Here is a 144,179-nt window from a genome sequence, read left to right as displayed (position 1 = left end):
TGTCCTTGTGATTGTCTCCACCTCCTCCAGGTGTCGCTTATTTTCCCCAGTGTATTTATCCCTGTGTTTCCTGTCTCTCTGTGCCAATTTGTCTTGTATGTTTTCAAGTCAACCAGTGTGTTTTCCCGTGCTCTTGTTTTCTATGCTCTTTTTCTTGTCTCCCCGGTTTTGACCCTTGCCTGTTTTTTCTATACTCCGTACCCGCCTGCCTGACCCTTCTGCCTGCCCTGACATCGAGCCTGTCTGCCACTCTTTACCTCTTGGACTCAGAATCTGGTTTTGACCTTTTGCCTGTCCTTGCCTACTCCTTTTGGATTATAAAGAATCTACAAAGACTAACCATCTGCCTCCTGTGTCTGCATCTGGGTCTCGCCTTGTGCCCTTATATCCACAACAACTTCAGCTCTGTGTACTTCTCTCGATATCGCTGTCTTTTCATCTCTCTCTCTCCCTTTTTGCCTATTGCTCTCTTGCACTTATTACCTTTTGTGTATTATTCAAAAGATTTATTCTGCTGTGTCATCTTGTGAACTTAATTTCCCTTCTTTCTGTTGTCCTCTAATGGAATGTTTAGGAATGAAGGAGATGTCTGCATGGTGTCAAAGAATAAGAGTAAATCAGTTGACAGTAATTAAAGTACATTAACTCTACTTCAATGCATATGGCCAATTCTACTATATAACTTTTTTTAGTATATCATTGTCATTTACATATTTGTATCACAACCTTATGTAATAAGGACATTTTATTGTTGGATTGAAAAGTTGGACAAGAGTCTTTTATGAAGAGAACAGCAACAAACACTGGAAACAATGGCCTGGAACTTAAGACCAAGTAAGACTGTTTGTGTGTGTGTGTTTGAGTGCGTGCGTGCGTGGATCTGTCCGTCAGTGTACATTCATTTTTTGTGCAGCGTGTTGTGTACATGCATGGAGATTTTTCTCCAATATTTTACCAAGTTCCTTTCATTTTGTAAATTACGTTTTTCAATTATGAGTTTGTGTCCATAGATTTATGTTGACCTCAAGTGAATGTTCATATGTTATTGTCTCACAGGGTTAAAAACACTCCTTAACCTCTCCTGAATCATACAAATGTCAAAATGTGTTGTCATTTCAATGCCAGAACAGTCAGCTACTGCATGTTTAATTGCCTGTATGTCTTGTTAAACTATTCTTTACGATGATGTATGATTGTTAGCTATCTATAAATGTGAACTCAGGTTAAAAGTATATGAAGATTGTTTAAAACTGTGAATATCTAAACTGAAGAGAGTTTTGTAAGGACTCCTCTACTGGAACAATAAATGTTTTTTTCAGTCTGTTTCTTACACCATTGCTGCTTGTTTTGATTTGAGCATAGCATACCCACTGAGAAAATATATTGATTTGGCAACCCTGTTTCACTCCAATCTGTAAGGCTGCCTGAAGTTTTTAGAGCCTCAAAAGTAGGCGCGTCTTCCTTCTCCCACAACATCTGTTATGTGTCTAAGTACCAAATGGTATGGTAAAGATAAGTCTGTCATCATTTTAAATTGTTTCTTAATTCTTCAGTTGTGTAATTGAGGGACCGCTGGGGCTACACAAAGATGGCATAAGTGTACTCAACCTAACAACTTTTTAAGCAGCTATTTAACAGATTTTGATTTTGTTGTGAAGTGATCACTTTCCACACAACAAGGACCACCGTACACATTCGTGGTTGATAGGGCCATAAAATAAGCATAGGCCTATTTAAAACTGATAGAAGGTTCTCTGTGTGGTCCTCTGTAGCTCAATTGGTACAGCTGGCGCTTGCAACGCCAGGGTAGTGGGTTAGTAGCGGCACATCAAATGTTCTACTGCTTAAGCTCCTGATCCTGTTATAGAATATTATCTCAAACATATTGTGGAACTCCTGCACCTAAATATAAACAGTACCAACACCCAAAATGAGTACCGGCACCTATTTCAGTCCAAGTCAAGTATTGGGGACTGCCCATACTTATAATGTATGCACGCGTGAATGTAAATTGCTTTGGGTAAAGCGTCTGCTAAATGGCACATATTATTATTTATAAAAAAAATAATGTTTCTGTAAAAGGATGTATATGTTAATATTGTATGGTCATTGAGCATTTAATAATAAAAACTGCTGAACGTGTTTTGCTATATGAATGTGAATTTCTCTCACACGCGTTTGCATATAACTAAATCAGGGTGAGAGTGACCTCTGCTGTACAAAATAGGGCACCCTCATGTCAAGCTCTGACGTGAGGGTATCAAGCGCATGAAGCGAGACGGTGGATGGTGGTTGGAAGAGCGCGCTTGTTTGAAACGGAAAAGCGTTGCGGTAGCTTTTTATAAAGAAGAACATCAAGACGAAGCAGCTGCTTTATAAGTGGGATGCACTGTTGAGCGCTACATCCCGAGGGGTTCGTGCTGATTGTACGGAGATTGTGACAGCCAGTTAAATGGTGTCCCTTGAGAAGGCAATAACAAGATGTATGTCAGGAGAAGTACAGTATTATCATAAAGAGACCATCACTTGGAATATGGAGGGAAAAAGAGAGGCAGATTATGTTGAAGAGAGAGAGGGAGGAAAAGGGTGAGCTTGAGTCATTAAAAAGTGAGATGGTTTGTTAAAGAAGAATGGTAGAAAATGTAAACAGAGTGAGCTGAAATAGGAGGAGAAATGGAAGTGAATGAGGGCGAAGTATCTGAGGTGGTAGATGTGGTGAAGTTCACGAAGCCTGAGGCTTGCACTGAGGGTCAGGATAAAGATGAATCTGTGACAATAGGAGTGAAGATTTTGGAAAAAGTGGATCCTTGGCTTTTGGCTGATCCATGTGTGGTTTCAGGGTGGGTGAAAACAGAGTTGGGTGCTGTGGAATCAGTGAGGGTAACCAGAAGTGGTCTTGTGATAATTGTTTGTGTTTCTGCTGGTCAGAGGGAGAAGGCGCTCTGCGATAAACGAATGGGGGCAAGAAATGTGAATTGTTTTGTTCTCAAGAAAAGGGCACTATTTAAAGGAGTGATTACTGGGGTAGCAGTAAATGTAAAAGTTGACCAACTGAAGGGGAAGATTCCCAGTGTTTGTGATGCTCATTGTTTGGTGGGACGCAGACAGGGTGGCAAGAGTGGTGAAACAGAAGAGTCAATGTCTGTTCTTTTGAGTTTTAATGTTGAGTCTTTTCCCGACAAAGTGATATTACGATATATAACTTATCCTGTACGAGCTTTTGTGCCGAATACATTATGTTGTTTCAGGTGTCAAGCTTATGGGCATGTGGCAGCAGTGTGTAGGAGGGAGGTTCCTAGGTGTGAGAAGTGTGCAGAAGGGCATGAGACAAAGGAATGTGTATCATTGGGGAAAGTAGTGGTATGTGTTAATTGTAGGGGTGCCCATGGGGCTGGCAATCAGAAATGTCCCGTGCGAGAGAGGCAGGTTGAGGTTTTCAGGGTTAGAGTAGTGCAGAAGTTGTCATATGCTGAGGCAGTGAAGAAAGTAGAGGACACACCAAGACAGTCGTGAAGAGGGCACGATAAAACCTTTTCCCCCTCAGGAGACTGAAAAGATTTGGCATGGGTCCCCAGATCCTCAAAAAGGAGGATAGTGCTACAGAGGGTAGTGCGTACGGCCCAGTACATGACTGGGGCCAAGCTTCCTGACATCCAGGAGGACCTATATAATAGGCGGTGTCAGAGGAAAGCCCATAAATTGTCAGAGACTCCAGTCACCCAAGTCATAGACTGTTTTCTCTGCTACCGCACTGCAAGGTGTACCGGAGTTGTACTTAACAGCTTCTACCCCCAAGCCATAAGACTGCTGAACAATTAATCAAATGGCCACTGGACTAATTACACTGAACCCCCCCCCATTTGTTTTGTACACTGCTGCTACTCGCTGTTTATTATCTATTCATAGTCACTTCACCCCTACCTACATGTACAAATTACCTCAACTAACCTGTACCCCCACACACTGACTCAGTACCGGTACCCCCTGTATATAGCCTCTTTATTGTTATTTTATTGTGTTACTAGAATCCTGACTAGAACCAAAAAATTTGATCATATTACTCCAGTGCTAGCCTCCCTACACTGGCTTCCTGTTAAGGCAAGGGCTGATTTCAAGGTTTTACTGCTAACCTACAAAGCATTACATGGGCTTGCTCCTACCTATCTTTCCGATTTGGGCCTGCCGTACATACCTACACGTACGCTACGGTCACAAGACGCAGGCCTCCTAATTGTCCCTAGAATTTCTAAGCAAACGGCTGGAGGTAGGGTTTTCTCCTATAGAGCTCCATATTTATGGAATTGTCTGCCTACCAATGTGAGAGACGCAGACTCAGTCTCAACCTTTAAGTCTTTACTGAAGACTTATCTCTTCAGTAGGTCCTATGATTAAGTATAGTCTGGCCCAGGAGTGTGAAGGTGAACGGAAAGGCTGGAGCAACGAACCGCCCTTGCTGTCTCTGCCTTGCCGGTTCCCCTCTTTCCACTGGGATTCTCTGCCTCTAACCCTTTTACAGGGGCTGAGTCACTGGCTTACTGGTGTTCTTCCATGCCGTCCATGGGAGGGGTGCGTCACTTGAGTGGGTTGAGTCACTGACGTGGTCTTCCTGTCTGGGATGGCGCCCCCCCCTTGGGTTGTGCCGTGGCGGAGATCGTTGTGGGCTATACTCGGCCTTGTCTTAGGACGGTAAGTTGGTGGTTGGAGACATCCCTCTAGTGGTGTGGGGGCTGTGCTTTGGCAAAGTGGGTGGGGTTATATCCTGCCTGTTTGGCCCTGTCCGGGGGTATCATCGGATGGGGCCACAGTGTCTTCTGATCCCTCCTGTCTCAGCCTCCAGTATTTATGCTGCAGTAGTTTATGTGTCGGGGGGCTAGGGTCAGTCTGTTACATCTGGAGTATTTCTCTTGTCTTATCCGGTGTCCTGTGTGAATTTAAATATGCTCTCTCTAATTCTCTCTTTCTCTCTTTCTGTCTTTCTCTCGGAGGACCTGAGCCCTAGGACCATGCCTCAGGACTACCTGGTATGATGACTCCTTGCTGTCCCCAGTCCACCTGGCCGTGCTGCTGCTCCAGTTTCAACTGTTCTGCCTGCGGCTATGGAACCCTGACCTGTTCACCGGACCCTGACCTGTTGCACCCTCGACAACTACTATGATTATTATTATTTGACCATGCTGGTCATTTATGAACATTTTAACATTTTAACATCTTGACCATGTTCTGTTATAATATCCACCCTGCACAGCCAGAAGAGGACTGGCCACCCCTCATAGCCTGGTTCCTCTCTAGGTTTCTTCCTAGGTTTTTGGCCTTTCTAGGGAGTTTTTCCTAGGGAGTTTTTCCTAGCCACCGTGCTTCTTTCACATGCTTTGCTTGCTGTTTGGGGTTTTAGGCTGGGTTTCTGTACAGCACTTTGAGATATCAGCTGATGTACGAAGGGCTATATAAAAATAAATTTGATTTGATTTGATTTGATTTTTATAATTTTTTTACTTTAGATGATTTGGTAAATATTTTCTTAACTCTTATTGAACTGCACTGTTGTAAGCATTTCACGGTAAGGTCTACACTTGTTGTATTCAGCGCATGTGACAAATAAAGTTGGATTTGATTTGATTTGATTTGAAGATGAGTCAAGGGAGAGGGGTCCTGGGAGGAGTGGTGTGAGTAGTAGATCTGTACCAGTAAAGAGGGAAATGCCAACACGTGATATGTTTCAGTAAGATTGGATTTTTTTGCATTTATAGCAATGGTTATCAACTGTACTGCAGGGATGGAACGTATGTTGCAGAAAATTGAGGTTGTGCGAATTTGGGTGTACGAGACTATACATCAGAAGAGTTACAGGGTGTCTTAAGTGGTGGTGTCCCTTCCTTTCAAGTTGTTGGCCTGAGGTAGGACTAAATAGATGTAAATAGTGGAGTAGGGTAGTGTTATTTGTATTTTTTTGTGAGTGTTGTGTTAGATGGTAGGGTATTTGTTTATTTATTTCTTCAAACAAAGTATTAGGGAGTTGTACTCCAGTCTAGTAGGTGGCGGTAATGCAACATTTACTGGATGCCAACCGCCGTTGAACCTAATCGAAGAAGAAGAAGAAGAAGAAGAAGAAGAAGAAGAAGAAGCTCTGACGTATGTAGTTTTACGACGGTGTGCTTTACCAGTTTCCGACAGTGTTACTCGGGAAGCGCAACTCTTGTGAATAAACCGTTTTGGTTTCCTGTTTTAAGTTCTGAAAACTAATATTTAGATAATTTCAAACTAATTATCGCCATACATAACTATATCGATAACCGATATAGTGAAAGTATCAGTCGAAATACGTGTTCTATCAGCTTCAGTTCAGTTCTGAAGTTGCAACGCGAAGCCCGGCGGCTTTGAAAAGTTTGTTGTTGTCACGTGACACGAATGTAGTGATAAAGTTTTTGTTTGTTTATTAAAACGACCATAGATACAAAAACAACATTACATATTACGTTACTATTTTAAAACAATGCCTCAACCAAAATACAGGAAGATTGCTGTGATTGGGTACAGATCTGTTGGTGAGTGAAATAAGAAGCTAAGTTACTTAGCTAGCCTTTGTTTTTGTTTTCATAGCTAACGTTGCTGCTAGATGGTTAGTTAGCAATAGCGTAGCTATGATAAACAAAAAAGCTAGCTAGCTTCTAGTACCAAAACAGAATCAAGCACATAAGAAAATGTCATAGCTCTGTAATTGTGAATTATGTAGTGTGTTAATGTATAAACGTTGTAGTTGATAAGCTTCTACTCACTCTAGTCACCATGCCAAAGTTGTGTGCTAACAACTTAAGCCAAGTTCCACGATGTGTTAACGCGGCCAACAAACGTTACTAACGTTAGCTCATAGACCTAGCTAGCTAGATACTTTCATTGTGAAACCGCTGCAGTCATAGCTAACACGGCCAATCACATTGTATAACTGTTGTTCAGAGTCAGGTAACAAATGGTCATTTTGTTTTCCTATGATTTTGGAAATTGCTGCTCATCGGCCATAACAATGCAATTTATCTCTGTCTCTACAGGAAAGTCTTCTCTCACAATACAGTTCGTGGAAGGACAGTTTGTAGATTCATATGACCCTACCATTGAAAACAGTAAGTATTTTTATTTCGTTTTTTTCGTTGGATCAGTTTTGTTATTCTAAGTTATTGCAGCCACTATTAAGGTGTCATTGAGGGTCAAATAATATGCATGGGTGAAAAGCAGAACATATGCTCCTTTTTATGATCATGCTATGTCCAGCAATTACCACGTGCTCACCTTATGTGGCATAGCCTGGGCTTGACAACATCCTCTTCAACTCTTTCCAGCCTTCAACAAAATGGTGTCTGTCAACGGTCAAGATTTCAATCTTCAGTTGGTCGATACTGCTGGTCAGGTATGTATGCTTTACATTACTCATCTTCTTTCTTTACCTCTGTTTCTCAGGAAAACAACAGACAATATTCTTTTCAGAAGCACTTGTCTGTCCTTGTGTGTTTTCTCTTTAACCGATTTCTCGCCTTATCTCTACAGGACGAGTACTCTATTTTCCCTCAGTCTCATTCAATGGACATCCATGGTTATGTCTTGGTCTACGCAGTAACCTCCATGAAAAGGTGAGTAGTCACAGGTACATTTAATTCGCAGTTCATCCTTTGTGCTGGCCCTCTGATCTTGTGACTCTACTGTGTGTATAGATAGTTGTCTGTCCATCAATACACACTGGTAACCTGTCTCTTTTTGTCTTTAACTTTTTGCAGTTTTGAAGTTGTTCAGGTTCTTCATGACAAGCTGCTAGATATGGTTGGGAAAATACAGTAAGTTAACCGAAGTTATAAAAGGTTGGTGATGCTGCTTTTGATGATCTGTTTGTCTTAAGAAATCGGCTTTCCCAGTACATTTTTTTAAAATTGATGTGTGTTCTTTTAGGGTGCCAACTGTTCTTGTTGGAAATAAAAAAGATCTCCACATGGAAAGGTAAACCTACTTGAGCTGAATGAAAGAGGAGAGCATTGGTGCTCCCACTCACATGCATAGCTGGTACATTATGTATAGAACCATGCCACTACCATCTCATTTTAAAAACTGGTATATGGTTTCACCTTGGTTTTCCAGCTGAGGTCTTGGACCTTGTGGTCATATAGGTACATTCATGCTACCATTACATCATTCTCAGTGTGTCCCTCCTCCCCTCAGGGTGATCAAGCCAGAGGAAGGGAAGAAGCTGGCCCACTCATGGGGAGCAGCATTCATGGAGTCTTCTGCCAAGGAAAACGAGGTAGACAAAGATATCTTCTCTGTAGACAGAGCTACTCATAAAAAAATGGTCTATTCAAAGGTATGAACTTATTTATTGATTGTTTTTCTACATTCAACTCTATGCATTGCAGACCGCTGTAGAGGTATTCAAGCGGATCATTCTGGAGATGGAGAGGGCGGATGGGAACGTTCCTTCAGAGGATAAAAAGTGTGCCGTGATGTAAGAGGGTCTCACCAGGACAGCAGTAAGCTCATTGGATGAAGCCAGGGGAGACAACGTCACCAGCCTGCCAATCATGACTTCCCTAGCACCAAGGAGCCGCAGTCGAAATGTGGCCACTTTATAATTCAACAGTGTTTTACACAAAGGCACCCAATCACACTCAAGGCTGACTAAAAAGAACTCTGACAGGTGTCACACAAGGGTTTCATTGTCAGTTTTACTGAAAAAACCTTGTACATAAGTTTGGTTGGCATAAACCAAACCTCATGAAAATACCAAATGTAATGTAAGAGCCACAAGCCCAAACTTCACAACAAAAAACAGCTCCCTGATAATTGCAATCAAATAGCTAGCCATGTATCAACAGATGGAGCGGTGACTGGTTAGTGTCCCCAACTCTCACTGGCTAGCTTCACCTTGTACATAATAAGGGCTGACCTTGATGCCTAAAAAACATGCCTGACTTTTTTTTCTCAGGTCATTGTTTGGAAAGCACTATAATTCACAACTGATTAATGTATTGGTTACAGTATCTAGGAATGAGTTCTCTTTCACACAAGATGTGTATTGCAGAAATACATTTCATCTAGCATTGGTCTTGGCTAACATTTTTTCACTGTAAAGCTTTCAGCAAGTCAACTTCAGGTTACACTTCACTCTTGAACTGTAAATCATGTCTTTTAGGAAACATGCCAATTTGTATTTTCTAGAATACAGTTTTATGTTCTTCTGGTTGGCAGTTTGGTCCTCGCTCTTTTCCGCTATGATCTACCATCTGACTTTAATAATTAAGCTGCAATTATCCAGTGGATGAGGCACCCTTGAATGGTGTTTCAAAAAGAATGGAATGGATCTGTTATATAAAAACGTTGTGGCCTTTTGATCCCAGAGAACTAGGATCCTAGACACAGGTTTGATAGTGTTGTTAGTTATATTCTGAGATAATACAAGTGTGTTCATTCAGCAGCATATTGAACGAAATGTCTGCATATAATTATACTATAATTAAGAAGATGGAGTTGCAGTTTTGGTATTCACTGATAATTCCTTACCACTGTGGACTGTTAACCAGTTCATGGGGACCACAGGATCTGCTGGTTTAGTTTCCGTTTTGGGGTTTTCATTCCAGAAGTGATGTAGGGCTCGATCAAGCCAAGCAAGGACGCCTTATGACACATTATCACTTATGAATTTATGTTGTGTCGGGGACTCCCAGCGGACACAGTGCTCACCATAACCTGATTTGCGTGTCCACAAAAGAGCAATTTGATGCCCAATGGTTTTTACTGACATTACTTACATTTATCCAGATGGTCCACCCCCTAGTGTCTATTATTTGTTGTTTAGATTTTTTTTATAGAGTGCTTCTCTTTGAATAAGTAGTAGATTGATTGATGATTGATGATGCAGTCTAAGGCTGAGTTTACACAGGCAGCCCAATTCTAAACTTTTTTTCACTACTTGGTCCTCTGACCAATCAGATTTGTGCTGAAAAAGATCTGATGTGATTGGTCAAAATATCAGAATTGGTCTGCCTGTGTAAACTCAGCCTAAGAGGAGCTGGTGTTGCTGTGTCTTGTGCCTTACCCTTCAATCCCCCGCTTTACCCGCCCCCCCCCCACATGTTTCCCTACCTGACTCAAGGTCCTCTAGGTTTTTTTCCCCTTCTCTGTTGACTTGACCCGATGGGGAAAACAAGGTGCACAACACACACCTGAACACCAATACCCCCACATTGGTTAGTGTTAGCTCAGAAATATTGCTGTAAACTGTTTTGTATATATAAATCTTTTACTCCTTTAAAAGTATTTTTTTTTTTTTTTATTGATTAGTTGTGTTATGGCTGCTCAATAACTGTCTGCAGCTAAGAATTTGAATTCCATCTCTGAAACAGAAACATGCAGCCACTATAATACCACACCACTTGGAGACAAATCTGTTAGTAAATGAGTAATTATTTATTTGACAAAACCGAATTATGATGCTTACAATTATGCAGATGTATTTTTAAATTATCCCTGTACTAAGCCTAAGCCGTCATTAATGGTCTTTACTGACTTTACACAAACAAATATGAACTGATCATGAGGGTCTGCGTACCCACATCCATACCCACACATGCAGTCAACTGATTTATGGAATCAATCCATTTGTGCAGTTTAGCTAACTCTTAATTGCATTACCAGTAGCCAGGGATGGCCCTAACCTTTTGGGGGTCCTTAGCGAGATTTGGTTGGGGTTCCCCCCACCTCGCGGGCAAAGCATTTTACTGGCCCCTGTCTTGACAGCGGAGAGAAAAATGTAGGTTTTAAAGTACATTTCCTGCAATTCTAAACATTTTGTTATGGGGCAGAGAAAAACAATGTACAGTTTAACAGGACATTTTCTGCAATTCTATCAGTTTTGCCATGGGGTGGAGAGACACTTTTGCAGATTTAACACTCGCGGTGTGTGGGTAAAATCAGTGGGGAAGCCAGGAAAAAAAATGCCATGTTACATCTGTCCGGTGAAGTCCATTATGTGTTATGATAATTGCGGTTTTTGCTCTATAACCTGTTAGTTGTTGGGCTCCCGAGTGGCGCAGCGGTCTAAGGCATCACTAGAGACCCTAGTTCGATTCCAGGCTATATCACAACCGGCCGTGATTAGGAGTCCCATAGGGCAGCGCACAATTGGCCCAGCGTCGTCCGGGTTAGGGTTTGGTAGTTTGGTAGGCCGTCATTGTAAATAATAATTTGTTCTTAACTGACTTGCCTAATTAAATAAAGGTTAAATATATATATAGAATAAAAAAAAAAAATAGTTGGTCCCCCTTTGCTGCTATAACAGCCTCCACTCTTCTAGGAAGGCTTTCCACTAGATGCTGGAACATTGCTGCAGGGACTTTCTTCCATTCAGCCACAAGAGCATTAGTGAGGTCGGCACTGATGTTGGGCGAGTAGGCCTGGCTCGCAGTCGGCGTTCCATTTCATCCCGAAGGTGTTTGATGGGGTTGAGGTCAGGGCTCTGTGCAAGCCTTCCACACCGATCTCGACAAACCATTTCTGTATGGACCTCACTTTGTGCACGGGGGCATTGTCATGTTGAAACAGGAAAGGGCCTTCCCCAAACTGTTGCCACAAAGTTGGAAGCACAGAATCGTCTAGAATGTCATTGTATGCTGAAGCATTAATATTTCCCTTCACTGGAACTAAGGGGCCTAGCCCAAACCATGAAAAAATAGCCCCAGAACATTACTCCTCCTCCACCAATCTTTACAGTTGGTACTATGCATTCGGGCAGGTAGCATTCTCCTGGCATCTGCCATACCCAGATTCGTCCTGTCGGACTGCCAGACGATGAAGCGTGATTCATCACTCCGGAAAGCGCGTTTCCACTGCTCCAGAGTCGAATGGCGGTGAGCTTTACACCACTTGGCATTTCGCATGGTGATCTTAGGCTTGTGAACTCGGTAGTGAGTGTTGAAACCGAGGACAGACGATTTTTACGCGCAATGTGCTACAGCACTCGGTGGTCCTGTTCTGTGCGCTTGTGGGGCCTACCACTTCACGGCAGAGCCGTTGTTGCTCCTAGACGTTTCCACTTCACAATAACAGCACCTACAGTTGGCCCGGGGCAGCTCTAGTAGAGCAGAAATGTTACAAACTGACTTGTTGGAAACGTGGCATCCTATGATGCAGCCCTGTTGAAAGTCACTGAGCGCTTCAGTAAGGCCATTCTTGATAAAAAAATAAATATTTTTTAACCCTTTTTCTCCCCAATTTCGTGATATCCAGTCTTGTCTCCCCTATGGACTCGGGAAAGGTGAAGGTTGAGAGCCATGCTTCTTGACACACTGCTCGCTGAACCCGGAAGCCAACCCCACCAATGTGTCCGAGGAAACACCGTCCAGCTGGCGACCGAAATCAGCTTGCAGGCGCCCAGCCCGCCACAAGGAATCGCTAGAGCGCGATGGGACAAGGAAATCCCGAACGGCCAAATCCTCTCCTAGCCCGGACGACGCCTCATGGGTCTCCCAGTCACGGCCAGCTGTGAAACAGCCTAGGATCGGTCTGTAGTGACGCCTTAAGCATTAGACCACTGCACCACTGCCTCAGACTGCTGCACCACTGCCTTAGACCACTGCACCACTCGGGAGGCCAGCAAGGCCGTTCTACTGTCAATGTTTGTCTGTGGAGATTGCATGGCTGTGTCCTCGATTTTATACACGTGTGGCTCAGTTGGTAGAGCATGGTGTTTGCAACGCCAGGGTTGTGGGTTCGATTCCCACGGGGGACCAGTATGGAAAAAAAGAAAAAAAAAGTATGAAATGTATGCATTCACTACTGTAAGTCGCTCTGGATAAGAGCTTCTGCTAAAATGTAAATGATTAAATGAATAAATGATACACCTGTCAGCAACGGGTGTGGCTGAAATAGCCGTATCCACTAATTTGAAGGGGTGTCCACATACTTTTGCATATATAGTGTATATAAGCCTAAAGCCGAGACAATAAGAAGACACAGTGGCAGAATAAATTCAACCACACCTGTGTTTCATCACACAACCGGAGAGCAACATCTGTCTGGTGAAGTCCACAAAGCATATTGTGTGTAATAAACAGTTACATGACCTACAGAATGGTCAAGCAAGTTAATGTTTCCAACATTTTCGGATTACTAAATAACAATTAATTTAGAACCACGGAGAGTTAGGCTACCGCAAGTCAAAGAAAACAGATGCTGCCTCCACTATTCCAGCACCATTTCAACTTTAACATTTCAACATCATCAAATCACCTCTGCAGAATACAGAACCACTAAAATATATCCAAAACGATTTAGTCCAATCAATGTAAGCTAAACATTATGTGGCTGTTAAGTGGCTGTCCATGGTACTGATTTGTGTGTGTAGAAAAAACATGTTGATTCACCCTACTTGTAGAGAAACGCCAATGTGTATGATTGTTACACAGTACATGCTTTTAGTTTTTGTTGTGCTAGGCTACCTGGCTAAAATGCTTGCATGCTAGCCAAACTTCCTTTCATGGGCAATGATGAGACCACTAGTTAACATTAGCCTACTACATCTAGCTACATATTAAACATCCATCCTCTCAGGCAAAGGGCGCACAATGTATGTGAATGGTTAGATCAGAAGCGCCGTTATAATCATTGACCAGTACGGAGTATTAAGTCAAACCACAAGTCCAAATCCCTATCTCCATCCATGGCTAATTTAGGAAAGGGACAATTTTAGCTAGCTAGCTAGCCACCGGAGGACAACAACACAATGAGATGCAACAATTCAAGTTTTTTCTGTAAATGACGTTTAGTTTTTGATGTGATGTGATTGCTGTGAAGCCAAATCCAAACTGGCTTCCCTTAACACTTTTTTATTGGGTGCACCAGGACCATTCATAGTTGGGCTCACTCAGTTTAGGTTTAGCCCAATGCTGATTGGCTATTATTTTATACTTTTTTTATCAAGGGAGGCCAAATGCTCGATGGCTTCCCTTTCATCTAATGCTACGGGCGGCAACGATGTCTTACTATTTTTTACCAGACAGCATCAGATAGATGGACTACACATACAGAGGGGCGCTGTTTCGCTCGCTCGGATGCTTTTTCCGGTGAGATACATTCAGTCTCTTGTGAATTGAAGGAAAATGATGAAACACAGAGATGAAAGATATTTTATGTTATTTTCTTGTTTGGGAGGAGGGGCTGGCTTCCCTTGACATCCATGAATACATGCCACTGAGTTTTAAAATGAATTTCCAGCATTTCTACAAATTGTGCCATGACTTATGCCATTTTAATATGGTATCTGAGAGTGACTAACAAAATCAATGGGGCCCCCCGGAGGTCATGGCCCCTGGGCACGTGCCTTGCGTGCCCGGTCAGTATTCGGCAATGATTAGTACAAGTTTAGATAGCTGGCTAGACTAACATACCAATCAAAAAATGATTAGCTGACATGGCTAATTGAGTGAGTAGCTAGGCTTCCATCCAATTGGCGACAGATTTTCATGCGAATATTCAAAAATATGCATTAAGAAAATATGCGCATTTCCCCACCAGTGGTGTTTCCAACAAACTATTTGTTGAAGATAAAAATCAGTGTGTGATGACGTAGCACACACAAAATGTACTTTTTCAATAAAATTTCCATGTACCAAATAAAAATCTGAAGTTCAATGTTTTTCCATCGCATTTTCAACTCTACTGATTGTTTTGTCACATAAACTGTTGCGTTAAATAGTAAATGTTCCTACACTGGCCTTGGCACAAGCTCTAGCCAACAGCTCCCAGATACAGTGCGGGTAGGCTGTGTGGGTAGGCTAGTCTACACGATGAGATTATTATGGATAAGAATTTTTATAGAGAATATTTTTATTTGTCAAATGGCAGTCAAGCATCGATCATCATGTCACCAGAATAAGACCCTTGATTATTTATTGGAAAGGAGCATCAAGATCACTGGGCACTTTCACCACCCTGTGAAGTTCATCATTACTTGTTTAAACTGTAGCCTAATAGAGTACAACAGTATGCCCATAATGCCCATTAAACCTAGCAGTCAAACAAAGAAATGGTTCCACTCATTTTCTTACTATTCACTTTTCATAGGGGATTTTAGAAACACTTAAAATAAAGGCTGTATTTTGTGTAGGCTTATCCTAGCCTGTTGTTTTGATAACTATGCAAATCTCTCTAGGAGGTGATTTTTATCAATATATACCTCCAAAATGAACTGCTAATTAGGATATCATAAAGAACTTCAAATGTCATGATGATCTGGAGGAGACTGCCGAATCGAGGTAAAGGCAAAACTCTCTGGATTAACTATCTAATGTTAGCTGAATGTAGAAATAAATGAATAAATTGGCTACATTTCTTTAAATGAACAATTCTGGGAACTGTGTTGTGCAAGTTTTAAATTGACACAGTACCTGTTAGAAAAGGTGTCAGCTAGAGATGATGTGCAGGAGCTTGCAGGGATTTGTAGTCTTGCATGATGTCTACTTTGATACTTATTAGCGTTTTTGAATCTGAGAGTAAATAGAGCTGAATTATTGATAAAAGTCACCTTGTCTGAGAGACATTTACATGGTTATCAAAAAGTTACGCCAGGGTAAGCCTACACAAAACACAGCCGTTATTTTAAGTGTTTCTAAAACTCCCTATGGGAAAAATGAATTGTAAAAAAATGATTGGAACCATTTCCATGTTTGACCGCTAGTTTCTATGGCTGTTATGACACCTCCACTGTGGGGCTCTATTAACTGCATGATTTCTCTAGTCATAGTGGGAGGACTACACACCATGTCATTGCCACTCCACATTTACACAAAAAGATCCCACCATGTCCAACGAACAAATTATCTCTTGGTATTTAAAAAATTCTACCGAAAGTACTGTTTCCATCACATTTGTCGTGATGGAAACAAGTGTGAGTCGGGGTGCTCGGGAGATCCCACCCTCAAAGTCAAAATTGGCTATTATCGTAAAAAAATCATGAAAAAAAGTGCTTTTTGGTCTTCATTTAAGGTTAGGGGTAGGCATAAGGTTAGCAGTGTGGTTAAGGTTAGGTTTAAAATCTGACTTTAATAAGATACATTGTAGAAATATGTTTCTCTTTTTATGTCCGTCACTGACAATAACCACATTTCCATCCACAGTTTTTATGGTAGTAAAGTCATACAGTATATATATATATATACTGTATGACTTTACTATACTGTATGTTATATATATATATATATATATATACTGTATGACTTTACTATACTGTATGTATATATACTGTATGATATATATATATATATATATATATATATATATACTGTATGACTTTACTACCATAAAAACTGTGGATGGAAATGTGGTTATTGTCAGTGACGGACATAAAAAGAGAAACATATTTCTACAATGTATCTTATTAAAGTCAGATTTTAAACCTAACCTTAACCACACTGCTAACCTTATGCCTACCCCTAACCTTAAATGAAGACCAAAAAGCACTTTTTTTTCATGATTTTTTACGATAATAGCCAATTTTGACTTTGAGGGTGGGATCTCCCGAGCACCCCGACTCACACTTTTTTCGCGGTCATGCGTAATCGGAAGTCAAGTAGAGAGGGCAATCTCTCGCGCTTCCGGGGAGTTTCAATGCTTGTCTCTCGTCGTCTAGCTCCAGTTTAACAAATAACGTATATACCTCGGGAAGAAGTCCGTCGTGAGAAACAGTGGTTACGACGCTACCTTACAGGATCAAGCAAGGGCGAGCCAGTGCATGGAATATGGAGTGTGTAAGTAGCTTAGCTACACCGCCAGCAAGGCTAAACTAGCTATCTAATAACGTTAGCCTACCCTAGCTAGCCAATCACAGTACTTGATGTTTGCTAGCTACATTCAAGATGATACATGATTAGCTAGCCAGGCTAAGCCAGCAAGATTAGCTTGGTTATCTGTGGTTGTGTGTCATAACTACTGGAAGCCTGCGTAACTAGTTAGGTAACGTCGTTAGTTTGCTGCATCTGTTGTGTTCACATTCCAGCCAGTAACCTTAGTTAGTTAACGTTACAGTACTAGTTTACATCATGACCTCTTAAAATACCAAATTGTAGGCCATCATTAGCTGTTGACATTGTTAAGCCCTAGTTATCATTTCAGAGAGGTTAAGATGCTTTGTCTTCTACATGGCGAACTAGGTGAGATAACATTACCTGTCGTGTTAAAGGGAAAATCCACTCGAACTATATTTTTTAATTAGTCCACTGTTGATACAGTCCCACAATGTTTTGCATGCCAGTTGTCAAGTTTTCAAGGTATTAGACTTTCAGGAAGCAAGTGACACTTGCTATATCATGATGATCGAAAATGCATCATATGATGATGTGGCAAGTGGCATTGCTCTTTGAATGTCCAATATCTTGAAAAGTTGACTGCTGTCACACAAAACATTGTGGGACTGTATCAGCAGTGGACAAATGACCTAAATACTAGTTGTTGTTTTTTTTGTGCAGATTTTTCCTTTAATGTTACATTGACTGCATGAACTGTCTAATATCTGAGCTATGATCCAGCTAAGCTTTGTTGGCTACCTTTTCTGTCCAAAGGTTCTTATATCTAAATGTGACAAGGACAGTCACATAATTACTCCCATTCCTCAGTAGTGGCTAAATAAAGCCATTTGTGTTGGTGCAGAGAGTGTTTGTTGCTGATTAGGAGGAGTGATCAAACATTTAACCACTTTCAAACAGCAGTATGTTGGCTACTGGGATAGGATAAAGTAATCCTTCTAACACCCCCCCCCCCAAAAAAAAAAAGATATAGATGTACTATTGTAAAGTGGTTGTTCCACTGGATATCATAAGGTGACTGCACCAATTTGTAAGTCGCTCTGGATAAGAGCGTCTGCTAAATGACGTAAATGTAAAATGTAAATGTACTTTATATTCCTGATATAACTATGCAATGATTATCCATGACTAACACATTGGTGGTAATTAATATAAAAAGCCTTGGGTTCTTGTAGAGAACATAAGATATTTCATTTCCTTAGAATTTTGCCTTGCCTGGGGGAAATGAGTCAATGAACTTATACTCTCTTTCAGATTCCACTTGCTGTTGATGATGTGGATTGTAAAAAGGAGCCACTTCTAGGAGGTAAAGAGCCACCTTTTACTGTTAATGCATAGTGTAATAGACAGCAATGAAAGGATAAATAGCGATGCATGATGAGGTAATCTTAATCCTATGCATGGTGAGAAATTGTTAATGTGCTTTTCTTTTACATGAGTTTTTAAAAAGCATTCTTTTGCCTATGTTGGAAGGAATCCTGAAAGTGTGACATTGTGATAAATTCTGGAATCTATTGAGGCAGCTCTTTTTAAATACAAAACTATTACAATTGTAAATGCGTATAAGGAATGGACAGTAAGTTGAACCCTTTCCCTTTCCTCCTCATTCTCCTCAGACCCAGATTATAATGTCTACACCAGGTTTATGAAGTCTCATCGGTGCTATGACTTGGTCCCTACCAGCTCCAAGTTGGTGGTGTTCGATACTTCACTGCAGGCAAGACCACATCCTGCTTTTAACTCCATCCTGTCAAATAAATCTGTACCAAAGATGCTGCTTTGTGTTTGTGTGTGTATAACTGTGTTCATATCTCCATAGGTAAAGAAGGCGTTTTTCGCTCTGGTGTCCAATGGGGTGAGAGCAGCGCCACTCTGGGACAGTAAGAAGCAGTGTTTTGTAGGTAAGAATAGAGTCCATCACTTTTGCTGGCTGGGCTTTTGGCAGATTTCGAATGCACAATGAGTAGAGTCCCTTTGGACTCTGGTGACAGTGTTCTCCTGCTGATCTCTCACTGCAGGTATGCTGACCATCACAGACTTCATCAACATCCTCCATCGCTACTACAAGTCTCCTTTGGTAAGGCCTGTCCTAGCTTTCAGCCTGCCCTCGACGTCCACTGTTTCTGTGTTTGCTTGTTTATAGGATACCCTATCTCAATTTCACATTTTGAATCATAGTGGTGGTAGAGGGTGAAAAGGCACAACACGTGATTTGCAGCGCACATCCTTCTGTCTATTGAACAGTTGACCTTCATGCCTCTCACCCTCCTTGTTATTTTAGTCAGCACTTTCTCCTGTTCTAATGTTTCAGGTGCAGATATATGAGCTGGAGGAGCACAAGATAGAGACGTGGAGAGGTAAGGGCATTCATTAACTGTGTAATAATAAGTGACTGATAGCCTTCTGGAGCCAGTGAATTAACTAGTACCTATTCTGTTCTCCTTCACCATAGAAGTCTACCTTCAAGACTCCTTCAAGCCCCTCGTCAGCATATCCCCTAACGCAAGGTGGGTCTACTGCCATGGCGAGATGTTGAGGGTTGTCACTGGACAGTTAGTTCAATCAGCTTGAGATCAATTCGGTTACTTACTGGCACTGTTTGATACTGACACGCGTGTATACAATTTCCGCTTCCTCCCTGTTTCAGTCTGTATGATGCTGTATCGTCTCTGCTGAAGAATAAGATCCACAGGCTGCCTGTGGTCGACCCTCTGACAGGGAACACCCTATACATCCTCACTCACAAAAGGATCCTCAAGTTCCTCAAGCTCTTTGTGAGTCTTTCTTGTGATCCTCTCTTTCTTACACTCTGCCCGTTCATCTCTTTTACCACATTTTATCATCTGCTGTTCCTTGACATCTCAATGTCTCATTCTCGGCAGTAGGTAAGGTAGGACAAGAGCACTGTTACAACTGTAGGCCTTGTTAATGAAGTCCACACAAGTGTTTATTCATTCTTTTGAGGTAATATACCGTGTTTCATTTCTATGTATTTTTCAAGCCACTTGCATTAGTGGAACATTGTGTGTTATTTTCCTCCCAGATATCGGAGATGGCGAAACCTGCCTTCTTAGGCCAGACTCTAGAGGAGCTTGGCATCGGAACATTCCATAAGATTGCAGTGGTGCGTTCTGACACACCCCTCTACACAGCACTGGGCATCTTCGTGGACCAGAGAGTGTCTGCCTTGCCTGTCGTTGATGACAACGGTAAGTTAGGGAGACGGGACAGTTGGTTAAACATGTCTGACCCAGACACTCTCCTGTTGTAAATGGTAGGTAGTTCTCATGTACCCATGTTTCTCTCTCTCACACACAGGACGAGTGGTGGACATTTACTCCAAATTTGATGTCATTGTAAGTACTGGACAGCTGTGCTACCAATGGGTGGTATTTAAACAGAATAGTCACTGGTTAGCAGAAAATATTGTTTGTGAGAGACCGACAATGAGAGGAAACAGAAAGACCGTAACCAAAATTGTCTGTATCCTTGTGCTGTAAGAGTATTTTATAAAGGCAAAGAATTCAGTGCAGACCAAAGTAAGTCTCTCCTGTTCTAGATCAATGGGTCTCTTACCCAGTGGGCAGGCAGTATATAGAGCCTGTGGGCTGTTATCGACCAGCGGACTGGCTGGGGTTTATTAGCCTTTAGCCTGAGGAAACAAGAGCAAGTGGGCTCACTCTGCACTGGACTCCACTAACCCCTAGATGACAGTATGTGTCTGTCTGTGTGTTTTCATCTCTGCTATCCAAATACAGTACTGAACACAAGCAGCATTGAGAAGTAATAATGTCCCCCACACAGAACCTAGCAGCAGAGAAGATGTACAACAACCTGGATGTGACTGTGACCAAAGCTTTACAGCACCGCTCTCAGTATTTTGAGGGAGTGCTCACCTGCAACACACACGACACACTGGAGTCCATCATCAACAGATTGGTGGAGGCAGAGGTGAGAGAGCTGGAGACACCTGTGTATACACTTTATTATTGTTTGGGTCGACAATTTAAATCGTTTCCTGGGCGTTTGTTTAGGTCAATAGAAGTAGTACACACAATGTAATACACACAGGTGCTGAGATCTATTCTTGGCTTTTAGTTTAACTTATGGTTTTGTTTTTCTGTCTCTATCTTCTCTCTCAGGTGCACAGGCTGGTGGTGGTCGATGAGCAGGAGGTGGTGAAGGGCATCGTCTCTCTCTCAGACATCCTCCAGGCACTGGTTCTCACTAATGAAGAAGCAGACTAAGGTAAACAAACCTTCTCTATTCACTGACCTTGATAAATCAAATGAAAACAATGTGAATGTAATTTAGCTTCAACTCAGTTCTGAGAGGTAATGTCTTACCTGTAAATTGTTTTGTGATTTTTTTATTTTATATATATATATATATTTTTTTTTTAAAGGATTTAAATAATTGTCAAGTTGAACTAAAGATTCATCTGGTGTTTTGTATTTCAGGTACTGCTTGAGGGAGTGATAAAGGAAATATTCCTCCAAAAAGATGAGGAAGGATAGAGAAAATGACGATCTGGGAAGAGGGAGAAAGAGGAGTGACGCGAGAGAGGAAAAGATAAGAATCTTCTACATCCCCTCATGTAGAAATGTACATCTACAACACAGGAGGACATCTTTCTCTCGGATTACAAATGTGAAGTCTCATTGACTTTCTCAATCCAGCAATATAGACGCGTACAGTAACAAGGGACATACAGGAACACTGTAAACCAAGCCAAAACCCAAGCAACCAAAAAGACCCAAACAAGAAGCAGGACCAGAAGTAGCCAATGGAGTGGAGCTGTATGTCCATTCTGGGCAGCCCAACACAACCTAGTGTCTCTCCTCTGTAAATACAGGTGGCGGACCTATACAGTACAGGAATGATGGGGATCAATTTGCCACTTCTCAGACAAATCCATTCCCCACCTATTCTCTCCCATTTGGTCTGTAGATACACTGGAGAGAGGAGTCCATAACTTCCCTCCCTGGCCCGAAACTGAGCAGCATTCCTTCACCCATCATCCTTATAGGTCTGGTATCTCTAAAGCACAACTAGCCAGCCAATCATGGATCGCAGGTTAAAGAATGTCACAGTGGAACTTGAAGATATACAAATCTACAACGGCAACTCCGCTGGAAAGTCTGGATTGTCGGAGATGGAACTGCTGTAGATGTCATTTTAGAGTTGTACTCCTTTATATATTGATGCACAACCAATTAATATTTGTAAATATAACAATGTTTTATGTTTATTTCTGTTGCTAAAGTGCTCTTATTTAGTTTTTTTGGGGGGGGGTTTAGTCAGTGTGTCCTTGTTTGTCTTGACATGCATTCAGTTGGACTCCGAAGACTGAAGAAAGTGCTACACCGTGAACCATAACATAAGGCTGCTGTTAGGGCCTTGTTCCTCAAAGTCATTCTAGAGCTACATGAGAAATTATTTTGCCTTTTTAAGTTTTACTCATTTCCCAATCCCAACAATATTTCTTTAGACAGTTTTCAACAACATGTAGCGTGAGTGTGTGGATTGATTACGATGGATTCGTTCACTTTTGCTTGTGAGCCTTTTCTAGTCCTTCTGATTGGATGTTAAGTGCTTCTGCGCTATCATCATGATTGTTATTGGGGGTATATCAGTGAAGCATTAGACATTATCTTTTTGCTGTGTCTATTCCATTTTCTTTCATCCTTGTTATAGGATTCAATTTTAGCCTTTTCATTACCGCCACCATTTTCTTTCTTCTTTTTACATTCTGAGGGCAAACCAATCTCGACTTATGAAAAGGACTTCCTTGGGCCATTGAGTCAGTACATTTTAACATTTTTACTTTTCAAAATTGACTTTTGGTATGAATAAGATGAGTACAAGTATGTAAATGCTGTCTTTTTTTCTACTACTCATGTGAAGTTCTAGTTTGATGCATGAGCAATAAATATTATTTCTCTTACATGGGGTTGTTTTTGACATGTATGCACTTCTGAATGTTTTGTCTTGGTGAAGCAGTAGGGTTGATGTGTAACTGAGTGGGTGTAGGTCAGTCGGCGGTTGTGGGGACGAGCAGGATGTGATGTAACACTATGGCCTAGATTTAATCAGATGAAGAATTAACCGGCGATAGCAGATGTCGGCGGTGTACCTGCGTTGGCGCTTTCAAATGTTCAAATCGGTGAGCAGCTTGTTGATCATTGTCAAAAAGCCACACCCGTCTCACTCGTTCATTTCCAAACGAGAAAGTGTAGGCTATATAGAAATGACACTCATTAAACAAAATGAGGATTTTTATCAAGTCTGCATGGGATTTATCTTAATGGAAATGCCTTTGTTGCTGGACCCCAGGAAGAGTAGCTGCTGTCTTGGCAGCAGCTAATGGAGATCTTTAAATACAAACACCATACAGCCAATGGCAATGTCTGCTTTAGGTACAATGCCGGGAGTCGCTTGTGGATTTGACGGCTCTAAAGCACTGCTGACCTCAAACTACTGCTACGCGGGTGTAGGCTAGTGCAGATCTGATACAATCTAGTCCTAAATCAGGGTAATGAGACTGCTGACCACACGAATCAGCAACTGTGGACAAAGCATTTTTACAGGGAATTAAGAAGGAAGACACAATTAAGGTTGCATCTGAAAAACATTGGAAGATGCATACACAAATGCAGTATTATAAACTGTTTTTGCATTAGGTGTACATACTGGTGTGAGCAAATAAAGACAAAAACTATGTAGGAAAACAGTTGTATTTATTACTATAGGCTATATAATATTACCTATATACATGATTGGATACTAGTCCTGAAAAGATTTTCACTTGGTTTTAAAATCGTATTTTGATTTCTTTGTCCAGATGTCTGGACAAAGAGACCTGGGCGTTATCATTCGTCGCTTCATTAACTGGGTGGTTCGAGCACTGAATGCCGATTGGCTGACAGCCGTGGTATATCAGACCGTATGACAAAACATTTCTTTTTACTGCTCTAATTATGTTGGTAACCAGTTTATAATAGCAATAAGGCACCTCGGAGGTATATTGCCAATATACCACGGCTAAGGGCTGTGTCCAGGAACTCTGCGTTGCGCATAAGAACAGCCCTTAGCTGTAGTATATTGGCCATATACCACACCACCTCGTGCCTTACTGCTTAAACACTCCATAGTGCAATACAACAGCATACAACATTTCATCTTGTCATAATTCCCCTTAACAGTATGTGCTCAAAACAAGGCCATAGAGACACATCCCATCCATGGCCTATGACGTTTACATAGGATCACTCCCCGACCAAGGACAGAAAATCTCAACTCACCTAACAGTACGCAGACAACACCCAGGCTCCGTCTACCACTCACAGCCAAAAACATAAGCAACCACATTTTCAGGAAAAATATGCACATGTACACACGCCAAGTCCTCTTGGACATCTCCCAAGAACTATAAACAAATAATATACAGTACAGGCGAGTGTGACATGGTCATAAACTAACACAAATTAAATCAAATAAATGCATACAGGCCATACATATTTCCTGGGGAACAGCATTGATAAGTATCAGTAGTATTAATTTTACCACAAAAAAGTTTAACAACAATCTTTTTGTGCTACAGCCACACTGAATAAGCACTCTTTACAGAGGGTCTGGTGACTCCTCACTGTTACTAAGCTTTATGAAAATGTGAAGAAATCTGTGACAGTTATTTACCAATCACCAAATCTGAAGAACTGTGATTAAAATGCTTAATTAATATATTATAAACACCCTCTGTTGTCACTGCTGTGATCTGCAGTAAAACAGTGTTGAGAACAGTTTGGTTGAGGTGGAGTGAGTAGTGCACATATTGGCCCTGTAGAGCCTTTTCTAGGAACTAACAATAAACTGGCAGGATTAAGAACACAAGGATGGAGACTTCACGTCAGCAGTACCTTTTGAGTTTGTGCTCAACAAAAAATAAAATAAAGCGACAAATTTAACAGTACATATTATTTTCCTGAAAACAAAATACATGGTGAAAACAAGATTTTTGACAGATAAATCATCATCCATCATACAAACTATTTACAATTTGCATATCAAAGAGGTAATGTAGGTGGGGTATAATTTATGAATATGGAGTGGAATAGATTAAAAATCAAATACTGTTCTATAGTAATGGGAGACATCAAATAGGAGGGACTCAGTATGTGCTTTCAATGACTCAGTGTACAGTAGTGTTGCTTTGTAGATATTCCATTGGTTTATCAGTGGATGATTGACAGCACATAAGCCTCTCCAATTGTCTCCCATCCAAGACCAGTAATCAGTGTAACTGTTGGCAAACATTCCAAAACATTATTAAAATATCAATGGAAACTCAAAAAAGGGTCATATATAGTCACACCTAAAAAAGTTATCGTATGTACAGTGATAATACTCGGTCAGGGAGAATATAACATGAGGGGAAACATACATGGAGGTATTGTGAGAAAAAATAAAATAATCATAACAACAATTTATGTGTTTACAAAATGGCTACAATACAGTCCATCGTCATGAAATACCATAGAGCCAGGTGTTTGTATGGACCACTCCTGCCTCTGAGTGGGCAATAGGAGTTCCATTACAACAATGGATGTAGTAATGGGAAACATAGTTTCTTTAAATCTATGTAAGCTGATCTCTCAATGACTCATAGTCCACTGCTACCATAAATGATAGATAACATGACCCGATAAATGAGGAAGACTTGGTCCTCATTGATTTTAAAAACAATTTCTTAGTTTATGTGTACAACAGAGAGCTCCGTCTACAACTTGATCATTTCCACAAATGAGTGCCTTTTGCTTCCCTTTAATATTTTAAATAGAAATTGTGCACCAATATTGAATTTTAAAAGACTGTTATATTCAATGATGTACCCTTTAATATAGACCACAGGGAGAATTCAATCAGAGTTTCTGTTAAAGTGCCAGCATTTTGAATTGTCCCTCCATGCACCCTCTGACTTCCAGAAAGATTTTTACCCACTTAAAACCTCTTAAGGATCGGACCCTTTTTTCCTTCCAGTTTTCATCTAAAATGACATACCCAAATCTAACTGCCTATAGCTCAGGGCCTGAAGCAATGATGTGCACATACTTGATACCATTTGAAAGGAAACAGTTTGTGGAAATGTGAAATTAGTGTAGGAGAACAACACATTTAGATCTGGTAAAAGATAATACGAACAAAAAAAACATGCGATTTCTATTTTTTCTCTCTCCATCTTTGAAATGCAAGAGAAAGGCCATAATATAATATTGCAGTTTAGGTGCAATTTAGCAGTGTGTGTGCAAAGTTTCAGATTGATCCAGTGAAGCATAGCAATACTGGACAATATTTTGTATCAAGTTTGCCCAAATGTGCCCGAACTGGTCAATTGATACATTTTCAAGTAGATAACTATAGAGAACATACAGAAAATGATATGGTAATACAACATTTAAGTGTACACACTCCCAGGAATGTCATAGTGTATAAGCTAATGAGCCATCATCTAACTTTCACACATCTAGATGGCCGGGTGGGGTGGGTGTGGAGCAGAGACAGTAGGGGTTCAAACTGTAGAACCCAGTTCCTACATTTTATCTCTGAGACACTCAGGATGACAAATCAGAGCAAGATTACTGAATGTAAGTACATTATTTACCTTCAGAGGTGAATGTATCAAAACAGTTGCTGTGATAAAAGTTGTGTGTTGTGCACTCTCCTCAAACAATAGCATGGTATTTTTTTACTCTAATAGCTACTGTAAATTGGACAGTGCAGTTAGATTAACAAGAATTTAAACTTCTGCCCATATAAGACATGTCTATGTCCTGGAAAGTTTACTGTTACTTACGTCATGCTAATCACATTAGCGCACGTTATCTCAACTGTCCCGGGATAGGGACACCGATCCCGTAGAGGTTTTAACCTCAACATTGCTCCCTTATTTATTTTTTTGCTTTGACAAAGTCATTTCTGAAGATTATTATATATTTTAAAATGTGATGATTAATTTTAAGGAGAATAAAAATACCCTGTTACATGAGCTGAACTCTCTTTTTAATATGGTGGAACTCTGAACATCTAATAGTGTAAAAGCAAGTGAGCAGGTTCTACTCTTTCTGGCCATTTTCTGGTGTTTTGTGGTGGGAAACTGAGTGGGTCAAGTATAACACATCAACCATGTTACTCATAGATAGACATGCTAGAATCTTTAAAATATTTTTGTGAAGAGCTTGCATTCAATTGCCCCTCCCTGTTGCACACAATAAGCTTCCATTTCCCCTGTCACAAGAGGATTCATGGCTGATTTAAGAGGAAATCGTCAACACTGTTAGTCAACCTATATACTTTATTAGGCACATACTAGTCTTTTTTTATTTATTTATTTTTATTTTTTTGATTTAACCTTGAGATGGGAAAACATGTTTTTTTTATTAAGTTGAACATGTGCTCTTTATGACAGAATGTAAAAATGTGGAGAAATCCAACATTTTTTTCCCCCACCAAGTTAGATATCTCAAAAGGCACTGAATTGGTGGAATGACCCCTACACAGCATTCATAGAAAGACTTTACTTTCCCCTTATATACTCCCTGACAAAGAAAACACTGAAAACAGTCAGACCTCTCCCAACATCGAGTCAACATGAATACAGTATAAAGACAAACAGAACAAAAATAAATTAATGTATAGGGTATCCATTAGTGTCCTTTGATAAGTCTTTGGGGAAAGTTACTAAAAAAAAGAACAAAAAAAAAAGAAAGAAAAAAGGTTTAGAATGAAATTACACATTCTGTTAATAAATACACAGTTGTATACAGTATATATCCTGCCATTGAGATTAACATGGGCATTGTCAGGGGCAGTAGTAGTAGTAGTAGTAGTAGTAGTAGTAGTAGTAGTAGTAGTAGTAGTAATTGCGTTGGCAGCCATTTTAGTAGGAACAGAACGGGGAAGGGGGGCTGCAGGGACAGAAGGGTGGGGTAGGTTGGGGACAGGGAAGGACAGTAGTTTTGGCTGAATAGGCGAGGTAGGGCTTGTCACAACTCAAACAGTGGTGGCTTTAAAAAGACTGGCAGGAAAGTTTTAATATAGTGTTCTTTTTACATTTTGCTTTTGTCATTGCATTCTTTTCTTTTGTTAGCTTGTGCATTCATTGGAAAAGACACTGTCCCCCGCTCTTTCTCTCTTAGTATACTTTAGTGCGGGACAGGGTCCCTAGCGCTCTTCTCAGGTCTTTGGGACGGAACCCTCTCAGACTTTGATGTCCTCCTGGACACTCAGCTGGGACAGGGTCTTCTTGATGCGCAGGGCGGTGAGGCGGGCGGCTCCGTTGGCGTACCAACACTCCCTCATGATCTTCCCCATTACACGCAGGGCCTGGGGGGAGGAAAAGAAGGAGAGATAAAGTAGAGTTATCTTAAAGCTCTGGGATAATGTAGAGCGTTATCTAAATCTCTGGGATAATGTAGTGCACTATCTAAAGCTCTGGGATAATGTAGAGTGTTATCTAAATCTCTGGGATAATGTAGAGCGTTATCTAAATCTCTGGGATAATGTAGAGCATTATCTAAATCTCTGGGATAATGTAGTGTGTTATCTAGAGCTCTGGGATAATGTAGAGTGTTATCTAAAGCTCTGGGATAATGTAGTGTGTTATCTAGAGCTCTGGGATAATGTAGTGTGTCATCTAGAGCTCTGGGATAATGTAGTGTGTTATCTAGAGCTCTGGGATAATGTAGTGTGTTATCTAGAGCTCTGGGATAAAGTAGGGTTGAGCGAACATGAAGGCTTGAGCGAACATGAAGAAAATTAGATTAGATAAAGTCATACATGCAGATATGCACAGGGCTAAACAAGCTTATCAAAACCACCAAAGCATCCCCAGAGAACAAGCCCGACAAATGAACATACTTCATTTAAAATACACAAGTATACAATGTAATACTTATAAGAAACCAGTGACACTTTCATATTAGTGAGCAACTGCTGAGCTATCATAATAGGATTGTTTGATTGACCTTAAAAGAGCTTGCATATCTATCTACATGTGTCTGTCCCTACCTCGTAGCTCTGCCACCAGTTGGGCACGTTGGGCCGTAGTTTCTGGTCACACACCACCTTCCTCATCTCCTCTATGGAGGGGTCAGAGGGCACCAGATCATAGTAGGGCAGCTGGTACTCCTCATGGATACCTAGGGGCAGAGGTCAAAGGTCAGGTAAGGCCCAGTTTCTAATTGATGATGAATTAAACTTTTAACTACATTGAGATACTGTATGCATCGCAAATGACATCCTTTTCCCTATATCGTGCACTACTATAGGGAGTCCAACGGGCAATAAATAGGTTCCCAACTGGCGTGCCGAATTCGGCGCACAGGTGATTTTATTTGGTCCCAAGTTTTTGTATTTTTTATTGTTGGACATAAAAGACTGAAAACACCAGCAAATCAGCTTCAAGTTTTTTTAATTTTGGAAATCGGTTCCAAAGTACTCCCACGCATAATAGAGAGATATACACCGAGTGTACAAAACATTAAGAACAGCCCCCCATGTTGACCCCACACTTGTGTCAAGTTGTCTGGATGTCCTATGGGTGGTGGATCATTCTTGATACACACAGGAAACTGTTGAGCATGAAAAACCCAGCAGTGTTGCAGTTCTTGACACAAACCAATGCGCCTGGCACCTACTACCATTCCTCGTTCAAAGGCACTTAAATCTTTTGTCTCGCCCATTCACCCTCTGAATGGCACACATACACAATCCATGTCTCAATTGTCTTAAGGTTAAAAAAAAACATTATTTTACCTGTCTCCTCCATCTACACTGATTGAAGTGGATTTATCAAGTTAAATCAATAAGGGATAATAACTTTCACCTGGATTCACCTGGTCAGTCTATGTCATGTTTTGTACATTCAGTGTATGTGATTGTATACAAATATAAGAAAGGTTTGCAAAGATGATGTTTTAATCAAATATTATATCTCTTTGGGCTTCTTGGGTCAATATGCAGTCTACAAATTATGTTCCGGCCCCCTGACCATCCGCTCAAGAAAAAAAAATTGTCCCGAGGCTAAATCTAGTTGATGATCCCTGATATGGCCAATTAGGGTGCCAGTTGGAACCCAGCCAGAGTGTGCTGAGGGGGAGCCTGTCTGACCTCCAGCATTGCAGCGACGTGTGATCTCCCAGTACACCAGGCCCAGAGCGTAGATGTCTGCACACTTAAACGAATCAAAGTGCCTCATGTTGATGCTCTCATCCAGAACCTCAGGGGCCATGTACCTGACACAGAGAAAATAAGTATTTGTAAGCTGGTCTATATCCCTGATAGGTGGCGGTATGTGTTGTGGGATGTGGGGTGTGGGGGGGGGGGTGTCAGTAGGTGAAGTTGAGAAATCAAGTACTTCTTAAGGTTGATGGTATGTGTGTTTGTACCTCTTGGTGCCCACTCTCTGGTTGGGAGCGATGTCTATGGTGTCGGTGGTGGACTCGTGGCGCACTGCCAGCCCAAGGTCAGCGATGGCACAGGTACTGTTTTTCTTCACCAGGATGTTCTTAGACTTGAGGTCCCGGTGGGCAATACCAGGCTTACCTAGAGGAAGGCAAAGAGAGTTAGACTACCTGAAAATTACTGAAGTTCCATTGATTGTCAGGAATGATGTAACATGTTCGTGTGAAACAGGTGTTTATGATTTCCAATTCATTTAAATCAAACATTGATCATGGTTATCTGCAGTAAACCACTGGCTTCCAATGACAGTCAACAACATTTCAAAACATGTTGAATGATGTTAATAACTCAATTATCAATAGATGCTTTAGAGGGGCTGCTATGCAAATCAAACTAGGCAAATCAATAACCCTGAATTTGAGTTTCTATCAGCTAGGAAGCATGGCCTACATTCACTGTTTGCACAGGCCAGGAAAAGGTGGAGTAGGGAACAAATCGAAGAGCCCAGAAGATTTGACACATACAGCAACATGCAATCCAGTTTGCACATGGGCACAAGTACAACACACTCCCACACACACTCACCCTGTGTGCCCAGGATCTCCATGTGCAGGTGTGCCAGGCCGCTGGCAGCAGACAGTGCCAGTTTGATCATGCCCTCGATGGTGACGGAGTAGCGGTTCAGGTAGTCAAACAGAGAGCCGTACTCGTGGTAGTCTGACACCAGCCACAGCTGGGTCCATGTGCCATTATCTATGAGAGAAAGAGAGACTAAGTTTAGAGACCAATTGTTAGACCCTACACCACCTAATACGAAAAACTGACCTGAACACCAGAAAGCTACAAGAAGTGCCTTTCGAAAGGGAATATATTTTATGTGATGTCACATGACGACGGCCAGTGTTTACCTTTGTTGTCCGCGGCGATGAATCCCAGGATGTTCTCGTGGCGCAGCATGACGGTCTGGTAGATCTCAGCCTCCCGGAACCAGGAGCGCTCCTCTCTGGACGAGAAGATCTTCACCGCCACGTCTCCTCCTCTCCAGCGGCCCCGCCATACCTCTCCAAAACGCCCCTTCCCTATGATCTCCTGCAGCACGATGGTCCTGGCTACCGTCCGCTGGACAAACAGAGGGAGGCCTGCACAGAGACAGAAGAGGGACAGGACCGAGGCATACGGGACACAGAGACAAGGCAAAAAGAGAGAGGAATATGCGGTCAGACAATGAAACACATTGCCTAATATCAACCACATTTCCCCCTATGGATCTTCTTTATCTATGGAAGACATCATTAAAGCTACAGTCACACATTTATTGAGATCGATCAGACCCCTAGAGAGCCCCAGCTGTGCTGTACTGACCGGATCCTGATCCAGAGGTGGACATGTCGTAAATGAGGTCCTGCAGGGTCTTGTCCTTGGCCATGTAGAGGTGGTCACAGGAGGGGTCCTCCACCTCCAGCCTCTGCCTGTGGCTGTAGGCCCTCTGGTGGTACTGGAACAGGAACACAGCCATGATTAGCAGCACACACAGCAGGCAGACAGGCCCTGCAACCACTGCCACCAGCTCCACTGGACCCCATGTACCGTCAGGGCCAAAGCCGCCCCCCAGGCCCGGCCGCAACGTCACTGAGAAAGAGGGAAGAGAGACAATGAGAATAAATACACATTTCATTTACACTGAACAAAAATATAAAAAACACAACACATTACAAATTCAAAGATTTTACTGAGTTACAGTTCATATAAGGAAATCAGTCAATTTAAATCAATTCATTAGGCCCTAATCTATGGATTTCACATGACTGGGAATACAGATAAGTATCTGTGACAAACAGATGCATAAAAAAAGCTAGCAGTGTGGATCAGAAAACCAGTCAGTATTTGTTGTGACCACCATTTACTTCATGCAGCGCGACACATCTCCTTCATATAGAGATGATCAGGCTGTTGATTGTGGCCTGTGAAATGTTGTCACACTCCTCTTCAAAGGCAGTGCGAAGTTGCTGGAACATGCCGTCGTACACATCGATCCAGAGCATCCCAAACACTGGATGACATGTCTGGTGATTATGCAGGCCATGGAAGAACTGGGACATTTTCAGCTTCCAGGAATTGTCACAAAGGTTCTGCACAAATGGATGATGACTGTGCATTATGTTGCTGAAACATGAGGTGATGGCGGCGGATGAATGGCAGGACAATGGCCCTCATGATCTCGTCACGGTGTCTCTGTGCATTCAAATTGTCATCAATAAAATGCAATTGTGTTAATTGTCAGCAGCTTGTGCCTGCCCATACCGTAACCCCTCCACCACTCTTTTCACAACGTTGACATCGGCAAAGTGCTCGCCCACACGACGCCATACAAGACCGTGTTGAGGACAACGAGCACGCAGATGAGCTTCACTGAGACGGTTTCTGACAGTCTGTGCAGAAATTCTTTGGTTGTGCAAACTCAGTTTCACCAACTGTCTGTGGCTGGTCTCAGACGATCCCGCAGGTGAAGAAGCCGGATGTGGAGGTCCTGGGCTGGTGTGGTTACACGTGGTCTGAGGTTGTGAGGCCGGTTGGATGTACTGCCAAATTCTCTAAAACTACATTGTAGGCGGCTTATTCTCTGGCAACAGCTCTGGTGGACATTCCTGCAGGCAGCAAGCCAATTGCACGCTCCCTCAAAACTTGGGACATCTGTGGCATTGTGCTGTGTAACAAAACTGCACATTGTGCTGGGGAAATGTTATTGTCCCCAGCACAAGTTGCACCTGTGTAATGATCATGCTGTCTAATCAGCTTCTTGATATGCCACACCTGTCAGGTGGATGGATTATACTGGCAAAGGAGAAATGCTCACTAACAGGGATGTAAACAAATTTGTGCACAACATTTGAGAGAAATAAGCTTTTTGTGCGTATGGAACATTTCTGGGATCTTTTATTTCAGCTCATGAAACATGGGACCAACACTTTACATGTTGCATTTATATTTTTGTTGAGTATATATTTAATGAGTAAACATAACAACCCAAACACAACTCTGTGAACTATGTTTGAGACCCATGTCTTCTGTGGCAGCAGATAGCCTATCCCTGTGGAATGTGTGGAGCTCACCAGAGGGCACTTTGAGGTCGAGGCTGTTGCAGTAGTTAGTGTAGCAGCAGTGTGTGTTGAGGAGGCCCTCAGCGCTCAGGCAGTAGAAGGGCTGGCCCGGGGGTACCAGCTTGTCCCGGGTGATGCAGATACGAATGTGCTGCTCTTGGCCATCGATGAAGGACGTGGAGGCCATGCAGGCCCCGTCTGTCTCACACTGGGAGCCAGTCTTCTGACACTGGGCCGTGGTGCAGTTACACCACAAAGCTGTAAACAGAAAGAGACAGAATTTCAATATTTTGTAATTGCTTATGAAGTTGTGTCCGGCGTTGACACAAGTGACATTTTTCACTCCTCCACTGTATGAGATGCAAGTACATATCCAGCAGAGGGCTCTCAGACAGTAGCAGTGCCACCAAGCATAGGACTACAGACAAACAGATTAACGGTGTGTTTATTACATTGTTCCTCCAAATGAAAAAACACCCCTACCCTACAGAGGTGGTTCATCCCAGAAACAGTGTATCAACTGTAAATCAAACTGCACGACATCTTCAAAAGACACACTCAGTGGCGGGCCACAAAACAATTGTGGCCATTTTAAATGTCTCTGCCATTTAAATTCTTGGATGGAGGGGCCTCCCGAGTGGCGTAGCGGTCTAAGGCACTGCATTTCAGTGCTTAAGGCGTCACTACAGACCCGTGTTCGATCCCAGGTTCTGTCACAACTGGCCGTGACCGGGTGTCCCATAGGGCAGTGCACAGTTGGCCCAGCGTCATTCGGGTTAAGGGAGGGTTTGGCCGGGAGGGAGCTTTACCTGGCTCATCGCGCTCTTGCGGCAGACCGGGTGCCTGCAGGCTGACTTCGGTCATCAGTTGAACGGTGTTTTCCTCCGACACATTGGTGCAGCTGGCGGGCGGGCATTAAGGAGCGTGGCTTGGCGGGTCATGTTTCGGAGGACGCATGACTCAACCTGCGCCTCTCCCGAGCCCATTTGGACAGGCTGCGTAAGAGTTATTTTCTTTTTTTCCCGGGTCCTCTAACAGCGTAAAAAAAAAAAAGTTACACACACACACACACACACACACACCTAAAATTGAGCTGCAGCCCCTTTTGCCCTCAGAACAACCTCAATTCATCGGGACATGGACTACAAGGTGTTGAAAGCGTTCCACAGGGATGCTGGCCCATGTTGACTCTAATGCTTCCCACAGTTGTGTCAAGTTTGCTAGATGTCCTTTGGGTGGTGGACCATTCTTGATACACACAGGAAACTGTTGCGTGCAAAAAACCCAACAGCAGTGCAGTTCTTGACACACTGAAAGCTACTACCATACCCTGTTCAAAAGGCACTCAAATCCTTTGTCTTGCCCTTTAACCCTCAATGACACACATACACAATCCATGTCTCAAGGCTTTAAAATCATTCTATAACCTGTCTCCTCCCCTTCATCTATTCTGATTTAAAGTGGAAGTGACATCAATAAGAGGTGATAGCTTTCACTTGGTCAGTTTAAGTTATGGATAGGGTAGGTGTTCGGAATGTTTTGAACACTCAGTGCATCTTGATTAGATATGTATTCAACCCACTGAGTCAATATGTGTTTTGGATAAGTCTAAGAGGTTTGCATACCTGGATAGTACATGATTTCACATTATTATTTGTGTTAATTCTTCAAGCTCTGTCAAGTTGGTTGTTGATCATTGCTAAACAGCCATTTTCAAGTCTTGCCATAGATTTTCATGCTGATTTAAGTCAAATCTATAACTAGGACTTAGGAACATTCAATGTGGTCTTGGTAAGCAACTCCAGTGTATATTTGGCCTTGTGTTTTAGGTTATTGTTCTGCTGAAAGGTGAATTTGTCTCCCATTGTCTATTAGAAAGCAGACAGAACCAGGTTTTCCTCTAGGACTTTGCCTGTGCTTAGCTCTATCAGGCTACTTGTCTTTTAATCCTAAATAACTCCCCAGTCCTTGCCGATGACGAGCATACCCATAACATGAAGCCACCACGCTTGAAAATACTGTATGAAGAGTGGTACTAAGTGACGTGTTGTGTTTTCCCCAAACATAACTCTTTGTGTTCAGGACAAAAAGTTAATTCCTTTGCCACATTTTTTTTGTTGCAGTATTACTTTAGTGCCTTATTGCAAACAGGATGCATGTTTTGGAATAACTTCACCATGCTCAAAGGGATATTCAGTGCCAGCTTATTTATTTTTTACCCTCTATCAATAGGTGCCCTTCTTTGTGAGCCATTGGGCAATCTCCCTGGTCTTTGTTGTTAAACAACCATTATTGGCCACAGACACATTTTTACTCCCATACTTATTTAGGCTTGCCATTACAAAGGGGTTGAATACTTGACTCAAGACATTCCAGTTTTGTAAAAAATTCTAAAAACTAAATTCCCCTTTGACATTAAGGGATAGTGTGTAGATCAGTCACAAAATCTCAATCCAATTTAAATTTCAGGGTGTAACAACAAAATGTGGAAAAAGTCAAGAGGTGTGTCAACTTGACTGGTACTGTATGTATGTATGTATGGATGTATGTACGTACAGTACATGCATACAGTACCAGTCAAGTTGACACTCATTCAAGGGTTTTTCTTAATTTCTTACTATTTTCTACATTGTAGAATAATAGAGAAGACATCAAAACTATGAAACACATGGAATCATGTTGTAACCAAAGTGTTAAACAAATCAAAATACACTGCTCAAAAAAATAAAGGGAACACTTAAACAACACAATGTAACTCCAAGTCAATCACACTTCTGTGAAATCAAACTGTCCACTTAGGAAGCAACACTGATTGACAATAAATTTCACATGCTGTTGTGCAAATGGAATAGACAACAGGTGGAAATTATAGGCAATTAGCAAGACAACCCCAATAAAGGAGTGGTTCTGCAGGTAGGGACCACAGACCACTTCTCAGTTCCTATGCTTCCTGGCTGATGTTTTGGTCACTTTTGAATGCTGGCGGTGCTTTCACTCTAGTGGTAGCATGAGATGGAGTCTACAACCCACACAAGTGGCTCAGGTAGTGTAGCTCATCCAGGATGGCACATCAATGCGAGCTGTGGCAAGAAGGTTTGCTGTGTCTGTCAGCGTAGTGTCCAGAGCATGGAGGCGCTACCAGGAGACAGGCCAGTACATCAGGAGACGTGGAGGAGGCCGTAGGAGGGCAACAACCCAGCAGCAGGAACGCTACCTCCGCCTTTGTGCAAGGAGGAGCAGGAGGAGCACTGCCAGAGCCCTGCAAAATGACCTCCAGCAGGCCACAAATGTGCATGTGTCTGCTCAAACGGTCAGAAACAGACTCCATGAGGGTGGTATGAGGGCCCGATGTCCACAGGTGGGGGTTGTGCTTACAGCCCAACACCGTGCAGGACGTTTGGCATTTGCCAGAGAACACCAAGATTGGCAAATTCGCCACTGGCGCCCTGTGCTCTTCACAGATGAAAGCAGGTTCACACTGAGCACGTGACAGACGTGACAGAGTCTGGAGACGCCGTGGAGAACGTTCTGCTGCCTGCAACATCCTCCAGCATGACCGGTTTGGCGGTGGGTCAGTCATGGTGTGGGGTGGAATTTCTTTGGGGGGCCGCACAGCCCTCCATGTGCTCGCCAGAGATAGCCTGACTGCCATTAGGTACCGAGATGAGATCCTCAGACCCCTTGTGAGACCATATGCTGGTGCGGTTGGCCCTGGGTTCCCCCTAATGCAAGACAAAGCTAGACCTTATGTGGCTGGACTGTGTCAGCAGTTCCTGCAAGAGGAAGGCATTGATGCTTTGGACTGGCCCGCCCGTTCCCCAGACCTGAATCCAATTGAGCACATCTGGGACATCATGTCTCGCTCCATCCACCAACGCCACGTTGCACCACAGACTGTCCAGGAGTTGGCGGATGCTTTAGTCCAGGTCTGGGAGGAGATCCCTCAGGAGACCATCCGCCACCTCATCAGGAGCATGCCTAGGCGTTGTAGGGAGGTCATACAGGCACGTGGAGGCCACACACACTACTGAGCCTCATTTTGACTTGTCTTAAGGACATTAAATCAAAGTTGGATCAGCCTGTAGTGTGGTTTTCCACTTTAATTTTGAGTGTGACTCCAAATCCAGACCTCCATGGGTTGATAAATTGGATTTCCATTGATTATTTTTGTGTGATTTTGTTGTCAGCACATTCAACTATGTAAAGAAAAAAGTATTTAATAAGATTATTTATTTCATTCAGATCTAGGATGTGTTGTTTAAGTGTTCCCTTTATTTTTTTGAGACACACACACACACACACGATAAAACGGATGGCACTGTGATACTTTACTCAGCAAACTGGATGCAGTCTGTTGGGGGCTATTTTGTAAATTACGTCGCCGAAGTCAAGGATTGGTAGGATAGTCAGTTTTACGAGGGTATGTTTGGCGGCATGAGTGAAGGAGGCTTTGTTGCGAAATAGGAAGCCGATTGTAGATTTAATTTTGGATTGAAGATGCTTAATGTGAGTCGAAGGAGAGTTTACAGTCTAACCAGACACCTAGGAATTTGTAGTTGTCCACATATTCTAGGTCAGAACCATCCAGAGTAGTGATGCCAGTCGGGCGGGAGGGTGCGGGCAGCAATCGGTTGAAGAGCATGCACTTAGTTTTACTAGCATTTAAAAGCAGTTGAGGTCATGGAAAGAGTGTTGCATGGCGTTGAAGCTCGTTTGGAGGTTTGTTAGCACAGTGTCCAAAGAAGGGCCAGAAGTATACAGAATGGTGTTGTCTGTGAAGAGGTGGATCAGAGAATCACCAGCAGCAAGAGCGACACCATTGACGTATACAGAGAAAAGAGTCGGCCCGAGAATTGAACCCTGTGGCACCCACAAAGAGACTGCCAGAGGTCCGGACAACAGGCCATCCGTTTTGACACACTGAACTCTGAGAAGTAGTTGGTGAACCAGGCGAGGCAGTCATTTGAGAAGCCAAGGCTATTGAGTCTGCCAATAAGAATGCAGTGATTGACAGAGTCGAAAGCCTTGGCCAGGTCGATGAAGATGGCTGCACAGTACTGTCTTTAATCGATGGCGGTTATGATATCGTTTAGGACCTTGAGCGTGGCTGAGGTGCATCCTTGACCAGCTCGGAAACCAGATTGCATAGTGGAGAAGGTACGGTGGGATTCGAAACGGTCGGTGATTTGTTTATTAAGTTGGCTTTCGAAGATTTTAGAAAAGGCAGGACAGGATGGATATACAGTGGGGCAAAAAAGTATTTAGTCAGCCACCAATTGTGCAAGTTCTCCCACTTAAAAAGATGAGAGAGGCCTGTAATTTTCATCATAGGTACACGTCAACTATGACAGACAAAATGAGAAAAAAAAATCCAGAAAAATCACATTGTAGGATTTTTATGAATTTATTTGCAAATTAGGGTGGAAAATAAGTATTTGGTCACCTACAAACAAGCAAGAGTTCTGGCTCTCACAGACCTGTAACTTCTTCTTTAAGAGGCTCCTCTGTCCTCCACTCGTTACCTGTATTAACGGCACCTGTTTGAACTTGTTATCAGTATAAAAGACACCTGTCCACAACCTCAAACAGTCACACTCCAAACTCCACTATGGCCAAGACCAAAGAGCTGTCAAAGGACACCAGAAACTAAATTGTAGACCTGCACCAGGCTGGGAAGACTGAATCTGCAATAGGTAAGCAGCTTGGTTTGAAGAAATCAACTGTGGGAGCAATTATTAGGAAATGGAAGACATACAAGACCACTGATAAGCTCCCTCGATCTGGGGCTCCACGCAAGATCTCACCCCGCAAAAATCCCAGAACCACACGGGGGGGACCTAGTGAATGACCTGCAGAGAGCTGGGATCAAAGTAACAAAGCCTACCATCAGTAACACACTACGCCGCCAGGGACTCAAATCCTGCAGTGCCAGACGTGTCCCCTTGCTTAAGCCAGTACATGTCCAGGCCCGTCTGAAGTTTGCTAGAGAGCATTTGGATGATCCAGAAGAGGATTGGGAGAATGTCATATGGTCAGATGAAACCAAAATATAACTTTTTGGTAAAAACGCAACTCGTTGTGTTTGGAGGACAAAGAATGCTGAGTTGCATCCAAAGAACACCATACCGTGAAGCATGGGACTGGAAACATCATGCTTTGGGGCTGTTTTTCTGCAAAGGGACCAGGACGACTGATCCGTGTAAAGGAAAGAATGAATGGGGCCATGTAACTTGAGATTTTGAGTGAAAACCTCCTTCCATCAGCAAGGGCATTGAAGATGAAACGTGACTGGGTCTTTCAGCATGACAATGATCCCAAACACACCGCCCGGGCAACAAAGGAGTGGCTTCGTAAGAAGCATTTCAAGGTCCTGGAGTGGCCTAGCCAGTCTCCAGATCTCAACCCCATAGAAAATCTTTGGAGGGAGTTGAAAGTCCGTGTTGCCCAGCGACAGCCCCAAAACATCACTGCTCTAGAGGAGATCTGCATGGAGGAATGGGCCAAAATACCAGCAAGTGTGTGAAAACCTTGTGAAGACTTACAGAAAACGTTTGACCTGTGTCATTGCCAACAAAGGGTATATAACAAAGTATTGAGATAAACTTTTGTTATTGACCAAATACTTATTTTCCACCATAATTTGCAAATAAATTCATTAAAAAAATCCTACAATGTGATTGTCTGGATTTTTTTCTTCTCATTTTGTCTGTCAAAGTTGACGTGTACCTATGATAAAAATTACAGGCCTCTCATCTTTTTACGTGGGAGAACTTGCACAATTGGTGGCTGACTAAATACTTTTTTTGCCCCACTGTAGGTCTATAACAGTTCGGGTCTAGAGTGTCTCCCCCTTTGAAGAGGGGGATGACCACGGCAGCTTTCCAATCTTTGGGGATCTCAGACGATACAAAAGAGGTTGAATAGGCTAGTAATAGGGGTTGCAACAATTGCGGCAGATAATTTTAGGAAGAGAGGGTCCAGATTGTCTAGCCCAGCTGATTTGTAGGGATCCAGATTTTGCAGTTCTTTCAGAACATCAGCTGTCTGGATTTGGGTGAAGGAGAATGTTTTTGTGCTGGTCAAGGGCAGTCAAATCAGGTCAATATCCTTCCAGGATACCCGGGCCAGGCTGATTAGAAAGGCCTGTTCGCTGAAGTGTTTTAGGGAGCGTTTGACAGTGATGAGGGGTGGTCGTTTGACTGCGAACCCAGTACGCACGCAGGCAATGATCACTGAGATCCTGGTTGAAGACAGCAGAGGTGTATTTAGAGGGCAGGTTGGTGTCTAAGAGGGTGCCCATGGTTACGGATTTAGGATTGTACCTGGTAGGTTCCTTAATGATTGTGTGAGATTGAGGGCATTCTAGCTTAGATTGTAGAACGGCTTGGGTGTTAAGCATGTCCCAGTTTAGGTCACCTAACCGTACGAACTCTGAAGATAGATGGGGGGGGGGGCAATCAATATAAGAGGGGGGGTCTATAACAAGTGGCAAAAGTGAGCAACTTGCTCTGGAAAGGTGGATTTTTAAAAGTAGAAGCTCGAATTGTTTGGGCACAGACCTGGATAGTATGACAGAACTCTGCAGGCTAACTCCGCCCCCTTTGGCAGTTCTATCTTGTCGGAAAATGTTATAGTTTGGGATGGAAATTTCAGGATTTTTGGTGGCCTTCCTAAGCCAGGATTCAGACACGGCTAGGACATCCGGGTTAACCTCTACATCACCAGAGGAACAAAGGAGGAGTAGGATAAGAGTACAACTAAAGGCTAAAAGAACTGGTCGTCTAGTGCGTTCGGAACGGAGAGTAAATGGAGCAGGTTTCTGGGTGAGGAAGAATAGAATCAAGGCATAATGTACAGACAAGGGTATGGTAAGATGTGAGTACAGTGGAGGTAGGCCTAGGCAATGAGTGACGATGAGAGAGGTTTTGTCTCTAGAGGCACCATTCAAGCCAGGTGCGGTCACCGCATGTGTGGGGGGTGGAACATAAGGGCATATTGAGCAGTGAAATAAGACCAAAATTACTAACCAAAACAGCAATAGACAAAGCATATTGACATTAGGGAGAGGAATATGTAGCCGAGTGATCATAGGGTCCAGTGAGTAGCTAGGCGAGCTGGAGGCATTGTGATTCAGACAGCTAGCAGGCCGGGGCTAGCAGCAGGCTAGCAGATGGGCCTCAGGGGGACGTCGCAACGGGAGAGTCTGAAACCCCCTCGGACGGTTAGGTCGGCATACCAGTCGTGATGGATCGGCGGGACTCCGTGTCGGCAGCAAAGGGTCCAGGCCAATTGTGCTGTAGAATTAGACTCGAGTAATAAATTATATAAATGAGTTTATACTGGATTTAGCATACATTTTCGTTAACTGTAATTTCATTAGTTATGGTCGGGCTCTATTTTGAATGACAAGCAATTTTACAAATTCTTGCACATGCAAACATCAACAGAAAGCTCAAAGACACCTTGGTCATTTGATACTCTGAACCTACAGGCTCTATAAAAATGGTAAAACACATGGGGGAAGTGAAGTTCAAAAGACAAAAGGGCTATCTGTTTAATGCTGACAGCTTGCTTTTAAATAGTGCTGCTCTACTGACAGTGTTACTGTAGTCAAAAGTGGACTTTGCCCATACAATTTTATAATCCTTCATCTTGTGACATAATACTGGTCCTTTGTCTGCCAATTACAGGGAATTTGACCAACCCAGACTGAGATCATTGGGGGTAGGGGAGTGAACCCAGGATGTAGTGGTGGGGAAGTACTAAAAGGGGGAGCTCCTACATTTTGGGGAGATTAGGTTGGGGCTAATCCCAACCAACAGCAGAGGAGAATGATAGGGGAATTAAGGGCAGAGAAGGGAGGAGGGGTTTGAGGGGTGGCACAGTAGCGTTCAAGGTTTTTTAATCCCCAGCAGCAATTACTGTTTTTGGGGGGGTAGGCTTTGGTGTGTTTTTGGGAAGAAGGGGATGGGGTTGAAGTAGTGGTTTGTACAGAAGACGGAGTTGACTCGTGAGCAGCTGTGGCAGTCATTAAACTCAGTCTAGACGGTGACTGCCTAAGTCAAATTCTGAATAAGTGAAATTTATTGGGGCACCGAGGCTAACACGGTGTGAAATGATCCATGAGCGTGAACAAGTGAAGTTCATAGGAGCATGTCAAATTGGATGTCAATCGAAAGCTAAGATCCTGTAATTTCTCTCTAAATTAAAAAGGCATATTTCGGAAAGTATTCAGACCCCGTGACTTTTTGTTATGTTACAGCCCTATTCGAAAATATATTAAATTGTTTTTTCCCCCCCCTAAATCTCAAGTATTCAGACTCTATACTCAATACTTTCTGGAAGCACCCTTGGAAGCGATTACAGCCTTTGAGTCTTTTTGGGTATGACACTACAAGCTTGGCACACCTATATTTGGAGAGTTTCTCCCATTCTTCTCTGTCAGGTTGGATGGGGAGTGTTGCTGCACAGCTATTTTTAGGTCTCTCCAGAGATGTTAGATCGGGTTCAAGTCCGGGACTTGTCCCGAAGCAAATCCTGCGTTGTCTTGGCTGTGTGCTTAGGGTCGCTGTCCTGTTGGAAGGTGAACTTTCGCCCCAGTCTGAGGTCCTGAGCGCTCTGAGCAGGTTTTCATCAAGGATCTCCCTGTGCTTTGCGCCGTTCAGTCCCTGCCACTGAAAAACATCCCCACAACATGATGCCGCCACCCCATGCTTCACCATAAGGATGGTGCCAGGTTTGCTCCAGACGTGACGCTTGGCATTCAGGCCAAAGAGTTAAATCTTGGTTTTATCAGACCAGAGAATCTTGTTTCTCATGGTCTGAGAGTCCTTTAGGTGCCTTTTGGCAAACTCCAAGCGGGCGGTCATGTGCCTTTTACTGAGGAGTGGCTTCTGTCTGGCCACTCTACCATAAAGGCCTGATTGGTGGAGCGCAGTAGAGATGGTTGTCTTTCTGGAAGGTTCTCTCATCTCCACAGAGGAACTCGAGAACTCCGTCAGTGACCATGGGGTTCTTGGTCACCTCTCTGACCAAGACCCTTTCCCGCCCCCCCCAATTGCTCAGTTTGGCTGGGCCGCCAGCTCTAGGAAGAGTTTTGGTGGTTCCAAACATCTTCCATTTAAGAATGATGGAGGCCACTGTGTTCTTGGGGACCTTCAATACTGCAGAAATGTTTTTGTGCCCTTCCCCAGATCTGTGCCACAACACAATCCTGTCTCGGAGCTCTATGGACAATTCCTTCGACCTCATTGCTTGGTTTTTGCTCTGACATGCACTGTCAACTAAGGGACCTTATTTTGACATCATGTCCAATCAAGTGAATTTACCACAGGTGGACTCCAATCAAGTTTTAGAAACATCAAGGATGATCAATGGAAACAGGATGCACCTGAGCTCAATTTCTCATAGCAAAGGATCTGAATACTTATGTAAATAAGGCATTTTTTAATTTATTTTTTATACATTTGAAAAAAATTCTAAAAACCTGTTTTCGCTTTGTCATTATGGGGTATTGTGTGTAGATTGCTGAGGAAATTGTTTTATTTAATCCATTTCAGAATAAGGCAGTAACGTAACAAAATGTGGAAAAGGTCAAGGGGTCTGATTACTTTCCGAAGGTACTGTATATATTTTTGGGGGCATAAGCAAAGGCTTTCATTTCTGGTCAAACAGATGGAAAAGTTTAAAAATATATCTACCAGAAAAAAAAGTCTTAAAAAGGTATTAGAAATACATCAAAACACAATAATGTAGAACTAAAGACCCCTGCCCACTACACTGAACAAAAATATAAAATGCAAGTGTTGGTTCCATGTTTTATGAACTGAAATAAAATATCTTATTATCTCTCTCAAATTTTGTTTACATACCTGTTAGTGAGCATTTCTCCTTTGCCAAGATAATCCATCGACCTGACAGGTGTGGCATATCAAGAAGCTGATTAAACAGCATGATCATTACACAGGTGCACCTTGTGCGGGGGACAATAAAAGGCCACTCTATGTGCAGTTTTGTCACACAACAAAATAGTTAAAAAGGTAGTCCTTGTGCATAGAGGGGCCGCAGCTGCTCACAGGTCTGCGGACCCACATCCACACAGTGAGCAAAACGTTTGTGCCCCCCCCCCAATGTTTTAGAGTTAATTTTGTGTAATTCTACACATTCTGCAATGTAGAGAAAATGTCGCAGTTTAAAAGAAAGTTTACTGCAATTCTACACATTTTGCCATGGGGCGGAGAGGACAATAAGCTGTTTTACAGCTAATTTCCTGCAATTCTACACATGGGCTAATTGAGAAAAACTGCTGATCCACGACCCCATTAAAAAAATTCCACCTTGTGTATTCTACTATACTAACTTGCAACAATAAGTTGAGACCCCAAAAAGCTGAATAAGCTGAATGTTGATAGAAGCCTAATTGAAAGTGTAACCAGAACCCTGAATATAAGGCTTCAAAAACATGAATAGCTAAAGTAGTGAGAAATGAAAGGGGATTGTTACTTGCTGTAGGTAGTGTAGTTAAGTGCTGATACTCTAGACGAGGAGGGAGGAAAGAGCACCACGCGAGGCAGGCAGCACCCAGACAGGGAACAACTGATTAAGACACCCAGACGCCACCACGCAAAAAACACTCTACTCACCCTATCCTCCCCGACTACCCCACTCGGATCGATACAGAGGATGTGTGCGTACACGCACGCTTGTGCACATGCTCCTGTTATTGTATCTGTGCTCTCAGTATTCTGATTCTAGCTGGCTTTCTAAACATAGGTTCAGTGATCTCAGATAAGCAGGCAGTGTGTTCCTCGCATGGTACTTAGTCCGTGAGGATGTGGGGAGGCATGTTAACATTCATGTGTTGGAATGGCCATTTGCCATGTTGGGTCAGTGTTTGGCTGGAGAATGATTGGGAAGCAAGAGGGAAAACTGCAAGCCTGAGAAACTCCAGCACCAGAAAACATGCTAATTTGATCGGTGAGAAGAACATGTAGGTTATGCTGGAACAAAATATGTTTCCATGTCAACATACTTTGATCAATCAAGGCCAGAGCGAGGTCTGTTCAAAAGAGTAACCATTTTTTTTAAAACTGACAGTAAAACCAGATACATAATAGGCAAGCAGCCCAAACTTGTGAGTACTTGATTTGTTTTCCCCCCCTGGCTATAGTGCCCATGGGAGACTGGCCTCAGATACTCAGTCTTGACACAGGATTCCTTGGAGACAGGATGCAGCGTGTCAATTTGAGAGGGAGAAAAAAAACATTGAAAATCAATGAGCGACTACAGAAGAAGAGTAGATAATGCAGTTGATAGAAATTAGATAAGAGGGGAAAACAGACCTCTTTAACTTACTGAATGACACATTTGGTAAAAGATATGCATTTGTAAAATGCTTTCAGCATTAGCCTCTCTCTCAATGTAATTACATGCCTGTTTTGTAGATCCCATGAACTGTACTTAATCTTACTACACAGTCCAGCTCATCCTCAGTCTAAAATACTTCTCCTTTCCACGTATCACAAACCCAGGGAACGCGAGTTGGTCACTCTCACTGTAACCTCTTCTTTAAACATCTCAATCATACCGTTTCACAAACAATTCCCTGTTTGTCTTTAAGCTTGTTTACTCTGATGCTCTTTATCAACAAGGATGTACATGCCGAGTTGTAAAGGCCAGGGATTTTTCATATTTTCAAAAGAGGCCTGAAGTGAAGGAACCTTCTCATCCCCCAACCTTGATACAAGGTACAGCTGTGGTTTAATTTCCCCTGGGCTTGAGTGGTTAAGCAAAGTAATTTGGGGGCTGTTATTTGGTGTGGTATAGATATTAACACACAAATATGTCTGTTTGGGTCTGAGGGGGTCTGTCAGTTACAGCCACTAGGCTGTGAGAGTATAGGGACTATTCTCATCTACGTCGGGGGTGGGGCGATCCAAATCATCTTGAGTAACATAATTGAGTTTCACAAAATGTTTTTAATACTTCAGGATGATTTGAAAATGAAGCGTGAAAATGCTAATATACAGTTGAAGTCAGAAGTTCACATACACCTTAGCCAAATACATTTAAACTCAGTTTTTCACAATTCCTGACATTTAATCCTAGTAAATATTCCCTGTCTTAGGTCAGCTAGGATCACAACTTTATTTTAAGAATGTGAAATGTCAGAATAATAGTAAAGAGAATTATTTATTTCAGCTTTAATTTATTTCATCAGATCCCCAAATGGGTCAGAAGTTTACATACACTCAATTAGTATTTGGTAGCATTGCCTTTAAATTGTTTAACTTGGTTCAAACGTTTTGGGTAGCCTTCCACAAGCTTCCCACAATAAATTGGGTGAATATGGCCCATTCCTCCTGACAGAGCTGATGTAACTGAGTCAGGTTTGTAGTCCTCCTTGCTCACACATGCCTTTTCAGTTCTGCCCACAAATTTTCTATGGGATTGAGGTCAGGGCTTGGCGATGGCCACTCCAATACCTTGACTTTGTTGTCCTTAAGCCATTTTGCCACAACTTTGGAAGTATGTTTGGGGTCATTGTCCATTTGGAAGACCCATTTGCGACCAAGCTTTAACTTCCTGACTGATGTCTTGAGATGCGGTTTCAATATATCCACATTATTTTCCTGCCTCATGATGCCATCTATTTTGTGAAGTGCACCAGTCCCTCCTGCAGCAAAGCACCCTCACAACATGATGCTGCCACCCCCGTGCTTCACGGTTGGGATGGTATTCTTCGGCTTGCAGGCCTCCCCCTTTTTCCTCCAAACATAACGATGGCTATTATAACGATGGCCAAACAGTTCTATTTTTGTTTCATCAGACCAGAGGATATTTCTCCAAAAAGTACGATCTTTGTCCCCATGTGCAGATGCAAACCGTAGTCTGTTTTTTTTTAATGGCGGTTTTGGAGCAGTGGCTTCTTCCTTGCTGAGCGGCCTTTCAGGTTATGTCAATATAGGACTTGTTTTACTGTGGATATAAATACTTTTGTACCTGTTTCCTCCAGCATCTTCACAAGGTCCTTTGCTGTTTTTCTGGGATTGATTTGTACTTTTCGCACCAAAGAACGTTCATCTCTAGGAGACAGAACGCGTTTCCTTCCTGAGCGGTATGACGCCTGCGTGGCCCCATGGTGTTTATACTTGCATACTATTGTTTGTACAGGTGAACGTGGTACCTCCAGGCAGTTGGAAATTGCTCCCAAGGAAGAACCAGACTTGTTGAGGTCTATAATTAGTTTTCTGGGGTCATGGCTGATTTCTTTTGATTTTCCCATGATGTCAAGCAAAGAGGCACTGAGTTTGAAGGTAGGCCTTGAAATACATCCACAGATACACCTCCAATTGACTCAAATTATGTCAATTAGCCTTTAATGACTCCAACCTAAGTGTATGTAAACTTTCGACTTCAACTGTCGGTACCATATTGTATTTGTGCCAAATATAAGTTAGCGTTTGAAACACTGGCCAGGTAAACAAAACCAAAGCATAGGTAGCGGTCATACCTTGTCCATAGACTTCTTACAGGGTAAGGAAACCAATATATATCATTTTGTAATTTGGGTGAACCAATTTACAGTCAGAACCTGGTAATATCAAGATGTAGAATGGGACATAAACCTAACAACTTCAATCACTAATTTCTCTGATGCAAAAAAAAAAGCCACACACAATTCACTGAGAATGCATTACATAGGATGAAGAAACAATACTCTGAGACACCACTCCATACTAATTGTTAAACATAGAGAACTAGCACCGGAGGGGATGGCTGCCATTTTACTGTCTCCTAACCAACTTTTCTATTTTGTTAGTTAAAAAAAATAAAAATAAAAGTTGTAAATCATTTGTACACAATGTTGCTATTACCGTCTCTTATGACCGAAAAGTGCTTCTGGACATCAGAACAGCGATTACTCACCTCGAACTGGTTTAAGAGTTTTTCTTTAACCTCTCTGGGCTAGCGTCCCGCGGTCCCACCCGCGGGACACACTATTCAACAGCCAGTGAAATAGCATGGCGGCAAATTCAAAACAACAAAAATCTCATAATTCAAATTTCTCAAACATACAACTATTATATCCCATTTTAAAGATACACTTCTCGTTAATCCAACCACATTGTCCGATTTCAAAAAGGCTTTACGGCGAAAGCATAACATTAGATTATGTTAGGACAGCACCTGAACAAGAAAAACCACACAGCCATTTTCCAAGCAAGGAGAGGCGTCACAAAAACCAGAAATACAGCTAAAATGAATCACTAACCTTTGACAATCTTCATCAGATGACACTCCTAGGACATCATGTTACACAATACATGCATTTTTTGTTCGATCAAGTTGATATTTATATCCAAAAACAGTATTTTACATTGGCGCGTGATGTTCAGAAAATATTTTGTCTCCAATCCTGCCGGTGAATCAGCACTACAATTTACAAAAATACTCATCATAAACATTGATAAAATATTAAACTGTTATTCAAAGAATTATAGATGAACATCTCCTTTATGCAAGCGCTGTGACAGATTTCAAAAAAGGTTCACGGGGAAAGCACACTTTGCAATAATCTGAGTACTGCGCTCAGAAAAAGACATCAAGCAATACAAATACCCGCCACTTTAGAGTCATCTAAAATCATAAGTAGCATTAGAAATATTCACTTACCTTTGATGATCTTCATCAGAAGGCACTTCCAGGAATCCCAGGTCCACAATAGTTTTTTTTCTTCGATAAAGTCCATAATTTATGTCCAAATACCTCCTTGTTGTTTGCGCGTTCAGTAAGCTACTCCAAGTGTAGGAAGCGCGGCCAAAATGTCATGACGAAAAGTAAAAAAAAAATGTTATATTTACGTTCGCTCAAACATGTCAAACGTTGTATAGCATCAATCTTTAGGGCCTTTTTAACTTAGAACTTCAATAATATTCCAACCGGACGATTCCAATGTCTTGAAAAACGTTTTGGAACACAGCTACCCCTCACGTGAATGCGCGCCAATGAACTCATGTGCTTTCCTGAGTCAACAACTTCCAACTTCCTTTGTTGGCTCTCTGTTCACCATAGACACCTCAAACAACTTTCTAAAGACTGTTGACATCTAGTGGAAGCCTTAGGAAGTGCAAAATGAACCCTAAGTCACTGTGTGTTAGATAGGCAATGACTTGAAAAGACAACAAGAACCAGATTTCCCACTTCCTGGTTGGATTTTTCTCAGGTTTTTGCCTGCCATATGAGTTCTGTTATACTCACAGACATCATTCAAACAGTTTTAGAAACTTCAGAGTGTTTTCTATCGAAATCTACTAATAATATGCATATTCTAGTTCCTGGGCCTGAGTAGTAGGCCGTTTAATTTGGGTACATTTTTTATCCGGCCGTGAAAATACTGCCCCCTACCCAAGAGAGGTTAAAATCTCTCTGGGGTATGTGGGACGGTAGCATCCCACTCGCCAACAGCCAGTGAAATAGTAGAGCGCCAAATTCAAAACAACAAAAATCTCATAATTCAAATTTCTCACACATACAAGTATTATACACCATTTTAAAGATAGTGTCCGATTTCAAAAAGGCTTTACGGCGAAAGCATAGCATTAATTTATCTTAGGACAACACCTAGACAAGAAAAACCACAGCCATTTTCCAAGCAAGGAGAGGCGTCACAAAAACCAGAAATACAGCTAAAATGAATCACTAACCTTTGATCTTCATCAGATGGCACTCATAGGACTTCATGTTACACAATACATGCATGTTTTGCTCAATAAAGTTAATATTTATATCCAAAAACCCCATTTTACATTGGCGTGTAATGTTAAGAAATGTTTTGCCTCCAAAACCCCCGGTGAACGAGCACATCAATTTACAGAAATACTCATCATAAACTTTGATAAAAGATACAAGTGTTATGCACAGAATTATAGATAAACTCCTCCTTAATGCAACCGCTGTGTCAGATTTCAAAAAAGATTTTCGGCGAAAGCACACTTTGCAATAATCTGAGTACAGCGCTCAGAAACCACAATAAGCCATACAGATACCCGCCATGTTGTGGAGTCAACAGAAGTCAGAAATAGCATTATAAATATTCACTTACCTTTGATCTTCATCGGAATGCACTCCCAGGAATCCCAGTTCCACAATAAATGTTTGTTTTGTTCGATAAAGTTCATCTTTATGTCCAAATACCTCAATTTTGTTCGCGCGTTAGGTTCACTATTCCAAATGCAGAAGGCGCGCGCACTAAAGTCCAGACAAAGTCAAAAATGTTATATTACAGTGTGTAGAAACATGTCAAACGATGTGTAGAATCAATCTTTAGGATGGTTTTATCATAAATCTTCAAAAATATTCCAACCGGACAATTCCTTTGTCTTCATAAAGGAAAGAGAACTGAGCTCGTGCTCATGGCCGCGCGCGTAACTAAAATAATGGCCGACTGGCAGAGACCTGACTCAATCAGCTCTTACTCTCTTCCCATTCACAGTATAAGCCTGAAACAACATTCTAAAGACTGTTGATATCTAGTGGAAGCCTTAGGAAGTGCAATATGACCCCATAGATACTGTATATTGGATAGGCAATCAGTTGAAAAACTACAAACCTCAGATTTCCACACTTTCTGGTTGGATTTTTCTCAGGTTTTTGCCTGCCATATGAGTTCTGTTATACTCACAGACATCATTCAAACAGTTTTAGAAACTTCAGAGTGTTTTCTATCCAAATCTACTAATTATATGCATATTCTAGCTTTTGGGCCTGAGTAGCAGGCAGTTTACTCTGGGCACGCTTTTCATCCGGACGTCAAAATACTGCCCTCTACCCCGATGAAGTTAACTGACTTTCTTGGGTAAATAAAGGTTACACACACAAAAAAGTTATGTTGGCATTTATGCATGTCCCCATTACCAGTAAAACATAATCAAAACCCATTTCTTTCACTTGCTGTTTCATTGTTAATTTGTTCAGTCGTTTCATTCTCAACAAGGATTTCATCATACATGTCAAGCAGTGAAGTTTCAGCTCCGTCTGTCCGTGGCCCCTCTTCCTCGGTGCGCACTGTCACTTTGTCCATTTCTATCTTGTCCAGCTGCGTATGTAACATTTCACGTAAACCCTGTTTCTTGTCTGCATCGAAGTACCTAGCATTGAGCATGGTGGCGACACAGTAGAGGGTCAGAGAGTATGCCACCAAATCACTTGTTCACAGCCTCGAGTACATTTGTAAGTTAACCCCACAGTCTGTGTCAGCAGTTTTGTTGAGCACACGTTTCAATGCCATGGCAGAGGGTATCACGTCTGCTGCAGACGCAGTTGATCTTATTTCTCGAGTCAGTTGTTCAAATGGCGCTAGGAGTGTGTTCATGTTTCCAAGTCTCAAACATGTTCTCAAATGCAATTGAAAATGGCAGCAGTGGTATGAGAACCAGCACATTCTTGAGCATGCAATACAGCTTTCCTCAGTACAAAATCCTTGTTGACCCACTGTGCTGTCAGACTCAGCATGCTTATGGGGCTGACGTTGCTGGCCCAAATGTCAGTCGTGAAGCTAATAGCAGCGACGCCCATAGCAAGTAGCTCATGGATGTGATTCAACAATACTGTGTAACTCCAGTAGGGCAACATCTGAAAAATAGCACCGACTTGGTAGTGTGTACCGGTGCTCAAACAGTCGGGGAAAGCCAACATCATCCACGACAGAGAACAGTTGATGGTGCCGAAGAACATGGCTGACGTTTTACTTTCTCCCAACCAATTGTGCTATTTTGTTAGTTTTGTTGTGTAACTTATTATGTACATAATGTTATTGTTACCGTCTCTTATGACCGAAAATAACTTACAGACATGAGAACAGCGATTACTCACTGCGGACTGGAAGAAACCTTTTCCTTTAACGAGTCAGACGAGAAGGATATCCTGCTTTCACTCTAACAGGCCCAGATCCACACCTTTTGCGTGAAGAAAAGACGCAGGAAAAGGGGCCGCAGATCGGGCAGCCTTCTGAGAATCCGTAGGTGAGCGAGTAAACTCCCATTGCCATTAGTTCTTCTTGCTAACGTGCAATCATTGGAAAATAAAATTGATGACCTACGATTAAGCTTATCCTACCAACGGGACATCAAAAACTAACATATTATGTTTCACCGAGACGTGGCTGAACGACAATAAGGACAATATAGAACAGGCGGGATTTTCCATGCACCGGCAGAACCGAGACACTAACTCTGGTAAGAAGAGGGGTGGGGGTGTGTGTCTATTTGTCAATAACAGCTGGTGCGTAATGTCTAATATTAAAGAAGTCTCAAGGTATTTCTCACCTGAGGTAGAGTACCTTATGATAAGCTGTAGACCATCTACCAAGAGAGTTCTCATCTCTATTATTCGTAGCTGTCTATTTACCACCACAGAACTAAGCTGGCAGTAAGACCACACTCAACCAACTCTTTAAGGCCATAAGCAAACAAGAAAATGCTTGCCCAGAAGCGGTGCTCCTAGTGGCCGGGGACTTTAATGCAGGCAAACTTAAAATCAGTTTTACCACCATGTCACATGTGTAACCAGAGAAAATAAATATCCACACAGTGGATTTACTCCACACAGAGCTCTCCCCCATCCTCCATTTGGCAAATCTGACCATAATTCTATCCTCCTGATTCCTGCTTACAAGCAAAAACTAAAGCAGGAAGTACCAGTGACTCACTCAATACGGAAGTGGTCAGATGCTACACTACAGGACTGTTTTGCTAGCACAGACTGGAATATGTTCCAGGTTTCATCCAATGGCATTGAGGAGTACACCACCTCAGTCATCGGCTTCATCAGTAAGTGCATCGACGACGTCATCCCCACAGTGACTGTACGTACATATCCCAACCAGAAGCCATGGATGACAGGCAACATCCGCATCAAGCTAAAGGCTAGAGCTGCCGCTTTCAAGGAGCTGGACACTAATCCGGATGCTTATAAGAAATCCCGCTATGCCCTCAGACGAACCATCAAACAAGCAAAGCGTCAAAACAGGATTAAGACTGAATCCTACTACACAGACGAGCGTCAGAGCCGGATGTGGCAGGGCCTGAAAACTACCACGGATTACAAAGGGAAATCCAGACGCGAGCTGCCCATTGACACGAGCCTACCAGACAAGCTAAAATACTTTTATGCTCGCTTCCAGGTAAGCAACACTGAAGCATGCACGAGAGCACCAGCTATTCTGGATGACTGTGTGATAACACTCTCGGTAGCCGATGTGAACAAAAGCTTTAAACAGGTCAACATTCACAAAGCCGCTGGGCCAGATGGATTACCAGGACGTGTACCCAAAGCATGCACGGACCAACTGGCAAGTGTCTTCACTTGACATTTTCAACCTCTCCCTGACCGAGTCTGTAATACCTACATGTCTCAAACAGACCACAATAGTCCCTGTGCCCAAGGAAGTGAAGGTAACCTGCCTAAATGATTACCGCCCCGTGGCACTCACGTCGGTAGCATGAAGTGCTTTGGCTGGTCATGGCTCACATCAACAGCATCCTCCCGGACACCCTAGACCCACTCCAATTCGCATACCGCCCCAACAGATCCACAGATGACGCAATCTCAATCGCACTCCACACTGCCCTTTCTCACCTGGACAAAAGGAACACCTATGTGAGAATGCTGTTCATTGACTACAGCTCAGCGTTCAACACCATAGTGCCCACGAAGCTCATCACTAAGCTAAGGACTGGGACTAAACACCTCCCTCTGCAACTGGATCCTGGACTTCCTGATGGGCCGCCCCCAGGGGGTAAGAGTAGGCAACAACACGTCTGCCATGCTGATCCTTAACACTGAGGTCCCTCAGGGGTGTGTACTTAGTCCCCTCCTGTATTCCCTGTTCTCCCACGACTGCGTTGCCAAACACGATTCCAACACCATCATTAAGTTTTCTGACGACAGTGGTAGGCCTGATCACCGACAACGATGAGATGGCCTATAGGGAGGAGGTCAGAGAACTGGCAGTGTGGTGCCAGGACAACAACCTCTCCCTCAATGTGAGTCAGAGAAAGGAGACGATCGTGGACTACAGGAAAACGCAGGCTGAACAGGCCCCCATTAACATTGACATGGCTGTAGTGGGTCGAGAGTTAACCTGTTGGGGCTAGGGGGCAGTATTTTCACGGCTGGATAAAAAAAAACGTACCCGATTTAATCTGGTTACTAATCCTACCCAGTAACTAGAATATGCATATACTTATTATATATGGATAGAAAACACCCTAAAGTTTCTAAAACTGTTTGAATGGTGTCTGTGAGTATAACAGAACTCATTTGGCAGGCAAAACCCTGAGACATTTTCTGACAGGAAGTGGATACCTGATGTGTTGAATTACCTTTAAGCCTATGCCATTGAAACACACAGGGGCTGATTAATGTTTTGGCACTTCCTATTGCTTCCACTAGATGTCACCAGCCTTTACAAAGTGTTTTGAGTCTTTTACTGTGAGATCTGACCGAACAAGAGCCTTGGAACGGTGATGGCCGATTAGACTCTGGCGCGAGTTCATGTAGGGTACCCTCGTTCCAATTCGTTTTAAAAGAGAATGCATTCGTCCACCTTGAATATTATTCATGTTCTGGTTAAAAAGGCACTAATGATTTATGCTATACAACGTTTGACATGTTTGAACGAACGTAAATATATTTTTTCCCCTCGTTCATGACGAGAAGTCCGGCTGGCTTAGATCATGTGCTAACAACACGGAGCTTTTTGGACATAAATGATGAGCTTTTTTGAACAAAACTACATTCGTTATGGACCTGGGATTCCTGGAAGTGACATCTGATGAAGAGAATCAAAGGTAATGGATTATTTACATAGTATTTTCGATTTTAGATCTCTCCAACATGGCCGTTTGTCTGTATCGCAAAGCGTATTTTTCTGGGCGCAGTGCTCAGATTATTGCAAAGTGTGATTTCCCAGTAAGGTTATTTTTAAATCTGGCAAGTTGATTGCCTTCAAGAGATGTAAATCTATAATTCTTTAAATGACAATATAATATTTTACCAATGTTTTCTAATTTTAATTATTTAATTTGTGGTGCTGACTTGACTGCCGGTTATTGGAGGGAAACGATTTCCTGAACATCAACGCCATAGTAAACCGCTGTTTTTGGATATAAATATGAACTTGATAGAACAAAAAATGCATGTATTGTCTAACATAATGTCCTAGGAGTGTCATCTGATGGAGATTGTCAAAGGTTAGTGCATCATTTTAGCTGGTTTTATGGTTTTGGTGACGCCTGTCTTTGAATTGACAAAACATTACACACAGCTATTGTCAATGTACTCTCCTAACATAATCTAACTTTATGCTTTCGCCGTAAAACCTTTTTGAAATCGGACAACGTGGTTAGATTAAGGAGATGTTTATCTTTCAAAGGGTGTAAGATAGTTGTACGTTTGAAAAATTTGAATTTTGACATTTATTTGGTTTCAAATTTGCCGCTCTTGAAATGCACCTGCTGTTGATAGGGTGCACCACGGGTGGCACGCTAGCGTCCCACATAGCCCCAAGAGGTTAAGTTCTTTGGTGTCCACATCACCAAACTATCATGGTCCAAACATACCAAGAGAGTTGTGAAGAGGGCATGACAAAACCTTTTCCCCCTCAGGTGACTGAAACGATTTGGCATGGTGGTAAGAGTAGGCAACAACACGTCTGCCACGCTGATCCTCAACACTGAGGCCCCTCAGGGGTGCATGATTAGTGGCCAAGCACGACTCCAACACCATCATTAAGTTTGCAGACAACAACAGTGGTAGGCCTGATCACCGACAACGATGAGACAGCCTATAGGGTGTTCGTCAGAGACCTGGCAGTGTGGTGCCAGGACAACAACCTCCATCTCAACGTGACAAGACAAAGGAGCTGATTGTGGACTATAGGAAAAGGAGGGCTGAACAGGCCCCCATTAACATCGACAGGGCTGTAGTGGAGCGGGTCGAGAGTTAAGTTCCTTGGTGTCTACATCAACAAAATCGTGAAGAGGGCACGACAACACATTTTCCCCCTCAGGAAACCGAAAAGATTTGGCATGGGTCCTCAGATCCTCAAAGAGGGTAGTGCGTACGGCCAGTACATCACTGGGGCCAAGCTTCCTGACATCCAGGACCTACAGTGGATTTAAAAAGTCTACACACCCCTGTTAAAATGCCAGGTTTTTGTGATGCAAAATAATGAGACAAAGATAAATCATGTCAGAACTTTTTCCACCTTTAATGTGACCTACAACGTGAACAATTCGATTGGAAAAACAAACTGAAATCTTTGAGGGGGAAAAATGAAAAATAAAAACCTTACAATAACCTGGTTGCATAAGTGTGCACACCCTCTTATAACTGGGGATGTGGCTGTGCTCAGAATTAACCAATCACATTCAAACTCATGTTAAATAGAAGTCATTACACACCTGCCATCATTTAAAGTGACTCTGATTAATCACAAATAAAGTTCAGCTGTTCTAGTAGGATTTTCCTGACATTTTCTTAGTTGCATCTCAGAGCAAAAGCCATGGTCCGCAGAGAGCTTCCAAAGCATCAGAGGGATCTCATTGTTGAAAGATATCAGTCAGGAGAAGGGTACAAAAAAAATTCCAAAGCATTACATATACCATGGAACACAGTCATCATCAAGTGGAGAAAATATGGCACCAGAGACATTACCAAGAACTGGACGTCCCTCCAAAATGTATGAAGAGACAAGAAGAAAACTGGTCAGGGAGGCTTCCAAGAGGCCTACAGCAACATTAAAGGAACTGCAGGAATTTCTGGCAAGTACTGGCTGTGTGCTACATGTGACAACAATCTCCCGTATTCTTCATATGAATAGGCTATGGGGTAGGGTTGCAAGACGGAAGCCTTTTCTTACAATGAAAAACATCCAAGCCCGGCTGAAGTTTGTTTTTGCAAACATCAAGTCCCCCAAAAGCACGTGGGAAAATGTGTTATGGTCTGATGAAACCAAGGTTGAACTTTTTGGCCATAATTCCAAAAGGTATGTTTGGCGCAAAAACACTGCACATCACCCAAAGAACACCATACCCACAGTGAAGCATGGTGGTGGCAGCATCATGCTTTTGGGCTGTTTTTCTTCAGCTGGAACCGGGGCCTTAGTCAGGGTGGAGGGAATTATGAACAGTTCCAAATACCAGGCAATTTTGGCACAAAACCTTCAGGTGTCCATTAGAAAGCTGAAGATGAAGTTCACCTTTCCGCACGACAACGACCCAAAGCACACATCCAAATCCACGAAAGCATGGCTTCACCAGAAGAAGATTAACGTTTTGGAATGGCCCAGCCAGAGCCCAGACCTGAATCCAATTGAACATCTCTGGGGTGATCTGAAGAGGGCTGTGCACAGGAGATGTCCTCGCAATCTGACAGATTTGGAGCGATTTTGCAAAGAAGAGTGGGCAAATATTGCCACATCAAGATGTGCCATGCTAATAGACTCCTACCCAAAAAGACTGAGTGCTGTAATAAAATCAAAAGGTGCTTCAACAAAGTATTAGTTTAAGGGTGTGCACACTTATGCAACCAGATTGTGAGTTTTTTTATTTTTTTATTTTCCCCCCTCAAAGATTTCAGTTTGTTTTTCAATTGTTCACATTATAGGTGGAAAAAGTTCTGACATGATTTATCTTATTATTTTACATCACAAAAACTTGGCATTTTAACAGGGGTGTGTAGACTTTTTATATCCACTGTATATACTAGGTGGTGTCAGAGGAAGGACTCAAAATAATTATCAACGACTCCAGTCACCAAAGTCATAGACTGCACGGCAAGCGGTACCCGAGCACCAAGTCTAGGACCAAAAGGCTCCTTAACAGCTTCTACTCCCAAGCCACAAGACTGCTGAACAACTAATCTAATGGCCACCTGGACTATTTACATTGACTCTCCCCATTTTGTTTTTACAATGCTGCTACTCGCTGTTTATTATCTATGCATAGTCATTTTACAAATGACCTCGATTAACCTGTACCCCCGCACATTGACTAGGCACCGGTACCCCCTGTATATAGCCTGTTATGTACATTTCTTGTGTTACCTTGTGATTGATTAGATTTTTTTACTTTATTTGATACTGTATACTCTGTTAGTTTGGGATTGAAATGGGGTGTGCGGGGGTTCGCGAGTGGCTTTTTACTATTTCTTTGGAATCCTCATGACTTACTAACTTGAATTTTTTTTATTATTGCGGGAATTTATGTGCACTACGTCGTCACACACAGCCTTTAATCCACAACAAGTCAAGTTGATGGAAACATAACTTTCCGATTTTTTTTTAATATTTGCATGAAAATCTGTCAGTAATATATTTTTATCTTTTTTGGGGGGGTCCAAATCAGAGGTTTTGTACTGTATTTATTGAATATTATATGAATCATAAAAATAAATAAAAAATGGCCAATGAGGGCGCAATCAATTAGCTTAATTTCTCAGAGATAAAATTATATTTCAACAAAATAATGCTGCAGGAATACTAATCTTACTTGCTTCTAACTACAGAAAATATTTCAGAACAATCTGAGATGGTGGGTTTCAAAATCCTATTTGTTGTGCTTTTTGAGGTGGAACAACCCTTGGGCCATAGTGGTGTTCTGTTAGGGCTAGGGGGCAGTATTGACACGGCTGGATAAAAAACATACCCGATTTAATCTGGTTACCACTCCTACCCAGTAACTAGAATATGCATATACTTATTACATATGGATAGAAAACACCCTAAAGTTTCTAAAACTGTTTGAATGGTGTCTGTGAGTATAACAGAACTCAAATGGCAGGTCAAAACCTGAGAGATTCCTTTACAGGAAGTGGCCTGTCTGACCATTTCTTGAACTTCTTTTCCATCTCTATCTTTTACTAAGGATCTCTGCTCTAACGTGACACTTCCTACGTCGTCCATAGGCGCTCAGAGCCCGGGAAAAAACAGAATGTCGTCATCCCAGCCCCAGGCTGAAACACATTATCGCCTTTCTCAAGTGGCCGATCAAGGGACACTGGGCTTAGGCGCGTGACCCGACCGCCCCCGCCTTTGTGATTTTTTTCCTCTGTTTGCCGAAAAGGAGATTCCCTGTCGGAATATTATCGCTTTTCTACGAGAAAAATGGCGTAAAAATTGATTTTAAACAGCGGTTGACATGCTTCGAAGTACGGTAATGGAATATTTAGAATTTTTTTGTCACGAATTGCGCCATGCGCTCGACCCTTTACCATTTCGGATAGTGTCTGGAACGCACGAACAAAACGCCGCTATTCGGATATAACGATGGATTATTTTGATCCAAACCAACATTTGTTATTGAAGTAGCAGTCCTGGGAGTGCATTCTGACGAAGACAACAAAAGGTAATCAAACTTTTATAATAGTAAATATGATTATGGTGAGTGCTAAACTTGCCGGGTGTCTAAATAGCGAGCCCGTGATGCCTGGGCTATGTACTTAGAATATTGCAAAATGTGCTTTCACCAAAAAGCTATTTTAAAATCGGACATATCGAGTGCATAGAGGAGGTCTGTATCTATAATTCTTAAAATAATTGTTATGCTTTTTGTGAACGTTTATCGTGAGTAATGTAAAATGTTAGCGAATTCCCCGGAAGTTTGGGGGGATGCTAGTTCTGAACGTCACATGCTAATGTAAAAAGCTGGTTTTTGATATAAATATATACTTGATTGAACAAAACATGCATGTATTGTATAACATAATGTCCTAGGGTTGTCATCTGATGAAGATCAAAGGTGAGTGCTGCATTTAGCTGTCTTCTGGGTTTTGGTGACATTATATGCTGGCTTGAAAAATGGGTGTCTGATTATTTTTGGCTTGGTACTCTGCTGACATAATCTAATGTTTTGCTTTCGTTGTAAAGCCTTTTTGAAATCGGACAGTGTGGTTAGATTAACGAGAGTCTTGTCTTTAAATAGCTGTAAAATAGTCATATGTTTGAGAAATTGAAGTAATAGGATTTTTAAGGTTTTGAAAATCGCGCCACAGGCTTAAAGTGGCTGTTACGTAGGTGGGACGAATTCGTCCAGCCTAGCCCAGAGAGGTTAAAAGCTGGTGTTTGGTGTGTTACTGAAGTCAAACACTGTACAGGTTAGAGGTCGACCGATTATGATTTAACGCCGATACCGATTATTGGAGGACCAAAAAAGCCGATACCGATTAAATCGGCTGATTATTTTATTTATTAATAATGACTATTACAACAATACTGAATGAACACTTATTTTAACTTAATATAATACATAAATACTATCAATTTAGCCTCAAATAAATAATGAAACATGTTCAATTTGGTTTAAATAATGCAAAAACAAAGTGTTGGAGAAGAAAGTAAAAGTGCAATATGTGCCATGTAAAAAAGCTAACGTTTAAGTTCCTTGCTCAGAACATGAGAACATATGAAAGCTGGTGGTTCCTTTTAGCATGAGTCTTCAATATTCCCAGGTAAGAAGTTTAAGGGTTGTAGTGATTATAGGAATTATAGGATTATTTCTCTCTATACGATTTGTACTTCATATACCTTTGACTATTGGATGTTCTTAAAGGCACTTTAGTATTGCCAGTGTAACAGTATAGCTTCCGTCCCTCTCCTCGCTCCTACCTGGGCTCGAACCAGGAACACATCGACAACAGCCACCCTCGAAGCAGCGTTACCCATGTCGAGCAAGGGGAACAACCACTCCCAAGTCTCAGAGCGAGTGACGTTTGAAACGCTATTAGCGCGCACCCGCTAACTAGCTAGCCATTTCACATGGGTTACACCAGCCTAATCTCGGGGGTTGATAGGCTTGAAGTCATAAACAGCGCAATGCTTGAAGAATTGCGAAGAGCTGCTGGCAAAACGCACGAAGGTGCTGTTTGAATGAATGCTTACGAGCGTGCTGCTGCCTACCATCGCTCAGTCAGACTGCTCTATCAAATCATAGACTTAATTATAACATAACACACAGAAATATGAGCCTTGTCATTAATATGGTCGAATCCGGAAACTATCATTTCGAAAACAAAACGTTTATTATTTCAGTGAAATACGGAACCGTTCCGTATTTTATCTAATGGGTGGCATCCCTAAGTCTAAATATTCCTGTTACATTGCTCAACCTTCAATGTTACGTCATAATTATGTACAATTCTGGCAAATTAATTACGGTCATTGTTAGGAATAAATGGACTTCACACAGTCCGCAATGAGTCAGGCGGCCCAAACTGCTGTATATACCCTAACTGCTTGCACGGAATGCAAGAGAAGTGACATAAATTCATGTTAGTAGGCAATATTAACTAAATATGCAGGTTTAAAAATATATACTTGTGTATTGATTTTAAAGGAAGGCATTGATGTTTATGGTTAGGTACATTGGTGCAACGACAGTGCTTTTTTCGCAAATGCGCTTGTTAAATCATCACCCATTTGTCGAAGTAGGCTGTGATTCGATGAGAAGTTAACAGGCACCGCATCGACTATATGCAACGCAGGACACGTTAGATAAACTAGTAATATCATCAACCATGTGTAGTTAACTAGTGATTATGTTAAGATTTATCTTATAAAAAATGATCAGTTTAATGCTAGCTAGCAACTTACCTTGGCTTCTTGCTGCCCTCGCGTAACAGGTAGTCAGCCTGCCATGCAGGCTCCTCGTGGAGTGCAATGTAAGGCAGATGGTCAGAGCGTTGGACTAGTAACCTGAAGGTTGCAAAAACAAATCCCCGAATCCCCCCTGAACAAGGCAGTTAACCCCCATTCCTAGGCCGTCATTGAAAATAAGAATGTGTTCTTAATCTGACTTGCCTAGTTAAAAACATTTTTAAATACAATTATTTTATTTTTTTATACAAAAAAAATTAATAAAAAATAAAATAAAAAAAATAAAAATAGGCAAATCGGTGGCCAAAAAAAATGATTATGAAAACTTGAAAATCGGCCATTCCGATTAATCGGTCGACCTCTAGTACAGGTATTGTTTGGTGACAGGGCTGTGTGAAGGGAGTGGGGGAGGGAGAGGGGGAAAGAGGAAGGGTAGAGAGGAAAAAAAAAAAAAAGGGCAAACTGAACATTGTTTTATACATTGTTATGTGATGTAGCCTAACAGGCACGCTGTGATGTTTATGATGTCACTGGGTTATGATGTTGTGGTATTTCAATTGTCTGTCATAATTAAAACGACCAAATGTAGTGTTGTGCCATTCAGGTCACTTTATGACTCAATATGTCATAATCATGTTAATTACCAGATTCTCATGTCACAGTTATGCATACTATTTATTGTTCAAGTTTTTTCAGTATAATGTCATAATGAGTTAAGTTCAAATTCAACACACACCTTTTTCCTCAGCGCAAATGTTCCTAAACTCAACAGATAGAGGGCGGATGTGGGTACTGCAGACCCTCGAGCAGCTGCGGCCCTTCATGATGAGTTCAGATTTTTTGTGGCCCCCACCCCCTTCAAAGTTGCCTAAAGTCACAAAACTGGAGAACAGCAATCAAATAGGCCTACAGAAACAGGACTTAAAGGTTGAAACAGGCTCAAACTTTCACAATGAGTCAGTTGCAAAGAAAAGCTGTGATTTTTTTATTCAGGCTTTTAACACCCTTCAGTCTGGCAGATTAGATAACAAGCTGGAAAATCACCATTATCCAACTTTTTGGTCTTTTAAAAAAATCTCAAAACATGGATACAACAAAGCCCCCTGCCGTGCCCAGATTACATGTAAAAGGCCTGTATACATGCAATCTGTGTTCAAACTGTTTTGATAAGACAACGCTGAAGACAAGCACCCAACCACAGAAGAGCCAAACCATATCATCCATGTTATTCAAACATGAGTGCACAATTGGGGACTTTATCGGGAGGGACAGACTGTTTATAGACCTTGAAAAGCACTAAAGGCCAGGGAGAGGAGGAACTGAGGCTGAGGGGGTTGTTCTGTTTGCTCATTGTTGAACGGTTGAGTGAGTGAAAAAAGCAGCTTCTTGCTGCATTACAGTTGTATCAGTCCAGTCCTCCATTGATCAGCTCCATCAGATGAGGTTCATGTTCACTGGGGCTGCATTTTCATGCAGAGGGTGGGGGTGTAGCAGCAGTGGACCTGCCCCTGGGTAGCCTATAAGATGGAGGTCACCTCTTTCTGCCTAACTCCATCCCTGCCCTCATTTCTGAAACAAAAGCAACCCAGACTTCAACTGAACGAGGTGCATGAGCCCACTCTCTCACGTTCTGCCACTGGCCCTGACAACCTCTAAGGTTTGACTGTCAGATTCACATATCACTCTCTATCTCTGACACACACACACACACACACACACACACACACACACACACACACACACACACACACACACACACACACACACACACACACACACACACACACACACACACACACACACACACACACACACCTGGCTACTGTAAGGTACGTCCCTCAACATCTGTTTAACATCCAATTTCCTCCTTTATAAATTAAATATTGTATCCAATAATGATAGCTACAGTGTAAGCCTATTCAGGCTGATGGGTAGAACACCACACAATGGCTCATTTTTCAATGTACAGCAGCTCTTGAAAGCTAAATAGGTCAGCCTCAGTCCCTCATTGTGTTGTAGTTTCAGCAAAAGCTTATTGAGAGCTTCACTTTAAAAACCACTCGTTATCGTGTGTGCAGAGCATACAGTTTACACACTAACAGAAACTGTTAAAAAGAAGATAAGCAAATATTTTCTCACTGAAAATTATGACAAAAACAAACTCACATTTAGGAATAAGGATATCATACCTGTATGAATCTGAGCAGGAAGCTGATAATATATGTAATATTATGTGGTCGTTTATTATAAATAAAACAAATATTTCCATATTAGCTTTTGAGAATACAGCAAATGAATTAATTTGACTTTGATCAGATGACTCAAACTGCTGCTATTTGATTATTGTGATGGGTGTCAAGGAATGGTGGAAGATCCTTGGTAGATAGCTAACCTTGACTGTTCTTACCAAATCCTAAAATATGTGCTTTCTGAGATGTTAACTTACTAACGTGATCGTATCAGACAATTAGTTACTAGCTGGCTGTGATATTCTCAAGTAGATAGCTAGTTACGAAGCATCTTGAAACAACGCAGTCAAGAAGGGTAGGTAGCTGCTTCTCTTAATTTATTTCTGCTCTATTCAAACAATTAACTACCAGTAAAAAAATAATAATATATATATATATATATTTTAAAATCAGGTCCAATTTGCTAACTCGGCTTGCTTGATACCAAATAACGTTACGTGCGCCATGTTGTTGTGCCAAGCGATGTCAGCCCCAGTCGCACAAACCAAGTAAATAAATACACACAGGCGGAATAAAACATTATACTCACCATCATAACTTCTGAATAAGCCCAAGACGAGAAGCGTTAACAACATTTGTTTCTTAGCCATGATCGTTATATTCCCATTGCATTGCATTAATATGTTGGGTGGTGTGGTATTGACAGCAGTGCGAGACACAACCAACGATTTAAATATACATCATTGGACACACAGCTCCAGCCAGCCAGCAGACAGACGCCTTAAAGGGGTGTGGAGAATTTAAAGGAGAGGAATGGCTAACTAGCTGTTATTTTGAAGTAGGGCGATAAAATAAACTAGATAAGATTAGAAAGCACAATGTAACGTCTGGTCAAGGCTTAAAATATAAACTTTAAATTCAAAAAATGTAATATGATAATGTGATTTTATACCCAGGTGGTTTAAATATTGAATAGGCCTTTAACATTGTATGTACCACTCACATAGAACATGATCTCTATACTATTTTAAATTTAACTAGACAAGTCAGTTAAGAACAAATTCTTATTTACAAAACTGCCTTGTTCAGGGGTAGAATGACAGATTTTGACCTTGTCAGCTCAGGGATTCAATCCAGCAACCTTTCAGTTACTGGCCCAATGCTCTAACCACTAGGCTACCTGCCACCCCAATAATGCTGCCCCAATAAGAATACCCATACCACCGCCCCACTTTATCAGACAATGCTACTGAACTTCTGAAAAATGAACAATGTGTATGCATTGAAATATACACCATACATCTAAAAAGGAGGACACAGAAATCAACTCCATCTTTTTGAGAGAGCCGTGTCCCTCCCTCCTAGACAGCGAAATGTGCCTTTAGGCTGGACACAGTGCAGTAATCCCTCCATTGTCATTGTGTTGTGTTACATTGTAGAGGCATCAGTTACCTAATAATGTCTTTCCACTCAGCTCCACCTTGGATTGATTTATGTGTTCACAGTAGAAGAGGGTGTGGTCCTGCTCATGTATGTCACCTATGGAGGGAGCTAGTTTGATCCAGTTTATTGTATCTCTCTCTCTCGCACAGACGTCAATTCAACATCTATTCCATGTTGGTTCAACGTAATTTTATTGAAATTACATTAACACAACATTGATTCAACCAGTGTGTACCAGTGGAAGTGTAGTGTTCAAAGAAATGCAACTCTGTCTTGCTACAGTACATGTATACTCCCAACATTCCTCCTGAAACCGATAATACGAGATGTGTGCATACAACACGAGTTGATTTAATTACTCATGATTACCATCTAGATACCGAATCCAGTGAAGCACTCATGATCTCTCTGTTTTGTAAAATAAATAAATAGAAGCTCTCTTTTTCCTCTGTAACTCTCCATTTGTCCAGCATTCAAATAACTAAAAGTGCAGACATTTACCCCAAATAAACTTTGTAATATCTTTAGTTGCATAAATTAAAGTCATGAATATTATATGTACTATAGCCTAATTCTATTTGTAAGTATTTGCATAAAGGTTGAACTCCTTTGAATTAGCTCCAGACCATAATCTATTGTCCTCTACCTTTATAGGGGGATTGGTCTGTACATTATGGCAATGCCTAATCCCCCTAAATCTAAAAAATACTCTGCCCCTGGCCCCCGTCAACCCCCACCACGCCCTAGGTTGCCAGACTGACCAGACAGGCGGAGGCTTTGAAGGGGTATTATCTCTCAGAAGTTCACTGACTCCCACACATACAGATATTTACAACCATACCCCGACAGGCCTACACATATCTTACACAGAGAGAAGTGTAGAGAGGAAACACTGCCTTCAACCATATACTGACAAACTGTAATGGATAGGAGTGTGGGACACAAATGCATTATTTTTGGGGGGTCAAAATGTGGATTAAGGTGAAGTACAATCCAAAGAACCAATGTATTTTTTTTTGGATTAGTATTCTTTTGTTGTATAATTTTTGTAAGTGTGACCAATAAGTCATTTCAAATACATTTCCATTTTGATTAGCTTAGTTAGAGCTCATTCGTTTTGCGTATTACACTCTGATCTTAAAAGTAGAATTTTTAAATCGATGCTGTCTTGTAGTTGCATTCACTTATTGTACTTTGATCATTTTACCTTGATTGGAATATTTCCAGTCAGACTGCGTCGACAGTCTTTAGTAAAGCCGTGAGGAATGTAAAAAGAGAAACAAGGTCGCCATCAGGTGGTAGATTTGAGGTAAAGTGTAGCCCAAGTGAAGTCTGTCAAGTTCTTTTTACTTCTGAAAATAGCAGGTGCCGACTTTGCACTATTGCATGCTTATATCTGGCTCATACATCATTAAAATGTAATATATATATATTTATATATATATATATACCTAATGATGGCATGGCCATAATTAACTTCCCATTATACCTTTGACTTCATGCCAGAGGATTACTATTTTAAAGGTAGACTCAGCAATATGACGTAGATTGAGAAAGTAAACAGCATAGTGGGTCAATTTCCGCATCAACTAAGAGCGTTGACGTGTGAGGCTCAAGTTCTCATCTGTTTTGGTCCCCTGGCTATACTGTATGTGACTGTGTGAGAGCGAAGTCTTGCATCTATCTCATCTCAACGTAATTTCTCTGAGTCCACCTTTAAAATGGTAATCCCTTTGCAGACTTGATTTACACAACTCAGTACTGACTCCTAAATCTTTAAATAGCCTCAGCACCCCATTTTAGGACCACGGTAAACAGCACAGAATCAAATGACATCATAAACAGGCATCTTTCACAATGGTTTATTTACACAATAAAGTCACACACACACATACATACATACATACATACATACATACATACATATATATATTCATACACACACATATACATACATATATATATACTGCTCAAAAAAATAAAGGGAACACTTAAACAACACATCCTAGATCTGAATGAAAGAAATAATCTTATTAAATACTTTTTTCTTTACATAGTTGAATGTGCTGACAACAAAATCACACAAAAATAATCAATGGAAATCCAATTTATCAACCCATGGAGGTCTGGATTTGGAGTCACACTCAAAATTAAAGTGGAAAACCACACTATAGGCTGATCCAACTTTGATGTAATGTCCTTAAAACAAGTCAAAATGAGGCTCAGTAGTGTGTGTGGCCTCCACGTGCCTGTAAGACCTCCCTACAACGCCTGGGCATGCTCCTGATGAGGTGGCGGATTGTCTCCTGAGGGATCTCCTCCCAGACCTGGACTAAAGCATCCGCCAACTCCTGGACAGTCTGTGGTGCAACGTGGCGTTGGTGGATGGAGCGAGACATGATGTCCCAGATGTGCTCAATTGGATTCAGGTCTGGGGAACGGGCGGGCCAGTCCATAGCATCAATGCCTTCCTCTTGCAGGAACTGCTGACACACTCCAGCCACATGAGGTCTAGCATTGTCTTGCATTAGGAGGAACCCAGGGCCAACCGCACCAGCATATGGTCTCACAAGGGGTCTGAGGATCTCATCTCGGTACCTAATGGCAGTCAGACTACCTCTGGCGAGCACATGGAGGGCTGTGCGGCCCCCCAAAGAAATGCCACCCCACACCATGATTGACCCAACGCCAAACCGGTCATGCTGGAGGATGTTGCAGGCAGCAGAACGTTCTCCACGGCGTCTCCAGACTCTGTCACGTCTGTCACGTGCTCAGTGTGAACCTGCTTTCATCTGTGAAGAGCACAGGGCGCCAGTGGCGAATTTGCCAATCTTGATGTTCTCTGGCAAATGCCAAACGTCCTGCGCGGTGTTGGGCTGTAAGCACAACCCCCACCTGTGGACGTCGGGCCCTCATACCACCCTCATGGAGTCTGTTTCTGACCCTTTGAGCAGACACATGCACATTTGTGGCCTGCTGGAGGTCATTTTGCAGGGCTCTGGCAGTGCTTCTCCTGCTCCTCCTTGCACAAAGGCAGAGGTAGCGGTCCTGCTGCTGGGATGTTGCCCTCCTACGGCCTCCTCCACGTCTCCTGATGTACTGGCCTGTCTCCTGGTAGCGCCTCCATGCTCTGGACACTACGCTGACAGACACAGCAAACCTTCTTGCCACAGCTCGCATTGATGTGCCATCCTGGATGAGCTGCACTACCTGAGCCACTTGTGTGGGTTGTAGACTCCGTCTCATGCTACCACTAGAGTGAAAGCACCGCCAGCATTCAAAAGTGACCAAAACATCAGCCAGGAAGCATAGGAACTGAGAAGTGGTCTGTGGTCCCCACCTGCAGAACCACTCCTTTATTGGGGGTGTCTTGCTTACTGCCTATAATTTCCACCTGTTGTCTATTCCATTTGCACAACAGCATGTGAAATTTATTGTCAATCAGTGTTGCTTCCTAAGTGGACAGTTTGATTTCACAGAAGTGTGATTGACTTGGAGTTACATTGTGTTGTTTAAGTGTTCCCTTTATTTTTTTGAGCAGTGTATATACATATACATATACATATATATATATATATATATATATATATATATATATATATATATATATATATATATATATATATATATATACATACACACATATATACAATTGGTGGGACCTTATATAGACAAGGTGTGTGCCTTTCCAATCAATTGAATTTACCACAAGTGGACTCAAATCAAGTTGTAGAAACATCTCAAGGATGATCAATAGAAACAGGATGCACCTGAGCTCAATTTGGATTCTCATAGCAAAGGGTCTGAATACTTATGTAAATAAGGTATTTCAGTAAAAAAAAAAATGGAAACATTTGCAAATGTCATGGGGTATTTTGTGTAGATTGATGACGAAAATGTTTATTTAATCAATTTTACAATAAGGCTTTAACTTAACAAAATGTGGAAAGGGGTGTTAATACTTATGTAAATAAGGTATTTCTGTTTTTTATATTTAATAAATGTGCAAACATTTCTAAAAGCCTGTTTTCGCTTTGTTATTATGGGGTATTGTGTGTAGATGCTGTGGATAAAAATTAAAATATTTTTTTTTAGAATAAGGCTGTAACATAACAAAATGTCAAAAAGTCAAGACGTCTGAATGCTTTCCTGTATATTCCAGAAGTATTATTCTGAATACTTTCCTGTATATTCCAGAAGTATTATCAGATTAACTGTTTTATGCAGATAATTATCAGACTCAAGTTGCAAATGCTGGTAAACACTTGAATACATTTAGTTATAAAAATTTCACAAATGTAGTGCACTAGGCCTTTACTAGTCCTGTAAAATTAAAAAAGAAAAATATTTACAAAGCATTATGAATATGATGACCTTTAAAGAATCCATTTTACTGCATTGGCCGTAAAACCGAGTCCAGACCTTTGAGTAATTTGAGCAGTACTTCATAATTCAGATGTTTGGAGTATAACTCCAGGAAAAATATATTGGAAGTTATTGGAAATGTGTGGCATCGAAATAAATTGGCAGCTTTAGACATCTCACTACTTCTCTTTCTTTTTTTTATTTTCCTTTTCCTTCTTGGCCTTCTCTTTTTCTTTCTCTGCCTTCTTCTTCTCCTTCTTCTTCTCTTGCTTCTCTGCTTTGTACTTCCATATGGGCAGCTCCAGGTGACCCTTGTGCCTCTTCTTCTTTTTTTCCTTCTTAGGCGTGGGCTCTCCAGACTTCACTATCTGGATCTTGGGGATGCAGCCGTAAGGGAACACACTGTTCCTGTGGGCCATGTTCCGGGGCATGAAGGTGCGCACCCCGGTGGAGACTATAAAGATAATACTGCCCCTGCGCTCTGTGTCCACACAGCAGGACGTGGCGATGGTCTCGGCCGAGTGGATGTGTGGAATGATGGAGGAGACGGAGCCGTTGCTGTGGCACACAGACCTCTCCTCCAGCTTCTTCTCTGAGTGCTTCTTCATCAGCTCAGGCACGGCCAAGCGCCTCTTCCCCACCTCAGGGGGGCTGGTGGGGCATAGCGGCCGGCAGGCGGTGGCCACCAAAGGGCTGTGAAGGCTGGTGGTGATACGCACCATATGGTCCAAGACCCCGTTGTCCTGGGGGTCTTGGGGAAAGTTGAAGCTGAAGATGGACTTGATGCGCTGGGTGATCATCTGGCCGGCGCTCTTGTTGGCTGTGGCTTTGGCAACCAGCACTTTCAGTTCTGGCCACTCGGGGACGTAGCTCTCAGTAAACTGCTCGGCTCTAGGCCGCAGGTTGAGGCGGCGGAGGCGGTTCAGCGTCTCGTAGCGGCCCGTCTTTAGGGCCCAGTCCTGCGCACACTTCTGCTTCCTGGTGTCTATTGCATTTAGGTCTGCACCTGAAAGAGAAATATCAGTGAAGGGAAAAAAATAAAATAGCTTTCAGGTCATAATATTTCTCCATTGAAACACTTTCATTCACATTCCATTGCATATAGATCTATATTATAGCACCATAATGATAATCATGTGCTACATGAATAAGAAAACATAGATGCTTCTTGGTTTATGATGGATAGAGGGGAGAATTAATTATCTTTAATGTGATGGGGGAAAAGCTTCAGTTAGCTGAGCATGTTTTCCTCAACTCTTTTAGTATATTGACAAATGAGTGACTGTGACTCCAGTGGATACTACTGATCTTGTGAAAAGAGGACAAAATATCTGGAGTAAATAAACTTGGCTAATCTCCTGGCAGCCAAGACAAAGATTACACCAGTGTGCCCCCAAATTGACCCCTTAAACCTGGCAGCCGTCACTAACACATGCTCTCAACCAGAGAAAGTTGACACCACAGGTACAGCCATCCCAACCACATTACTACACACTTCCTATACCCTTAGCCCTTCAATTTGTGGGTTCATGCTCAACCCCAAATAGAACAGAGATTTTAGAATTGGCAATTCTAAAATTAGCAACATTGCTGCCTGGGAGAAAAGCATAGGCTAATCCCAGAATTCTGTGTGTATAACTATCTATTCCTCCTCTCACCCTCTCTGGGCCTTACTTCTGTTTAGAAGTATACCCTTTGGAATCTCTAAGGTAATTGAAATAATTTAATGTCAGTGGACACACTGTTGTGTGTCTGATAATACATGTGAGCTATGTGCCACTGTGAACTGCACAAACATACCATGAAGGCTTATACTCAGTATACGCAGGTAAATTGGGGTCAGAATTATGTTTTTATACTTGTAACATCAATTTCTCAGGTTATCTAAACATTTATAAGATGGTTTCTCATGACTACAGTATGGTGTGTATAGTAGCATTGAAGTGGAGGAGGCCTCTCACTCACCGGCCATGACGAGGGAAGACACCACATCATCTCGGCCCTGCATGGCAGCTTTGATGAGTGCAGTGAAGCCACGGCAGTCCCGGATCTCTGTGTCTGCCCCGGGGTAGTAGTTGAGGATGTAGGTCACTGTAATGGTGTGACCTGGAGAAGGAAACAGGGTGAGAATGGGTTCAGGGGATCATGAAGTGCCATCGAAAATACTAAAGGCCTGTCACAAATGTCACCATTATTTCCTATATAGTGCACTACTTTTGAAGTAGTAAGTACCACAGATAGAACAATGAGCCAGATATTTCACTGGATGTTTGAATGTGAAAAATCTGGTTGGCGTTTCCACTCACAACCAAATATGGTAAGAAGAGGAAGCCCAGTGGCCAGCAGTGGGAGAAGATGGAGCGATATGGATTTTGGCCAACATTCTGCTCATTTTCTCATCAATTAAACATTTGATCTCTATACAGTTTTCTCCTTCCAAAACTATAATCTGTAACAAACAGAGTGGACTGTGTTTGGTAGACTTTATCCTTTGTCAAAGTAAAAAAAAAATGTAGTTGTTTAAAAGGAGTGTAAGGGCAAAATGAGTTATTGCACACGCACACTTCACAGGGTATACGTTCCCCAACTGAAATATTCAAATAAATACTAGAACGCGCCAATAGGATCTCACTAGCTTGTGCTTGGCTCTGCCCACCACCGTGCTTGTTCTGCCCACTATGATTCATTTTCTCCCACTGGAAAGGACAGGCTCTGGTATATCATGGATTAGTTATAAAAATCTTTGGTTGTACTCTATAAAGGTAATAGGTGCCATTTGGGATGCAACCTAGAGAAGTGCTAATGAGGTTTCACTGTGTAGTATTTAGTAATAGGTCTGGGGAGAGTGGCTCACCTGCTTGTGCAGCGATCATCAGTGCTGTGTTGCCATCGTTGTCCTGGTGATTTATGTCCAAGTAAGGACAGTGGTAAAGAGATTGCACAATGTCCAAAAAACCATTATAGCACGCCACCATCAGTCCAGTCTGTTGGGTAAAAAATGTGGATTAGACTGATGAAGAAAAAATCTGACTGCGTCAGAGTCAAGGCTGCAATTAAGTCCAACAACAATTTTACATGACTTGATTGAAGCATTCTGTCTTCATACAGGGCATGATGTTCCTGGTATTTGAACTAGTAACCCGCAGGACTCGCTGGATCATACACCCCAAAAGCTATCCCAAATGTGAAATAGCAAGAGAGACCCATACCCAGCCGTTGTGGTCTACCGCCATGACCTCCTCTTTTGTAATCCCTCTCTCCAGAACCTTTCGGAGCTCCAGGGGGTCATTCCGAGTGCACGCCTCATACAGCGTGTTGGCAGTACCCTGTGAATCACCTTCCTGCTCATAGTCTGGAAGCACTGAGTCATCTGAGAGTACACTCCCGGAGTCTAACACACTCCCTGACAAAGACACCTCTGAGGCGTCCTTGTCAGGGCCTTTGCCCAGGAGGGGGTCCTCAGACACAGAGTTCTTCACAGTAGCCATCTTGGAAGAGATGGAACTGGACCCTCAGCCTACATCACAACTGGAGCTTTGAGAAACAGAACAAGAGGGGTCAAAGGTCAGAGACTAAAACGCAGTCTGGCATAGGCACACACCTAGAGATCTCTAGGGAAATAAACCAGTAGTCAGACCAGTCTGTTGATTGTGTTGGCATTGAAGTTGAGGCAAAACCACAGAGCCATTCAATGGGCCATTAGAATGATCTATAGATCAACAACACATTTCTCTGATATGGCTGACAGTTTGACTGGAGGTAACGCAACATAATTCTCCATCAGGGATAATGATGGTTTATCTCTTTGAGAGTGGTTACACTTCTCCAGCCCTATCCCTTAGCTGTTTACCAAATAAGTGGGGGGATGACCGGTTTGATGTTGTCCTAGATTGCCCGTTTAATCTCTGTGTATGGCAACAGAATGGTTGTGGCTGAGCAAATTCAACGTGCCTTCAGTGTTGAATAACTGGATTAGCATCTGAAAGCCCTTCTGAACACAACGCTAAATTCACACTAAGAAGAAATAGAGTCACACGTGGGATTTCAGCGGCTCGTGTTTGGGCTTTAAATCCAGCCACACCTGTACAAGGCCATCCTCGCATCTTGGCCATTGAAACGTCTCTTGTTGTTTTTCGCTTATGAGGATAAGCCTCAGAGATGTTGAGTTGTTGGATATACGTATTACTGATGCATAACGCATCACAGATGCATGTATCCTCACACTAATTGTACAGTTGTGCCAATTTCTCACAAGTGTTTCAACAACCCCAGCGACCCCACATCAGGGTGCCACACTGTTAAAGAACAGATGGAGGGTTGAGAAACCAATAGATAGAGAAACAGAGGACCACTGAGGACAGAGTGTCACCCAGGGAGACAGGTGTTTCAGAGTTGCTGATGTAAAACACATCAACAGAGTCCCTGGGGTTACAAAGCCTCTTATACAAGATTAAAGGCACTCTATTTGCAAAACATGGAAACATCTATAATATCAGCTTGAGGATTTGTTCTACATCGTCTTTGATGTCCGGAGCACAGACTGAAATGCAGTTGAGCGTCCTGAACCATTGCCTCTTAACGGCAGCAAACAGTCAACAACTTGTTGTGCTCTGTTCAATTATCGTTCACCTGAGCATGCACATTTCCAGAAGATCATTATAAAGAACACAATCTGTAATTAAAACTTCAAAACTGTCTCTAATAAAAAGTCTCTAGCAGAACATCTTTTAAAACCCATCCCTGAAGAATGCACTTACCTCAAAAATCTAACTGGTTTCTACTCACTCTGCCTCTTGAGAAGATATTGTTCAAACTGCTAAAAAAAAAGTATTCTCTGTAGATATGGTACACCACCAAACAACCGTGTAAAATGACAGAAGTCACTTCCTAACCCACCTCTTCTCCTGTGTCCTTCCAGTGAGTGACAGGTGAATGCAGGTTTCCCACACAGGCCCATCTATGCCGGTGCATTTCCCTCCTCCATCCCACAGTCTGCCAGATGACATGAGGATCAGAGGAGGAGTCTTAACGTAGACACCATGTGTCTCAAGTCAGCCAGCATGCTCCCTCACCTCATCCCAATCACTGAGGATTTCAAGAGGAGATTATTGACTGTGTCCATTTCCATCTCTCTCTACAAACCACAAATTCATTGTGACCTATGCCACCTTAAGTCTGAAATGAACTGCCTATCCCTTTCCCCCTTCTATTGTCCTCTCTGAGCCACTGTAACACAGTGTTAGGAAATTATGTACTGTAATCACGAGCGTCATACAAGGTTTTCCCCCCATTTCATTCAGTTAATCCATTCCCTTATTGGACATCTTTTTGAATCAGTCAGGTATGACTGTTGTGCCAAAGTCCCCCTCAAGCCAACAAACTTCCCATTTGTGTTGTCCTCCTGACCAATGACAGGTATTTCTCTTACAGTCATACTTACCTCACCATATTGTAGCTCCCCAGTTTGAACACTGTTCTAATGTATCATTCATGGTTTATGAAGACCAGTCTCGTATTTTTTTACAAATTATGTGATTTGTGGTTTAAAAATAACACAGATGTGTTTATGACCCATTACAAAGGTCTATGTGAGAGTTGCAGTCAGAACAGAGTAAACAGTCCAGTGGTGTTAAAGACAGAACTGTAGGGGAAACAAGGAAGAAGGAGGCAAAGAGATGACTCAGCAAAGTCTGCCCAACAAACCTTTCCCATGATGCCTCTGTCATAATCTTATTTTGTCTGTTCTTTATTTTCTCTGACGTTCCACCTGTCTGGCAGGGTGACTCCCTCCAGCTTCTCATTCCATCCAAATACACATAGTCCTGCCTGATCAGAGTTTCCTGTGGGACACAGCTTTGTTACCAAACACACTGCTGCTTGTCAAGCCCCACCAATGGGATGGCCTAGACTGGGATAAGGCTTGAATTAAGTAGTATAAGTACTCGTATAACGACACATGACATGGATACAAAACGAGAGGTGACCCTCTTAAAAACAACTTTAAAAAACCTTCCAGTACACTCCCATCACCTCTTTCTCTCGATCTTACTCTTTCTATTTAGATTATGATTAGATAACACACTAAAAACAGCCAACTTCTTCTCATCTTTTAAAGAGTGTTGTTTGTTGTTCAACATACCAGAGCCAGACAGAGAGCAAGAATCTGGTGCTTTATTGAAAGCAGCTTATGCCAGCGGAGTCTAAATGTTTCCTAGGACTTCAAATCTATCAAATCTCATCAAATCTACCTACGGGGGTAGTGTGCATGTTAACGTACAGAGAACCTTCAGAGGATGGTGGCCTTTATAACACACGTGTCAAATATTTACATTTATATAATTCTCATCCACATGCACCTAACACTTTTCTCCTGGTCATTTAATTCCCACCAAGATCTTCAGATCTGTTGGTTTGATTTCGCAGACTAGTGGAACAGCTTAGATATACCACAGAGTGGCGCTACTGCTGAGCTAAAAACAAAACAGCACTCCTGTCCTTTTACAGTAGAGATTTAGCTGCTGTTTCTGATTCAGTACTTGGGTTTGACCTCATACGTTTGTTCATGGACACACTCATTCATCCTATCTCCTGATATCGGACATTGGAAAGAAGCTACAATATCTTTCCTGGAAAGGAACTGGGGCTATGTCTAAAACCAAAACTATGTTTTAACCAAAGTCATGGGTCTGGCTTCTTGGCAGTTGATCAATAATGAATATCCAATGGTTTTGGCTTTGAAACAGGGTTTAAATAGACATATTCCCTGCTGGTTATTCCTAATAATGTTCTATTTTTCATTCACTCAGTGACTCAGTCATAAACACATTTAAAAACATACTGTTGGGGAGAGTAGGGTAAGTTGAGCCAAAGGGGTAAGTTGAGCCACCTTGTTTCTAGGAAACCATACACAAAATGAATAATTTCACCAAATATTTAGGAAGAGGTCATAATTTCATGGAGTCTATGAATGAAGAAACCACATGGAAAAAGTGGTATGCAACTTAGGTCCAATTAGACTTTCACCAAGTCAAATTAATTTATTGTGTTAGAGGTTACATGATGCTTGTATCTAAACCAAAGTAGATCATTTTAAGGTAGTTCTATACATCAGTTGGTGTCTCTATAAGTTTCAATATGAGCTCCTAAACCTAACATGATGAAGGTGCATCCTTGTAGCTGTGTGGGCTAATATAGTAAAAATGTTTGCCTTGGGGTAAGTTGAGCCAATAACCATGGGGTAAGGTGAGCAAATGTTTGAGCCAATGGCAAGTTAAGCAAACTCAAGTGTTTTCTTCCCAGGCCCAATGCAAGGCATTATCATTGGGATATAAGGTAACAATAGGGCCTGGCCTATGTTGTAAGTGTTTAAAAAAGTACAACATCTTTGTTAGGTGTTAAGCCTGTGTTAAAAGATGCTTAAAATTATTCAAATACAAAAATAAATTGTGTGTGTGTTGAATTATCTTTGGGAAAAAAAGATAGACATGGATTTAAAAATGTAGTGGTAATTTCATTCAATACAGAAATGTGTAAACGGCTTAACTTACCCTGTCCCGTTGCTCAACTTACCCCATACCTGGCATAAGTTGTGCCAAGAGACCACTTTTTTGGGGCAAGCTACAGTGTTTTTTCGAAACTGTAAAGTTTACTATATTTCCCTTGACGGAGTGATGCTGAATGTAAAAAATGGCTCAGCTTACCCTGCTCTCCCCTACATACACTCACACATACTGAATCAAATATTCCCTTTCTCACTTACTTTCAGTGTATCAAACACATACACATGTAGCCTACATCACATGTACAAATGGTATGTGGAGGAGGACAACAATGTAATGCTGCAACTGTCTGAAAACTGTTTTTGTGTTGTCTCAGAGATAGAGGCCACTGGGGCAAATGGTGAGTGGGTGTTTTGAGAGTGTTCTAACTTCATGTTTTATACAGAGGAGACAGAGGACAAACAATGCCTCTGTTAGTGATGATACTAGGATTCTTGGAAACATAATGTGTGGCTCTCACAGAAACAAGCATTACAAAGTAAACGCTCACACACACACACACACACACACACACACACACACACACACACACACACACACACACACACACACACACACACACACACACACACAAAAAAAAATAAAGGGAACACTAAAATAACACATCCTAGATCTGAATGAATGAAATAATCTTATGAAATACTTTTTTCTTTACATAGTTGAATGTGCTGACAACAAAATCACACAAAAATAATCAATGGAAATCCAATTTATCAACCCATGGAGGTCTGGATTTGGAGTCACACTCAAAATTAAAGTGGAAAACCACACTACAGGCTGATCCAACTTTGATGTAATGTCCTTAAAACAAGTCAAAATGAGGCTCTGTAGTGTGTGTGGCCTCCATGTGCCTGTATGACCTCCCTACAACGCCTGGGCATGCTCCTGATGAGGTGGCGGATGGTCTCCTGAGGGATCTCCTCCCAGACCTGGACTAAAGCATCCGCCAACTCCTGGACAGTCTGTGGTGCAACGTGGCGTTGGTGGATGGAGCGAGACATGATGTCCCAGATGTGCTCAATTGGATTCAGGTCTGGGGAACGGGCGGGCCAGTCCATAGCATCAATGCCTTCCTCTTGCAGGAACTGCTGACACACTCCAGCCACATGAGGTCTAGCATTGTCTTGCATTAGGAGGAACCCAGGGCCAACCGCACCAGCATATGGTCTCACAAGGGGTCTGAGGATCTCATCTCTGTACCTAATGGCAGTCAGGCTACCTCTGGCGAGCACATGGAGGGCTGTGCGGCCCCCCAAAGAAATGCCACCCCACACCATGACTGACCCACCGCCAAACCGGTCATGCTGGAGGATGTTGCAGGCAGCAGAACGTTCTCCACGGCATCTCCAGACTCTGTCACGTCTGTCACATGTGCTCAGTGTGAACCTGCTTTCATCTGTGAAGAGCACAGGGCGCCAGTGGCGAATTTGCCAATCTTGGTGTTCTCTGGCAAATGCCAAACGTCCTGCACGGTGTTGGGCTGTAAGCACAACCCCCACCTGTGGACATCGGGCCCTCATACCACCCTCATGGAGTCTGTTTCTGACCGTTTGAGCAGACACATGCACATTTGTGGCCTGCTGGAGGTCATTTTGCAGGGCTCTGGCAGTGCTCCTCCTGCTCCTCCTTGCACAAAGGCGGAGGTAGCGTTCCTGCTGCTGGGTTGTTGCCCTCCTACGGCCTCCTCCACGGCTCCTGATGTACTGGCCTGTCTCCTGGTAGCGCCTCCATGCTCTGGAAACTACGCTGACAGACACAGCAAACCTTCTTGCCACAGCTCGCATTGATGTGCCATCCTGGATGAGCTGCACTACCTGAGCCACTTGTGTGGGTTGTAGACTCCGTCTCATGCTACCACTAGAGTGAAAGCACCGCCAGCATTCAAAAGTGACCAAAACATCAGCCAGGAAGCATAGGAACTGAGAAGTGGTCTGTGGTCCCCACCTGCAGAACCACTCCTTTATTGGGGGTGTCTTGCTTATTGCCTATAATTTCCACCTGTTGTCTATTCCATTTGCACAACAGCATGTGAAATTTATTGTCAATCAGTGTTGCTTCCTAAGCGGACAGTTTGATTTCACAGAAGTGTGATTGACTTGGAGTTACATTGTGTTGTTTAAGTGTTCCCTTTATTTTTTTGAGCAGTATATATATATATATATATATACAAGCGTATACACATACAGTACCAGTCAAAAGTTTGGACACACCAACTCATTCAACGGTTTTTGTTTATTTTTACTATTTTCTACATTATAAAATAATACTGAAGAATTCAAAACTTTGAAATAACCCACATTGAATCATGTAGTAACCAAAAAAAGTGTTAAACAAATCAAAATATATTTCATATTTTTCAAAGTAGCCATCCTTTGCCTTGATGACAGCTTTGAAGACTCTTGGCATTCTCTCAACCAGCTTAACCTGGAATGATTTTCCAACAGTCTTGAAGGAGTTTCCACATATGCTGAGCACTTGTTGGCTGCTTTTCCTTCCCTCTTCAGTCCAACTCATCCCAAACCATCTGAATTGGGTCGAGGTCGGGTGATTGTGGAGGCCAGGTCATCTGATGCAGCACCCCATCACTCTCCTTCTTGGACAAATAGCCTTTACACAGCTTGGAGGTCTGTTGGGTCATTGTCCTGTTGAAAAACAAATTATAGTCTCACTAAGCTCAAACCAGATGGGATGGTGTATCGCTGCCATAACCATAAGTGTGCCTTGAATTCTACATAAATCACAGACAGTGTCACTAGCAAAGCACCCCCACACATCACGCCTCCTCCTCCATGCTTCATGGAGGGAACCACACATGTGTAGATCATCCATTAACCTACTTTGCGTCTCACAAAGACATGATGGTTGGAACCAAAAATCGAATATTTGGACTCATCAGACCAATGGACAGATTTCCACCGGTCTGATGTCCATTGCTCGTGTTTCTTGGCCCAAGCAAGTCTCTTCTTATTATTGGTGTCCTTTAGTAGGGGTTTCTTTGCAGCAATTCGACCATGAAGAACTGATTCTCGCCTCCTCTGAACAGTTGATGTTGAGATGTGTCTGTTACTTGAACGCTGTGAAGCATTTATTTGGGCTGCAATTTCTGAGGCTGGTAACGCTAATGAACTTATCCTCTGCAGCAGAGGTAACTCTGGGTATTCCTTTCCTGTGGCGGTCCTCATGAGAGCCAGTTTCATCATAGCGCTTGATGGTTTTTGCAACTGCACCTGAAGAAACTTTCAAAGTTCTTGAAATATTCTGCATTGACTGCCGTTCATGTCTAAAGTAATGATGGACTGTCATTTTTATTTGCTTATTTGACCAAATAGGGCTATCTTCTGTATACCATCCCTACCTTGTCACAACACAACTGATTGGCTCAAATGCATTAAGAAGGAAAGAAATTCCACAAGTTAACTTTTAACAAGGCAAACCTGTTCATTGAAATGCATTCCAGGTGACTACCTCATGAAGCTGGTTGAGAGAATGCCAAGAGTGTGCAAAGCTGTCATCAAGGCAAAGGGTGGCAACTTTGAAGAATCTAAAATCTAAAATATATTTTGATTTGTTTAACACTTTTTTGGTTACGACATGATTCCCTATGTGTTATTTCATAGTTTAGATGTCTTCACTATTATTCTACAATGTAGAAAATTGTCAAAATTAAGAAAAACCCTTGAATTAGTAGGTGTGTCCAAACTATTGACTGGTACTATATGTCCATAGACATACAGCCCGGTAGGGTCAGTTTGACCTGTCAATCAGAATCAAAATAACCATCAACTCTTGGGGGTCACACAAAAGTATTTCAAGTATCCAAATTGATAATATGATGCAGTGCTTTGCTTCACCACTAGGTGACAGTATCAGACCCAGTCTCTGTGCCTTGGGCTGTGTCCCTCCTCGCTGCAGACAGGGCAGGTAAACACAGCAAGGCCTGCCTATCTGTCTGCAGCTGGAGGGCTCCGGGCCAGAGCTCTGCAGTCTGTCCCAAGTCCCCCTCCCTCTCCTCCCCGTCTCCACCAGAGGAACTGTCAGCTATGTCCCAAATGATACCCTATTCCCGACATAGTGCACAACTTTTAACCAGAGCGCTATAGGCCTTGGTCAAAAGTAGTACGCTATATAGGAAACAGGGGGCAATTTGGGACAAACATCTGACGGCTCCTTAGCCCCAACCAGAGCAGAGGGTAGGGAGGGGAAGGAAGGAGGAGGGCAAATTAGATTTGGTAGGGAGAGAAATCAGCCACATTTCCTCGACCAGGAGTTGGAAATGGTTTCAGGAGAGTGCAGAAAGGAAGAAGTGGTACCGGGGCTGAGGCTGGGTCAGGGTGCAGATGTTTACACAGTTTGGATTGGGAAGGAAAGGCTGATCTGAAGGTCTGTTTTGATTCTAGAAGCATAGTTATATCTAATCTACACTCACCTTCTGAGCAACAATTCCGTCCTACCAGCAACACAGTGATCCAACCCCTCAACATACACACGTATGCAACACACACACACACATTGGAGAAAGATCAACGCTTTTCAGCTCACTGGGTTTGTCATTTAAGCAGGGTTTTTAAAGAGGCTTAAGTAGATGGCCAAGGGACCAAGCGCATTTAGATATTTTTATAGCCTTAATCTCCTGGGTAGATTCAGATTGCTGGGTTGTGCTGGTCCACCCATGATCGAGAGAGTGGATAGAGAGAGGGCGTGAGATAGAGGATGGATGGAGCGAGATGGATGGTGAGACAGAGGGTGAGAGAGTGAGAGACACATATGCTGCTTCTTCACAACCTTCCTATAATTTCTGCTCCAGTAAGCCTGCTGCAGTCTTTCTCCATTTCTAGGTTTATATAAATTATTTTACACGTAGCTCTCCATTGAATAAACGCTACCACGGCCACACGCACCTGTGCTGCTGAGATCATCTGGTCATAATTATTTTATCTGAGATTAGAGAAAACAAGACTCCAGGCCTCAGGCATGCTTTGTTATTTAATGTGTGTGGGATATTTTACCTGCACATTGCTGTTTACTCCAGAGAGAGAGCAGAGAGAGAGAGAGAGAGAGAGAGAGAGAAACTAACACCATTGTAAATACAACCCATATTTATGTTTATTTAATTCACCATAATATAACATTTGAAATGCCACCATTCTTTTGAAATGCCACCCATTCTTTTGAAATACAATGTTTACTGTTCATTTCTGACTGTATATTTAACTTTTGTTTATTATATGTTTCCCATGCCAATAAAGTCAATTGAATTGAATTGAGAAAGAGAGATTTCTATACTAACATTATAAGCCTTGGTCTATTACAGACTACACTATTGCAGACTACACACTATGTCCATTTACATCTACAAATCCCCTTTAGAAGGCAGCTGTCCTCTTGATTAACAAGAAACAGAGGGAGGGAGGGACTGTGGAAGTAGAGAAGGTGTTATGATTAATAAAATACATATAAAATATATTATATAAGTTCTCTGTAAATACATGTTTGCAACAAAAAATTCTCACTTTAAATTGTACTACTTTATTAAAAACGAAATATATTTTTTCTCTTTAACCAAGCTGATTATTTATCTTTAGGCTTCATTAGTGGTAAATTCCAACATTTAAAATGATAAAATATTAGATCAACGTACCTCAAAATATTTTTGTTGGAGTGATTGAAAATGTTGAGATTAGACAGATGACATGTTTTGTTGAGCAAGACTAGTGGCATCCAGGGAAAGTGTTGACATTTTTTTTAGCCATGAAGTGGTTTCTGTGAGAATTACAGGAGTGTGTGTGTGTGTGTGCGTGCGTGCGTGCGTGCGTGCGTGGATTTTGAATGTGTGTTGCTGAACGCTGTTGATATGCACATGTGTTTACATAAACAAATGAACCTCCTCAAAGATATCGCCCTGGAGTAAACATTTGATATACACTCAGTTTTATATTGACCAGTTTCATTCCTTATACTCCAATCAAACATTTAGGCAAAGATATATGCACTTATATTGAGACCTTAATGACACTACCAGGAATAAAGGAGAACAGAAGGTATACAGCAAACAGGTATACCATAAGGTCAATTAACAGTGAGTATTATAAACAACATACACTTTCCCACAAAAAGTCCATAGGAAGAAAAAGAGTGAGCCAGGGTTGCCAGGATAATGTCTGGGTGAGAGATGCAGACACCGGTGGTGCATTTCAGTTGAGGATTTACCATGGTGTTTTACCCAAAAGACTCAAACTTTCCTGTTTCCATCTACTCAGACCTGCAGCCATGTCTCACTGGGTCATGGCTCCTGCGAACCTGCCCTGACAAGGGGCCAAGCCCAGGCCCTGGGTACTTTTCAGCCTCCATTTACTAACAATGGCTAACTCTGAACTTTAACACCTTCTTGAAAAGCAACTGTCTTGAATGATGCAGAAGTTGTTGATTCTGCTCGCCCCAAGTCTTAGTGTCACACTCCTGATGGAAACACAACTACACTAGAGACATTAACATAAACATTGGTGACAGACTGGTGTGGGGGTAAGTGTCAGTGGAAAAGCACCATGAGTAAATGATAATGAAAGGCTGGTGTGGTGAGGGAAAATAGGAAGGATAAAAAAGGTAGAAAAAAAATATGAAGAGGAGGGAACTACATGCTGGAATAGCCAGCGAGCAGAGCTGTAGACTCCACCCCCCCTCTCCCTGCCTCCCTCTCTCTCTCTATTTCTATCTCTCTCTCTGTTTCACACACACAGAATGCTAGCCCACTATCTGACCACAGAGTGAGCTCAGTGAATTGTGGAAAGCATATTGTTTCTCCACATCTCTCTCTCCCTCTCTCTTTCACTCTTCCACATGGGATTCTAAAAGACTGGACTATCTCTTCTTGGATATCCTCCTCCTGCTTTGGGATTTAACTGAGAGTAGAGCAAGCTTTTTTTCCTGTTGTTCTAAAACTTTTATCTTCTGGGGATTACCACAGGAATACCTCCTGTGTGTGTGCGTTTGAGCGTGAGTGTGTGTGAGTGTGTGTGTCCTGTGCCATGCCCACCCCTGGTCGTTTTGGGACTAACGGCAGTGGATCAGCATGAAGGGGGGTCACCATCAGCGGGGGTGCGGGTGTCAACACCTGTTCCGAAAAGTACTGGCTAAGTGTGGCTGCTGCTACGCCCGAGTCCGAGGTTGGTACATCTCTGCCTTATGTCCGTCATTTTCACCCAGCTACTTCTCTTCGCTTTACTGATCTCAGATGAGATGGGAGTTTAGTTTGCTTTCTCAGTTATACTGTAGGTCAGATGGTCTGTGCAGTTGTGAAGTCTGTGTTTTTTGCTTCGGTAAACTTACACGTTTGTCCGAGATGGTCTGAGATCAGATGATGAGAGCGAATCAGCAGTGCTCCATCGATTGTTGGTTGATATTCAATCTGTTTTTAGGTCAGATAACACTAGCAAATGGGCACCATTAAGTATAGCCTATACTCTTCTTCACTGTCCAAATCTGTTGTTCTGTGATCAGATATTGAGACCGTGACACTGCTACAGCTATAGGCTGAGAGAATTTATCCTTTTTTATTGGGGTATTATGACTCATACTATGGTACTCTATTGGAATGAATGGCAGTAGAGGCATAATCCTGATTTTACTTATGCAGGAAAATAAAACAAAGGCATGTGATATTTCAGAAATTGTGTAATAGAATATTTTTGTCAACCTAAAATATTGTCATCTGATCATAAATACAGTTTATATGCATTTTATACAAATGTTCCGTATAAATAGCTTCTAAAATATATGTAAACTGACCATAAAAATCTAAATTTTTGTTTTCTTGGAAAGCTGAGAGTGCTGTTATATGATACAATATCAGTACTTGTTGCATTTACAACTTGTCCTAACATCTACTGCTTTCAGCCAGTGTATGGCTGTGAACATTTATGGAATCCTTCCTCTAAAACGGTCTGGCTAGCTAGCTAACAAACATATAGTGCAGATAAATTCTTCAAATTCATTATTTTACACAATATCTTACCACAGAAATGGCAACCATGGTTGACCAACTCCCTGACCAAAATGGCAGACCTTTGTTCCATCATAAGAAGGTTCACCCAATTCTAGTATTCTAAGTCCTAATTCTATGGGGGCGACCTCTAGGAGGTGTGTGGTACGTCAGTGTCTCTATCTTTCTCTAACTCCTCATTCTTTTGCAAACTTCTCTCTTGTTCTCTCTCGGGGGAGAGACAGCTGACGGTAATTGATGGTGATGTTTTGCTGAGACTCCAACTCCTCCAGAGGAAATGAAATGTCTTTGGGCCCTGGTTGTGTTCACTCTGCTCTGGGGTTTGCAGCAGACACAATGCTAGTCTCATGCTGACGCGGGAAGCTGTGCAGAATGTGAAAATGTATCACGCTACACATCTAGTTAGAGAGACTATCAGTTATATAAAGTTAGAACAGTGACATAATTATTGTATTCTCAGTAATATAGAGTTCAAACAAAAACAGAAACTATACAGTGCCTTCGGAAACTATTCAGACCCCTTGACTTTTTCCACATTTATGTTACAGCCTTATTCAAACATCTCATCAATCTACACACAATACCCCAAACAGATTTGTATACATTTTTGCTAATTTATTACAAATGAAAAACTGAAATATCACATTTTCAAAAGTATTCAGACCCTTTACGCAGTACTTTGTTGAAGCACCTCTGGCAGAGATTACAGCATCGAGTCTTCTTGGGTATGACGCTACAAGCTTGGCACACCTGTATTTGGGGAGTTTCTCCCATTCTTCTCTGCAGATCCTCTCAAGCTCTGTCAGGTTGGATGGGGAACGTCGCTGCACAGATATTTTTATATCTCTCCAGAGATGTTTGATTGGGTTCAAGTCCAGGCTCTGGCTGGGCCACTCAAGGCTATTTACAGACTTGTCCTGAAGCCACTCTGCGTTGTCTTGGCTGTGTGCTTAGGGTCGTTGTCATGTTGGAAGGTGAACCTTCACCCTAGTCTGAGGTCCTGAACTCTCTGGAGCAGGTTTTCACCAAGGATCTCGCTGTACTTTTCTCCGTTCATCTTTGCCTCGATCCTGACTACTGTCCCAGTCCCTGCCACTGAAAAACCTCCCACAGCATGATGCTGCCATGGTGCCAGGTTTCCTCCAGACGTGACACTTGGCATTCAGAAGTTATGCTTGGCATTCAGGCCAAAGAGTTCAGACCAGACAATATTGTTTCTCATGGTCTGAGAGCCTTTAGGTGTCTTTTGGCAAACTCCAAGCTGGCTGTCATGTGCCTTTTACTGCGGAGGGGCTTCTGTCTGGCCAATCTACCTTAAAGGCCTGATTAGTGGAGTGCTGCAGAGATTGTTGTCCTTCTGGAGGTTTCTCTCATCTCCACAGAGGAACTCTGGAGCTCTGTCAGAGTGACGACCGAGTTCTTGGTCACCTCCCTGACAACGGCCCTTCTCCGCCGATTGCTCAGTTTGGCTAGGCGGCCAGCTCTAGGAAGAGTTTTGGTGTTTCCAAACTTCTTCCATTTAAGAATGATGGAGGCCACTATGTTCTTTGGGATCTTCAATGCTGCAGAAATGTTTTGGTACCCTTCCCCAGATCTGTGCCTCGACCTCATGGCTTGGTTTTTGCTGGTTGTCGTTGCCTCTGATTGAAGGGCCTATAATTAGGAGTTTGTTTGTCATGGGATTTTGTGGGAGATTGTGCTTGTTTAGCTGTGTGCCTGACAAGACTGTCCAGTTCGTTTGTGTTTTGTATACGTTTATTGTGTTTTCCTTCTTCACCAAATAAAAAGAAGATGAGTATATATTTTCCCGCTGCGTCTTGGTCTTTACCCTATGACACGCGTGACAGTGCCTTTCCAAATCATGTCCAATCAATGAAATTTACCACAGGTGGACTCCAATCAAGTTGTAGAAACATCTCAAGGATAATCAACAGAAACAGGATGCACCTGAGATCAATTTTGAGTCTCATAGCAAGGGTCGGAATAATTAAGTAAATAAAGTATTTCTGTTTATTACATTTAATACATTTGAAAACATTTCTATAAAGCTGTTTTCGCTGTCATTTTGGGGTATTGTGTGTAAATTGCTCAAGATTTAAAAAAATTAAAATCTATTTTAGAATAAGGCTGTAACCTAACGAAATGTGAAAAAAGTCAAGGAGTCTGAATACTTTCTGAAGGCACTGTATATAGTACTATTGGGTTTAAACTAAGGTTGCAAAATGTACATAGACACTGTGACTCTCTGCTCAGTGAAGTTGTCAGGGCTTTCAGAAGGATCGGACCAATACGCAGCGTGATCGTAGTTCAACATCTTTTATTCAATCGTGAAACTAATGCAATATACAATAAACTTGAAATACAAAACAAGAAAGCCGTGATGCAGAGCAGGCATACACTACTCACAAAATTAACAACCCACGGCATACAAATGGAAAACCCCCTACATAAATATGATCTCCAATCAGAGGCAACAAGAAGCAGCTGCCTCCAATTGGAGATCAACCCCAAACAAAACCCGACATAGAAATAGAAACCCTAGAACCCAAAACATAGAAATAGCAACCCAGACAACCAACCAAACACCCACTGCCACGCCCTGACCCATCTACTATAGAAAAATGACTTCTTACAATGGTCAGGACATGACAGAAGTATGTGGCAAACCTCTTCAAAGCTAGGAGCGTTTGTCACAAATTAAGTGGGAAACTGTCACCAAAGTCAGCCCAGAATTAAAGTTCTTTCGAACATGACAGTACCTGTATGTTTGTTTCTCTGTCCTGGTCCACCCAGGCCGCAGGTAAGGTCAAGGATAGCAGGGTTCGGTACACAAATCTGGTTCTCGGTAGGTCCAGGTCTAAACGCCAACAGGTAAGTCCAAAACAGTCCAGCTCGTACACGGTAAATCCAGCCAATGTAGATTGTCTCTTTCTCTATGGTTCATAGATCCTTCCCGCTCTCTCTCTCACTCTCTTCCTGATTTTTCTTGACTCTTTATCTGTGGGTCGGCTCCACCTTCTGAGCGTTCCCCTTGCTTCTGGGAATTGTAGTTTTGGCAGTCGGCCATTTTGTGATCTGTAGTTCTGATCGGGGTGGCCATTTTAGTGATCGGGCAGAGCCCGTTTATTAGTTCTGCCCTCACATATCTGCCATTTATCACTCGACCCCCTTCTTTGCCACAAGTAGGGTTGACATAGACACTGTGACTCTTTGCTCAGTGATGTAGAATTGAAGGATTACTTTATCCTATCCCAGGTATTCCTTAAAGAGGTGGGGTTTCAGGTGTCTCCAGAAGGTGGTGATTGACTCCGCTTTCCTGGCGTCGTGAGGGAGCTTGTTCCACCATTGGGGTGCCAGAGCAGCGAACAGTTTTGACTGGGCTGAGCGGGAACTGTGCTTCCGCAGAGGTAGGGGGGCCAGCAGGCCAGAGGTGGATGAACGTAGTGCCCATGTTTGGGTGTAGGGACTGATCAGAGCCTGAAGGTACGGAGGTGCCGTTCCCCTCAAAGCTCCGTAGGCAAGCACCATGGTCTTGTAGCAGATGCAAGCTTCAACTGGAAGCCAGTGGAGTGTGCGGAGGAGCGGGGTGACGTGAGAGAACTTGGGAAGGTTGAACACCAGACGGGCTGCGGCGTTCTGGATGAGTTGTAGGGGTTTAATGGCACAGGCAGGGAGCCCCGCCAACAGCGAGTTGCAGTAATCCAGACAGGAGATGACAAGTGCCTGGATTAGGACCTGCACCGCTTCCTGTGTAAGGCAGGGTCGTACTCTGCGAATGTTGTAGAGCATGAACCTACAGGATCGGGTCACCGACCTTGATGTTAGTGGAGAACAACAGGGTGTTGTCCAGGGTCACGCCAAGGCTCTTAGCAGTCTGGGAGGAGGACACAATGGAGTTGTCAACCGTGATGGCGAGATCATGGAACGGGCAGTCCTTCCCCGGGAGGAAGAGCAGCTCTGTCTTGCCGAGGTTCAGCTTGAGGTGGTGATCCGTCATCCACACTGATATGTCTGCCAGACATGCAGAGATGCGATTCGCCACCTGGTTATCAGAAGGGGGAAAGGAGAAGATTAATTGTGTGTCGTCTGCGTAGCAATGATAGGAGAGACCATGTGAGGATATGACAGAGCCAAGTGACTTGGTGTATAGCGAGAATAGGAGAGGGCCTAGAACTGAGCCCTGGGGGACACCAGTGGTGAGAGCACGTGGTGCGGATTCTCGCCACGCCACCTGGTAGGAGCGACCTGTCAGGTAGGACGCAATCCAAGAGTGAGCCGCGCCGGAGATGCCCAACTCGGAGAGGGTGGAGAGGAGGATCTGATGGTTCACAGGATCAAAGGCAGCAGATAGGTCTAGAAGGATGAGAGCAGAGGAGAGAGAGTTAGCTTTAGCAGTGCGGAGAGCCTCTGTGACACAGAGAAGAGCAGTCTCAGTTGAATGACCAGTCTTGAAACCTGACTGATTTGGATCAAGAAGATAATTCTGAGAGAGATAGCAAGAGAGCTGGCCAAGGACGGCACGCTCAAGAGTTTTGGAGAGAAAAGAAAGAAGGGATACTGGTCTGCAGTTGTTGACATCGGAGGGATCGAGAGTAGGTTTTTTGAGAAGGGGTGCAACTCTCACTCTCTTGAAGACGGAAGGGACGTAGCCAGCGGTCAAGGATGAGTTGATGAGCGAGGTGAGGTAAGGGAGAAGGTCTCCGGAAATGGTCTGGAGAAGAGAGGAGGGGATAGGGTCAAGCGGGCAGGTTGTTGGGCGGCCGGCCGTCACAAGTCGCAAGATTTAATCTGGAGAGAGAGGGGAGAAAGAGGTCAAAGCATAGGGTAGGGCAATGTGAGCAGGACCAGCGGTGTCGTTTGACTTAACAAACGAGAATCGGATGTCGTCAACCTTCTTTTCAAAATGGTTGACGAAGTCATCCGCAGAGAGGGAGGAGGGGGGGGAGGGGGAGGAGGATTCAGGAGGGAGGAGAAGGTGGCAAAGAGCTTCCTAGGGTTAGAGGCAGATGCTTGGAATTTAGAGTGGTAGAAAGTGGCTTTAGCAGCAGAAACAGAGGAAGAAAATGTAGAGAAGAGGGAGTGAAAAGAATCCAGGTCCGCAGGGAGGCTAGTTTTCCTCCATTTCCGCTCGGCCGCCCGGAGCCCTGTTCTGTGAGTTCGCAATGAGTCGTCAAGCCACGGAGCAGGAGAGGAGGGTAGGACCGAGCCGGCCGGGAGGATAGGGGACATAGAGAGTCAAAGGATGCAGAAAGGGAGGAGAGGAGGGTTGAGGAGGCAGAATCAGGAGATTGGTTGGAGAAGGATTGAGCAGAGGGAAGAGATGATAGGATGGAAGAGGAGAAAGTAGCAGGAGAGAGAGAGCGAAGGTTGCGACTGCGCAATACCATCTGAGTAGGGGCAGAGTGAGTAGTGTTGGAGGAGAGCGGGAGGGAAAAGGATACAAGGTAGTGGTCGGAGACTTGGAGGGGAGTTGCAGTGAGATTAGTAGAAGAACAGCATCTAGTAAAGATGAGGTCAAACGTATTGCCTGCCTTGTGAATAGGGGCGGACGGTGAGAGGGTGAGGCCAAAAGAGGAGAGGAGTAGAAAGAAGGAGGCAGAGAGAAATGACTCAAAGGTAGACGTAGGGAGGTTAAAGTCACCCAGAACTGTGAGGGGTGAGCCATCCTCAGGAAAGGAACTTGTCAAGGTCATTGATGAACTCTCCAAGGGAACCTGGAGGGTGATAAATGATAAGGATGTTAAGCTTGAATGGGCTAGTGACTGTGACAGCATGGAATTCAAAGGAGGAGATAGACAGATGGGTCAGGGGAGAAAGAGAGAATGTCGACTTGGGAGAGATGAGGATTCCAGTGCCACCACCCCGCTGACCAAATGCTCTCGGGGTATGCGAGAACACGTGATCAGACGAGGAGAGAGCAGTAGGAGTAGCAGTGTTTTCTGTGGTAATCCATGTTTCCGTCAGCGCCAAGAAGTCGAGGGACTGGAGGGTAGCATAGGCTGAGATGAACTCTGCCTTGTTGGCCGCAGACCGGCAGTTCCAGAGGCTGCCGGAGACCTGGAACTCCACGTGGGTTGTGCGCGCTGGGACCACCAGGTTAGAGTGGCAGCGGCCACGCGGTGTGAAGCGTTTGTATGGCCTGTGCAGAGAGGAGAGAACAGGGATAGACAGACACATAGTTGACAGGCTACAGGAGAGACTACGCTAATGCAAAGGAGATTGGAATGAAAATTAACTAAACAACTGGGGAAGCGAGAGAGCAGGGCCTCCCTCGCTAACCATTCACTGAAACACTCAAATATAACTTTTCCAACTTCCACTTTAGAAATGATATTTGATGTAAACTACAAACACTGTGACTCTTTGCTCAGTGATGTAGGGTTTACATAGACACTGTGACTCTTTGTACAGTGATGTAGGGTTGACATAGACACTGTGACTCTTTGCTCAATGATGTAGGGTTTACATAGATCCCGAGAGAGTCAGCGATACGCTCACATCTGGAAATCTGCAGTGTCTCGGAATGTGCTGCTTTCGGATCATTGGATCATGGAAACGCTGGAGTCACTGAGTCACTCTGCCGAACATTCCTTTCCCCCAAAAAGCTAGGCTTAAGCAACCCCCTGACCCCCCCCAATACACACACAAACTCTGAACAGCTATCCCCCCCCCAAAAAAAACTGTTTCCAACAACTGAAAGGGGATTTATGGAGCGCTGTGGTGAAGAAATGTTATGTTCATTATCGTCTGTTCACAGAAGCACAGAGCTGATGACTGCTGGATAGAAAAGTGCTGCTGTGCTCTAACTTTGTGGCTACAGGTGCTGTAGTATGGTAACTGTCCAGTTCTGTGGCACATATATCTTTACATCAGAGAGTTGGTTGATAGGTGCAGATAACATAATAGATTGCTGACCACTGTGGTCTATTAGTATGCTGAAGACATTACTACAGTTTATGTAGAACATAGACCATTGTCTAAACATTGTGGTATTTGACCATTGTGATACTCTGTCCTCTTTTTGACTAGAGGTCCTCTCAGTTCCTCAAAGCTCTGTCTTGGCACAATTTAGCGGTGCTGTGAGCCTGCCCTGGCACAGGAGCTGTACAAGAGAGCTCTCCTCTCCATGAGTTAGGGATGTCAGAGAGCTCCCTCCCTGCCAAAATATTTGTACTCTTGTAACCACGACTGTGTGTGTGTGTGTGGGGGTTTGTTTAAGTGTGTGTACATGTTTAAGTGTGTTTGTACAGTGTAGAGATAATCTCCTCTCTCTCTCTGCCGACCCTGTTTTGATTCATTTCCTAATTTACCAAAGGCTAAATATAAAGATACTGAGGCTTGAGGCCTGTTTGAATGACAGATCTGCTGCCTGGCTGCCTGAGGATTACATCCTCTATCCATCCTGCACACATCCTCAAATATGAGCCAACACACACACAAACACACATACGTACATGCACGCAGATTGTCAATCGAACAACCTATTTGTGGAGCATGTTAACCTTTTAGCATGTCAGTGTAGATAAGACCTACGTACCTTATTAACAGCCAAACTATATAGTGCACTATATTTGACCAGGGCCCATAGGAATAGGGTTGCTTTTGGGACATGGACCTAGTATTATTCATCAAAGCGCAGTGATGTACCATAGGAACAACTGCTCTGCGCCGTAGTGCAGTAGAGCTGATATACCAGGAGAAGATAGAGACTCCAGAATATCATGCTGTTATAATCTGACTTCTGACTGGGACCATCCACTTCTGCACCAACAAGATAATACTGATCAACCAGAGAGCTTAATGCCCACTGGTTGTGTGTGTGTGTGTGTGTGTGTGTGTGTGTTCGTGGGTGTGCCTGTGTGTGTCACATCTCCCAGTGTGGTTGTAAGTATATGTGCAAGTGTCTGTCTGCCTTTCCTCTTTTTCTGTGACAGTGTTTGGTTTGCACAGAGTGGTGTGTGTGCGCAAGGGAGTCAGTACTGTGTGGGACAGATTACCACTCTCTCCCTCTCTCTGTCCCTGTTTCTCTCTCCCCCCCTCTTAAATCCTCTGTTGTTCCAGTTGCTCAGGCAGTGATTAAAGTGCAGTTCTATCCATGCTGCAGAGACAGAGTAGATGTGTGAAATGGGTAAACTAGGAAAGTATCATGTTAGGATGGCACTCTTATTATGCTGCCTCTCTCTCACTCATTCCACGCTGTTGTCTTTCAAAGCAAGTGACAGCATATCTCTTACACAAAGTGTCTCTTTGGTCCTGGCCACTGCACCATATACACGCACGCACGCACACAGACACACGCACACACAAATGCACACGCACACAGCATAGACTAAGCCATGATGATGATCTCAGTGTATTTTCAACCATCATTCCTCTTGGAAGATCTATCTTTCTCTACCGTAATTGTCATGAAGCCTGTCAGACAGTGAGAAAGTGTTCCTGTTAATGTGACAGTGATAATTGGTGTTTTAAAAGAAACCCTTTCTGAGTGAGGTCACCATCACCATGGTGGTTTGATGCTCTGTTATACTGAGAGAGAGAGAGAGAGAGAGAGAGAGAGAGAGAGAGAGAAAGAGATCATTACAACACTGTATATAGACATAATATGACATTTGAAATATCTTTATTATTTTGGAACTTTTGTGAGTGTAATGTTTACTGTTGTTACTTTGTGTTGTTTATTTCACTTGCGTTGGCAATGTAAAAATGTTCCCATGCCAATAAAGCCCCTTAAATTGAAATTGAATTGAGAGAGGATGGGTAAGTCCACTGTTAAGTCTGGTTCTGATTTAGAATGTATGTGTATGTGTTCTTTATTGACTCTGCCGGGTGTAAGTGTCTGCCTATCTCCTCATGGAGCTTTCTGTCCCCCTTTTCACTCTCTATCTCTCCTCTGTCTTTCCTCTCTCTCTCTCTCTCCTCTGTCTTTCCTCTCTCTCTCTCTCTGTCTTTCCTCTCTCTCTCTCCTCTGTCTTTCCTCTCTCTCTCTGTCTTTCCTCTCTCTCCTCTGTCTTTCCACCCTCTCATCTGGCTTTCCATCCTCCACTCTTAGGACACATGAGGGGAGAAAAGTGGTTAGAGCCAGTTAGGCCTCTACTTTTCCTTTCTTTCCACCTCCTACTTGTCTCTTTCTCTGTGTGTTTCTGTTGTTTCTTGACCTCTATTCCCTTCACAACCCCCCAGTGCGTGTTTGTCCTCTCAACCTCTCTCTCAACCTCTCTCTCTCTCTCTCTCTATCAAAATCAAATCTAATCAAATTGTATTAGTCACATGCGCCGAATACAACAGGTGTAGATCTTACAGTGAAATGCTTACTTACGAGCCCCTAACCAACAATGCAGTTTAAAAATTTATTTTTTAAAATATGAGTAAGAATAACAAATAAAAGGAACAAGTAATTAAAGAGCAGCAGTGAAATAAAAATAGCGAGACTATATACAGGGGGGTTCCAGTACAGAGTCAATGTGCGGGGGCACCGGTTAGTTCAGGTAGTATGTACATGTGGGTAGAGTTAAGTGACTATGCATAGATGATAACAACAAAGAGTAGCAGCGGTGTGAAGGGGGGGGGGGGCAATGCAAATAGTCTGGGTAGCCATTTGATTAGATGTTCAGGAGTCTTATGGCATGGGGGTAGAAGCTGTTTAGAAGCCTCTTGGACCTAGTCTTGGCACTCCGGTACCGCTTGCCATGCGGTAGCAGAGAGAACAGTCCATGACTAGGGTGGCTGGAGTGTTTAAGAATTTTTAGGGCCTTCCTCTGAAACCGCCTGGTATAGAGGTCCTGGATGGCGGGAAGCTTGGCCCCAGTGATGTACTGGGCCGTACGCATTACCCTCTGTAGTGCCTTGCAGTCGGAGGCCGAGCAGTTTCCATACCAGGCAGTGATGCAACCAGTCAGGATGATCTCGATGGTGCAGCTGTAGAATATTTTGAGGATCTGAGGACCCATGCCAAATCTTTTGAGTTTCCTAAAGGAGAATAGGTTTCGTCATGCCCTCTTCACGACTGTCTTGGTGTGTTGGACCATGTTAGTTTGTTGGTGATGTGGACACCAAGGAACTTGAAGATCTCAACCAGCTCCGCTACAGCGCCGTCGATGAGAATGGGTGCTCGGTCCTCTTTTTCTTGTAGTCCACAATCATCTCCTTTGTCTTGCTCACATTGAGGGAGAGGTTGTTGTCCTGGCACCACACGGCCAGGTCTCTGACCTCCTCCCTATAGGCTGTCTCGTCATTGTCGGTGATCAGGCCTACCACTGTTGTGTCATCGGTAAACTTAATGATGGTGTTGGAGTCTTCCCTGGTCATGCAGTCGTGAGTGAACGGAGAGTACAGGAGGGGACTGAGCACGCACACCTGAGGGGCCCCTGTGTTGAAGATGTGTTGTTACCTACCCTTACTACCTGGGGGCGGCCCGTCAAGAAGTCCAGGATCCAGTTGCAGAGGGAGGTGTTTAGTCCCAGGGTCCTTAGCTTATTGATTGGAGTGGGTCTAGGGTCTCTGACCAGCCTTTCAAAGCACTTCATGGCTACAGACATGAGTGCTACGGGTCGGTAGTCATTTAGCCAGGTTGCCTTAGTGTTCTTGGGCACAGGGACCTGGGTGGTCTGCTTAAAACATGTTGGTATTACAGACTCGGACAGGGAGAGGTTGAAAATGTCAGTGAAGACACTTGCCAGTTGGTCAGCGCATGCTCGCAGTACTCGTCCTGGTAATCCATCTGGCCCTGCGGCCTTGTGAATGTTGGCCTGTTTAAAGGTCTTACTCACATTGGCTGCGGAGAGCGTGATCACAGTCTTCCGGAACTGCTGGTGCTCTCATGGATGTTTCAGTGTTATTTGCCTCGAAGCGAGCATAGAAGTAGTTTAGCTCGTCTGATAGGCTCGTGTCACTGGGCAGCTCTCGGCTGTGCTTCCCTTTGTAGTCTGTAATGGTTTGCAAGCCTTGCCACATCCGACGAGCGTCAGAGCCGGTGTAGTATGATTCGATCTTAGTCCTGTTTTGACGCTTTGCCTGTTTGATGGTTCGTCGGAGGGCATAGCAGGATTTCTTATAAGCTTTCGGGTTAGAGTCCCGCTCCTTGAAAGCGGCAGCTCTAGCTTTTAGCTCAGTGCGGATGTTGCCTGTAATCCATGGCTTCTGGTTGGGGTATGTACGGTCACTGTGGGAATGACATCATCGATGAAGTTATTGATGAAGCCATTGCCTGATGTGGTGTACTCCTCAATGCCATCGGAGGAATCCCAGAACATATTCCAGTCTGTGCTAGCAAAACAGTCCTGTAGCTTAGCATCTGCTTCATCTGACCACTTTTTTATTGATCGAGTTTAATTTTTGTTTGTCAGCAGGAATCAGGAGGATAGAATTATGGTCAGATTTGCCAAATGGAGGGCGAGAGAGAGCTTTGTACGCGTCTCTGTGTGTTGAGTAAAGGTGGCTCAGAGTTCTTTTCCCTCTGGTTGTACGTTTAACATGCTGATAGAAATTTGGTAAGACGTATTTAAGTTTCCCTGCATTAAAGTCTCCGGCTACTAGGAGCGCCGCCTCTGGGTGAACGTTTTCCTGTTTGCTTATGGCAAAATACAGCTCATTCAGTGTGGTCTTAGTGCCAGCATCAGTCTGTGGTGGTATGTAGACAGCTATGAAAAATACAGATGAAAACTCTCTAGGTAGATGGTGTGGTCTACAGCTTATCATGAGATACTCTACCTCAGGTGAGCAAAACCTCGAGACTTCCTTAGATATCATGCACCAGCTGTTATTTACAAAAATACATAGTCCGCCGCCCCTTGTCTTACCAGATGCTACTGTTCTGTCCTGCCGATACAGCGTACAACCAGCCAGCTGTATGTTGATAATGTTGTCGTTCAGCCACGACTCCGTGAAGCATAAGATATTACAGTTTTGAATGTCCTGTTGGTAGTTTAATCATCCGCATAGGTCATCGATTTTATTTTCCAAAGATTGCACGTTTGCTAGCAGAATGGAAGGAAGTGGGGGTTCATTCAATCGCCTATGAATTCTCAGAAGGCAGCCTGCCCTCTGGCCACTTTTTCTCCGCATTCTATTCACGCAAATGACGGGGATCTGGGCCTGTTCCCGGGGAAGCAGTATATCATTCACATTGGGCTCGTCGGACTCATTAAAGGAAAAAAAGGATTCTGCCAGTCCGTGGTGAGTAATTGCAGTTATTTTTTTGCAAGTTATTTTCGGTCATAAGAGACAGTAGAAGCAACATTATGTACAAAATAAGTTTAAAAAAAAAAGTTACAAACAACACAAAGAAACAACCAAACAAACACAATTGGTTGGGAATACGTAAAACGTCAGCCTTGTTCTCCGGCGCCATCTTATCTCATCTCTCTACCCTCTACCTCCCCTCTCTCTCGTTTCTCTGTGTTAACCATTACCTCTCCCCCAACACCCCAGTGACCCAACCTGTTCTTTTCCTCCTCCGTCTCCCTTGTTTATTAACCTGAGACAGAGAGTCAAAACAGAACCATATTCTCTCTTCTTTACATCTCAATCCCTCACTTTCTCTCTCTGTCTCTCTCACTTTCTCTCTGTCTCTCTTACTCTCTCATCCTCTCTCTCTTTATCTCCCCCTTCTCCCAGTTAATCTAAGAAGATGTAATGTGACTTTCTATATGTTGATGTGAACATTGTTCAGCAGCTGTTGTCTATCAGTGATGTCAGGGTCAGAGACGCCATCATTTTTGGGGGATAAATAGGCAGGAATGCCTGGTGATGTTAGTGCATTCCCAGCTAGTGCATTTGGTCCTTGGAAGTTGTGGGAACGTACATTTTAGGTTTCCCATAGGTTCTGGGAACATAACCATACATTTCCTGGCCATTAAAACTGATCTTTTTTTTTTACTTTCTGAGAATGGAAGGGACAATTTTGCCTGTTCTGGTAATGTACATTTTTAGGTTGCAGGGAGGTTCTGATAATGTTTTACTATGGTTCTCTATGGTTCCCTGAAGGGTTTTATTACCGTTCTCAGAATGGAAATGATAAGTTATTTGAACATGATTAAAAAACATTCTGAGAACATTTTATAAATCTAGTGAACGTTTTGAACCAAATTGTAATGTATTTTTTTTAAACTTTCACTGAATGTTTCAACAAGACTTTCAATTACACTCCTTGCATAGTTTGGGTTAACTGTTTTGAACACAAAGGACAGATAGGACACATGGAAATTCATTTGCTTTGGCATTAATCATGCAAACACATTTATTTTTTATTATGGCATGGTCGTCAGTGAGATTCAAACCTATGATCTTCTGTTCTCTATATTCTGTTCGGCGCCACCAGGATGTAGCTACCATGCCATGTTTTTTTAAACTCATACAAAGCTGTTCATTTTAGTCTATTCAAACGGACCCAGTTTCAAAGAAAACAAGCACTCATCAAGATCTTTGAACGTTACTAATGTTTTCTTGTGTTTTTTATGGAATGTTGTCTTAATGTTCTGAGAACATCACTTTAAATAGAACAATGAGAAAACCTGCAGAAAATGTTATGCTAAAGTACTGAAATTCCGACAGAAGAACATTGTTTCTTAAGATTCTCTGAACGTTCTGAGAACATGACTTTAAATAGAACCATGAGGATACCTGTAGGAAATGTTATGCTGAAGTATTGAAATTCCCACAGAAGAACGTTGTTTCATAACATTCTCTGGACTGTTTGACAACATTCCCAATGTCAAACCAGTTGGAGAACATTCCTAGAACATGACCAAAAATATAATTAAATGTAACCATGTTTGAACTTTTAGGAAACGTTCTGTTAAAGTAATGAAATGCCAAGAAAATAGCATTATTTTGTCATTTTCCTTAAATGTGCTGAGAATGTTCCAAAGCCAAGCAATATCCTGCAACATTCCCAGAAAGTTGTGGGAAGGTTGTATGCAAAATAACCATAGGACAATCAAGCTCTCACCAAGCTCTAAGAAACACGGTTTTCAGAACGTTATGTGCTAGCTGTGTTTTCTCTCTTTGTCATCAGCTTATAAGGCAGAATCAAGACCCCTCCTTTCATGATGGAAAAATCTGTATTAATAGTTTTAATAGCTCACAATTGAAAGCAATTCAAGCAAATTCAACTGAAATCGGAGGCTGGGGATATTTTTATACTGTACTTATCAAGGCCACTGTCTTTTCATCGAACTTGGTCACTAATTTTGTCACTCACACACATAAACTTTTATTTTCTTTCTTTCTCTCCTCTCTTCCTCATCCTCTCTTCCCACTTTTCATTAGGCTCAATAATCAGTGAACTGTATACAAACACAAAGTGAGAAAGACTGAATATGTTATGAAAATGTTTGGGAAAACGTGCTCGGAAACACACTGAGCCCTCAAAGAGAATTTAGCGTCTCTGACTCCTAAACTACTGCAGCACATAAACTCTGACTAATTACCCAGTCTCTGTGTGTGTGTATGAGGTCACCACTGCTGGTAAGTGTAAAAATAAACCTGATACAAAGTAACTAAAAAGGAAATGATGGTGGTGAAGTGTGGTTGAGCTGACGCTCCATCGCTGATCTCGTCAGTGTGAAAGCCTCTGCTGTGAGTTAGATGGAACCAAGGGAGTTCCTCTGGGTCACCTGCTCTTGATGGAATGTCAAGATGAAGCAATAGTCAGTGTGTTGTATTCACTTCTTCACCACAGACTTTCCTAATGCACACTAACTGTTTATGATCAGGGCCTGGAGTTTTTCCTCTTCTTGAACATGTGATCCTGACCAGGCAAAACTCCTGGCCCTACAGTGTATCTATGATTTCTGACATTTAGAGAACCCACTGGGCACAGACGTCATTTCAACATCTGGTTGAGTTGTCAACTAACATGAATTCAATGTGAAATCAACAAAAAGGTTAGGCTAAAAGTTGGGTGAAAAAAATATTAAATTCCCTTAAACTGATTACTCTTTTCAAATCCAATCAGTTTTCCATGATGATTCAACGTCATCACATAGAATTTTGGAATTGAAATGACATGGAAACAATGTGGATTGAACCAGGTCACAAAAACAAACAGTCCTGTTTTATTTGGGTGTACCAGATTAAGGATCATTATCAGATTAAATTACTCAGGCTCATGTGAAACCAGAATGATTATGTTCGGTGTATAAAACACAGTATAATCCCTCGCTTTCCAGGGATGTACAGTGACAGTTTCTGTACCCTTTTTTGCCTATGAGCAGAGTGAATACTAATCGGATGGGAGAGAATAGGAAAGGGTTAAATTGTTCTATAACAGATTCATAGTTTGCTGATGAGAGCAGTGTGCACTGAGGGGTATTTGCCTTGGCAGCTTTCCGACAGGAAGTTTAGAGCAGCTAGCCATAGGAGCCATCACAGCCCAACAGTCCACAGTTTACTGCAGTGGGGATGACCTCATCTAAAGGCACAGTTTTTTTGAAATAGACACAAATTATTTATTCAAAATTCATAACAGGCAGGTGTATTACACTATTTTCATAACAATGTATTTTGTGTGTATTACACAATTTTCTTTCTTTATAAAGCATTCGTTCGTGTACATTACACAAATTCCAATTTGTTGTTGCTAACATTAACTAGGTGGCTAACATTAGTTAGGCTAGCTAGGTGGCTAACGTTAGCTAGACTAGGGGTTAAGATTAAGGTTAGGGTTTAAGGTTAGGGTTAGGTTTAGGGGTTAAGGTTATGGTTATGGTTAGGTAACATGCTAGCTAAGTAGTTAAAGGGTTAAGTTTAAGGTTAGGGTTAGGAGTTAGGTTAAAGGGTTAAGGTTAGGGTTATGGGGAAGGGGAAGGGTTAAGTAACATGCTAAGTAGTTGAACAGTAGCTATCAAGTAGTAAGTAGTGGAAAAGTTCCTCATGATTCGAACACACAACCTTCAGGTTGCTAGACATTCATGTTGAAAGCCTACCCATCCTCCTCGACCAACCTCCCTCCTATTGTTTCTGTCTTAAGTTACCTACTGTCTTCATCTATGATTGAAATTCACTGTATAGAAAATTGTGTACTGCCCATGAAAAATGTGCAGTTTTATAGCAAATCTCATGCTATTTTATACGTTTTGCCATGAAGCTGAGAGACAATGTTGCGGTTTTACAGCTCAAGGATTCTTAAAAGATGGGACAATACCAAATATTTGTGTTAATATTAACAACATTTGAAACATATATTTTGACAGACCAAAGCATTAGCTATCAAACCAACCTCCTAATTATATATTTTTTCTTCATAAAATGCAACTACAGTAACTGGATTTATGTCAACTCAATAAAAGGCATTTCATTTCTACAATTATTCTTTAAGGTCACAGAGGGCTTTTGCAAGAAACTACATACAATCATGTGCCACCTCAGATTTGTCCTTTTTTAAAAATGTATATATTATTTTTTGTTTAAGATTTTTGTTCTTCTCTGTAATACTACTAGCCACCTAGCAATTTGGCTTTAGCCAGCCTGGATAGGTTCCCAATCTCTTAACTTCATAACTAGCTACCAAGAAGCCATTTAAGGCTATCAATCAAGTTTGAGTAGCTAGCTTGTCTAACTTTATTAGCTGGCATGCCTGCTGGCAAGGTTAGTAGACTTAAGAAAAGCAAGCAATTACTAAATGTACTGACTCAAGTTGCGTTCAACCTTTACCCAGATTTTAGCAAAAAAACACAGGTCAGGAGCGATACAGACAGCTCAAGAGGTATGCTTAGACATGCAGAAAAATGAAAATATTTTTTAAATAGAATTAAGTATAATGATTATGGCTCTAGATTGCAGAAAAAAACATTTAGACGACCCCACAGCCATCCTGACATACTTAGTGCCCCTCAGATTGCATGATGCACCTGCAATTTGTGTGTATTTGGCGCGCTACAGTTAGACCCTAAAGCTTATGCTACCCACTAATGCCAGACAAAAATAATGAAAAAACCCTCAATGTAGCCTAGAGACATGAATTGCACAATAATTATACATTTATGTTTTTTAATGTATTGTTTTCTCTTTATTCAAGCCACCCGCCACCCAACCGCCCTTCAGCCACACAATATTTCATGACCCTAAGCCCGCCCGCGGGTTATAAGTCAATGGTCTCTGACCCTGTTATCATACCCCACATATTTCCAAAGAGATGTGGTTTGACTTTGGAGCCAATTCAACTCTAACCAGTATGGCTGATCAAAACAGCCCTGTGAAAAGGGACATTTGTCACATATTTCCATGGCTATTGTCTGTAGTAGGTAAACTTTAGGACTACATCTCTCCACTTGTAAGGATCCATTTGTAGTGTCATGCTGTCGAGTAAGTAGGTGTACTGTAGTGTACTGTAGATAAGGGTTTTTGCATGGCCTGGCTATAAGTGACCATAACCATGTGTAGCTGTATGCTGAGCAACACAGGGCTCTATATGAGTAGTAGTAGTCCTGCCCTCTTTCTCTTTAGACTGGGAAGACCCCTTTTACCATGGTTGTCTGAGAGCAGGGCTCTCTACCTTAAGTAGGTCACAAAAGTGGATCCCATCTTTCTGTGTGTGTGTCTGTCTGTGTGTGTGTGTACAGTTGAAGTCAGAAGTTTACATACACCTTAGCCAAGTACATTTGAACTCAGTTTTTCACAATTCCTGACATTTAATCCTAGTAAAAATGCCCTGTCTTAGGTCAGTTAGGATCACCACTTTATTTTAAGAATGTGAAATGTCAGAATAATAGTAGAGAGAATGATTTATTTAAGCTTTTATTTCTTTCATCACATTCCCAGTGTGTCAGAAGTTTACATACACTCAATTAGTATTTGGTAGCATTGCCTTCAAATTGTTTAACTTGGGTCAATCTTTTCGGGTAGCCTTCCACGGTATTTTGGGTGAATTTTGGTCCATTCCTCCTGACAGAGCTGATGTAACTGAGTCAGGTTTGTAGGCCTCCTTGCTCGCACACGCTTTTTCAGTTCTGCCCACAAATTTTCAATTGGATTGAGGTCAGGGCTTTGTGATGGCCACCCCAATACCTTGACTTTGTTGTCCTTATGCCATTTTGCCACAACTTTGGAAGTATGCTTTGGTTCATTGTTCATTTGGAAGACCCATTAGCAACCAAGCTTTAACTTCCTGACTGATGTCTTGAGATGTTGCTTCAATATATCCACATACTTTTCCTGCCTCATGATGCCATCTATTTTGTGAAGTGCACCAATCCCTCCTGCAGCAAAGCCCCCCCACAACATGATGCTGCCACCCCCGTGCTTCAAGGTTGGGATAGTGTTCTTTGGCTTGCAAGCCTCCCCCTTTTTCCTCCAAACATAACAATGGTTATTATGGCTAAACAGTTCTATTCTTGTCACGACTTCCGCCGAAGTCAGTCCCTCTCCTTGTTCGGAGGCGTTCGGCGGTCGACATCACCGGTCTTCTAGCCATCGCCGATCCACTTTTCATTTTCCATTTGTTCTGTCCTTGTCTTAGACACCTGGTTTCAATCCCCCAATTACTTGTTCTTTATTTAACCCTCTGTTCCCCCATGTTTGTTTGTGAGTGATTGTTTACTGTATTGCGGTCCGTAATTGTGGCCTGGGATTTATTGACGTGTTTTGTTATTTATTGTTGAGTAAAATTGCTTATATTACTCATATCTGCTGTCCTGCGCCTGACTCATCTACACCAGCTACACACAGACACATTACAGAATGACTCACCTGCCAATGGAGTCAGCAGGAGCAGACGTCCCCCCTTTTGCAGTCGAGGAGCGCATCCAGCAGCACGCAACCATGTTGCAACATCTGGGCACTGCCATGGATCGCGTGCTGCAGACAATGGATAGATGGGAGAGAGAAGGAGGCCTTCCAACGCCTCCACCAGCCCCACTACAGCAGGCCCCACTGTCCACCCCTCCTTCACCCGGTTCCAGCGAGATTTGGCTCTCGCTCCCGAGGGAGTATGATGGGAGGGCTGCCGGATGCCAGGGGTTCCTACTCCAGCTGGAGCTCTACCTGGCGACCGTCCACCTGGCTCCTTCGGGATGTGAGAGCGTGTCAGCCAACATCTCCTGCCTCTCAGGCAAAACCATTACGCCGCTTTCGGGCAGTTTTCGACCATCCGCCTGAGGGTCGAGTGGCGGGTGAATGTCTGTTCCACCTGAGGCAGGGGACGAGGAGCACGCAGGATTTCGCTTTGGACTTCCGGACCCTGGCCGCCAGCGTGGGATGGAATGACAGGGCCTCTGATCGATCACTAACGATGCAGTCTGTGCGAGGACGTCCGTCGGGAGTTGGCCTGCTGACACACCACCCTCACATTGGACCAGCTGGTGGACCTGTCCATCCGGCTGGACAACCTGCTGGCTACCCGCGGACGTCCGGATTGGGGCCTGTCAGTTCCATCCCCCAGCACCTCCGCTCTGACGCCCATGGAGCTGGGAGGTGCTGCGCTTAGGGCGACCGGAGGAGGAGCCATTCCCTGCACCATCTGTGGCCGCAGAGGGCACACTGCTGGTCGGTGCTGGGGGGGTTCCTCAGGGAGTCGAGGCAGCAGGCAGGGCACTATCGTGTCACCACAGGTGAGTCGGCACCAGGCTCACCCAGAGCCCCCTGTTGCTCACATGTATGTGTTTATTACATTTCCTGAGTTTTCCCCGCATTCCCAGCATAAGGCGCTCATAGATTCAGGCGCACCTGGGAATTTTATTGACCGTTCATTTGCCCATAGTTTAGGGATCCCCCTTGTTCCTGTGGATATGCCCTTCCCTGTGCACGCCCTAGATAGTCGACCATTAGGGTCAGGGCTGATTAGGGAGGCCACCACTCCACTAGACATGGTTACGCAGGAGGGTCACAAGGAGAGAATCAGTCTCTTCCTTATTGATTCTCCTGCGTTTCCCGTGGCCTACCCTGGTTGGCCTGTCATGACCCCACTATTTCGTGGCAACAGAGGGCTCTCAAGGGGTGGTCACGAAAGTGCTCAGGGAGGTGTGTGGGGGTTTCCATCGGTGCGACTACGGTGGAAAGTCCAGACCAGGTCTCCACTGTACACATCCCCTCAGAATATGCCGATTTGGCTCTCGCCTTCTGTAAGAAGAAGTATCGGGGTATCAATCAGATCACGGTGAGGTACAGCTACCCGCTGCCTCTCATTGCCAGTGCGATCGAGTCAATGCACGGGGCGCGCTTCTTCACAAAATTGGATTTCAGGAACGCTTACAACCTGGTCCGTATCCGGGAGGGGGACGAGTGGAAGACGGCATTTAGTACCACCTCAGGGCACTATGAGTACCTCATCATGCTGTACGGGTTGATGAATGCTCCATCAGTCTTCCAGGCCTTTGTTGATGAGATTTTCTGGGACCTGCACGGGCAGGGTGTAGTGGTGTATATTGATGACATTCTGATATACTCCGCTACATGCGCTGAGCATGTGTCCCTGGTGCGCAAGGTGCTTGGTCGACTGTTGGAGCATGACCTGTACGTCAAGGCTGAGAAATGTCTGTTCTTCCAACAGTCCCTCCTTCCTAGGGTACCGCATTTCCACGTCAGGGGTGGAGATGGAGAGTGACCACATTTCAGCCGTGCGCAATTGGCCGACTCCCACCACGGTTAAGGAAGTGCAGCGGTTCCTAGGGTTTGCCAACTACTACCGGAGGTTTATCCTGGGCTTTGGTCAGGTAGCGGCTCCCATTACCTCACCGCTTCAGCCGACTGCAGTGGTCGGCTGAAGCGGACAGGGCTTTTGGTCACCTGAAGGCTCTATTTACCTCGGCTCCCGTGCTGGCTCATCCGGATCCCTCTTTGGCGTTCATAGTGGAGGTGGACGCGTCCGAGGCTGGGATAGGAGCCGTGTTCGCTCAGCGCTCGGGTACGCCACCGAACCTCCGCCCCTGTGCCTTATTTTCGAAGAGGCTTAGCTCGGCGGAGCAAAACTATGATGTGGGGGACCGGAGCTGTTGGCTGTCGTCAAAGCTCTGAAGGCGTGGAGACATTGGCTTGAGGGGGCGAGACACCCTATTCTCATCTGGACTGACCACGGCAATCTGGAGTACATCCGGGAAGCGAGGAGACTGAATCCTCGCCAGGCAAGGTGGGCCATGTTTTTTACCCGTTTTGTGTTTACCCTGTCCTACAGACCAGGTTCCCAGAACGCTAAGGCAGATGGACTGTCCTGGATGTATGACACAGAGGAGCGATCCATGGATCACACTCCCATACTCCCGGCCTCTTGCCTAGTGGCACCGGTAGTGTGGGAGCTGGACGCGGACATCGAGCGGGCGATACGTGCAGAGCCCACTCCTCTCCAGTGTCCAGCTGGGCGTCTGTACGTTCCGTCTGCTGTCTGCGACCGGTTGATCACCCTCCTCTGGTCATCCTGGCATCGGTCGGACAGTGCGCTGTCTTAGTGGGAAGTACTGGTGGTCCACCTTGGCCAAGGACATGAGGGTTTATGTTTCCTCCTGCTCGGTGTGAGCCCAGTGCAAGGCTCCCAGCCACCTGCCCAGAGGGAAGTTACAACCCCTACCCGTTCCACAACGGCCGTGGTCGCACCTGTCAGTGGACTTCCCGACGGATCTTCCTCCCTCACAGGGCAACACCACGATCCTGGTCATTGTGGATCAGTCTCGGTCAGCCTCACTTCAGGTTTTCACCCCTAGAGTAACGGGCAGGTGGAGAGAGTAAACCAGGATGTGGGTATGTTTCTGCGGTCATATTTCCAGGACTGGCCGGGGGAGTGGGCGGCATTCATCCACTGGGCAGAGATGGCCCAAAACTCACTCCGCCACTCCTCCACTAACCTCTCCCCCTTCCAGTGCGTACTGGGGTATCAGCCGGTTCTGGCACCTTGGCATCAGAGCTAGATCGAGGCTCCTGCGGTGGACGAATGGTTTAAGCACTCGGAGGAGACCTGGGACGCCGCTCATGTGCACCTGCAAGGAGCCGTGAGGCGGCAGAAGGCAAGCGCCGACCGCCACCGCAGTGAGGCCCCGGTGTATGCACCGGGGGACCGGGTCTGGCTCTCGACCGTAAACCTGCCCCTTCGCCTGCCCTGCCAGAAGCTGGGTCCGCGGTTTGTGGGGCCATTTAAAGTCCCGAGGAGACTGAACGAGGTATGTTATAGGTTACAGCTTCCCCCTGATTACCGTATTAACCCTTCGTTCCATGTGTCTCCCTTAGGCCGGTGGTGGCTGGTCCACTCCAGGATTCTGAGGTGCGGGAGGTTCCTCCGCCCCCTCTGGACATCGAGGGGCCCCCGGCGTATGCTGTTCGAGCCATCCTGGACTCGAGGCGTCGGGCGAGGGGCCTTCAGTACCTCGTGGAGTGGGAGGGGTACGGTCCGGAGGAGAGATGCTGGGTGCCGGTGGAGGACGTTTTGGACCCTTCATTGCTGCGGGAGTTCCACCGTCTCCATCCGGATCGCCCTGCGCCTCATCCTCCGGGTCGTCCCCGAGGTCGGTGTCGGCACGCTGCTGGAGCCGCGCGTCAAGGGGGGGGTACTGTCACAACTTCCGCCAAAGTCAGTCCCTCTCCTTGTTCGGCGGCGTTCGGCGGTCGATGTCACCGGCCTTCTAGCCATCGCCGATCCACTTTTCATTTTCCATTTGTTTTGTCCTTGTCTTACACACCTGGTTTCAATCCCCCAATTACTTCTTCATTATTTAACCTCTTACATCTAGACGTTCCGCTAGCGGAACACCTGCTCCAATATCCAATGATAGGCGTGGCGCGAATTACAAATTCCTCAAAAATACAAAAACGTCAATTTTTCAAACATATGACTATTTTACACCATTTTAAAGACAAGACTCTCCTTCATCTAACCATACTGTCCGATTTCAAAAAGGCTTTACAGCGAAAGCAAAACATTAGATTATGCAGAGTACCCAGACAGAAATAATCAGACAGCCATTTTTCAAGCTAGCATATAATGTCACAAAAAACAAAACCACAGCTAAATGCAGCACTAACCTTTGATGATCTTCATCAGATGACAACCCTAGGACATTATGTTATACAATACATGCATGTTTTGTTCAATCAAGTTCATATTTATATCAAAAACCAGCTTTTTACATTAGCATGTGACGTTCAGAACTAGCATTCCCACCGAACACTTCCGGTGAATTTACTAAATTACTCACGATAAACGTTCACAAAATACATAACAATTATTTTAAGAATTATAGATACAGAACTCCTTTATGCAATCGAGGTGTCCGATTTTAAAATAGCTTTTCGGTGAAAGCACATTTTGCAATATTCTGAGTAGATAGCTCGCCATCACAGGCTAGCTATTTTGACACCCACCAAGTTTTGACCCTCACCAAACTCAGATTTACTATAAGAAAAATTGGATTACCTTTGTTGTTCTTCGTCAGAATGCACTCCCAGGACTTCTACTTCAATAACAAATGTTGGTTTGGTTCAAAATAATCCATAGTTATATCCAAATAGCGGCGTTTTGTTTGTGCGTTCAAGACACTATCCAAGGGTGACGAAGGGTTACGCGCCCGACGCGTTTCGTGACAAAAAATGCCTAAATATTCCATTACCGTACTTCGAAGCATGTCAACCGCTGTTTAAAATCAATTTTTATGCTATTTTTCTCGTAAAAAAGCGATAATATTCCGACCGGGAGCGTTGTTTTCGTTCAAAGACGAAAGAATAAAAACATGGGGTCGGCTCGTGCACGCGCCTCAGTCTCATTGTCCTCAGATCGACCACTATCAAAATGCGCTAATGTTTTTCAGCCAGGGGCTGCAAAGACATCATTCAGCTTTTTCCCGCCTTCTGAGAGCCTATGGGAGCCGTAGGAAGTGTCACGTTACAGCAGAGATCCTCAGTTTTCAATAAAGAGAGTCAAGAAGCCCAAGGAATGGTCAGAGAGGGCACTGCCAAATGAGTTCTGTTATACTCACAGACACCATTCAGTTTTAGAAACTTTGGAGTGTTTTCTATCCAAAGCTAATAATCATATGCATATTCTAGTTTCTGGGCAGGAGTAATAATCAGATTAAATCGGGTACGTTTTTTATCCGGCCGTGAAAATACTGCCCCCTATCCATAACAGGTTAATCCTCTGTTCCCCCATGTTTGTTTGTGAGTGATTGTTTATTGTATTGCGGTCTGTAATTGTTGCCTGGGATTTATTGACGTGTTTGATATTTATTGTTGAGTAAAATTGCTTACATTACTCATATCTGCTGTCCTGCACCTGACTCATCTACACCAGCTACACACAGATACATTACAATTTTTGTTTCATCAGACCAGAGGACATTTCTCCAAAAAGTATGATCTTTGTCCCCATATGCAGTTGCAATCCATAGTCTGGCTTTTTTTATGGCGGTTTTCGAGCAGTGACTTCTTCCTTGCAGAGCGGCCTTTCAGGTTGTCGACATAGGACTCGTTTTACTGTGGATATAGATACTTTTGTACCTGTTTCCTCCAGCATCTTCACAAGGTCCTTTGCTGTGGTTCTGGGATTGATTTGCACTTTTCGCACCAAAGTACGTTCATCTCTAGGAGACAGAACGCGTCTCCTTCCTGAGCGGTATGACGGCTGCATGGTCCCATGGTGTTTATACTTGCATACTATTGTCTGTACAGATGAACGTGGTACCTTCAGGCATTTGGAAATCGCTCCCAAGGATGAACCAGACTTGTGGAGGTCTACAATTCTTTTTTCTGAGGTCTTGGCTGATTTCTTTTGATTTTCCCATGATGTCAAGCAAAGAGGCACTGAGTTTGAAGGTCGGCCATGAAATACATCCACAGGTACACCTCCAATTGACTCAAATTATGTCAATTAGCCTATCAGTAGCTTCTAAAGCCATGACATCATTTTCTGGAATTTTCCAAGCTGTTTAAAAGCACAGTCAACTTAGTGTATGTAAACTTCTGACCCAGTGGAATTGTGATACAGTGAATTATAAGTGAAATAATCTGTCTGTAAACAATTGTTGGAAAAATTACTTGTATCATGCACAAATTTGATGTCCTAACCGACTTGCCAAAACTATAGTTTGTTAACAAGAAGTTTGTGGAGTGGTTGAAAAACGAGTTTTAATGACTCCAACCTAAGTGTATGTAAACTTCCAACTTTACAACTGTATGTGTATTGTGTATGTGCGTGCGTGCGTGTGTGACTGACCAGTTTCCAGCAGGACAAGATAAGCCCTGTTGATATGCCCTGTTTCTGCAGTCATGAGCCAGATCACTCCTGTCCACAGCAGCCTGCTCCATGGAGCTTTGCCATTTGTGAAATTTGCCATTTCTAATTCTCAAGACTAAGATTCAGGATTCGGGGGACGTGAAAACAGTACCATAGTAGCCAACATGTTATTATTGTATTTTATCAGTTGATTTGTCTCTGTCTGTCTATCACAATGGTAAAGTCAAGTTTTAATTCTGTAGAGATTGAACCGGCTGGCTGCTGATGTGCTGCAGGTCGTGATGTAAGCAGTCACACACAGTCACTCATGACAGATACAGGCACTGGGCCTATGGGATTAGAAAAACACAGGTCACATCCCAAATGGCACCCTGTTCCCTATAACGTTTACTACTTTTGACTAAGGCCCATAGGGCTCTGGTCAAACTTAGTGCACAATGTAGGGAATAGGCTGCCATTTGGGACACAACCACACACACAAACCCACAAGACCTCGCTCCGCCCCATGAGCTGAGCTGTCACTCAATCGATGGGAAATCCAACCCACCACAACAGGAGAGCAGTGGTGTGAGAGAGACATTCTCAGCAGACTGGGTACAGGAAGATCACGGCACACAGCCAGAGAGAACTTTTGATTGTTACACAAAAGACATACGCCTACAGGTCCATAAGGTGTGTGTGTGTAAGTGTGTGCATGCGTGTGACTAATGTAAATGGAACATTCTTTTTCATCCCCCAGTTATCCCTCTGCAAACCTACTATTTCTAAACATATGGGATTTGATCTATGTTAAGACCTCTGCATACCTTTACGTCACACATAAACGATATATATAGAAGTGAGGGGAAAGTGGAATAGTTTTTCTATCAACTGTCTGCGGACATATGGATAACATTGAATATAAACTATTCACACAGTGGAGCTCTGAGAATAGCTTATAGACTATAGGTGATAATGAATGTTTATGAACTTATCATTAGTTGCAACAATTTCCCAAAACCAGTTTTTGCTTTGTCATTATGGGCTATTATGTGTAGATTGATGAGAGCAAAAATAACTTAATCCATTTCAGAATAAGGCTGTAACTTAACAAAATGTGGAAAAAGTCAAGGGGTCTGTACAATTTCTGAATGCACTGTACATGGGCCACATTCTCACTTTCCCTCAATTTGACAAATGTTCATACTCAGTGACACTCTCTGTAAAATCACTAGTCTAGAACACTGTTTGGTGACTCCAAGGTGCAGTGTGGGGCGAGGACAGATCAAACTGAATTAATAAAATGATTCCTTCCTTCCTCCCCTCCCTCCCTCCCTCCCTCCTCATAACAAAAAAAAACGGAATGGTTTTTATGCAAAATGTCCAAATGACATTTTCAGTTCGACTTAGATGCATATTTTATGTTGTTGAAATACTATCAGCTTTTATGATACTGATTAAGATAGCACCTCCACACATAGGAAGAACCCACGTTGAACCCCTAAAAATTAGGGGTTCAACAAGGGTTCTTCGGTAACAGTAGTCACTGCAGCCTAAAGTAGACAAAATGATATACGGTGAGCTCCAAAAGTATTAAGACAGTGACACAATGAGGAAATTATACAATGAGGTTAAAGTGCAGTGTAGCGTAATACCCACACACACACACGACACACACACACACACACACACACACACACACACACACACACACACACACGTCTGAAAATTGATAGGTCTGCCAATCCATCAATCAAAACAATTAAATGTATTTATAAAGCCCTTTTTACATCAGCATATGTCACAAGGTGCTTATTCAGAAACCCAGCCTAAAACTCCAAACAGCAAGCAATGCAGGTGTAGAAGCATGGTGGCTAGGAAAAACTCCCTAGAAAGGAAGGAACCTAGGAAGAAACCTAGAGAGGAAACAGGCTCTGAGGGGTGGCCAGTCCTCTATTGGCTGTGCTGGGTGGAGATTATAAGAGTACATGGCTATTAAGGCCAGATCGTTCTTCAAGATGTTCAAACGTTCATAGATGACCAGCAGGGTCAAAATGAAAGTTCGTTGACTGCAAGATAAAACAAATGAGACCACCTCACTACTCACTATGTGGACACAGTATGAGGGATGTGGACACAGTAGGAGAGAGAGAGAGAGAGAGAGAGAGAGAGAGGAAAGGAAAATAAAAGACAGGGTGATGAAGGAATAAAAAAAGTAGGTGAGAGAAAGATTTGTAACTGTGCTGAGTGCTTCCTTTAACTAGGCTAGGCTAGTCAGTTAAGAACACATTCTTATTTACAATGACATCCTACCAGGCAACAGCAGGTTAACTGCCTTGTTCAGGAGCAGAACAACAGATATTTACCTTGTCAGCTCAGGGATTTGATTCAGCAATCTTTCGTTTTACTGGCCCAACGCTCTAACCACTAGGCTACCTGCCATCCCGGCAGGGGTCTGAAGGAAAGGATATCGATTTGAATTAAAGGGCTTCCTAAAGATACAGTGAGCTCCAAAAGTATAGGGACAGTGACACATGTTTTGTTGTTTTGGCTCTGCACTCCTGCAAACATATTATTGCGACAAATTCACTTATGTGCATTAAAGTAGAATAAAGTAAAATATTGGGTCCCATATTCATAGCACGCAATGACTACATCATGCTTGGGACTCTAGAAATTTGTGGATGCTACCATGATTACGGATTATCCTTAATGAATCGTGAATAATGATGAGTAAGAAAGTTACACACACAAATATCATACCCCAAAGACATGCTAACCTCTCACCAGTACAATAACAGGGGAGGTTAGCATTTTTCGCAGGGGACTCCAAATGACTCAATACATTATTTACCATTAATTTCAATTGGGCACATAATAATTTGAAACACAACCAAAACAAACAGCAAATGCATCCAACCGATTTGTAGAGTCACAAGCTTGATGTATTCATTGCCTGCTATGAATATGGGACCAAATATTTAACTTTTTACTTCTTTAATACACATATAAGTGAATTTGTCCCAATACCTGCTACACTTGTGAGTTTTGGTTTATTTCATACAGTAATTTACAAGTTTTTTCCCCCCAATTTTGTCATTGTATTTTGTTTGGAGTGCTTCATGTGAGCAATTAGGATGTGTCTGTTTTCTCTGTCCTCTGAATTTTGATTCAGCGTGCGGACCTGAGCATGCACAGAAGTAGGCTAAATAGCCTGCTGCAAGCAAATGTATGAAAGTACCCATTTCGCAATGTCTGATTTCTTATTGACTTAACTCACCACCACTAATAAGCTGAGCTTCTCAGTCATTTTTTCTTCACCTCACACAGTAACACAGAACCCAAACCGGCTGCGCGCGTGCGCCATCGTGCGCTATTGTGCATACATTTATTTTGTCCCCCTACACCAACCGCGATCACGACACGCAGGTTAAAATGTCAAAACAAACTCTGAACCAATTACATTAATTTGGGGACAGGTTAAAAAGCATTAAACATGTATGGCAATTTGGCTAGTTAGCTTGTACTTGCTAGCTAATTTATCCTATTTAGCTAAATTGCTGTTGCTAGCTAATTTGTCCTGGGATATAAACATTGAGTTGTTGTTTTACCTGAAATGCACAAGTTCCTCTACTCCGACAATTAATCCACAGATAAAACGGCCAACCGAATCGTTTCTAGTCATCTCTCCTCCTTCCAGGCTTTTTCATCTTTGAACTTACAGTGGGGGAAAAAAGTATTTGATCCCCTGCTGATTTTGTATGTTTGCCCACTGACAAAGAAATGATCAGTCTATAATTTTAATGTTAGGTTTATGTGAACAGTGAGAGACAGAATAACAACAAAAAAATCCAGAAAAACGCATGTTAAAAATGTTATAAATTGATTTGCATTTTAATGAGGGAAATAAGTATTTGACCCCCTCTCAATCAGAAAGATTTCTGGCTCCCAGGTGTCTTTTATACAGGTAATGAGCTGAGATCAGGAGCACACTCTTAAAGGGAGTGCTCCTAACCGCAGCTTGTTACCTGTATAAAAGACACCTGTCCACAGAAGCAATCAATCAATCAGATTCCAAACTCTCCACCATGGCCAAGACCAAAGAGCTCTCCAAGGACGTCAGGGACAAGATTGTAGACCTACACAAGGCTGGAATGGGCTACAAGACCATCGCCAAGCAGCTTGGTGAGAAGGTGACAACAGTTGATGCGATTATTCGCAAATGGAAGAAACACAAAAGAACTGTCAATATCCCTCGGCCTGGGGCTCCATGCAAGATCTCACCTCGTGGAGTTGCAATGATCATGAGAACGGTGAGGAATCAGCCCAGAACTACACGGGAGGATCTTGTCAATGATCTCAAGGCAGCTGGGACCATAGTCACCAAGAAAACAATTGGTAACACACTACGCCGTGAAGGACTGAAATCCTGCAGCGCCCGCAAGGTCTCCCTGCTCAAGAAAGCACATATACATGCCCGTCTGAAGTTTGCCAATGAACATCTGAATGATTCAGAGGACAACTGGTGAAATTGTTTTGGTCAGATGAGACCAAAATGGAGCTCTTTGGCATCAACTCAACTCGCCGTGTTTGGAGGAGGAGGAATGCTGCCTATGACCCCAAGAACACCATCTCCACCGTCAAACATGGAGGTGGAAACATTATGCTTTGGGGGTGTTTTTCTGCTAAGGGGACAGGACAACTTCACCGCATCATTTGACGGGGCCACGTACTGTCAAATCTTGGGTGAGAACCTCCTTCCATCAGCCAGGGCATTGAAAATGGGTCGTGGATGGGTATTCCAGCATGACAATGACCCAAAACACATGGCCAAGGCAACAAAGGAGTGGCTCAAGAAGAAGTACATTAAGGTCCTGGAGTGGCCTAGCCAGTCTCCAGACCTTAATCTCATAGAAAATCTGTGGAGGGAGCTGAAGCTTCGAGTTGCCAAACGTCAGCCTCGAAACCTTAATGACTTGGAGAAGATCTGCACAGAGGAGTGGGACAAAATCCCTCCTGAGATGTGTGCAAACCTGGTGGCCAACCACAAGAAATGTCTGACCTCTGTGATTGCCACCAAGTACTAAGTCATGTTTTGCAGAGGGGTCAAATACAAAATCATTTTATAACATTTTTGACATGCGTTTTTCTGGATTTTTTTGTTACTTGCAACCTCATGCTAATCACATTAGCCAACATTAGCTCAACTGTCCCGCAGGGGACCCACCAATCCTGAAGAAGATGACTAAATGAAAAAGCGCATCCTTCAGATCCATGGATGTGAACCAATCTTTGGTTAGGTTGGATGGGGAGTGTTGTTGCACAGCTATTTTCAGGTCTCTCCAGAGCTGTTTGATTTGGTTCAAGTCTAGGGTCTGGCTGAGTCACTCAAGGACATTCAGAGACTTGTCCCAAAGCCACTCCTGCGGTGTCTTGGCTCTGTGCTTAGGGTCGTTTTCCTGTGGGAAGGTGGACCTTCGCCCCAGTCTGTGGTCCTGTGCGCTCTGGAGCAGATTTTCATCAAGGATCTCTCTGTACTTTGCTCCGTTCATCTTTCCCTCGATTCTGACTAGTCTCCCAGTCCCTGCCGCTGAAAAAATCTCCCCACAACATGATGTTGCCACCACCATCCTTCAACGTAGGGATGGTGCCAGGTTTCCTCCAGACATGACACTTGAAATTCAGGCCAAAGAGTTCAATCTTGCTTTCATCAGACAAGAGAATCTTGTTTCTCATGTTCTGAGAGTCCTTTAGGTGCTTTTTGGCAAACTCTAAGTGGGCTGTCATGCGCATTTTACTGAAGAGTGGCATCTGTCTGGCCACTCTACCATAAAGGCCTGATTGGTGGAGTCCTGCAGAGATGGTTGTACTTCTGGAAGGTTCTCCATCTTCACAGAGGAACTCTGGAGCTCTGTGAGAGTGAATATCGGGTTCTTGGTCACCTCCCTGACCAAGGCCCTTTTCCGAATGCTCAGTTTGGCCGGGCAGCCAGCTCTAGGAAGAGTCTTGGTGGTTCCAAACTTCTTTCATTTAAGAATGATGGAGGTCACTGTGTTCTTGGGGGCCTTTCAATGTTGCATAAATGTTTTGGTACCCTTCCCCAGATCTGTTGCTCATCACAATCCTGTCGTGGAGTTCTATGTACAATTCCTTCGACCTCATGGCTTGGATTTGCTCTGACATTCACTGTCAACTGTAGGACCTTATATAGACAGGTGTGTGCCTTGGGCTCCAATCAAGTTGTAGAAACATCTCAAGGATGATCAATGGAAACAGGATGCACCTGAGCTCAATTTTGAGTCTCATACCAAAGGGTCTGAATACTTATGTAAATAAGGTATATATGTATTTTATTTTAAATACATTTCCAAAAAATTATAAAATCTGTTTTTGCTGTGTCATTATGGGCTATTGTGTGTAGATTGATGAGGAAAACAATTAATTTTAGAATAAGGCTGTAATGTAGCAAAATGTGGAGAAAGGGAAGGGGTCTGAATACTTTCTGAATGCACTGTAAAAACATTTACAATACATTCCGTTCTTAGCATCAACAAAACTCTATCCTCAATCTTGTTAAGTGTGTTCAGGTGTGTTGGCCGTGCCCTCTAATTGGCCACACATCTTAATGTGTGCTTGTTTCCTTTGAAATGGAGACTGTTTGAAAAGACCAAAATGAATGTATGTGTAAAAAAACATTGTATTCTCGCTCCATCATGGTGGTGCAGTGGACTAATTTTATGGATAGAGAACAGAAGACTATAGGTTTCAATCTCACTGATGTCGTGTCACAATAAAAAAAAAGTGTTTGCACGATTAAAGCCCAAGGAAATTAATTTCCATGTGTCCTATCTGTGATTGGAGTAAAAAAAAGTTCACCGAAAATAAGCTAGCAGTGTTATTAAAACACTTATTGAAATATTCAGTAAAAGTTAAGGAAGTTTAAAAGAAACTGAAAATAACCTACAGTTTCCGTTCTCAGAGCATTAATAAAACTTCCCAGGAAAACTTTCAAGGAACCAGAGTAAAACGTTCTCAGAACCTTCCTGCAACCTAAAAATAAAAGTTCCCTGAACAGATGAAATATCCACTTTAAAAAACGTTCAGTTTTAACGGTCAGGAAACGTATGGCTTCATTCCCACAACCAATGTGAAACCAAAACATACATTTCCACAACTTCCAAGAAACCAAACGTGCTAGCTGGGTATAAATTAAAAGTGAACAGTACCAGAGAAATGGCCATGTTATTAACAATGTTACCGCCAATGTGGTGACTCCTAAAAACGGCTGTGTCAGACTTTTACAGAAGATCTCTGTCTCAGCTTTTCTCTGGGCCCGATACCCCATTTTTATGATTACAGCTTAAATCAATGTGCTAACGGTACATAGTTAGAGTCTGGGAGGTGGCCAAAGTGGCAGCAAAGAGCCACAAAGAGCTTAAGCCACTGCTAAGATCAGCAGAACAAAATCAAACGTTAATGTTGGGGCTTCCTAATCAGAACAGTGTGTTCGAGATCATACTCTTTTCCATAGTCTAAAGGCTTAGTTAATGGAATTCATTCTGTGGTGTGAGTGAGTGACAGCACTTGTATTAGCCCACTAATGCTAAGTTAGGAGTACAGGAAACAATGGTTAGGATAGAATGTGTGATTAGGGCTGGCTTTGGCTGTCATGATTTACATCAGCTGCTTTTCCATCACTACAAGACAGACTTACAGACAGACAGTGTCTCAGTCAGCTAGCTCTTGCACTCTCTCAAGGCCTCATTCGTCTCCCAAGAAAACTCTTCACTCTTGTCTTCCTCTCTCTCCTCTCAAACTATTTTACTGTGTGTTCGTCCCTCCATCTCCTGCCTCTCAATTCCTCTCACTCTTTCTCACTCCTTTTCCCCTTTGTACCTCTTCCTTTCCTCGTTTTCACTGTCATTGCAATGTCTCACTGGAATCCAAATATACAGTGGGGTCAGCCAGTGTATACCATTCTGTAAACACCAACTCCTTACCCCCTGAGAGAGAAGACAGGGTGGGCCGGACTCAGCCCAGCACAGCATGAGTTTAAAACTCATATCCACACTCTCGTTGAGGACATATACAGTATGTGTTAACATAAACCTCCTCCAATATGTTTACCCCTTTCTCCCTGCAGACCCACTCCACACTCTTGTTCCTCCTCTTCCTGTCTCTCTCTCAGTGATGATATCACATCGGTAGGCTGACTCGATGGCTGTGTCAGCTGTCGCGTGTGAACTATTTTAGGACGTCTAATCAACAGCTCTCTCCATAGCTTAGAATGCCTCCTACCACCCCCCCCCCCCACCCACCACCACCCCTCATACACACACACACACACACACACAGATAGCACCTCTGTAGATAAACAGTGTCCGAGCCAAAGTATCTTGTTCTTTCTATTTCTTTCTTTGTACTGTGAAGTGAGTTTCCACCTGTGGATTTGTTGATTAAATGTGGTTTATTTCGGCCCGGCATGTGACTCCCTGTGCTACATTGGTATTAATACTTTATCGGCTTAAAACAGATCATTTAAGCACATTTTTGTGAGGTGGAAAGGCAATATCCACATGAGAGCTCTGTGTGGGTTAGAAAGCAGTAAATGGCCTGGTTGCTGTGGTATTAAAGCTGGTACTGGGAAATGGAGTACTGTTAATACATTAATCTATAAATTCAAGGTATTCTAAGGAAGTAACCAATAGAAAAACCTGTGCTTAAATCAAGTCGGACTAAATTACCTCAATAACTGAATAACCAAAACCTCTCTCTCTCTGTATCCCCTGTAGAGTCGTACTCTGTGGCCGGCAGTGAGGGCAGCATCACTCCATCCGTAGGCTCTGTGGCCCCCCAGGCCTCTGGCATCTCCAGCCCCTGCTCTCCCTCCTCCCCTGGTGGGTCACGGCACTCCGTCAGTGCCCTGAAGAAGTGGCTCACCAACCCTGTCCGCAAGCTGAGCGTGGGGGGAGGAGGAGGAGTGAAAGGAGGAGGGGGATGCAAGGAGGACAGGCAGGTCCACAGGCTGGATGGGAAGCATCCCTCTCCCCTCCTCCCTAACGGCCAAGCCCTTGGAAGGCCTCTGGAGCAGGGGGAGAACTACACCATCCTCCCCTGCACTGATGTGGACTTGGTGAGGCATTACTCTCTACTATAGCCTTGGAATCCACACAGAGGTTTTTATAAAAAAGATTGTGATAACGTCACTTCAGGACAAACCCCTGACGCCAATGACTTAATATGAATGCCCAAGTAACGTGAATAGGTTACGTGTGTGTGTGTGTGTGTGTGTGTGTGTGTGTGTGTGTGTGTGTGTGTGTGTGTGTGTGTGTGTGTGTGTGTATATATATATGTGTGTGCGTGTATGTGTATGTTGTGTGTTGTGCAGGGGAATGATGGCCTGGTGAGTCCAGCAGCATACTCTCCAACACACCCTCTCTGTCACAGCTACCTATCTGACCTACTACAGGACAGGGATACACACAGTCTGGTAAGGGTTACACACATACACGCACACACACAGTCCTTTAGGTGCCTTTTGGCAAACTCTAAGCAGTCTGTCATGTGTCTTTTACTGAAGAGTGGCTTCCGTCTGGCCACTAAACCATAAAGGCCTGATTGGTGGAGTGCTGCAGAGATAGTTGTCCTTCTGGAAGGTTCTCCCATCTCCACAGAGGAACTCTGGAGCTCTGTCAGAGTGAACATCGGGTTCTTGATCACCTCCCTGACCAAGGCCCTTCTCCCCCAATTGCTCAGTTTGGCTCGGAGGCCAGCTCTAGGAAGAGTCTTGGTGGTTCCAAACTTCTTCCATTTAAGAATGATGGAGGCCACTGTGCTCTTGGGGACCTTCAATGCTGCAGAAATGTTTTGGTACCCTTCCCCAGATCTGTGTCACGACACAATCCTGTCTCGGGAGCTCTACGGACAATTCCTTCAACCTCATCACTTGGTTTTTGCTCTGACATGCACTGTCAACTGTGGGACCTTATATAGACAGGTGTGTTTCTTTCCAAATCATGTCCAATAAACTGAATTTACCACAGGTGGACTCCAATCAAGTTGTAGAAACATCTCAAGGATGATCAATGGAAACAGGATGCACCTGAGCTCAATTTAGAATCTCATAGCAAAGGGTCTGAAAACTTATGTAAATAAGGTATTTGTCTTTTCTATTTTTTATAAATTTGCAAAAATTCTAACAACTTGTTTTTGCTTTGTCATTATGGGGTATTGTGTGTAGATTGCTGAAGATTCTTTAAAAATATATATATTTTAGAATAAGGCTGTGACGTAACGAAATGTGGAAAAGGTCAACGGGTCTGAATACTTTCCGAAGGCACTGTTATTGCAATTTTATTGCATTCCTTTTTGTAAAATATGTTTTCATTTTAGTTTAATTATTAAATATATTCTTAACTCTTCATAAAACTGCATTCTTGGTTAAGGGCTTGTAAGTAAGCATTTCACGGGAAGGTCTACACTTGTTGTTTTCGGCAGATGTGACAAATACAATTTGATTGTTAGAGCTCTGTACACAAAGGCTGATTCTGTGGCGATTTAGAGAACAAAGAGATACAGTGAGGGATTTTTTTTTTGATCCCCTGCTGATTTTGTACGTTTGCCCACTGACAAAGAAATGATCAGTCTATAATTTTTATGGTAGGTTTATTTGAACAGTGAGAGACAGAATAACAACAAAAAAATCCAGAAAAACGCATGTCAAAAATGTTATAAATTGATTTGCATTTTAATGAGGGAAATAAGTATTTGACCCCCTCTCAATCAGAAAGATTTCTGGCTCCCATGTGTCTTTTATACAGGTAACAAGCTGAGATTAGGAGCACACTCTTAAAGGGAGTGCTCCTAATCTCAGCTTGTTACCTGTATAAAAGACACCTGTCCACAGAAGCAATCAATCAGATTCCAAACTCTCCACCATGGCCAAGACCAAAGAGCTCTCCAAGGATGTCAGGGACAAGATTGTAGACCTACACAAGGCTGGAATGGGCTACAAGACCATCGCCAAGCAGCTTGGTGAGAAGGTGACAACAGTTGATGTGATTATTCGCAAATGGAAGAAACACAAAAGAACTGTCAATCTCCCTCGGCCTGGGACTCCATGCAAGATCTCACCTCGTGGAGTTGCAATGATCATGAGAACGGTGAGGAAACAGCCCAGAACTACACGGGAGGATCCTGTCAATGATCTCAAGGCAGCTGGGACCATAGTCACCAAGAAAACAATTGGTAACACACTACGCCGTGAAGGACTGAAATCCTGCAGCGCCCGCAAGGTCCCCCTGCTCAAGAAAGCACATATACATGCCCGTCTGAAGTTTGCCAATAAACATCTGAATGATTCAGAGGACAACTGGGTGAAAGTGTTGTGGTCAGATGAGACCAAAATGGAGCTCTTTGGCATCAACTCGCCGTGTTTGGAGGAGGAGGAATGCTGCCTATGACCCCAAGAACACCATCCCCACCGTCAAATATGGAGGTGGAAACATTAGGCTTTAGGGGTGTTTTTCTGCTAAGGGGAAAGGACAACTTCACCGCATCAAAGGGATGATGGACGGGGCCATGTACCGTCAAATCTTGGGTGAGAACCTCCTTCCCTCAGCCAGGGCATTGAAAATGGGTCGTGGATGGGTATTCCAGCATGACAATGACCCAAAACACACGGCCAAGGCAACAAAGGAGTGGCTCAAGAAGAAGCACATTAAGGTCCTGGAGTGGCCTAGCCAGTCTCCAGACCTTAATCCCATAGAAAATCTGTGGAGGGAGCTGAAGGATAGAGTTGCCAAACGTCAGCCTCGAAACATGAATGACTTGGAGAAGATCTGCAAAGAGGAGTGGGACAAAATCCCTCCTGAGATGTGTGCAAACCTGGTGGCCAACTACAAGAAACATCTGACCTCTGTGATTGCCAACAAGGGTTTTGCCACCAAGTACTAAGTCATGTTTTGCAGAGGGGTCAAATACTTATTTCCCACATTAAAATGCAAATCAATTTAGAACATTTCTGACATGAGTTTTTCAGGATTTTTTTGTTGTTATTCTGTCTCTCGCTGTTGAAATTATAGACTGATCATTTCTTTGTCAGTGGGCAAACATACAAAATCAGCAGGGGATCAAATACATTTTTCCCTCACAGTATTACAGCTGTCAGAGCATTCATTTCCCTGTTAGTCAAACACGGGCACTGAGGCTGAAACAACTCACTTTAAAACCCCTATCAATATTCAATAAGGAGAGAGTGGGGGGAGGTGGCGAAAGAGGGAAAGAGGGATGAGAGAGAGGGAGGGAGAGGGAGGGAGAGAAAGAGGAGAGAGAGAGAGAGAGAGAAATAACAAAAGAAAGTAAGAGAGGTAGAGAGAGAAAGAGAGAAAAAGAATCCTGACCCACAGAGAAAGCGGAGGAGAATTAACCATAAATAGATGTAAGGTCAGAAAACATCAAGTCTGTCCTCATGTAACCTGAGATACCTCTGTTGCTGGGCAACCGCTTATTGGTTAATGCAAAAATCCTGGAAATTAGAGCATTAACATTCAAACAGAACACATAAGCAATGCTAGAGTCATCAAACAAACCAGAGGAGTATGCTAAATTAGTATAGCTAATGTTTATAAAACATAACAGTTTCCCCCGCAAATCCATAGTCACTGGGAATGCTGTACAGTATATTCAGTGTATCTGGCAGTAACTCCCATTCACCCAAACATTATCTTCAAAGAACAACTTTGCCTTATCAGTTATTTCACGCACATGCACACAAAAACACATAAATACACACACACGCACACACGCTCTCGCCCTCAAACAATCAGGAAAAAACTCTCACCACTTTAAATCTAAAGAACATTTAAGAAAGCCCTGTGCAGTGGGATCAATCCTGTGGGATTTTCCAGGCTGCATCTGGAAGTGATCAAGCAGCGAGGCAGCAGATCAGCCCCGGACAGCCTAATGCGTCCACAGACTCACTGGGGAGCTGAAAACAGGTTCAGAGCTGGGGGTGGAGGGCTGGAGGGGTGGGTGGAGGGGGGTTAGTAGAGTAGAGGTCCAGGGAAGACTAAGACGTGGGTGTTAGAGAAAGAGCTACAGGGATGCTGGATATAACATGGTTAGGGAGCAGGGGTAGGGGTAGAGAGGGGTTGAGGGAGACGTGGGTAATAGGGATAGAAGAGAAACCAGGGGAGGCTGTCAAGGGGAGGAAATAGGGAGGTAGAGGGGGACTGGAGGTCAGAACAGGGTGTCTTGGGTGAGTCTAGGTCAGGCTTAGAGAGACTGGAGAATTCACGGGACGGAAGAAGAGGAAATGGGGGGGGGCTTGAGGAAGTGCTAGGGGGAATGGCCAGGCTGGAAATGTTTTCTCAATCCCTCCCCCCTCTTAACTCTTACTGAAACTCCAGCGTTTACACCCCATGACACATTCTAACCACTGAAACGCTCCATGAGGGTCAATAAATATCTAAATCTTTAGGACTCTTATCACAGCTCTGCCATTGCCTTTACCTCCCCTTCGCGGTCAGAAGAGATGACCCTGAGCTGAGCTGCCATGAATATGCTACCTCACTAGGTCCATCAGGAGCTCTGCGATCCCTTTAACATAGCTTAGGTACTGGTGAAAAGACCTACTGTCTGTGGGCTGCCTGGCAGTGGTAACATTAGGATACGAGGAAGCATGAGTCAGACGCGATATGGCTATCATGGACATCAGCACCCATTTGTGTGTGTGTGGCAATTCAGGATCTTGTCATGATTGGGGGTTTTGTTGAGCCTAACCAGGCCTGGATTGGTCACGAAGGAGGTGAAAGTGATGGAAGGATAACTTAACCCAGCATTAAAAACAGGTCATAGAGAGGGAACGTGAGAGAGGAAGTAGGGGGACAAGACAAGGCCAGGAGAGAGAGAGAGAAAGAGAGAGAGAGATAGAACTGGTCCATAAATTGACAATGGGGAGTGTTAGTGTAGTAGAGAGAGGGGTTGAGCGGTGGTGCAGATAAATACAGGGGTGGCTGAAGTCTTAGAAAGAGAAGATTACATTCTTATTCCTATTCAGAGATTAGCCTGTATTTGAGGTGAAGACTTATTTATTCTTTGAAATATTAATCTCTTGCTATTTCAGCCTGCTATCACCTAGGCAAGAAAGAGAGAAAGGAAAATAAATGGAAAAGTGCTTATTGCTATCAGAGTACAGGGGGTGTAGACTAAGTGTCACGGCAGGCAGTTTTTTTTCAGAGGGGATAAGTAGTGAGGAGTCTCCCTCCTGGAATAGCCTACAGGGTGCTGGAGTTGTCCTGAGGAGTCTCCCTCCTGGAACAGCCTACAGGATGCTGGAGTTGCCCTGAGGAGTCTCCCTCCTGGAACAGCCCACAGGGTGCTGGCCTTGTCTTGAGGAGTCTACCTACTTCCTCCCTCTCCTTCCCATGGACGTCTGCTTCCTGGATTAGGAGCTACCAGCCATAGGTCCAATTCATGAACTGTCTGTCGGGCCTGGACTCTATGCTTTTTTTGTATAGCAGACATATGCTTACAGTCAACAGACCTGGAGTGAATACATGTATGAGCTCACCTCTCCACCCTCTTCTTTCAGAACCAACATTATTCCACTATTCTCCCAGGAGAAGAAGATGGCTCCTCCCTGATTGATGACTCGACCAGCCAATGGTCAGCCACCATGGACAGTGAGGAGGACAGGAGGAGTGCCTTAGAGAAGAGCATGTAGGTGGTTGTGACCTCCACGTGAACCCACAATGTGTCCAGTCTTGTGGTCCCTATCCCATTAATGGACTGTCAGTTTTCCACCACAGTATAATGCAGCATCTAAGTGCTCCTGGTGCTGCAGTCATTAAGTCCCTGGTAGTGTACTATACAGGGAATATGGTGTCAGTTGGGATGTAATTCAGTATGCTGTGTCCTAATGAGAGCTAACGGTGTGATGGAAGTGCTGGCTCCACTCTGGGAGAACCCCATCCCTCACTGTGATGAGAGAAGACGCTGTTTCATGGCTGCCCTCTATTACTACAGCCAACTCATCTCTCTCTCTCTCTCAGATATGTGCTGACAGAGCTGATAGAGACAGAGAAGTTGTATGTGGACGACCTGGGCCTCATAGTAGAGGTGTGTGACAAATCGATCATGTGACATTTTTTATGCTGACCCCCTATTAGTTATTTTTGTGATATAAAGTACAGTACACCTAAAGTCTCCTTTTTTTTGTTATGCCATAGAAGTTATTATGCTATTGTCTCTACCATATTACACAATGATGACTATAGCCAGATGCCCTCCTGTGAAGTAGCAGTACTTCCTGTCCTGAGGTAGTGTGTGTGTCTTCTACTCTGCCCAGGGCTACATGGCCAGCATGGCCACTCACGGGATTCCAGAGGACATGAAGGGCAAAGACAAGATAGTGTTCGGGAACATCCACCAGATCTATGACTGGCATAAAGAGTAGGTCTCACGCTCTTGGCTAAACGTGTGTGTGTATGTGAATGTGAATACTGAGCGCTGTTTATGTGAAGAGCGTGTGTGGAGTGTGTGTGAGAGCTCACTGAGACTGGAGCATGTTCATCAGCACGTATCATATAAGTCTGATGCTCTCACACTGAATCCACATGGCTGTCAGATATTTCCTGTGTGTGTGTGTGTGTGTGTGTGGTCTCGGGAAAGCCTGTCAGAGCTGTTTCTCTCGCTCCTTCTGTGTTTCTGTGTGTATCTGTTTCCATGTGTATAGTTGCGTGTGTATCTGTGTGTCTCTTCCCCTCTGCCTGTGTGTGTGTAGACGAGTGTATATTGGTGTTCGACCCTCCTCTCTGCTCTGTGTGTCACAGCTATCTCCTGGGGGAGCTGGAGAAGTGTGTGTCTGAGCCCGACAGACTGGCCCAACTCTTCATCAAGCATGTGAGTCTGTGTGTGTGTGTGCATTCGTGTATGTGTTTGCATAAGTGTAACTCTTTGTTTGCGGGCGCACCATGACAACCTAGCCCCTTACATGGTCTTTGATTCTGTTTTCTTGTATTTGGAATGAAGTTCCAGGGTGTCCCTCTGTGTGTCTGGTAAGAAGTCCTGGTCTCTTCAGAGTACTACTGTGTTTACTGTCCCCGTCTCTGGTTCACTGCCATCCAGATGTGTCTTGATCGTTCAGGCTGCCTGGAGGAGAGGAGAGGCGAAAGCCAGTAGAATAATAATAAGTGCAGGCATAATTATCCTACAGGGCTTTGTGCTGTGCTACGGTCAGCTAACAGGTCCAGTTACAAAGAGCCAGTGTTCAAACGCCAGGCTGTTTGTGAAACTGCAGAACCAAATGAGCCATAATGACAGATAAATGACATTCAAAGCAAATAAACAGCTGTGTTTGTACTTAGTGCACACACACAAACACACAGACGTGCGCATAACACACACACACACACACACACACACACACACACACACACACACACACACACACACAGCTGGGTTTGTGTGTGAAGGTCAGGATCTCACAGAAAAAATGAGGCCGAGTGAGAAGAGCAGGACCTTGGCAGGAAATAGTCCATGCACACATACACACATTCTTACATTATTTTCTATAGACACACGCACATACTCGCTCTCTTTCTCTCTCCCACTTCCCTGTCTCTCTCTCTCTGTTCCTTCATTAGTCCAGCAAGTTTATTAAGCAACAGTGAATTAAACGATTCTTCCCAAGCTGCCGGAACCATTTAATAAGGCAAAGTTCCTCCTCTTATTTAACAGATTTCAAAAGGGCCTGGAGGGGAAGGAGAACCGAGTCAAACAGAGGAATAAGAGGGTTAGAGCATCCATAATGGGGGAGACACTTAGCCTACACACCAACACACACACAGACCTGCTCACACACAGGGACCACAGGCGCCACCATCTGGTATAGCTCTCTCATCATCTCTGTGTTTGTTTTTGGACCTCTAGGAGCGGCGTCTCCACATGTACGTAGTGTACTGTCAGAACAAGCCCAAGTCAGAGCACATTGTCTCAGAGTATATCGAGACCTACTTCGAGGTGAGTGACTCTTCACAGTACAACTACAAGGACAGTTTAAGAGCACTTGAATCCCACTCAGGCATCATTCTAGCCCAATTCCTCTTATTTCTCTAACTCTGGTTTGGGTTGTTTGTATCTTAAGTGCTAATTCTATGTCTGTTTATGTCTGACTGACCCAAACCTGCCCTTAGTTCTGTATGTCTTCCCACTGGGCACAGACGTCAGTTCAACATCTAGTTTTGATTTACATTTGGTTGAGTTGTCAACTAACTTGAATTCAATGTGAAATCAACAAAAAAAGACGTTTTCTGAAAATCCAATCAGTTTTCCATGTTGATTGAACATCATCACATACATTTTTTGTTGTTGAAATGGCGTTGAAACAACGTTGATTCAATCCATTTTTGTTCAGTGGGTTCTGTCTGACTGACCCGAAGCTGCCCTTAGTTATGTGTGTGTCCTATGTGTGTGTTGCTATGAGGAGCTAACCTGTCTGGTTCTGTAGGAGCTGAGGCAGCAGCTGGGCCACAGACTACAACTCAACGACCTGCTCATCAAACCAGTACAGAGGATCATGAAATACCAACTACTGCTCAAGGTGTGTGTGTGTGTGTGTTTGCGTGCGCTTCTGTATGTGTACTTGTCCAAGCGCGTCGGCCTGTGTGCCTGTGTGCATATACGTGTGTGTTTGAAATCCCTCTGGAATATGGAAAAGAACTGGTATAATTAGCATGATGTCATCTAGCCCTAGCTGATTTGAGTCATCGTGTAATGGAGCTGTATTGAATGACGTGTCACTGGAAGAGATGAAGAGAAAGAAAGGCAGGAAGAAAGACAAATTGTGAGTGACTGGAGAATAAGCAGCCTGCCCCCCCAGCATTGTGGGAGCTTTTACTGTGATTTAGAGATGAATGTTGAAAGCTTTTGTCCCAAGAGTCCCAAGTCCTCTTATCAGCTCCCTCATCTCACTGTGGATAATATGTCGCTCTTACATGATGAAACACAAGATACACTACAGTCCCATTTTGTTCAGAAATCCCTCTGAAACATTCAGTAACTATTCTCTGATTGGCTCCCTCAGGACTTCCTGAAGTACTACACCAAAGCAGGAAGGGATACCTCAGAGCTGGAGGTGAGAGTTCTCCCAAAACCATGGTACAAACAGTCATGGTCAAAACATTTCCAACACTTACTTGTGATATTACTGTGAACTGCACACAGAGTTCTCTCTCATGTACACAGCTCTGTTGGAGAACGAGAAAAAAAATACTGTTTTAAGTTGCAAACCATAATTCTCTCTCCCCCCCCTCCCTCTCTCTTCCCCCCCCTCTCCCCCTCTCTCTCCCCCCTCTCTACCCTCCCTCCACACACAGAGAGCGGTGGAGGTGATGTGTTTCGTGCCCAAGCGCTGTAATGATATGATGAATGTGGGCAGGCTGCAGGGCTTTGAGGTGAGATATCAGACACCAGACGCTGTTTTCTAGTACAGTTGGCAAGCATGTATGAGATTACTGAAAACAGGTGGAAACCAGTTTGATATCACTTGTCAAACAAAAACATTATACATGATGAGTACAGAAAAGTATGTAAATGTATTCACTCACTACTGTAAGTCGCTCTGGATAAGAGTGTCTGCTATATGACTCAAATGAGTGTTTTTCTTTCTTTCTCTCTCAGGGGAAGATCACAGCCCAGGGGAAGCTGCTCCAGCAGGACACCTTTACAGTCAGTGAGCAGGACAGCAGCTTCCTGTCTCGTGCCAAGGAGAGGCGTGTCTTCCTGTTTGAACAGCTGGTCATTATCAGTGAGCCAATCGACAGGAAGAAAGGCTTCTCTCTGCCAGGGTACACATTTAAAAACAGCATCAAGGTAAGAATGACGGAGTACTGTGTGTGTTTGTGTTTCTGGGCGCGCGTGTGTGTGTGTGTGTGTGTGTGTGTGTGTGTGTGTGTGTGTGTGTGTGTGTGTGTGTGACCCTTGTCTCTCTCTACTGCAGCTCAGTTGTCTGGGTGTGGAGGACCACTGTGAGGAGGACCCATGTCGTCTGGTGCTGACGTCCCGCGGGCCCGATGGGAGCGTGACGCGCTTCGTCCTACAGGCATCGTCCCCTGAGACGCGGAGGGCCTGGGTCAACGACCTGGTCCAGATCCTGGAGACACAGAGGAACTTCCTCAACGGTACTGCTGCTGACAGCTGGACCCAGGGCCACATACATCATGTGTTCCAAATGACATCCTATTCCCTATTTAGTGTACTACTTTTTTCTCTGATGTTTACACAAGTATACAAAACATTTCCATGACATAGACTGACCGGGTGAATCCAGGTAAAAGCTAGGACCCCTTATTGAAGTCACTTGTTCAATCCACTTCAATCGGTGTAGATGAAGGGGAGGAGACCGGTTAAAGATGGATTTTAAAGCCTTGAGACAAGTGAGACATGGATTGTGTGTCTGCCATTCAGAGAGTGAATGGGCAAGAAAAACTATTGAAGTGCCTTTGAACGGGGTATGGTAGTAGGTGCCAGGCGCACTGGTTTGAGTGTGCCAAGAACTGCAACACTACTTGGTTTTTCACACTCAACAGTTTCCTGTGTGCATCAAGAATGGTCCACCACCCAAAGGACATCAAGCAAACTTGACACAACTGTGGGAAGCATTGGAGTCAACACGGGCCAGCATCCCTGTGGAACCCTTTCAACACCTTGTAGAGTCCATGGCTCGACGAATTGAGGCTGTTCTGAGGGCAAAAGGGGGTGCAGCTCAATATTAGGAAGGTGTTCCTAATGTTTTGTACACTCAGTGCATGTTTGAAAATATGATGAAACATTTCAGGATATTTTTAAGCTGTGTTTATTAAGTATTTGCAATAGGGGAGCAACACTGTATCAATTGACTGATTCTGTCGTATATGGATACATTTATAGACGCTCAATAAACAAATGAATAGTACCATTTGTTAAGCATCAACTGCATGATTGTATCTCACTTCTCCCTACAACTAACCTCCTGTCCTCCCCCATCTCCTGTGGTCCATAGCTCTCCAGTCTCCTATAGAGTACCAGCGCAGGGAGTCCAACAGCCTGGGACGAGCCATGAGGGCGCCCGTGGCAACGACCTCTGGCCTGCGACCCCACTCCTCGGCCTCCATTGACCGCCACCGGCTACCTTACCTGCACTCCTACAACACCTCTCTGCCCTCCCTGCACCTGCCCAGCCAGGGACCCACTGCAGACACACAGGTAGGCACTAATAATAGTAGGGAACCGAAGCCCTATTGAATAGGGTGCCATTTGGGAGGCTGACCACAGAAAGTGAAGATACAATAGTGTCAGTAGCCACTGGTAAGAATATATTCCTTCCCTGTGGCTCAGTTGGTAGAGCATGGTGTTTGCAACGCCAGGGTTGTGGGTTCGATTCCCACGGGGGGCCAGTACAAAAAAAAGAAATAATGTATGAAATGTATGCATTCACTACTGTAAGTCGCTCTGGATAAGAGCGTCTGCTAAATGACTAAAGTGTAAATATTTAATCTAATTACCTAATTATTTATCTCTCTCCATGTCTGTCTTTCTCTTACTCACCCCTCTTTTTTCTCTTTCAGTCCCCACTGTACCTTAGCCCTGCAACACCCCGTCCCTCTCACCTCCCTCTGAAGCTCAGCTTGTCCCATGAGGCCAGGCACTGCCAGGGGGTGTCCAACGGCCTGTGCCCCCCTACCCAGCACAGCTTACAGGTATTCAACCACACTACAGAGAAATACAATAAGAACCCACTGACTCCAACACTCGTAGTATAGCAGTGATATACTGCTATCCACATTGACAAAATCCTATTTCTACAGAAATATAATCAAAGCATGATTTACATTACGGGAAAGTCTGAGTTAACTTAGGACTCACTGCCATTTGGGCTCCTGAGTGGCGCAGCGGTCGAAGGCTAGAGTTGTCACTAAAAACCCTGGTTCGATTCCAACTGGCTGTGATTGGGAGTCCCATAGGGCAGCGCACAATTGGCCCAGTGTTGCTGGGGTAGGCCGTCAGTGTAAATAAGAATTTGTTCTTAACTGACTTGCCTAGTTAAATAAAGAAATGTGCCGGATATCTGTCATTAAACTCTCTCATCACTACAGATCAGTGACTAGTTTAGTTTATAAATAGCTGTGAACTCAGCTCTTCCCCAGGTTCTTTACTGTTTTATCATATTATTCCCCTGGCCATTGGCCCGGGTTGTCGTGGTTGCCAGTGCTAGAGGGAAATGACTGGGCCAGTCCTATCCTCTGTCCGAATGGAGATATCCTGTTGTTGTTCCCAGCTGGGGTTACACTACTAACGGCACCCTGGCTGGCTGTCATATTGATCTATGGTCAGTTCCTAGAAATACTATAGAAACCATAAAGATAAAGATTGCTGTCAAGTCCCGCTGATCCCAAGTCAGAAAACTCTGAGGTTGACTTCATCTTCAGCAGACAATCTGATCCTTAGTCAGTTTTGGATAGGCTCAGGGGTTAAAAACATTCCTTTGTCCCAATGTTCTCCAGTCAGTTGCCAGGGATAACTAGCCCAGTGCCCTTACTGGTGGTTTATCTTATTTAGCCAGACTCTCCCCATTAAAATGAGGAAATGGGTTTGATTTCAGGGCTCTTATCAGAGGCTTGTCATGCATGTTTCCACACTTCATTTAGTTCCTCAACTCTTTCTCTCTGGTAGATGCAGACAGGGGGATAGGGAACTTTTGGGGCCTTTGGAAAAAAAAAGTGTAGTCCTGTCACTGGGTTGACGGCCTATCCCAGCCAAACCCGGATGACGCTGGGCCAAATTGTGCACCGCCCTATGGGACTCCCAATCACAGCCGGACGTGATGCAGCCTGGATATGAACCAGGAACTGCAGTGACAGCTCTTGCACTGAGATACAGTGCCTTAGACCGCAGCACCACTCGGGAGCAGATACATACTTACATTTGGAATATGACTCAGACTGCACAGATGTACAAACGGATTATGTAATAAAGGCTTTGATATAAAAGTTGACATATTAGGCCTCTTGGCCCAGGTATGACTCCACTATGTGTATGTAACTGAACACGCTGCCTCTGTCTACTCTGGTCTTCTCAGGGGGGTACTGACTGTTACCATGGAGCCATGCCGGGGGAGGGAGGGGCTTACGCATCACATCGCCCAGGCAACCTGGATCAGCTAACTGAACTCTCTCTGCATGAGCATGAGTGCTGATAACCTGTGATAACCTTTGACTTCACAGCCTGAATGAAGGGGTGTAGGGTGAAGTTGCCCCTAGACGCTGATCTTAGGTCAGTTTAGAATTTCCCCCAGGTTAGGTTTGGGGGATGAGGAAGCTGATCCTAGATCTGTACCTAGTGTAACCTTCACTCCAGAGCGAATGAGGGGGCAGGCTGATAGAGCCCTGGTTAACCTGGCTCCACTCCACTTAGGACAGGCAGGGGGCCTGGGGCGGGGTTAGTTCAGACAGGTTCACTAGCACAACTCTTGTGATTACCCTAATAACATATTACGATTACTATGGTATCTCTAGCTTCTAATTAGGATTTTTTTGTTGGTATTTCTGTTATCGTATTACATTTTCTACTATTTTGTAACCTGTACTTACTATTGGGATGCGAGAAGTGAAGCAGAAATGCAGCCCTCTGGTGTTTCTGTGAGAGAAAAGGAAAAGTAACCAATGGTCTCTGTGTGTGTGTGCATGTTGGTATGCGTGTGACTGGTGGAATGCATCTGCATTGCAACGGTTCCTATTCACACTGGAAACCGTTTCTACAGCATCACTCATATGGTGACATTCTTAACACCATTTGTTTTCATATAGAAATAGACATTTGGGAACTACCACTTAAGTCGCCAGCCCTTTCCTGTTGCTTTTTCTTAAACACGGGGACCATATTACCTTTATGCTACTGCTACGTGTGACAGCTTTTATCACTTTGCACAACAAGGAAAGTAAAACAGCAGTGGGGAGGTAATGCCATATCTATTCTCTGTCCTTCTTCCTAAATAGCTATCCTCCTATTCTGAATTCATCCTCACCATTTCATAAAGCAGCCTTTGGGTCAAGAGTGTTGACATTGTGGGCTGGAGATATATTTGAGCTTGATTGTGGGACTGAATTTGTCCAGGGCTTGAGCAGTCATGATTGTCTAGTCTATCCATTATTACTGTGTTGCTCGGTATGCATACTTTTCCTTCATTTAAGGGGCCACTTTAACCCTGCCATTGTTCCAACGTTATCTGAAGAAAACACACGTAAACCCATACAAAGCCCACTGTAAACTCTGGAGAGAGGGGAAAGGGGAACACGGATAGAGGGCGTGCTCATCTGTCAGTGTCATGAATGGAAATAATCTGCTGTGGGATCATAATAAAAAAACTTTCTGAAACACTGCTGCTGTTTCTCCCCATCATACTTCTGGTCATGTTACGTTATAAGACTGCCAAAAAGAAACTGATAGTGAGATGACTTAAATATCCTGGAAATTCCCAGAATGACCATTTCCTTCACAAAGCCAACACTAACTGTTGCCTTTGTGAGATGAATACTTCCACCACACAGGAACAATAAAAAAGTGAACAATAGCACCGCTAAGCAAGAGTAATTCAATTTATTCAGTATAAGACTAAACAATAACATTTCACATCCACTGGTGATTTGTTTAATGTGCATGCGGTTCATTTTGCCTACCTAACAGGCTTTGGGAGGGTATTGGAAAAATACTACAGGTATTTAGCTTCCTCAAATGGTGAGTTGAGGGACAACTTTAAATGCTCAAAATAGGGCGCTTGGTGATAGATGTCTACCTGATGATAGAAGATGCTCACGCACATGTTCAAATATGCTGTCAACAGTAATTGACAACAGTTGACAAAATGGCTAAACAATCATTTGAGTTATCATTACTTGTCACGTTGTAGAAGTGATTGGAGACAGGCGCAGGAATACGTAATAGGGGGTTTCAATACTCCACCCAAAATACAACATGCCATGAAGAGGAACGGGGACGAATCCCAAAACAAACACGTATACAAAAACACAGGGATGTAACCCAAACTAAAGAGCGAGGTACAACCTCTAATAAATACACGGGATGAGACCCGTAATAACAATGCACAGGACGAGACCCGTAATAACGAGTTCACAAAACACGCAGTGCAAAAGCCAAAACAAAGTACAGGTACTCACAAGAACAACGGACCTGGGAACAATAACCGAACAAAACAATGGTGAACAGAGGGCACATATATACAATTACTAATCAGGGGGAATGGGAACCAGGTGAGCGTAATGAAACAGTCCAGCGATGCCTAGAGTCCGGTGAAGTAGACCTCAGAAGCTGGTGCATGGAATGACCAGCAGTACCGAGGGAATCCGTGACATTACTGAAAGTGTTCAGGCTTTTATTGTTTTACTTGAATGAAACCAAGCTCAAACAGTTTGTTTTACTCAAACATAGTTTTGATTATTTCTGATTTTATACTCATGTAATGTAGATCAGTGTTAATTGAATCACACTATTATTTTGGCTTTCTGACAACCAAATTACAACTAACGTCAGTTATCCTGTGCATCATGCTAAATTGACTAATATATCTAATTAATTTACAATACATTGTATTATATCAATACAAATGTCCCAAAAATACACAGTTAAGAAATAAGGCCAATAAACCGTTACTTTTTACTTATCCAAAATAGAATTTGGTCCTTAATTAGTACAATACATTCTAGTGTGGTGTTATTGAAAACCATAACACCGCATTCAGATATTCTCTACTGGCAGACTGAATGAAAATAGCCATTGTAAACAGCATTACAGCATTATTTCCAAAATTATTTATATTCTGACTTCCTCCCTGATGTCTTTGGTCCCTCTCTGAGACCAGTTATCTCCATTAGAGTTCCATGAGAAAGGAATATTCAACCACCACAACTCTTCTGCTTTTATTGCCAATGTCCACACAGGCAGTCATGCTGAACAGAACAGCCTCTGAAGATCACAGGCCTCCTGCTGGCGGCCCAGTGACAATGCTGGCTACAATGACCATGACAAACATGTTGTCATGACAATGGTTTGATGGTGTAAAGGTTTGTGTGTTTGTAAGAAGTCTCTTTCTCCAGAGAAAGGCCATTGGTCTGCCCTTGACTCTGTCTCCACACTGGCCCTTCTGTGTTTCTGCTCTTTCTGAGGTTCTCATGGCCTGAACTCCACACACACAGAGACAGGAGCTGGGGTTCTCAATAAAACACACCAGACTGACTGCGAGTCACTTGGCTTTTGGTATTTTCTCTACTCCTTCTTGATGTTCCTGGCTGGTCCTCTGGTGCCACCCTGTGGCTGTGGAGCCTCCTGTTGGGTGTCGTGGCTGTCGTGGCCCCTCCCCCCTGGTGGGTCTTCTCGTGTTTTGCCAGGTGGTCGCTCCGCATGAACCTCTTCCCACACGTCTGTCAGCCGAAGCGCTTTTCCCCAGTATGTGTGCGCAGGTGCCTCTGCAGCTCATCTGAGCGTGTGAAGTTCTTCCCGCAGAAGATCCAGCTGCAGATGAAAGGTCGCTCCACGGCATGCCAGCGCAGATGGGCCTTCAGGTGGGAGGTCTTCTTGTACACCTTGCCACACTCGGGCAAGTGGCAGATGTAGAGCCTCCTCTGGCCTGGTTCCTCAGCGTTAGCTGGAGCCCCTGTGCCCCCAGAGGAGGCCTGGCAGTTGGGGCACTTGCAGCGCCTGCAGCAGCGTGTGGAGCCCAGCAGGCACTTGGAGGAGCCTTGGAGGAGGGCTGCAATCTGAGGCTGGTTCCCCAACACCAGCTGTCTGTCCAGGGCAAAGGGGTGAGGGTGGTGATGGTGGCTCTGGCCATGAGGTTGCTGATGACCATGGGGGCTGCTGGTGGTCTGGGGTAATATCCACCACTGCTGACCTTCCTCTGTATGCCGACCAGGGTGGTGGGGGTGTCTTGCTGTGGAACCTTGGAGGAAGTTAGGAAAGTTCTCCCCCATAACATTGTGCTGGGGGTGGAAGAATGGAGTATGAGAGCTAACCTGGACCTGAGGAGCGAGCATCTTCACTGGGGGGAGCTCAAAGGCGTAGGCAGCCGGGGTGGAGGAGGCCTCAGCAGGAGGGGTGAGAGGCAGCTCATGGAGGTGGTGGTGCCGGTGGGGATGAAGGTCCAGTCCGCTCTGGACGTGTCCAGGAAAATGTAGTTTTGGCACTGTCAGAGTTGCCACCTGTTGGACCCCTAGACTGGAGGTCTGGGCCACTTCATTGCCCAATAGCTGGAGCATCCCAGTCATGGAGCTCATGGTCCCTTCATAGGATGAGTGTGGCCGTTCCTGCCCCAGTCCACTGCCCCCCAGCCGGGCTTGGCCACAGGGTCGGGCCAGGAAGGAGGAGAGGGGATGGGGCCCGTTCTCAGGAGAGGAGCTGGGTGTGCGGTCCTATGGGGTATAGAGAGAATGGATGTTAGACATGCTGTACACTATTGAATTGGATATTCCTGAGCAAAAACCACATACAAAATCAAGATATTATAGTGATAACACAGAACTTAGACCTTCTTTCTAATGTGATAATATAGAGAAACTATAGAACAGTGGTGACCTTTTACTGTGGACTTCTACATCTCTATTTCTAAAATATGTGTTATAATTGTATTGATGTAGTCAATGTATTTAATTAACTAAAATAGAGTAAATATTTTAAGGTAAAATACTGCTTCTAACAAATTAATCCAGACGAATTCCTATAAATATATTGGGAGAAAATGTATCAACAATTGCACTTGACAATTTCAAAATGTACTCTAAAGAAGGCTAACACTGAAATGACTCTCCCATACCAAATTCCACTAAAAACAATTCCAACTGATTTTCCTCACCTGTAAGAAAGGGTTTAGAAAGTGGTCGGTCCCCGGAAAAGCGGCCATGACTTTTGCGTGCTTCTGCGGCCAACTTAGTTTTTTAACTGGTCTCAGCACAAAGTCAGTCTAATTTTCTGAAGAAAAAAAAAAACTTCATAACGTGTTTTATATTGTTGTGAAGAAATAAAAGTGGATAAAAAAATGGATTGTAGAAATTATTAATTCCAAAATACGGGCTTCGGCTGTATCCCTTCTGCATCCTTGTCTTCACTGATTGCCTCGAACGCTATGACTGGATATCCTTTGAAGTGTGCGGTGAACCAATCGACACATTCTTGGCAGCATCTCGTTTTGGAGAGATTTCACAGTACAGATAAAGTAAGAACCGTCTGTGTGTGCGCGCATGTGTGTCAATGAGAGGGCTAGATTAATCTCGCCCGGGCGCCAGTGTTGGCGTGTTTTGCATTGGCTGAAAGTTAAATTGATTGCATTCGATTTGGAACCGGGCTGCCTCCCGGGCTAGAGCCAAGCGCCCTGTTAAAAGTCCACGGCGAAGTCGGCTCAAAACAAAAGTGACGTAATTAAGCACTTGCAGTAACATAAATAGTAGGATTCTGTGTTTTCTCATCCAAAGGTGATTGGTTTTGATATTAGGCCTAAACGCTTTATCTGCCTTGCCAATGCATTTTTTTTATTTTTTTATTATAACATTTATTTTATGGAAAAGAGCTGGGCGATGCACCATGCTGCCCGGTTGACAAAATGTTCGATTACTATTTGATTTGAGAATGGCGCTCATTTCTCCCGATTACTTGACCGGCCTTTGCCTGGTCCCCTGCAGCTCAGCATAATCGAATCCGCCCAGTGAGTGACAGAAAGAGAGGAGGGGCGAGGGACATAGACATTTACTATATGGTTAACCTGAATAATTTACCCTTACAAAAAAATATTGCAGTTTTGAAACTGCATTAAAAGTGCAGTAACTGCAGTACACTGTGGTATTTTGGATGCAGTAATTGCAGAATAACTGCAGCTTACTGCAGTTATACTGTCCACTAACTGCAGTTACACTGCAAAATTACTACAGTAAAAAAAAAAACAGTGTTATTTTGGATGCGTATTTGCAGCATATAGTATATAGGCTACAGTAGTGTAGGCTATATGAACATCTGGGAGAATGTTTTTTCTTTGTGCCGAATTAGCCTGATTTCACTAATGGCCAAATATCCACAATTTGTCTTTTTATGATAGGTGGTCTACTACTATTTCATTGCAAGTATTTGGAAATTTGTTGAGCTGGTGGTTACATTTTGTTGTTGTTTCTTTCTTCATTCTGTATAATAATCCAAGATCAAAGCGCCCCAATACCGTCTGAAAATCAATCAAACGGATGGTTTTGGAAGATCTCCCTCCACGGGTTCAAGTGAAGGCCATATCTAATCTTATTGCAAATGCAGACACAACAGTTTGCAGCGGTGACCGTTTTCCCTCTTCAAAGAGCTCTCCAAGAGGTGTCAAGTGATATTTGCATAGCAACAAATAACAATCCCGTCCCATCCAAATCTCAATGACGACCAACAGGACATTTGTCTTTTGCATTTAATTTCAAACTAATGATGTTGTCACTGTTAAATCAATGATGGACTCTTGTTCATTTTGATTGTGTCTCTATTCTGTCATTTTTATACATTTTCTTTCCTTACTAGTTAACCATGACACCATATTTCACTCAGGAGTCAATAACCATTGTGAAGTTATTTGTCAATTGTATTCATCCATATCTCTTTTCCCTGCATTTCAGTTTAAATATGTATCCATAGAAATTAAATGGACAATGGACATTTCATTTTAATGGATTTATAAGGTATAAGGTTTGCTTCATCTTTCAGTCATGTCTCCATGACATCCCATCATACATCTATATTTGCACCAAGGACTGTGACATCTGTTATGACAAAATGTATCATAACAAATGTGAGGGACAGGCTCTCCCTGTGCCAATAAACCTACAGAGCAATTAGGCTATTAGCTGTTAAAGACAAATGAGGGTCAGTTAAGAGGCCATGATGTTATATGTTAAGTGTTATATGTCTTATATGCCCATAACTGCTGTTGGAAAACATGATTGTTTTGATCCTAAAGTTTTTTTTTGTTACCTGTAACACACCAAAAATGGAGTTGAAAATATTTTGGCAGATTACGTTTGTCAGGAATTTTTCACATTGGAATATAGAAATGAAATGTAATAGAAAATGTTGTAAATTCTGTTAAGAGGTTATTGTACAATGTAAGTATTTTTTTCACATCTGAAGCTATGGATGAATCCCCCCTGAATCTCCCTGCGCTCCAGCTCTCCCTTGGTTCCAGAGGCACGGCAGGGAGAGGTCCCAGGGATCACTAGAACAGGCTAGGTGGAGAGGTAGCGCATCACATCAACAAACAGTCTTTCATACCTTTCTCTCTGGCATTAATGAGAGAGAGGCCTTAACTGAAATATTGACGCTCCCTCAGTTGGCACCTCCAACGTGATCATTTGATTAATGTAATGAGTGAATGAGTGAAGGAGCATGCGGTTTTGTGGTTTCTTCTGGTTTGTGTTGGAAACCCTCTAGCACTGCCCACTGTCCAAATCAAATCACATTTGTATTTGTCACATGCTCTTTAAACAACATGTGTAGACTAACATTGAAATGCTTACTTATGGGCACATTCCCAACAATGCAGAGAGAAAGAAAATAGAGAAATAATAGAAAAGTAATAACACATAATAATAAAATTCATAATAAATACGCAATGAGTAACGATAACTTGGCTATATATCATTTTTTAATTAAACCTTTATTTAACTAGGCAAGTCAGTTAAGAACAAATTATTATTTACAATGACAGTCTACTTGTAAAGCCCCCTCCCGACCAAACCCCCCCCTGACCTGGACGACGCTGGGCCAATTGTGCTTCACCCTATGTGATTCCTGATCTTGGCCAGTTGTGATACAGCCCAGGATCGAACCTGGGTCTGTATTGACACCTCTACCACTGCAATGCCGTGCCTTTGACCATTGCGCCACTCAGGAGGCCAAACATGGGGTACCGGTACTGAGTCGATGTGCAGGGGTATGGGGTAATTGAGGTATATATGTACATATAACTAGGAATAAAGTGACTAGTCAACAGGACAGATAATAAACAGTAGCAACACCATAAGTGATGAGTCAAAAAAGTTAGTGCTGAAAGGGTCAATGCGGATAGTCCAGGTAGCTATTTGGTTAACTATTTAACTAACTATTTAGCAGTCTAATGGCTTGTGGGTAGAAGCTGTTCAGGGTCCTGTTGGTTCTAGACTTGGTGCATTGGTACCGCTTGCCGTGCAGTAGCAGAGAGAACAGTCAATTACTTGGGTGGCTGGAGTCTTTGACAATTTTTAGGGCCTTCCTCTGACACCGCCTTGTATAGAGGTCCTGGATGGCAGGGAGCTCGGCCCCAGTGATGTACTGGGCCATACGCATTACCCTTTGTAGCGCCTTGCGATAGGATGCCAAGCAGTTGCCATACCAAGCGCTGATGCAGCCAGTGAAGATTCTCTCAATGGTGCTGCTGTATAACTTTTTAAGGATCTGAGGGCCTCCTGAGGGGGACCATGATAGATTCTTAGTGATGTGTACACCAAGGAACTTAAACCTCTCGACCTGCACCACTACAGCCCAGTCGATGTGAATGGGGGTGTGCTCAGCCCTTCGTTTCCTGCAGTCCACGATCAGCTCCTTTGTCTTGCTGATGTTGAGGGAGAGGTTGTTGTTCTGGCACCACAAAGCCAGGTCTCTGACCTCCTCCCTATAGGCTGTCTCATTGTCGTCGGTGATCAGGCCTACCAGCGTTGTGTCATCAGCAAACTTAATGATTGTGTCGGAGTCGTGCACAGCCACACAATCGTGGGTGAACAGGGGAAACAGGAGGGGACTAAGAACGCATGCCTGAGGGGCTGCCGTGTTGAGGGTCACCGTGGCGAATGTGCTGTTGCCTACCCTTAGCACCTGGGGTCAGGAAGTCTATGATCCAGTTGCAGAGGGAGGTGTCCAGTCCCAGGGTCCTTAGCTTAGTGATGAGCTTGGATGGCACTATGGTGTTGAACACAGAGCTGTAGTCAATTAACAACATTCTCACATAGGTGTTCCTCTTGTCCAGGTGGGAAAGGGAAGTGTGGAGTGCAATCGAGATTGCGTCATCTGTGGATCTGTTGGGGTGGTATGCGAATTGGAGTGGGTCCAGGGTGTCTAGGATGATGATGTGAATCATGACCAGCCTTTCAAAGCATTTCATGGCTACAGATTTGAGTGCTACAGGGCGATAGTCATTTAGATAGGTTACATTGGCATTCTTGGGCACAGGGACTATGGTGGTCTGCTTGAAACATGTAGATATTACAGACTGGGTCAAGGAGAGGTTGAACATTTCACTGAAGACACTTGGCAGCTGGTCAGCGCATGCTCTGAGTATGCGTCCTGGTAATGCGTCTGCCTTGTGAATGTTAACCTGTTTAAAGGTTTTATTCACATCGGCTACAGAAAGCATGATCACGCTGTCATCCAGAACAGCTGGTTCTGTCATGCATGGTTCAGTGTTGCTTGCCTCGAAGCAAGCATAAAAGGCTTTTAGCTAGCCTGGTCGGCTTGCATCACTGGGCAACTCGCGGCTGGGTTTCCCTTTGTAATCCATGATAGTTTGCATGTCCTGCCACATCCAACGAGTGTCAGAGCCGGTGTAGTAGGATTCGATCTTAGTCCTGTATTGACGCTTTGCCTGTTTGATGGTTAACCTGAGGTCGTAGCGGGACTTCTTATAGGTGTCCGGATTAGTGTCCCACTCCACTGTGCTAAAGCTCTAGCCTTTAGCACAGTGCGGATGTTGCCTGTAATCCATGGCTTCTGGTTGAGATATGTACGTACGGTCAGACTGCTGAGGTTGGGAGGCTATGCGTCTCCTGAATTAGAAAACTTTATGGCCTGTTGTTGGAGTTTTTGCTTGTTGTGGGATTATACAAAGAAGACAGGTAAACACACACTCACTCACATAATTGAAAAGATAATGAAAATCATACAAATGAGCATGAGAGGGAATTGGGATCGACCAGACAAGAACAGTTTACAGAGAGATTGCGTTTCGTCTTTGGTGTTAAATCCATCCTTTCCTAAGGGAGTATTCAGAACCTCATTATGTCATAACTGCCCAGACTGAACGGCCATTCTAAACCAGATCCGTCTGTAATTGTCCCAGCTGCTTTGGCCATCTGCACCGTCTTTAAAGACAGTCACTCCCCAGGGCTTTTGTTGTTCTGCTTTTACTGGTGTCTGTGTCATAAAGCTGATTTCACACCCCTGGTGTTGCCCTGAATGGGCCACCATCACCATGACCCCACATCTTGAACCTAAACCTGACCCACCCTTCCAACCACCCTCTCACCAAACTGTAGTAGACTATACCGCAGAACCACGGGAAATCAGTTGATACAATGACACATGGGTCTGGGCTGATTTTCAGCAGTGACACAATTGGACTCAGAATAGTGGCTAAGAAGAATCTTTGAGACGACACCATTGTAGGAGTTCTATTGAATAGAGGAGAATGGAGAGGTTAGGTCTTTTCAAAACCCTGCATGCTTTCTTCAAGCTTCCTTTCTGTATCCTTCTGCAGTGGTGGATAAGTTGTCCAATTGTCATACTTGAGTAAAAGTAAAGATACCTTGATAGAAAATGACTCAAGTAAAAGTGAAAGTCACCCAGTAAAATTCTACTTGAGTAAAAGTCTAAAAGTATTTGGTTTTAAATATACTGAACTATCAAAAGTACATGGAATTGCTAAAATATTCTTAAGTATAGAAACTGAAATTATAAATGATTTGAAATTCCTTATATTAAGCAATCCAGACGCCCAAATGTTCTTGTTTTTTAATTTATTGATAGCGAGGGGCACACTCCAACACTCAGACATCATTTGTGACCCGATTCAGGAAAGTAGGCGTATGTCGCAAGTAACGACTTCACAGGAGAGCTGTTTGAAGGTAAAAAAAATGTTTTTATCAAAATGCTTTTTTTTGGGAGAAGTGCCTTCTCGAACATGTGAACTTTCATGTGCCTTCTATGCCATCTGTAAATATGAATAAAATTGTTATATTACGAGCCTAGTTGGTTTAGCCACAGAAAAAGGGAGCAACCTTCCCGCTAGCCATGATTGGCTGAGATAATGAGTGGGCTGGACATGCTGAGAGATGAGTTTGGATTGGTCTACCATATAGCCCGCGTCTATCGATTGGAGCTGGTCAGTATGTTCAGGTAATCGTGTCGAATGCGGCTTAAACATTTTTTTATCGTGTAGTAAAACTGCATAAACCTAATGTCAAGTTAAAGTGTACTGTTAGCTAGCTAACGTTTTACAAAGTAAGCATGTGTGTTTAGTGAGTCCTCCAGATCAGAGGCAGTAGGGATGACCAGGGATGTTCTCTTGATAAGTGCATGAATTGGACAATATTCCTGTCCTGCTAAGCATTCAAAATGTAAGAAGTACTTTTGGGTTTCAGGGAA

At 43.3% G+C, this 144,179-nt stretch overlaps 5 protein-coding genes and 1 pseudogene across 6 annotated transcripts; 3 read left to right on the top strand and 3 right to left on the bottom strand.

Annotated features, from left to right (window-relative positions):
* The first annotated feature begins 6,101 nt into the window (after positions 1-6,101).
* On the top strand, positions 6,102-9,217 carry LOC106583224 (RHEB like 1). The gene is made up of 8 exons (XM_014167148.2): positions 6,102-6,542; positions 7,044-7,115; positions 7,332-7,399; positions 7,537-7,619; positions 7,764-7,820; positions 7,933-7,980; positions 8,200-8,281; positions 8,394-9,217. The coding sequence occupies exons 1-8, from the start codon at positions 6,491-6,493 to the stop codon at positions 8,484-8,486; spliced, it is 555 nt and encodes a 184-aa protein (XP_014022623.1). The 5' UTR covers positions 6,102-6,490; the 3' UTR covers positions 8,487-9,217.
* Positions 9,218-16,672: 7,455 nt separating this feature from the next.
* Positions 16,673-22,779, top strand: prkag1 (protein kinase AMP-activated non-catalytic subunit gamma 1). The gene is given in 13 exon segments (NM_001141762.1): positions 16,673-16,778; positions 18,087-18,138; positions 18,449-18,549; positions 18,652-18,733; positions 18,851-18,909; positions 19,144-19,189; positions 19,285-19,339; positions 19,480-19,606; positions 19,876-20,041; positions 20,151-20,188; positions 20,637-20,783; positions 20,975-21,080; positions 21,293-22,779. Coding segments are annotated over 12 exon segments (987 nt in total). The 5' UTR covers positions 16,673-16,769; the 3' UTR covers position 21,080; positions 21,293-22,779.
* A 3,719-nt stretch (positions 22,780-26,498) lies between these two features.
* LOC106583225 (activin receptor type-1B) lies at positions 26,499-65,007 on the bottom strand. Its single transcript, XM_014167149.2, has 9 exons — positions 64,824-65,007; positions 33,404-33,649; positions 31,656-31,922; positions 31,202-31,432; positions 30,879-31,046; positions 30,278-30,434; positions 30,000-30,124; positions 28,899-29,029; positions 26,499-28,214 (listed from the first exon to the last, which is right to left on the bottom strand). Exons 1-9 carry the CDS (start codon positions 64,909-64,911, stop codon positions 28,089-28,091), a joined length of 1,539 nt encoding a protein of 512 aa, XP_014022624.1. The 5' UTR covers positions 64,912-65,007; the 3' UTR covers positions 26,499-28,088.
* Positions 65,008-69,778: 4,771 nt separating this feature from the next.
* Positions 69,779-73,146, bottom strand: LOC106583147 (ankyrin repeat domain-containing protein 33B-like). The gene is made up of 3 exons (XM_014167003.2): positions 72,897-73,146; positions 72,008-72,148; positions 69,779-71,048 (listed from the first exon to the last, which is right to left on the bottom strand). Exons 1-3 carry the CDS (start codon positions 73,015-73,017, stop codon positions 70,222-70,224), a joined length of 1,089 nt encoding a protein of 362 aa, XP_014022478.2. The 5' UTR covers positions 73,018-73,146; the 3' UTR covers positions 69,779-70,221.
* An 11,176-nt stretch (positions 73,147-84,322) lies between these two features.
* LOC106583226 (rho guanine nucleotide exchange factor 25) lies at positions 84,323-134,140 on the top strand. 2 transcript variants are annotated; one of them, XM_014167150.2, is made up of 16 exons: positions 84,323-84,761; positions 119,516-119,856; positions 120,112-120,213; positions 125,317-125,444; positions 125,777-125,843; positions 126,073-126,176; positions 126,557-126,626; positions 127,656-127,745; positions 128,233-128,325; positions 128,809-128,859; positions 129,101-129,178; positions 129,405-129,596; positions 129,724-129,904; positions 130,765-130,967; positions 131,330-131,461; positions 132,841-134,140. In XM_014167150.2, the coding sequence occupies exons 1-16, from the start codon at positions 84,668-84,670 to the stop codon at positions 132,955-132,957; spliced, it is 2,043 nt and encodes a 680-aa protein (XP_014022625.1). In that variant the 5' UTR covers positions 84,323-84,667; the 3' UTR covers positions 132,958-134,140. The 2 variants fall into 2 exon arrangements, with proteins under 2 accessions (XP_014022625.1, XP_014022626.1); XM_014167151.2 differs by lacking the exon at positions 120,112-120,213.
* Positions 134,141-135,988: 1,848 nt separating this feature from the next.
* LOC106583227 (transcription factor Sp5-like) lies at positions 135,989-137,670 on the bottom strand (annotated as a pseudogene).
* Between the last annotated feature and the right edge of the window lie 6,509 nt (positions 137,671-144,179).

This window comes from Salmo salar, chromosome ssa22, assembly GCF_905237065.1.
Source record: "Salmo salar chromosome ssa22, Ssal_v3.1, whole genome shotgun sequence".
Taxonomy (NCBI): domain Eukaryota; kingdom Metazoa; phylum Chordata; class Actinopteri; order Salmoniformes; family Salmonidae; genus Salmo; species Salmo salar.
Note: the sequence above shows the minus strand (reverse complement) of the source record. Positions and strands in the feature narration are given on the sequence as shown.

Bases quoted from the DNA above. Each gene is read 5' to 3' on its own strand.
- LOC106583224 (XM_014167148.2), top strand. From the start codon at position 6,491: ATGCCTCAACCAAAATACAGGAAGATTGCTGTGATTGGGTACAGATCT. The intron at 7,400-7,536 runs GTATGTATGCTT...TTATCTCTACAG, and splicing joins TGGTCGATACTGCTGGTCAG to GACGAGTACTCTATTTTCCC. The intron at 7,981-8,199 runs GTAAACCTACTT...TCCTCCCCTCAG, and splicing joins AAAGATCTCCACATGGAAAG to GGTGATCAAGCCAGAGGAAG.
- LOC106583225 (XM_014167149.2), bottom strand. From the start codon at position 64,911: ATGCAATGCAATGGGAATATAACGATCATGGCTAAGAAACAAATGTTG. The intron at 31,923-33,403 runs GTGAGCTCCACA...CCTCTTTCTCAG, and splicing joins CGACCTCAAAGTGCCCTCTG to TGACGTTGCGGCCGGGCCTG. The intron at 29,030-29,999 runs GTCAGACAGGCT...CTCTGCCCCTAG, and splicing joins ACGTCGCTGCAATGCTGGAG to GTATCCATGAGGAGTACCAG.
- LOC106583147 (XM_014167003.2), bottom strand. From the start codon at position 73,017: ATGGTGGCGTGCTATAATGGTTTTTTGGACATTGTGCAATCTCTTTAC. The intron at 72,149-72,896 runs GTGAGCCACTCT...TTCCTTCTCCAG, and splicing joins GATGATCGCTGCACAAGCAG to GTCACACCATTACAGTGACC. The intron at 71,049-72,007 runs GTGAGTGAGAGG...TTTCTCTTTCAG, and splicing joins GTCTTCCCTCGTCATGGCCG to GTGCAGACCTAAATGCAATA.
- LOC106583226 (XM_014167150.2), top strand. From the start codon at position 84,668: ATGAAGGGGGGTCACCATCAGCGGGGGTGCGGGTGTCAACACCTGTTC. The intron at 119,857-120,111 runs GTGAGGCATTAC...TGTGTTGTGCAG, and splicing joins CCTGCACTGATGTGGACTTG to GGGAATGATGGCCTGGTGAG. The intron at 129,597-129,723 runs GTAAGAATGACG...TCTCTACTGCAG, and splicing joins CATTTAAAAACAGCATCAAG to CTCAGTTGTCTGGGTGTGGA.